At 36.7% G+C, this 144,179-nt stretch overlaps 10 protein-coding genes and 2 pseudogenes across 13 annotated transcripts; 11 read left to right on the plus strand and 1 right to left on the minus strand.

Moving 5' to 3' along the window:
- Positions 1-19,547: 19,547 nt before the first annotated feature.
- On the plus strand, positions 19,548-25,986 carry LOC143610354 (squamosa promoter-binding-like protein 14). The gene is made up of 11 exons (XM_077084858.1): positions 19,548-19,564; positions 20,456-21,128; positions 21,571-21,764; positions 21,862-22,604; positions 22,699-22,773; positions 23,041-23,148; positions 23,233-23,350; positions 23,866-24,001; positions 24,097-24,235; positions 24,337-24,867; positions 25,397-25,986. The coding sequence occupies exons 2-11, from the start codon at positions 20,488-20,490 to the stop codon at positions 25,826-25,828; spliced, it is 3,117 nt and encodes a 1,038-aa protein (XP_076940973.1). The 5' UTR covers positions 19,548-19,564; positions 20,456-20,487; the 3' UTR covers positions 25,829-25,986.
- An 8,032-nt stretch (positions 25,987-34,018) lies between these two features.
- On the plus strand, positions 34,019-36,868 carry LOC143610344 (strigolactones hydrolase CXE15-like). Its single transcript, XM_077084848.1, has 2 exons — positions 34,019-34,728; positions 36,562-36,868. Exons 1-2 carry the CDS (start codon positions 34,067-34,069, stop codon positions 36,866-36,868), a joined length of 969 nt encoding a protein of 322 aa, XP_076940963.1. The 5' UTR covers positions 34,019-34,066.
- Positions 36,869-41,426: 4,558 nt separating this feature from the next.
- On the plus strand, positions 41,427-51,732 carry LOC143610333 (tetratricopeptide repeat protein SKI3-like). The gene is made up of 21 exons (XM_077084837.1): positions 41,427-41,556; positions 42,725-42,820; positions 42,904-43,110; positions 43,541-43,663; positions 43,805-43,888; positions 43,985-44,035; positions 44,242-44,334; positions 44,451-44,591; positions 44,676-44,756; positions 45,555-45,802; positions 46,002-46,173; positions 46,311-46,436; positions 46,642-46,689; positions 47,101-47,166; positions 47,250-47,456; positions 48,380-48,805; positions 48,954-49,048; positions 49,124-49,372; positions 49,991-50,616; positions 51,283-51,486; positions 51,557-51,732. The coding sequence occupies exons 1-21, from the start codon at positions 41,554-41,556 to the stop codon at positions 51,730-51,732; spliced, it is 3,522 nt and encodes a 1,173-aa protein (XP_076940952.1). The 5' UTR covers positions 41,427-41,553.
- Positions 51,733-52,746: 1,014 nt separating this feature from the next.
- LOC143610341 (histone deacetylase 19-like) lies at positions 52,747-57,112 on the plus strand. Of its 2 annotated transcripts, none has more exons than XM_077084843.1 (8): positions 52,747-52,810; positions 53,869-54,396; positions 54,977-55,417; positions 55,511-55,741; positions 55,834-55,898; positions 56,034-56,097; positions 56,657-56,728; positions 56,835-57,112. In XM_077084843.1, exons 2-8 carry the CDS (start codon positions 53,869-53,871, stop codon positions 56,928-56,930), a joined length of 1,497 nt encoding a protein of 498 aa, XP_076940958.1. In that variant the 5' UTR covers positions 52,747-52,810; the 3' UTR covers positions 56,931-57,112. The 2 variants fall into 2 exon arrangements, with proteins under 2 accessions (XP_076940958.1, XP_076940959.1); XM_077084844.1 differs by having other exon boundaries at positions 55,834-55,895.
- Positions 57,113-60,877: 3,765 nt separating this feature from the next.
- On the plus strand, positions 60,878-67,041 carry LOC143610346 (DNA polymerase alpha-associated DNA helicase A-like). The gene is made up of 5 exons (XM_077084850.1): positions 60,878-61,646; positions 63,010-63,602; positions 64,883-65,914; positions 66,618-66,786; positions 66,866-67,041. The coding sequence occupies exons 1-5, from the start codon at positions 60,878-60,880 to the stop codon at positions 67,039-67,041; spliced, it is 2,739 nt and encodes a 912-aa protein (XP_076940965.1).
- Positions 67,042-70,750: 3,709 nt separating this feature from the next.
- Positions 70,751-80,584, plus strand: LOC143610335 (dual specificity protein kinase YAK1 homolog; annotated as a pseudogene). Its single transcript, XR_013149574.1, has 17 exons — positions 70,751-71,111; positions 74,967-75,166; positions 75,252-75,405; positions 75,509-75,618; positions 75,719-75,788; positions 75,879-75,961; positions 76,234-76,365; positions 76,503-76,625; positions 76,710-76,860; positions 76,935-77,049; positions 77,138-77,220; positions 77,303-77,377; positions 77,500-77,574; positions 77,700-78,429; positions 78,538-78,696; positions 78,954-79,219; positions 80,428-80,584. The product of XR_013149574.1 is annotated as a dual specificity protein kinase YAK1 homolog (transcript).
- A 4,352-nt stretch (positions 80,585-84,936) lies between these two features.
- On the plus strand, positions 84,937-92,719 carry LOC143610334 (ASI1-immunoprecipitated protein 2-like). Its single transcript, XM_077084838.1, has 12 exons — positions 84,937-84,995; positions 87,852-88,198; positions 88,289-88,473; positions 88,572-88,657; positions 88,727-89,079; positions 89,158-89,640; positions 89,933-90,557; positions 90,645-90,875; positions 91,058-91,182; positions 91,281-91,453; positions 91,730-92,032; positions 92,108-92,719. The coding sequence occupies exons 2-12, from the start codon at positions 87,946-87,948 to the stop codon at positions 92,693-92,695; spliced, it is 3,405 nt and encodes a 1,134-aa protein (XP_076940953.1). The 5' UTR covers positions 84,937-84,995; positions 87,852-87,945; the 3' UTR covers positions 92,696-92,719.
- Positions 92,720-95,479: 2,760 nt separating this feature from the next.
- LOC143610345 (uncharacterized) lies at positions 95,480-98,245 on the plus strand. Its single transcript, XM_077084849.1, has 5 exons — positions 95,480-95,603; positions 96,583-96,715; positions 96,998-97,091; positions 97,246-97,325; positions 98,073-98,245. Exons 1-5 carry the CDS (start codon positions 95,564-95,566, stop codon positions 98,206-98,208), a joined length of 483 nt encoding a protein of 160 aa, XP_076940964.1. The 5' UTR covers positions 95,480-95,563; the 3' UTR covers positions 98,209-98,245.
- Positions 98,246-126,027: 27,782 nt separating this feature from the next.
- Positions 126,028-127,962, minus strand: LOC143610340 (histone acetyltransferase MCC1-like). Its single transcript, XM_077084841.1, has 5 exons — positions 127,765-127,962; positions 127,500-127,644; positions 127,308-127,407; positions 126,545-126,773; positions 126,028-126,454 (listed from the first exon to the last, which is right to left on the minus strand). Exons 1-5 carry the CDS (start codon positions 127,884-127,886, stop codon positions 126,271-126,273), a joined length of 780 nt encoding a protein of 259 aa, XP_076940956.1. The 5' UTR covers positions 127,887-127,962; the 3' UTR covers positions 126,028-126,270.
- Positions 127,963-133,582: 5,620 nt separating this feature from the next.
- On the plus strand, positions 133,583-134,802 carry LOC143610336 (binding partner of ACD11 1-like; annotated as a pseudogene). The gene is made up of 4 exons (XR_013149575.1): positions 133,583-133,692; positions 133,823-133,898; positions 133,999-134,085; positions 134,187-134,802. The product of XR_013149575.1 is annotated as a binding partner of ACD11 1-like (transcript).
- A 2,848-nt stretch (positions 134,803-137,650) lies between these two features.
- Positions 137,651-138,913, plus strand: LOC143610351 (uncharacterized). The gene is made up of 2 exons (XM_077084855.1): positions 137,651-137,709; positions 138,204-138,913. Exons 1-2 carry the CDS (start codon positions 137,653-137,655, stop codon positions 138,795-138,797), a joined length of 651 nt encoding a protein of 216 aa, XP_076940970.1. The 5' UTR covers positions 137,651-137,652; the 3' UTR covers positions 138,798-138,913.
- Positions 138,914-141,706: 2,793 nt separating this feature from the next.
- On the plus strand, positions 141,707-142,403 carry LOC143610348 (uncharacterized). The gene is made up of 2 exons (XM_077084851.1): positions 141,707-141,715; positions 141,798-142,403. The coding sequence occupies exons 1-2, from the start codon at positions 141,707-141,709 to the stop codon at positions 142,401-142,403; spliced, it is 615 nt and encodes a 204-aa protein (XP_076940966.1).
- The last annotated feature ends 1,776 nt before the right edge of the window (positions 142,404-144,179 follow it).

The raw sequence follows: 144,179 nt of genomic DNA on the forward strand, positions 1-144,179 counted from the left end.
CTCCCACCCCAATTCAAATTCATACTACATCATATATATATAAACCCATAATTTAATTTTACTTCCATTCATTCATCTTGTTTTACATCAATCAGTTAATCAAATAAAAACTTCTAATAAGTATATGTTGTTTTGGTATGTTACGTTTTATTAGTTCAATGTTTACTGGAATTGTAACGTTATTAATATCCTGATTATTGTTTTATAGATTTGTAGAAAAGTTTGTGATGGTTCGACAATGGTGATTGGTATTGAGCCTGTTGGCGCGGTTATGGAGAATGTTGAGGTGGTACCATTGGAGACAGAAGCTATTGATGATTTTCTAATTATTAATACGAGTGCGGTTTCACAAACTGAAATAAGCATCGAATCGAAGGATGCTAACTAATTTGAATATGCTGAAGAGAATGTTGCTGATGATGTCTTGATTCAAGAAGATGTTGAAACACAATTCAGCAATAATGATGAACCAACACAAGTGCAACATAAGCTACCACTAATGAAAGGTATAAATAGTTATCTTATTAGCACTTTCATTATGGTGTGTACATGAAACTGAAAAACCAAACCGAAACAATAACTGAATGGCTTGGTTATATACTTTATGTTTTTGTAAAAACCAAAAACCGAACTTACGGTTCGGTTTGGTTTTGCATGTAATAGAAACTGGAAGAACCGAACTGAACCGGATTAATAGATTTTTTATTTTTACTTTTTTATTTTAAGTAATAAGAACTAAATAAATACATAACTTAAATACTTAGCATTAATTAGTTCTTAATTAACAACATGACTTAAGCTCAAATTTATTTTTAGACCTAAAAAATTTTCAAGCTCAAATAGCAAAACCAAAACAAACCAAACTAAACTCAAACCGTAAACCGAAAAAACCAAAATGAAACGGTTTTCAAATATTCAAAGACCAAATTGAACCATACAGGCCCCCAGGTTTATAACTTCAATACCAACGTAAACAAGTTTTTGTATATATATGACATAATGTTTGTTATTATCTTTTCATAATTTACTATTTATATTTTATAGTTTATCTATGTTTAATATAAATAAAACAGTGCCTTTTATAATGGAATTGATTTTGTTTTAAACTCGAAGTTAAATAAAAATAATGGTCTTGTTAATCGGAAACAATCAGAAATTTTAGATAACTAACAACTTGATACAAATGAAAATTGTTGTGTTTGCATTATGCATTTTTGCATAAACTTTATTTTTGTTTTGTGTATTTTATATAAGGCCCAATAAAGCCCAAAAGGTGAATCCAAACAATTCATAGCCGTTTGATTTCCATTTTGGATGGTTTGATTTTGGTTTTTGATGATCAAAAACCGTGACTGGTGGTTTGACTAATGGTTTGACTTAAAAACCGTCATAACCGGACCATAAACATCCATAAATTCAAAATTATTAATTTAATTTGATAAATTTGAAAACAAGTTAAAAATAATTTTGAACGGCAACTATAATAAATATATAAGCATTGAGTGAGAACTTATAAAAAAAAAAAATATTTAAGGTCCTAAAGTAAAGGATATTAGGATAATAAATAAATAAAACATACAAACACTTATATTTCTTACTATTTCTTTGACTTCTACCTAAATGTAACAACTTTTTGTATGTATGATTGTGAACTTGAATAAATTGGTAGAGAATGTTGATGATGTTTTAAACTTAGAGGATGATACGGCGGAATCAATAAACGGAGCTGAACCGTTAGAGACAGAAGCTACTAATGATGTAATCATTAATGTGACTGTAAATTTCAGAGTGTGTAGAAGACGATTTTGATGAGACTCAAACAAGCACTCAACTGGAGGATAGTGCTGATATTGATAAGAACACTGATAATAATACACGAACTGAAATTTGTTATGAAGAAAAACTACAATATGAAGACGAGGAGGCTCTCCGTATGGATCAACCTAAAGTAACCTTCCCTGCCACATTTGTGAGTGTTGACACCGATATTCAATTTGGCTCGTTCGATTGTCTCAATGTCACAAACAGTGTACTATTAAACCCCGAGACTGAACCTGAATGTTTTACCAACACTAACAATCTTGAACCAGTTATCACTGATTTACAAGCCATCAAACTCGGGTCCCACCCTAGATGAAATAAAATCCACGTTAGAAGTTACTGATTTTGAAATACGAAAGACGGTTGAATCTGTTGAAGCGGAACATTCATATGATCAAATTAAAGAGAATGTGCTAAAGGAAGTTGAGCCGATATCGAAAACCAAAGAAATAAATGAGTTAACAAAAGAAGAGATTGAGGCTACGCAAATTAAAGAGAATGTATTAGAGGAAGTTGAGCCGATACCGAAAACCGAAGAAATAAATGAGTTAACAAAAGAAGAGATTGGGGCTACGTTGAAAGAAAAGAATCGGTTGGATGAAGAGATGAAAGAAATTAAGGCCCAAAAGAGAAAGAGAAGAAATGCTCTTAAGGCTCAAAAACGGGTCGACAAGCAAGCCCAACAGGAAGCCCAAGAGGAGGCCCAACAACAAGAGATGGTAAGTTTTTTGTTCTCTCTAGCTTTTTTATATTCCATTTTTTGTATATTATAAATAACTAGCTCATCAATTAAATACAATTAAGATGAATTTTAATTCGTTAAATATTTAACTAATTTTCTACATCTGACTCGTTTGACTTGTCCTTGTGCAGAGGAGATTAAGGCGGTTGAGAAAGAAGGAAAAGAAGCGAGCATCTCTAGAAAAGAAGCGGGCCCTAGCAGCCGAAGATGCCACCATCAACAAAGTTGATAATGAGATTGTTGCCGAGTCAAAGAAACCAAATGAGTTTGAAAAGCAACTGAAACCGGCCATCAAGAACAAAAACCGTTGGAACCATAGAGGAAATATGATAATCACTTTCGTGGTTATAATTTTGTGGGTTGTTTCGTCTATGCCCTCCTCCCTATTGCGGGCCTGCATCGAAAAACATACATCTTTTAGAAGTGACACCATAACTAGAATGTTTCTATTTATTTGCATGCTTTCCAATCTAACTTTTTATTAGTATTAGCTCCTAAATTTTTGTTATGTGATTAATGATATTTTACTTTTGAGTACCAAAAACGACACACAGGAAACGTCTAATCCTGTTATTATTTTTTATTCATAACATAAAAGCATGGATTAGACCAAGATATAATTGAAAAGGAGAATTTTGAATTGATCGTTATGTGAGAAACTCAATATTGTGCGTCTCTTTTCAGTTTTTCTTGTGATATGAAAATCCGTTTATCCTGAGCGGTTCGTAGCCGAATCAGTTATCTGACTGATTACAATAGGATCTTTTATAACTTCACTGGATGTGGCCATATGGATCGGCCAAGACCCAACAACTGAGAAGTCCCAAAACAAGGTGTTATAAAGCCCATATCAATTTAACTAGTAGAAACTCGCATGATATTGCATGAAAAACTTTTCTACTTAGGTTATGCACTACTTAAAACGGGTGACCATTCGCATTATTGCATACCAAAAAAAAAAAGTTCTTGATGGACAATATGCAAAACCTTTTCTACTTAGGTTATGTACTACTTAAAACGGGTGATCAGTCGTATTGCTAAAAAGAAAACCTTATGTTGCAAACACACCTAAGCGTCTCCATTCCGGTGCCTCTAGTAGCCACCACTGACACCATCAATCCGTCCACGACAAAGTTACCGTTTTTGTGTTTACATTTAAAAAAAAGTAACCTTTTTAACACATAATTTACCTAGATCCTCCACTATTGACGGTTTTGTTTCGCCAATAGAATCCTTAACTTTAACTCCACCAACTTCATTTTCAGTTTTTTCTTTAATTTTCTATTCATCCGGACGCAATTCACGGACTTAAAACTAAAAACTTTTTTGTACAACCGGAAGGTGGTTTTGGTAGAAAATGTAATGGGTGATATTAAAGCATTGAGATGTTTGACGTCAATTTAATGGGAAGATTGGTGTGAGTTTAAAATGTAACTGAGTTGAAAGTATAATAGCATTAGGTGGAGTATATCCAAGGTGGGATGGGGTAGTATCCGGTAACAGACTTCGGAAGAATTTTCACAGGGGTCGAAAGAGGAATAGCAAAGCATGAACGCGTTCATGCTTTGCTACGGTTAACATAGTATAGTGGTAAGTATTCCCGCCTGTCACGCGGGTGACCCGGGTTCGTTTCCCGGCAACGGCGCCATTTTGATGACCGTCGTTTGAGTCATGCAAAAACCTAATTAGCTAGGGTAAGTCAGGTATCGTATCCACCAGGAGTATGTGATCAGTGTAATGTGCAACTAGTATATAGAATTATGAAGTAAATGTCAACAGTGCTGATCACACTAGCAATTGATTAGGTTTTAATAACAAGCAAATAATTAATCAAAGATTCAATCAATAAACAAAGCAAATCACACCCGGGAATTCAAGTAAGTAACTAACAGCAATCTCATGCAACCTAACAGGTTAATTATCTCGTGTCAACTATAGATTGACTAACCGGTTAAACCTTAGGCATCCACGCTCGCTAACACACGGCACTGGTTATCAAACGGTCCCTGCCAGTGTGACTCAACTAAGGGCAAACATATGCTTTATTGCAATTAACAGGTCAAACAATCCTATGAGCAATTATTATAGCAATCGACAAACTAATCATTCTGATCGAAATTAACCTAAACCGACTGATTGTACGAACATACTAAACATCAATACTCATAGATTAACATCAAAACAATTATAATTAATTGTTCTAGTACATGAGAAATAAACTGAAAGATTACAAACTATATATCCCGGGTATGACTCGGCATCTCTCGGTCTTCGATTCTGATGATTTGGATCATATATATGGCCTTGAGATGATTGGAAGTGATGGTAGGCTGCTATTCCTCTCCAAGAATGCTCTGGAAACTGAATAATCGCGTCTAGGGTCGTCAAAATGTTTTATAAAACAAAACCCTAACTTTCATGATTCTGGGGACCATCGCGTAGCGCGATGGTCTCCTCCCCTAGTCCATCGCGCTACGCGATGGACCACAAGTCAACGCAGTAATTTACAGGGCATCGCGTAGCGCGATGCCCCACCTTCAACACCCGCGGCTCAGCTGGTTCAATTAAATGCCTTAGTTCGCACACTGGACATCCCGGGTCTTCATTCCATGCTCGTACAGGTCCAAATTAAGCGCGTTAAGTACCTATGACCTGAAACACAATAACCACGTATGAAGTACCAAAGTTCCTAGCTTAAACGAATAAAACGATAAAGTTAGCATACAAATATATGTACAAATAAACCAAACATCAGTCGGCGTCAAATTTTTTGCTGTAGATCCGCCACTGATAGTATCTTGCATACAATGTCGATGGTTGTTTGAGACACGATAAAAAATATCATTAAAAGTTGCATATTTGAGACACAATAAATACAGAGTTAAAAAGAATGATAAATTGTCATTAAACGAAAATGTACTATCAATAAAAACATGTTTGATCTTATGATTTGGTTTAACCATACATGATATTTTAGAATTTTGTAATACACACATACGAAATAAAGGTTAAGCTACCACCAATGAAAGGTACAAATAGTTATATTTAGTTATTTGTTATCACTTTTATTTATTTTATTAGGGTGTGCATGATGAAACTGAAAAAACTGAACCGAAACAATAACCGATGGTTTGGTTATATGATTTTCTAAAAACCGAATTTACGGTTCTGGTTTGGCCTTTTGGTTTCGCGTATAATAAAATCAAAATTATCCGAACCAAAACTATAGATTTTTGTTTAAGTAATTTATGAGAATTTAATAAATATGTAACTTAAATGTTTTAGCATCAGATAGTCATTAATTAACAACATGATTTAGGCCTAAGTTCATTATTTTGGGTTAAATTTGTTTTTGGGCCCAAAATTTTTGAGCTCAAATGATAAAAACAAAAACCTGAGACTGAACCGAACTCAAAACCAAAACCGAATGATGCACACCTAGCATAAGCAACTTTTTGTACTTAAGATGATAATAAGCTTTAAGTAAATTAATTAAGATAGATATAATACAAATTATTATAAGTCCCTGTTAAGATTAGAGGTGTTTGTGGTCTAGGTTTTAAATTATGCGATCAACGCGTGATGCGAGCGTATCACGTATGCGATGCGCTATTTTTTATAAAAATACTAAAATTCATACATGTTTTAAAAGCCGTTAAAAATTGTTGCGTCTATAAAAGTAATTTTTCTTAAGTTAAATATTAATTGAGAAGACTAGATCGTTGATTTCAGGAAAAATATTAGAAACCACCTACTGATCGGCAGTTCACGGTTACAATTTAAAACCAAGTTCGTGGTTTGATTTAGAACCGTGAAACCGCAAGGTCGGTTTTTCTTTTTCTAATATTTATGTATGTTAGTTTAAATATTCCAAACAATAATGAATGGTTTAGTTTATGGTTTATACCCAAAACCGACCGTAATGTTTATGTATATTTTAACTTTATACATATTTTATATTATACATGTTTTACCATTTATATTTTATAGTTTGTCTAAGTTTAATAAAAATAAAACTGTACATAATATTTTGTAGTATACTGTTGTACTCGTTTGTTAAGTAAGAGCCAACAAATCCTATTCACATTTGCTACACATGTTATTTACATGACTAACACCTTTGACATGTTCAGTTGTTCACAAAAATGTTCATGTAACACCAATATATAAGGCCCAATAAAGCCCAAAAGGTGAAACCAAACTTTTTGTAGTGGCTCGGTTTTAGTTTTCGATAATCAAAAACCAATACTGACGGTTTGACTCGTAGTTTAACCTAAAAACCGTCAAAACTATACTGTGAGCATCCTTAAATTCAAAATTATTAATTTAATTTGATAAATTTGAAAACTATTAAAAAAAGGAATTTGAACTGCAACTATAAATATATAAAATTGAATGAGAACTTATCCAAAAAATAAATTATTTAAAATCCTAAAGTAAAGGATACTTATAAAAAGTACAAATACTTATTTGTAAACAAATTTTTTTATATACGACTATCAACTTAACTATTAACTTAAATAAATTTGTAGAGAATGTTGATTATGCTTTGAGCTTGGAAGATGATGAAGCAGAATTAGTCGGTGAAGTTGAATCATTGATGACCGAAGCTACTAATGTGACTGCAATTTCAACGTGTGTATAAGCCAATTTTGACTGCAATTTTGGTTTATATGCTTCTATTTATTTTAGGTTGAGAGATGCATAGATGAATGGGATACAGATGAAGTAAAATCCATGTTGGAAGTTACGGACTTAGAAACACAAAAAATGGTTGAATATGTTGAAGAAGAACATTCAGGCGATCAAATTAACGAGAATGCATTAGAGGAAGTTGAGTCGATAACGAAAACCAAAGAAATATATGAGTTAACGAAAAGCGAAGAAACAAATGAGTTAACAAAAGAAGAGATCGAGAGTCGAGACTATGTTGAAATAAAAAAATTAGTTACATGAAGAGATGAAAGAAAACAAGGCCCAAGAGAGCAAGAAAAGAAATGATTTAAAGACCCAAAAACGAGCTGCGAAGCGAACACAAAAAGAAGCGCAAGAGGAGGCCCAACAGCAAGAGAAGGTAAGTTTCAAATGTTTTTTTTTCTTTTAATAAATTTCCTTTAGTTTTTTTTAATTACATTATGAATCTACGTAAGACCCAATGAGCGGGTTTGATAATAGATTTTTTTTTTTTTTTTGAAAATTGACTTTCATTAAAAACAAACACAACCAACGATTATCACCAAGACGGAGAAAGACGCCGAAAGCCAAAAACCAAAAACAACAATCACGTTACATCAAATAAACACCATCTTTTCCAATCCACTACCCCTATCTTAGATCTATTTTTGTACCAAAGAAAACCCCCAAAGATTTTATATCCGCAACCATTTCCACCACCTTAGTGTTCTTGCCCGAAAAAATCTTTTCATTCCTAGCCCGCCAAATCCTCCAACAAGTAATGATGACAATGCCATGAATAATCAATCTCTTGTTCCCCGTCGCACCACTAACCTTATGCACTTCCACCAGATCATTGACATGGAAAACAAAAGATCTAGGGATGTTGCACCATGAACCAATCGCATTCCAAAGGGCCATAGAAATGAAACACCCGGTTAACAAGTGCTCGAGCGATTCCTCATTACTCTCACATAAAGCGCAACTATGATCATCACAATGCAAATGACGTCTAGCTAAAGCCTCCTTGGTTGGAAGAGAATCCAGAACGGCCCTCCACATAAAAATATTACATTTTTTCGGGACCCAATCGCTCCATTGAAAACCGAAACTCCCAGCATCCACAACGGACCGCACCATCCATCTTTTAATCGACGAAACCTCGAACTCTTTGCAGCTACCAACCGCCCAAGACCATGAATCTTCACGGTCATCCATCACCACCCCTTGAAGGAGATCTTCCGACTCTTGCTTCTCGATCACCTCCTGTTGGGAGCAAGGAGCTCTAAGCCAATCTCACACAATGCGACGAGATGATCCAGTGACCACCAACCGATCTGCTAACAAGACATTTTTATGTTTTTCTACCGCATATAAGGACGGATACTTGTCCATAATCGGCGCCGAACCCAACCACAAATCCATCCAAAACCGAACTTGGCGACCATTCCCAATTGTGGCCCTGATCACTCTATTAAAACCCACACCATCAACCTTAAATTTGTTCCAAAACATAACACAATTCTTCCAAACCCCGGGAACCCCATTATTAACCGGAGCAAGCCCCAACCGCGCGAGGACCCGTGAATAGACAACACTACTCTTCTCCACATCGCGTGATTATCGTTTAGAAATCTCCCAAGCCATTTAGTAATCAGCGCTTGATTATTAACCTCTAAACGAGCGATACCTAAACCCCCTTCTTTTATAGGTTTGGTGACTACCTCCCAAGCCACCCATGACATCTTCCTCACTTCATCCGAACCACCCCATAAGAACCTTCTCATCAAAGCTTCTAAATCATTGATAACCTTCTTGGGTGCCTTAAAAAGCGAAAAATAATAAGTGGGAAGACTATCCAGCACCGATTTAATAAGGGTTAACCGACCGGCAATAGATAACGAATTAACTTTCCATTTAGAAAGCCTCTTCTTGAACTTGGACACAACCGGTTCCCAATTAACCACCATATTCATGTTAGCGCCAACCATAATCCCTAGATAAGAAAACGGGATTCTACCCGGCTTACAACCCATGAAACCAGCTTGGATATCGATCTCACCATCTTCTACACCTGCTCCAAATAACACTGATTTATGGAGATTAATCTTTAGCCCCGAACACAAGTAAAATATGCGAAGAATACGTTTCAAGTTATCAAAATTAAAAGAAGACCACTCTCCCATAATCATAGCATCATCCGCATAAAAAAGATGGGATAAAGTAGGACCTTCATTAGGAAGAGTAATACCATGAAACGCACCTATATCACAGGCTTGTTTCAACATACCTGAAAAAGCCTCCATCAGAATAATAAAAAGAAAAGGCGATAGCGGGTCACCTTGACGAATGCCTTTATGACACCCAAATTCGAATGTAGGAGATCCATTAACAAGAACAGATGATCTGGTCGCCAACAAAATACCACTAATCCAATCACACCAGACCGAAGGAAAACCCATCTGAGAAAGAACCGACAACAAGAACTCCCAATTCACATTATCATAGGCTTTATCGAAGTCAATCTTGAACATAAAATTCTTCTCTCCCTCTTCTTAGCCCAAGCAATAACCTCATTAGCCACCAAAGGGCCATCAAGAATATATCTCCCGGATAAGAAAGCCGACTGATGCTCTGAGACAATCTTATTCATTACCGTTTTGAGTCGATTCACTAACACCTTCGACACAGTCTTTAAAATACAACCAATGAGACTTATCGGTCTAAATTCCCCCAAAGATGACGGATTATTAACCTTAGGAATTAAGGTGATAAAAGACGATCCAACCCCCGAGCAAAAACTTTTAACACTATGAAAATGATCAAGAATATCCGCAAAATCCTTCTCGAACAACTCCCAAAAAAACCGAATGAACCTAAAATTAAAACCATCCGGCCCAGGAGCTTTGTCACTACCACATTCAAAAACCGCCTTCTTGATCTCATGCACGGAAAAATCACTGATCAAAAAATCCGCCTCCACCGAAGACAAGACCGAAAACCCATATCCAATCAACCGAGGCCGATGTGTAATAGATTCTTTAAACTTACCAGCAAAGAAACGCAAAACTTCCTTTTTAATGAGAACCGGGTTTGTTTCCCACGCCCCATTCACTTCCAAACCCGGAAAATAATTTGAAGCTTTACGTTTATTAATAAAACCGTGAAAAAATCGAGAATTTTCGTCTCCATGAATCGCCCAATTACACCGAGCCTTTTGCTTCAAATCCCGGTAATAATGATTATCCAACTCGCCTAGCCGTCTTTTAATTTCGCTTAAAGACCATGTCTCTTCTTCCAACAAATCCCGAACCTCCATGGTTTGGTCCAAATCACGCAACTCTTGCTCCAATAAAACCCTTTCCTTCTTTTCTTTGGCTTTACAATCGATCGCCCATCTAGAAATAGCATCACGCAAAGCTTTAAATTTATACAACAATCTCGCGTCCGGAGAACCATGAAACGAGCCATCAACAAGCTTCTTCTTAACCAACGTCCCAAAATCCTCTCTACCAAGCCATGAATTGAAAAACCTAAACGGTTTGGGACCATAGTTCTTGGAAGAACCAATTTTCAAAACCAACGGACTATGATCCGGCTTATTCCTTTCGAGAGCAATATACTCCGCACACGGCCATTCCATAAAGAAGTCCCAATTAACGAAGATTCTGTCAATACGGCTTAATTTATTTCCTGCAACAAAAGTAAAACGCCTCCCTTTCAAGGAGTACTCATGAAGATTCGAATCATCAATGAAATCGTTAAACTCATTGGCCTCACCCACATTAAACAAAGAATTCCGCCTATCCTCGGCACACCGAACCGAGTTAAAATCTCCTGCCACAATCCACCTCCCATTACCCTCCCCGATCAAATCACGAATTTCCCTCCAAAGTGCTCGTTTAGTAACTAGATTTTGATGAGAATAAACATTGAGAATATGAAACAAGCTACTCTTTCCTTTCACAGTGCCCGAAACTAGAAGCCAATTATTATTCTTGACCACCCTTTCCATACGAAAGACTTGGGAATCCCAAATCGATAATAACCCACCCGACCTTCCAGACGAAGGAACCCAATCAAATGAATACTCACCATAACCCCAAAACCGTCCCACATCCACAGAATCCAAGGAAACAAATTGCGACTCTTGTAAAACAATAAAACTAACCTCATGATGGACTCGAAGACCTCGAATCCAATCGGCTTTGCTAGAACTCCCTAACCCACGAATGTTCAGAGAAAAAACATTCATTGAACACCTTCTTGATAGCCTTCGGAAACAAGAACCTCTTTAACATTAGAAACAAAATCTTGCAAATTCTTAACACCTAACGCCTTACTCAACTCAATGGTCTTCTCCAACTCCACCTCAATCGGACCTTGGTGTTGCACCGGATCAATACCTCTACCAATCATCGAGGGCTCCGCAGTCTCTCCCTCGATGTCTCGAACCACCTCCGTATTAGTAGACTGCCCTTTGTTAAGATCCGGTGTTAAGAACACTCCTTCAACACCTGTCTCGATACCCCTAGTAACATCCGAAGGCACATGCATAATACCGATAAACCTATCAAGATCAAACATATCTTTATCCTCCCTTGGTCTCTTCTTAGGACGCTCCCTAGAACCACTACCCCCACTCCGATTAGAAAATAAAGACTTCCGTCTGAACTTCTTATGTCCCTTGCCTTTCAACACAGAAACATTTGTGCTATCAACGTTACCATTCTCGACCGCCTCCTCATTAGAATGATCATAAGAGTTCGAAAACTCACCGACCATCACGTTAGAATTATCGTTCACACAACCATCCAACCCATTAACAACATGTTCCCTGACAGAAACTTCATTAGCTTGAGAACATTCGCCCTCTTCATGATGCACATTATGAAACTCATCCTGCACAATATTATCATCACACTTATCCTCCTCCGGTAAAACGGAACCATCATCCTCTTCATACTCTACTACACATTCCGGTATCCATTAACATCTTCATAATTTAAAAATTTTTTCCCTCCAATTAATGTCCACCCGATCCACAATCCGTTTGCACTCTTTACTCAACACACCGATGAGAGTATACGATAAGTTGTTCTCTTCACCTGATAAGGAGGCCGATTGAACCACCTTGCCAAATCTGCTTCCAATCAAATCGAATACCTCGTCTAACACCAACTGAGCCGGAACCCCATGAACTTGGAGCCAGGCGATCCGACCCTCCTCCACACTAGTTATATCAGACCAAGGTTCTAAAAACTCAAACCAGTCTGACCATTTGTCTTTGTCATTCAGGAAGGCATCCCTATCCCCACTAACGTAGAATACCAACACCACTGAAAGCCCTCCCAGATACTTAATATCTAATGATCTCCAACCATGCTTCCGAACCAACTTTTTCAAAGAAGTCAACGTGTGAAGGTTCACCACCCTCCCCGTAAGAGCACATCCCTTCCAATGAGAAAACCGTTCCACCGAATCATCCACCTTAATCTCATCTACTTTGTTCCGATTTAACAAAGAATCAACAAAGGAACGCCCATTACCAACTGATGCATAAAGAACCCCATTCCTATCGGATCCTTCGGAACTAGGGTTTGCTTGACCACTAGGTTTTGCATGGCTATTAACAGGAACAGAAGCCGTCTTCCTCCTATTACCATAATCGGGTCTATCTAGATTCTCACCATCCACAAACCGAGCAATCGTAATAAACAACTTATACGAACCGATCCATACATCTGATAACTCATCTCCCAACCGTTTGACATCTTTCACCTCGCAAAACGATACGAAAGCAAACCTCTTGCCCCATTTATCCAGCTTCCTAGCTATATAGGAACCTTCGTAACGACCGAAGCTACCCATAACATCTCTTAAGTCTTGCGAAGAACACTTTGGGGGGAGATTTGAGACAAAAAACTTCGATAAAACCTTGTTATTACCTTGAGCCTGATGATCATTCCGTTTCCCTTTCCGATTACGTGGTTGTTCCCATTCTTGTGAATCCATGCGGCCGTGGATCGCCCGAGATTTTCGGAGCTAGGGTTCCCTTTCCGCCGAGTTACACCGAGAAACTGCACCAGACTGGAGTTGTGGATGTGAGGCAGTGGGCGGCGGAGACGGCGGACCTGCGGCAGTCGAAGGGCGGTGGAGATATGGGGTGGTCGGAGAGAGGGCGGCGGAGGCAGGGGAGGGGGCGACGGAGGTGTAGGGTGGCTGGATAGGGGATAGCGGCAGCAGGGGGTGTGGCGGCGGAAGTGTGAGGTGGCCGGAAAGGGGGGCGGCGGAGGTGTGGGGTGACCGGAAAGGGGGCGGCAGAGGTGTGGAGTGACCGGAAAGGGGGCGCGGAGGTGTGGGGTGGTCGGAAAGGGGCGATGTTGGAGAAGAGAGGAGAGGGGCGGCGGCTAGGGAGGTGGAGGAGGATTGGTAGCGGCGGCTAGGGGAGGTGGCCGACGAGGCGGCTAGGGTTTGGTTCTCTCCTCTGCAGCGGCGGTAGGTTAATTCGGGTTTGATAATAGATCAAAAATTTAATAGTAATAGTAGTTTTGGATAGAAGACATGTAGCTTTTAGTTCCTGTGAAAAGTTAGACTTGGGTTTGACCAGCACATTAACATCTTGATAGGACTTATGTTTAAGTGTTTATTACGTGTCTTGACCTATTTAATATAATATTAATTCCATTAAGTTATTGAACCCGCAACACTTTTGTATAATTTTTATATATTATAAACAACTAACGTGTTAAATACACTAAAAGATGAATTTTAACCCATTACATCTTTAACTAATTCTCTGCATCTTATCTGTTTGGCTTGCCCTTGTGTAGAAGAGATTAAGGTGGTAGAGAAAGAGGGAAAAGAAGCGGACACCGTTGGAAAGGAAGCAGGCCCTTGCAATCGAAGATGTCGCCAACAACAACGTTAATGACGAGATTGTTAGCAAGTCAAACAAGTCAAATGAGTTTGAAAAGCAACCAGAACCAGCAATCATAAACAAAAACTGGTGGATGCATCGGGGAAATATGATAATCCCTTTTGTGGTTCTCGTTCTCTGGGTTTTTTCGTTTCTCAATTCCTCACTTCAGTAAAAACCTAATGCGGGCCCGTGCCGAAAACCTTACATCTTTTAGAAGTGACTAATAACTAGATGTTTATATTTATTTTTGTGATTTTTAGTCTAACTTTTTTATTATTGGAGTAGTTTATGGTTTCTTGTAAGTTTTTGTTATGTGATTAACGACATTCACTTTTGAGTACCAAAATATGGTTGGAAGAACATATGCAATTGCCACCTTGATGACAGTTGGAGTTGTATCTTTGCCTTTGTGGGTGGTACATGTTCACATTCTAAGATTCCTTTATACTATCCATATGGAGTTGAAAGAACAAGTAATTGACTTCCAAATGGTGAATAGGTTTTGGGGACCATAAAATGATACTATTCTCATTTCTCAATAAGAAGCTGGCATTAGGTGTCACACCTTTAAATTAAAATTTATTTTTATTTAATTTTCTTTATTTAGATATGTCAAAAATTGGATTCCAATATGTAGAAACATAGATATTACATCAATATAGCAGGTAGGCGGGCAACAAGCTGCGCCGCCACCCATTTCTGAATTGCAAACCCTAACCTGCTAAAGATATACCCTTGCCCCTTTGGAGTCGACACATTGCTATGCACAACCTGTTGGACCCTGGTTAGAAAACGGATAGCTTCCGGTGCCAAGGAGCCAAATGTATCAAAAGCCAGAGGGACAAAAACATGTTGGTTCTCTTCGCAGGCTTTAGCATGTTTCTCCACCTTCTTCGTTTCAGCCCTTTTCATTGCTTGCCCAGCTACAAACCAATTATCCCTCAAACCAGCTAAGGGAGATACCCCAGTGAGGTCAACACAAGCGTGTTTTCCACCGGCCCAACCAAAGACGAGCAAATCTGCCGGTCGTAGAGTGGATCTCCCTTCCGTGGGGTCTGTAAGGAAGTTTACGGGGGCTTCCTTTTTAGCTGATATCCCAGCTCGCCTTAAGATGTCCCAAAGAACGTCCCGCACCCAATCATGTCGGTATTTTATTTATTTTTTGTGTTTTCAAAGGAATATATATGTACCTTATTTTCTTTATTTAATTTTAATCCATGTGAGAAGTTAATAAACACTAGTTATGGGAGAGCTTCTAAACAATCAAATAATCGAATCATAATCGAACCAATTGAGAAACGGATGATTCATTTATTGATTTTTAATAACCAATTTTTTGATTCGTCCATGGTTTAGATGTGTATAAAAATCGATTAACCGAATCGAAACCAGCATTAAAAGTTTAAAACTAACATTTATATCTTTTGTTTTCTAAAATAATATATGATATACGGATGAGCATCTGGTACCGAGTACCTGCACCGGTACCCATACCCACTATACCGAACTAGTATTGTACCGATATATTTGATACGGTATTCAGTAACCACTTTTTTTTTTCAGAAATTTGGTATCGATATCTTTGATATTAGCACTGGAAAGGTGTATTGTCAATTTCTTTGAATAACATATATGTTTATTGCTTATTCTCCTTTACAAATTGAAAGAACTACTACTATTTTATTTAATCAAAGATTTAATTTTATCTATTAATTGCAATTAATTGATTCATCATTTATAATAATTTATAATATCCGGACTAACCAAACCATTTAAAATCAAAATAAAAAAATCCCTAAATATTAGTAATAGGCTTAGTCTTAACTTAATAGTGGAATTGACTTTATCTTGTTATCTCACTCTTAACTAATTATCTAAAAAATTTATAGTGACACTATTTTTAAAATAGTTATTATTAACATCACTGAATTTAATATTTTGTAATATACCATTTAACATGACAAGTTGAAAAATATTTTAATAATTTAGTTTTTTTTTTTAAACAAATCGTACTTAAATTATTTGACACTATTTGATTGTTTTTTTTGGTTGCAAATAAATAAGATCTTTGACTGAAATAAAATAAAATAAATAAATAAATTTAAAAGTAAATTATTAAACAGGAAAGAGAGACAAAGAAATAGTATTGTGGAGACATAAAGGTGACATTGCACATGTTTACAAATGCATTGTACATGTTCAACAATGTGCCTTTGCTTTCGGTTAGGTAACGAAAGACATATTTGCCCACAAACACACTCTTTCTTTAGTTTAATTTTACTAAATTATAATTATTGATTAAAAAAACAATTAAAATACATGTAATCATATTATGTCATTTGATTTTACTATTAACATACATGTAAAAAAATGTTTTTATATTCATGGGTATTAACTATTAACACTTAAAAGGATCGACATTTGTATTCTTTGCGATGGAGGAAATGTTTGTTCTCGTTACAACCTACCCGGGCCTTACAAATAGTTTGACACGAGTGAGATTTACTGGGTACGCTTGTTTATTTCGTTCCTATCGTTTTTCTTGATTTTAATTTGATAGTTTTAAAAGCTAAAAAGATAAGTAAATTTGAATGAAAACTTAAATATCGAGTGTGAACCATCAAAAAAAAAGGTTAAAATGTTAAAGTAAAGAATAATGCATAAAAGGTACAAATAATTATATTTCTTATAGTACTTTTATGCATAAATGGTACGAAATACTTACAATCAAGTCTTTATAATAATAATTTATATATATGATAATGAATTTAGATAAATTTCGTGTGTACTTTTACGAATACCCTTTTTCACATTATAATGACCCATCAATATAAAGTGGAGACGTGATTTTATTTTATTTATTTATTTATTATTATTATTATTATTATGCTTGTAATTTTCAAAAGTGATTTTATTATACGTCCAAAAGTGGAGACTTTTGGACGTATGAAAATATAAAAATTAAAGATGCTTGTAATTTTCTCTTAAGAGTAGATACAAACAATGGATAAAACTTTTCATAACATAATATTTGTTAATAATAACTTTCCTTTAAAATGTACAAAAATTAAATTTCCTAATATGAAGTCACAATTGCCCACAGCGAAGCTATATGTTGAAATAGTAACAAAAGAGAAGGTTATGTGTTTTTTTGGGATAAAGAATTAACGAATATTTGTTTTAAGAAATACGATGCGTGAGTTAACGTGATTAATAAATCGATGTACAAAACTTTAAATTGTATTAGCTGTCGCTAATATCTTAAAAAAAGTACTTAAAAGAATTTTTTAAATTATTTGAATGAAAGATGTTGTAATTCAACAGTGGGCACGTTAACAATGGTAACTAGCGTACCCACAAATGAAATAACAATGCATTAATATATATAAATAAACTAAACAATTAAAAAAAATATAAATAAATAATCATAAGAGAAGAGATGCATACTTGTATTTACAAAACTCCATTAAAATATATGCATCGGTATTTGTCATACTTGACTAATAATGACCAACTTTAACTAAGTCGTGTATATTAGAGTTTTTTTGAATGATTTATGTGTCGGGTTCATGTATTGTCTCTAAAACCATACCTTTGCGAACATGATAGTCACAAAGCCTTCCTTCAGGCCCAATTCTAAAGGTACGACTTCTAGAGTATACTGTATTGTCATACTTGACTAATAATGACCAACTTTAACTAAGTCGTGTATATTAGCGTTTTTTTGAATGATGTATGTGTCATGTTTGTATTTTACTTGGTTCGTCTAACTAGGTTTTATCGACAAAATTAAATTGACAACAACTTTCAATTTGAAACGATACTCCCTGACCACACCTATTTGACATAATTAAGTTTATAGATGCATGCGTTTAAACCTAAACCTACTCGGAACATCACCCCGACTTTTAAATGCAGATTACGAAAACATTGTACTCATAAGTAGCTCTGACTCCAAAGATTTTACATATCTATAGAAATCAAACTGCAAGTAATAATTGGCAAGTCATAGTCGTGATTCTAAAAAGTTCTTAAAATTATGTCTAAGCAATTACGGTGGGAGAAAATAAATGGGTGCTCAAGACACGGAGTCAAGTGTAATCAACAATCTTTGCAAGTCGCGAGTATGAGATTGTGAGCTTTAGTTTACTTTCAGAAAAAAGGGTAATGAACAACAAGTGAGAGGTCGTGTGCGAATTGGTTGTCAACATAAAAAGTTTTGACTGGTTGGTTAAAGTCGGGAATTTATGAAAGGATAGGTCCAAACATTCGATCTGCATGAAAGATAGCTGTTGCATGCTGAAAATATCGGGCGTCTATCTTAACTAAAGTAAAGCGAGCATTTCACGATGTTGTCAGATGTGTAGCCATGCATGAGGATATGCATGCTATAGTCGTATAAGAACGTGACATGCCACATGTTTTCACGATTAAATAAGTTAAATTGTGTCAAATTGTTTGGGCCAGTCACTCTTTATTCTCATCGGCGATTCCAATCACAGAAAATCACGTTAATAGAACCGCTTGAACTTCCTGTGTACCGCTATTCGTGAGTTATGGTAGTTTACCATTTCTACGTACATATACTCGTAAACGTTCCACGTAACACAACATTCAAAACCATATCCAAATACAATAACCCCCCTATTTCCCATTACATTAGCCACTAGTTTGTACATACAAAGTCCCATATCTTGTAATGAGCTTTAACTCAATTGACATCGGAGAGAAAATGAAGATTTGACAACGGATCTTCGAGTGATGGGTTTTTCCCGAAACATAAGTTGGTGGATTTAGGAGTTAGGCTACACAACACTGTTTAGGATCACAAACGGTACGAGATCGCATTTGGCCATTAGGTTACCTCCGTAATCGCACTTTACTCGTTGTTCCTTAAATAAAAAAAAACATTACCAAAATATTAAATTTTTTTTCCTCTCTTTTTTAAAACTTAAATAAAAAAAGTCTTTTACTTATCAAAAATCTTCAAAGATATTCTACTGACAACACACATTCAAAAATCTTTATCCATTTATCCAACAAGTGAATGAAGCTAAGGTTTAATAATTAATATTAATAGTTTACTTGGGTTATCATCTTCACTGTAAATCATCAATCCATTTAATTACTTACTGACTGACGTCTTTCATTTCCGTATGAACCCCAAAAAAGATAAACTAAAAAACAAACCCCATTCGATCACACCTTCCAATTCCAATTCCAATTGACTCCACCACCCATCTTTTTATCATCAGATCTACCCATTCTCTCACACCCAGATCTTCAATTCCTCTAAAACTCTTTAATCAAGCTTCTTCTAGATCTGCACACCAGGTGTTTGATAAAAGTCCTGGCTCAGTCTATTCAGTTTTCTCATCTGGGTTGTTATGAGCAAGTGAAGATTGGTAATTTGTTAGTTCCGTGTGATGTGTGTGGGGTTAATTTTGTGTTTTTGGGGTTGATTATGTGGGGTGTGGGTTCTGGTGGAAAACCCTAAAATATTGGGAAAATTGTTGGTTTTTTGGGGGTTTTTGGTTGGTTTTTGTGAAATTGAAAGGTGGTTTGTTGAATCAGATAAGGGTTTTGTTGGTTTTGATAAAGGGTTGATTTTTATGGGAATTTGGATACATAATTTAGAGTATTGTGGAAAACCCTAAAAATATTGGGAAAAGAGGGAAAAATTGTTGATTTTTTGGGGGGTTTTGGTTGTTTTTTTTGAAATTGAAAGGTGGGTTTAAAGGATTAATGGTGGTTTGTTGAATCAGATCAGGGTTTTGTGATTTTTATAAAAAAAGGTTTGATTTTTATGGGAGTTTGGGTACATAATTTAGAGGAAAATATTGTGAAATTAAAAGGTGGGAATTAAAGAATTAATGGTATTTTGTTGGATCAGGTTAGGGTTTTGTTGTATTTTGTATATTTGGTAAGTGATTCTGAAAAAAAGGTTTGATTTTTATACGAATTTGGATCATAATTTGGAGGAAAACCCTAAAAAATATTATGGAAAAGAGGGAAAAATTGTAAAATTTTGAGGGTTTGATTGATTTTTGTGAAATTGAAAGCCGGGTATTAAAGAATTAATGGTGTTTTGTTGAATCAGATCAGGGTTTTGTGATTTTGATAAAAAAGGTTTGATTTTTAGGGAATTTGGATACATAATTTAGAGGAAAATATTATGAAATTAAAAGTTTTTTTTTTAAAAAAGATTCATGGTATTTTGTTGGATCAGATTAGGGTTTTTTTTGCTTTATGTATATTTGGCAAGTGATTCTGAAAAAAAGGTATGATTTTTATAGGAATTTGGATATTACATAATTTGGAGGAAGAAATGGAAGAGGTTGGTACTCAGTTAGCTCCTCCTTTGTATATGTACAACACAATCGGCTCCGGTGCTAGAAGATTCCCGGACCCGCATCCAATGGCCAAGAAACGAAGCTTGCCGTTTCAGGACACGAACATTACGCAACAGCAGCATAATCAGTATTTTCAGAGGTTGATTCCGAGCTTAGATGAGTTTAGGAACAGCTGGAACCCTAAAGACTGGGAATGGGATAGTTCGAGGCTTGTTGCTAAACCGGTGGATATGATGGAGATTTCCAGAGAACAAGAAAAACACCAACAACACCAACACCAACACCAACATCAGTCGGTTGCTAACACTGTTAATCATGATGTTTCAAGGAAGGGTTTGGTTAGCCAACCAGAAGAAGATTCACGGCTCTTGTTGAAGCTCGGTGGTGGTGGTTTGGTTTCCCGTGAGGAGGCGGTGGTAACGAGGCCTAGTAAGAGGGTCAGATCTGGATCGCCAGGCGGTGGGAATTATCCCATATGTCAAGTGGATAACTGTAAGGAGGATCTGTCGGCTGCTAAAGATTATCATCGCCGACACAAGGTTTGTGAGGTACATAGTAAAGCTGGAAATGCGTTGGTTGGGAAACAAATGCAAAGATTTTGTCAACAGTGCAGCAGGTCCGTTAATTTAAAGCCTTAATTTACAATTAGATTTCTGATTATTAATTACCGTATATTTGGCATTTATTGAGTAGTGAATAGTGATTGTATTCTTATAATCTTTACGTGTGTTTTGTAGCTCTGATATTCGGCTTTTAATTATCTTATTTCACAATTCGTTACATACCCTTTATTTTAATCTAATTTGAATGACTTTTATTCCAATATCATAAAGATTTCCTCTTTTTTGGTCATATAATCTATTAACTCTTTGCACAACAAAAGTTTTCCAAGCACGCTAACATTTCGATTATCTAGTTATTAAAACTTCAAGCAACACGAACACATAATCACATTCAAAACACAACGTATGCGTTCCCTAATTTGTGACATGTTATTGAATTGATAGACGAACCAATTGATTTTTTTTAACTAATTTATTTTGCAACATATATTTTAGGTTTCACCCTCTTTCTGAGTTTGATGAGGGAAAACGAAGCTGTAGGCGCAGGCTTGCAGGCCACAACAGGCGAAGAAGAAAAACCCAACCCGAAGACGTTGCTTCACATTTGTTACTCCCTGGAAACGAAAATAAAAACAGCAACGGAGAAATGGATATTGTTAATTTACTAACTGTTTTAGCTCGTGCTCAAGGTATAATAATTATTACTACAATACCCCTCTATTCATTCTTCTATCTCATATCTTTCAAACCATCAAAACCTAATATTTATGCTTCTTTAAATATCAGGAAACACCGAAGACATAGCCAGTAGTTCTCCACCATTACCAAACAAAGACCAACTGATGCAAATTATTAACAAAATAAACGCTTTGCCAATCCCGCCAGTTCCCGGAAACTTAACCAATGCTGACAAAGATAATAATAAACCGTCTTCCGAGAGTCAAAAAGTCAACAGAAATACTGGTTCTTCAACCATGGACTTTCTTGGTGTTCTTTCTAGCACCGACTCATTATCCCAAAACAGAAACCATGGTCCCGAGGCTCTCAAGCCAGTGACTGAGGTTCTTTCGGGTGGAGAAAGAAGCAGTACAAGTTATCAGTCTCGTGAAGATTCAGATTGTCAAGTTCTTGACACACCCGTTAATTTACAGTTACAGTTATTCAGTTCTTCACCTGAAAACGATAGCCCGCCAAAATTGGCATCGAGCAGGAAGTATTTTTCATCTGACAGTAGCAATCCAACTGAAGAACACTCGCTTTCGTCTTCGCCACCTGTCGTGCAGAGTTTTTTCCCGGCAAAACCTTCAAGGGAAAGATTGAATCCGGAGAGTTTGTCGACTAGTGGTGAGGTGGTTGTAAATGTCAAAGCTGGTGGTCTTGGTGGCGGCACCGCCATGTCTCTTGAGCTTTTTGGTGGGCCGAATGGCGGCACTGATAATATTTCCATTCAGAGTTCACCTTACCGAGCTGGATATACGTCTTCGTCTGGATCAGATCAGTCACCTTCCAGTTTGAATTCTGATCCTCAGGTTGTTAGTTACTCACATGATACGATAAATTTTTTTTTCTTAATTTTCGTTTTCGTGTGTATATGTGATTTAATATATTTGGTATTTTTTTTAGGATCGCACTGGGCAGATATTGTTTAAACTGTTCGACAAGGATCCAAGTCACTTGCCTGGTTCGCTACGTACACAGGTGAATAATTTTTTGATTTATACACAAAAATCGATTTATAGACAAGAAATTTTTTGGATTAATTTTCCCTAGCATTTATGCGTATTTTTTTTTTGTTTTGTAAGGGTAGATTTGTCTGACTTAAATAGTTCGTCGTGTACAAATTTTTTAAAATCACCTATTAAACTTTTGTTTTCAACCCTACTCCCATTCAACAAAATTAAACAATTTTTGTTCATTCTAATAATATCTGATTTACTAACATGGTTTTGGTTTCTTGATTTTCAGGTATATAATTGGCTTTCTCAGAGTCCATCTGAGATAGAAGGATACATAAGGCCCGGTTGTGTGGTTCTTTCAATTTATTTATCCATGCCATCGTCTTCTTGGGATCAAGTTAGTAAAATATTAAATAAATAGTTTTTCCTTTCATATATCATATACCGAGTACGTACTCACAATATTATTATTTTGTTGCAGCTTGAAGGAGACTTTGTTCAGTATCTCAATGCTCTTCTGCGAGATTCTGGCACCGATTTTTGGGGAACCGGAAGGTTCTTAGCACATACGGAGAAGCAAATAGCATCATATAAAGATGGTTAGTTATTTTTTTTTGGTCTTGTCAGTAATTTATAATATAATAATTGGAAGTTCTATTGTTTTCTGGTATTTCTGGTTTTGCGAATTAAAAAAAGAATATTGATCTTGCTTTTAGAGTTGCCATGCTGGATGGTCATGCAAGTTGTGTGATAAGTGAAAAAGATATTTTTTAGTATGGACCAAAAAGGCCCGGGTTGGGTCCGTTTACCCACTTGCACCTTTTTGCCATTTTTTTTATTTCATATGTAATTAATGTATATAACATGATTTCAAAAAATATATTATATTATTGAAATACTACTATACTAGTGCGCCTTTTAAATATGGTTGTAACTTGTAAGAATCAGAATACGCTTGTTACAACTTTCGACTCATTTTCATTTTAGCTTGATATTTTTGAATTTTACACTCGACCCGTTAGAGATTATTACCCAAAAGTGGGTCAAAATGCTGACTTCTAGCTTTTGTTTATCTTTTTAAGTTAACGTTTATTTGTATGTTGTAATGCATCAGGGAAGGTGTATTTGTTTAAATCTTTGAAAGCATGGAGTTCACCGCAGTTAATATCCGTCTCCCCTTTGGCTGTTGTGGCTGGAAAGGAGACTTCTCTTATCCTTAGAGGCCGAAATCTAACGACACCTGGCACCAAGTATGTATTTTATCCCTTCATATATATGTATATTTTGATATTTATATTTTGTTTACAAAAAGGTGGAATATTAAATATTCTTGTTATTATTGCAGAATCTATTGCACACATGCAGATGAATGTACATTGGATGAATCAACAAAATCAACCAATCAAGAATCTGCATATGAGAAAATAAGCACGTGCAGCTTCAAAGTGTGTGCACCCGGTACACTTGGTCGATGTTTCATCGAGGTAAATTTTAATCTCAAATGTGCCAAATAAATGAAAGCTAAAATGGGAACGGGTCAAACGGTTATAAAGTTGACCTGACCTGTACTTTATTGCGTTAACAGGTAGAGAACGGTTTAAAAGGTACCAGTTTTCCCATAATTATAGCCGATGCTGCACTTTGCCAAGAATTGAGGCTTCTCGAGGCCGAGTTTCTGGACTGTCAAACAAAGTCAACAAAAGAGACTTTGCACTTCTTGAACGAGCTCGGATGGCTATTCCAGAAAAAAGGAGGAAATTCCCATTTTACCCTCACTCGTTTCAAGTTCTTGCTTGTGTTCTCGGTTGAAAGAGATTTTGTTGCTTTGGTGAAAACCCTTTTGGGAATTTTACTTCATAAAGGCGCGGGTGTTACAGATGATGAGTCTGAGATGTTATCTGGGATTAATCTTTTAAACAGGGCTGTTAAAAGACGGTGCAAGAATATGGTTGATATGCTCGTACGTTATTCGATGGTTGACTCGCAAACTACTTCTAGAAAGTATGTTTTCCCGCCAAACCTAGCGGGACCTGGCGGCATTACACCGTTGCATTTGGCGGCTTGCACTTCTGATTCAGATGATTTGGTTGATTCATTGACAAGTGACCCACAAGAGGTATATATTGAGACATTAATCTAAATAAGTATCTTGGTATTATTTAGTATTTGTTATAAAGATTGTCATTTTTCTAAAAATATTTATTTTTTTTAAAAGATTTTGTTTTTGTAAAAAGGTTATAGTATTTGGTACAAAAAGATTTTATTTTCTTAAAAAGATTACATTTTTTTCTTAAAAGTTTTTATTTTTATAAAAAGATTTAATTATTCTAAGAAAGGAAAAACAAAGATGTTTATTTTAGCGTCTGCATTTTGCCGGCTAAAATTAAAGTGACAATTTTGACCCATTTATGGACAAATGGGTAAGACAAAATAAATAGCTTAATAAATTATTTTGTATGAGGGTCGGATCATTATTTAAATAATATAATTTTGTAATCATATTTGATAAATAAAATTATTTTTCAAAATTTTGACTAAAAGTTTTTTGGGTCAACCCAACCCGACCCGTACTAAAATTACCCATTATTGACCTGCTACACAATATTCACTTCACAACTAATAGTTCATCATTGTGTTCCGCGCAGATCGGGCTGCTGAGCTGGAACTCATCCTTAGATGCAAACGGGCTGTCTCCATTCACATACTCATCAATGAGGAACAACAACTCATACAACGAGCTAGTGGCCCGTAAGCTTACAGACCGAATCGCCCATCAAATTTCAATACGGGTACCAAACGAGATAGAACTCCAAACAAGAACCCGAGACCACCAAGAACTCAGTTTCAGAATAAGAGACCCCACGGAACCCAAAACCTGTTCCAAATGCGCACACGTGGCTGCAAACTTCCCCAGGCGGGTCCCGGGTTCGCAAGGGCTACTTCACCGCCCGTACATACACTCAATGCTCGCCATAGCAGCTGTCTGCGTATGCGTGTGCTTGTTTCTTCGTGGGGCCCCGGATATCGGTCTGGTTGCGCCGTTTAAGTGGGAGAATTTGAACTTTGGTTCAATGTAGAGGAAGTTAAGTTTTATATAAATGCATCAAAAACAATAAGTAGGTTTATTTTTAGGTGATAATTTTTTACTTTTGGAAGGCGAATAAGTAAAAACGGGTTCATTAACCGGTTTAACATCGGTTTAGATGAGAGACGGTTTCTTCTCCTGCGCTTAGGATTTAGGGTGATCTGAACCGTAAAATGGGCGGCAGGTGGGCGGTGGCGGTTTTTTTGTCTGGTTGATGTTGCTGGCAGTGGCTGACTTGTTACTGGTAGCTGTTTTTTCTTACTTTGATTTGAATATGCAAGTTTATATATAATAGTAGATAGCATGTCTTTTTTTTTCTTTTTTTTTTTGTATATTGTTTTGGGCTATGGAAAGGATGGTGTTTGTAACTCTCTCTTGTTTAATGGACTCGTTTTTATCTTTGTTTTTGTTTGAAAGTTGTTGACCAAAAGACCAAAATGGTCAATGAAAGACTTCTGTTGTTGACTGTTGACTAGCCATGAAGGTCAACATGCTATGATTGTTTGGTCAATCTTTTTTAGATTCTAAATCTTTTGGAAATTGTAACTTGAATTTCACAGTTTTTAGTTTCTTCACAGTTTTACGAGCCAAACGCACCTCTATGAGGTGCACAAACCGGGTATTTTTAGGAACTCGAACTGGGTAGGAACCGATTCCGTGTATGGTCAATAAAAGTTAAAACCGGGTCGGATTGAAACCATATCCAGGTATTTGACCGGGGTTTTTTGGGGTTCGGATAGGGTTGGGTTTTGATAGGGTAAAGATGGAAACCGGTTCCGGCGGGTCCGGGTCGGGTCTGGTTCCGGGTGCTCGTCTTACCCGCAGGTTGGGTACGGGTAGGAACCGGTTCCGGGTGAAGTCCAAAACTGGGTATTTTGTGCACCTCAATTGTAAACATTGATTTCAATTTCTAGTCAGATAGATGTTCATATCGATGCTCTTAGAACTGTATCAGACCAGCTGACTGAACGAGCCAACTAGGTATTGGCCACAAAATGGGTCTTGTCTCCATTTGAACTGACCAATTATGAGCCAGGCTGGTGGAATAACGAACCGAACCGAACCAATGACTGGACTGGATTTTTAAATATATTATTATATTAGTAACATGTTAATTATAAATAACACTTTCAAAGTTTGGTGTCACTAAGTGTCGATTGGGTCACTTGGCGGCACCGTGTTGGCTGATGATTTTTGTAACACCTCGGATAAAGCGGAAACGCCTGAGTGTGACGTACAGATTGCTCAAACACACGTGACACTATTAGGTGACCATAATAACATTATTTCATTTAAATATTCATGTAACACAAGTTTTACAAATAATACAAGTAGTAACAAATAATTAAACAAAATAATAAGGTTTCTTTGAATATCCTATAAGCATGCTATGTGTCTTCTAACTTTCATCCTCGTATCTCTACACCTGGAACATATGTATAAAATAAAGGTCAGCTATAAATATAGCTGGTGAGTTTCCACAGTTTAAATACATATATAAAAGCCATACAGTTCATAGACATGTGATAAACGAACAAGTAAGCCCTTTCCAGTTGGTAACAACAAACGTACTTGGGTAATCGCGCAAGTAAGGTCCTTTCCAATTGGTAACAACCAACGTACTTGGATAAGGAGGCCCTTTTCCACTCGATGCAAATGGACCGGAGTGCAAAGGGGGGGCGAATGATCATACTTAATGAGGCTTCCCAATCGTGCAAGTAATATTTGTGCAAGTAATACAAGTAGCACACAAGTCTATATACGAATTATAGTTTTGTAATAGAAGAAACCATGCTTGAATTTTTATAAGGATACATATGCTACCCCAAAACATTAAAACATTAAAAAGGGGTGGTGAAAAACTCACATCGAAATCGAAGATAGCTTGAAATATAAACCGAAAGCATAATAACGAAACCGGAGCAACTGAACATCTCGAACTATAAAATAAATAATACCAATATTCAACGACTAACTAACGGGATTAATGAAGTTATCTATTGCTTAATTTTGTTGGAAAAGTATAATTTAGGGCATTAAAAACCACGTTATGTTTTAACGAGATTTTAACGGTTTATCATTATTTTAATCAAAATTAATATGATAGGATACGTAGCACGGATTAGAATTAACAAATTAAAGTTGACGAGTTAAGGTTAACGAATCATAATATCATCTAATTTTAATGATTTAACGAAACATATTACATTATCTTTAAGTTTTAACGGATTTTAAATGGTAATCACATCTCGAATAATATTTATGTTAACAATTTAAAGTTAAAAAAATTAAAAGCTAAGGAAGCATAAAGCTATTTTTTTAGTGGTTTTATGAATTATAAGCTAATGAATTAATGCTTAACGAACTAATGAATTAATATTACCGAAATAAAGTTTAACGGGTGAATTAATATTAATGAGTTTTAAAGTTATGACGATTTATTTTAATGACCAAAGTAATGAGCTTCAAAACATTTATTAAGTGAGATTTGAAAGATATAAGCTTATTTTAACGATACAAAGTTAAATTTTTATTAATATAATATTAATCGGGTTTTTAACGGGAGCGAAAGTCGGATTTTAGGTGAAGAGTGATAATTATAAATTATATCTATTTTTATTTAATTTAAAGATACTTTTACTGAATTTATTATTATTTTTAACCATTTAAGATACATTTATTTGAATATTATTTACATTATCATATATATATATATATATATATAGATTAAAGATAAAAAAAATGAAATAAAAACATTGCTTAGACCTGGATTTAGAGGTGTTCAAAAAAACCGGTTATAGAACCGGTTTGGTCGGTTTAACCGAAAACCGGTTAATAGAAAAACCGGTTATTAAAAAACCGGTTAGACCGGTTATTGAATCGCCGGTTAGTACTTCGATTACTCATTCGTGGACAAAAACCGGTTATTGAACCGGTTAGTAAAAAAACCGGTTAAATTTAAAAACCGGTTATTAAAAAACCGGTTAACCTAAAAACCGGTTAACCGGTTAACGGTCAAAAACCGGTTAACCTAAAAACCGGTTAACCGGTTTTTAGGTTAACCGGTTTTTGACCGTTATAAAACGGCCATATGACCGTTTGGGTCCTTTTTTGCCCGTTTTTTCTTGATTTCTAGCCGTTTTTTTTAACATTTTACCCCCACAAACAACTATATATAGTTTAGGTTGGGTAGGTTAGCTCACACTCGATTATACAACTCTACTAGCTCTAAACGTTTATTTCATACGCGATTATTTTGTTATCTCACACTCAATTATACCACATTACCACTCCATACGCTCTTATTTCGTAGTCGTTTATTTCATACTCGTACTCGTTTATTTCATACTCGATTATACGCTCTTATTATCATGGCCTCCCAAAGTGCTGCTTCATCCGTCAACATGGGTGCCTCGAACACAGACATAATGGTCGTTCGGATCATCCCCACGAAACGAAACCAAGATGTGTGGCAACATTTCGACCTATGCGAACTGTCTAACGGTCGCCAAAAAGCTCGATACAAGCACTGTTTGAAGTTCTATGCCAAAGATGCAAACTCCACTTTAAAAGCGCATATACAACAGCGCTTTTGCAAGGCCTTGAAGGACGAAGCGGGAAGTAGTTCGCAGCCGGAGATGACGAATCAAGGAGGGGTGTTTACGTACTACGTTGAAGCGGTACGTCAACAGTTTTCAAACTTTGTGATTCAACAAACACTTCCTTTCAACCACTTCGACAACCCTCAATTCACGGAGATGATGCAAAACTATGTTCAACCACGCTACCAACACGTAAGTCGTTCGACCCTTAGAAGAGATTGTCTTAAAGCATGGAAAAACGCTAAATCCGAACTAATTTCATACTTTTCAAACTTACAAACTGGTGTAAACTTAACAACGGATGTTTGGTCGGTACCTCATGGTTCGCCCGACTCATACATTTGTGTGACGGCTCATTGGGTTGACCCCGAGTCGTGGCAAATGATGAAACGAACCGTTGCGTTTCAATTGTTTGATTACCCGCACACGGGTAGAAATATTTTTCAAATCTTGGATAAAGTCATTCGACAATACAAAATTGAAGATAAAATCTTTTCAATTTCGTTTGATAACGCGTCCAACAATACGGCCGCGGTTGGCCATTTAAAATTAAAGTATAAACCTATTTGTGATGGAGCGTTTTTTCATAGCCGATGCATTGCACATATTATCAACTTGGCCGTGCAAGATGGGTTAAACGTGATCGAAACGCAAAGAAACAGTTTTAAAAGAATGTTACGAGATGTTTTTAGCAACAATAAAACATTTTCAACATACAAAAAATTTTGTGTAGAAGCTAATTGTCAATGGTTGGGGCCAAATTGGGATTGTCCAACAAGATGGAACTCCACTTGTAATATGTTTGAGAAAGCCATCCAACAAAAAGAATCATTAATTGCGTTTCATCAAATTTTGTCAAGTAGGGGTAAATGTGCACCATATGATCCTAGAAACTGGTTATTGATTGAGATCGTTACGGAGGTCCTTCAAATTTTTAAATCTTGCACAACTAGTTTATCTGGGGTTTACTATCCAACAAGCCCCATTGCTTTACCAAAAATTGTTGTCATGTGCACAAAGTTAAGTGAACTTAACTGTAGGGGTGCACCTTATTTTGATATGGGTGTAAAAATGAAAGAAAAATTTAGAAAATATTTTCAACAACTACCCGCTGTTTTGACATGTGCTGCTGCGTTAAACCCTTGCATCAATGTTGGTGGTGTTGAAGCTTTAATAGAAAAAATTTGTGATGAGCTTGAGTTAAACGACGATCAAAACCCCTATTATAGCCAAACTTTAAAGAATGCTTTCAACACCACCTTGTCAAACATGTATGATGTCTACCTTACAAAATACGGGTCGTCTTCCCAAATTCATGACTCGTTAAGAGCTGTTGCCCAATCCCAATCCCAAACCGACCATGAAATGGGGATGTACTACATGATTTGGGAAGACGCCGGTAAACGTCAAAGGGTAAACACCCCAAGCAGTGAACTTGGAAGGTATGGTGGTACCAACTTTGTGAAACACATGACTCCGGATGAATTTAGAAGTCTTGATTTGCTGGCTTGGTGGAGAGGTAAGGAGGATGAATTTCCGATCCTCGCCGCCATGGCCAAAGATTTACTAACGGTCCAAGCTTCCACGGTAGCTTCGGAGTCTGCTTTTTCTGTTTCTGGCAGGGTTATATCGATTAGGAGGACTCGACTCACTGCACCAGCTATAGAGATGTCGATTTGCTACAAGGATTACTTGGACTCTTTAGATAGGGCACAACATCAACGCTCACTCGAGGGGGAAATGGAGTATGAAGCGGACTTGTATGAAGACGAGGTCAATGAAGGACACACTCAACCAATGACCGATGAAGAAGCCGCGTACGACGATTACCTAAGAAATAGCTCGGGATCGGGTAGCGAAGAAAATTAGTTAAAGAAACAGCAAACATGGAGGCAAATCATGAGTAAGAAACAGCAAGTTGTTCATGTAATCGTGTCTAAGCATTCTTTTTCCTAATATGTGCTCTTATTTACTTGCTGATTTGGATTTTTCTAATTTAGTTAAAGAAACAGCAAACATGGAGGCAAATCATGAACAAACTGCGATTGGGAACAACAGGAGCATCTGCTAGTTCACGATTTAATGTTTGTATTTTTGAGTTAAATCATGAACAACAGTTCTTGGCAGAGATTTCTTCAGTGTTAATGATTTCATGTTTGTATTTTTGAGTTACGAATATGCGATAACGATTTAATGTTTGTAGTTTTAATGTAAAAACTATAAATGAAAGTTATGTGTTTTTAATCTTTGGTTTGTTGAAAACACATTCACCAACACACACTCATACTCATCTTCCAAGCAAAGAACCCTAACAACGAAAGCAAAGAATGGCTTCGATCAGTCCGTCTTGCCTTGTAGTTACCGTTTTGCCTTGTAGTTACCGGTTTGTTTATACTGTGAAAAAATAATGGTCTTCATTAAGTACAAAATATAAAAAACAAATATTCGTATTTGAAACCGCGAAATTTAAAAAAAAAAAAAAAAAAAAAACCGGTTAATAAAAAAAACCGGTTAATAAAAAAACCGGTTTATTAACCGGTTCTAACCGGTTTCTAAACCGGTCCTAACCGGTTAGACCGGTTAGGGTTTTGACAGAAAAAAACCGGTTATTTACCGGTCCGGTTATTAACCGAACCGGTTTTTTTCCGGGCCAAAAAAACCGGTTTGTGCACCTCTACCTGGATTCAAACACGGGTCTTGTGACTGAAAGTAACACAACTCAATCACTAGACCACGGACTTCTTTTGTAATGTTAACAAAAACAAATATATATAAACACAACCTAAACTTCATCTTCTCCATTTAACCCTAAGAATTTAGATTTGCTTAACCTAGTTCGAATTAGTTCAAGTTACGTTAAGGGTTTATTTAGTTGATGAAAAACGAATCATAAACATGTAAAAAAATTACCTGGTAAGGTTATGTATTGACGATGAACACGACTAGCCGGAAAAACCAACTTGACGGTTCAAATTCGAGATAACGAGAGTGTTTTATGTTGTTTTGATGATTGGGATACATTTACTTATGATTTTAGGTTCTATTTATACTGGAAATTTCAAGTAACGTGTTAATTGGCTGTTAATGGTGTTGGCCGGTATTCCGACTAACATTACGGGATTCGATCACTCCATAAATCCAGTTATAACGCATTATTAACGTTTATTTGGGTTGTTATCTTGGTATAATGCCTTTACCATGAATTAAATGAATTTATTTATGCGTTTAGGGGTGTAATTAGGCTGACCGGAGCCGCGCCATGTCCGCCGGAGATTTCGTCGGAATTACGGAGTCTGGGGACGGGAAGTGGGAACCATGCTGGGTTTCATTTACTAGTTATATAATTTAAATGAATTTGCAATCTAGCCCTTGGAGTTTCATAATGCTTTAAAACAAGAAATTAAATTATAATTACAATTTGAACCTTAGACTTTGAAAGATGATTAAAAGTTAGTAAAAGTTATAAGTTTGGATATATATTTATTATATTATACCCGGATAACGCAACTCGTTAAACCTTTAAACTTTAAATCCCGAAGTTTCATTGGTTGAGAAAAAAATGAATTGAAAACGAACAAACGGAATAATGACTTCAATCCTTGTGAATATTATATTAACTTTAACCACGAATACAATTGAAACGATGAACGGTTTGGTTTAACGAACACGAATAAATAAAGATACTAAAATGACGATTGAAAACGTGCAACGAAAATTAATTAATACTATATATATATATATATATATATATAAACAAAGCCGAAAATTCAAAATGGGTCGGGTTTTCGGGTTTGAAAAGTAACGAATGTTACAATTTTTATTTTTGGTTTTCTTTAATTTTTGTTTTTTTTTGCTTTAGGTTCGGTCTGTAATGAACGTAACGAAAAATGACTGAATGTCAATTTTGTTTTTTTTCTCTCTTTTATTATTTTGTTTTAGTTACAGTACCGTGACGGAATCCAATCGAATTCGCGTAGACTCGCCGCGTTTTGTTTTAGTTCCAGTACTGTAACGAAAAACGACCGAATGCTGATTTTTTATTTTAATTCCGGTACCGTAAAAACACGACGAAAATCGACGGAATTTGCGTAGATTCACCGCCTCAACATCTGGGATCGATAACGGTTGGGTTTTACTAATGATCGAGTTTTTATTGACCAACGTCACGCCATTGGTCCACCCCAATTTATAGATATTTTTTTTGTTTATTTTTTGTCTTAGTTCTTGTACAATAACACACGTAACAAAACTGACTGAATTCGCTTCAACTTATGGCATCAACGTATGGGTTTACTATCGTCCAAATTTTACCGACCTGCCTAGTATACAAAGTTTTTTTTTTTAAGTGTTATATTTGTTTTAATCAATTATATTAAAATACTAATATGTTTTTTATTTTAACTTGGAACAAAATTTTGTTCATGGCATAAAAAACCAAACATGGCCGGCTTGATAACCTTTTCATATTTTGGCACCAATTCAAGAATGAGTATATCATCATATTCATCATCACAAACGGACAAACACAAATATGCAAATTAATGTCATGTCATCTTTTGTTGTTAAAACAAGTCCATCAATGTTCTATAACTTTAAACCAAACTCACAATCTTTCTAGTCATCCAAACATGTCACAAGTTGCACCTTATGAAGTTGATGATTGTAGAGGTGTGCTCAAAGTCTATAGTGACGGGTCCATATGGCGGTCCACTAAACCGAGCTTTGAAGTCTCAGTGCTCGATGACGGCTCGGTGTTATGGAAAGACGTCGTGTTTGATAAGTCGAATAACCTTAGCCTGCGGTTGTACAAACCCGCTTTAGCCAAGGGTAAAAGGTTACCAATTTTTTACTACATTCATGGTGGTGGCTTTTGCATTGGTTCGAGAACATGGCCTAATTGTCAAAACTATTGTTTTAAGCTCGCGCTGGCTCTTCAAGCCGTGGTTGTGGCTCCGGACTATAGGTTGGCGCCTGAGAACCGGCTCACGTTGGCGGTGGAGGATGGGTTTAACTCGGTGAAGTGGCTCCAGGCTCAGGCTCTGGCGAATGAGGGTGATCCGTGGCTTGTTGACTCGGTTGACTTTAGTCGTGTGTTTGTGTCGGGTGACTCGGCTGGTGGGAACATTGCTCATAATGTGGCGGTTCGGTTGAGGGCTGGCTCGAAGAGCTTGGAGCCGGTTCGGGTTAGGGGTTATGTTTTGTTGGCACCATTCTTTGGTGGGACCCGGTTGACCGAGTCCGAGGAATATGGTTCTAAAGATGCTTTCTTGAATTGGGAACTTATTGATAGGTTTGTGCCATTTTACAACTTTTCTTAGCTCGTTTATTATTTACTAACTGTTTGATTTATATACATAAATCGTTATTTTTATATATATTTATAATTATAATTTTATGTGTTTGGATCAAATACATATATCTATTTAATATGAAGCGGAGAAATAAAGCACATGGAATAGTGTAATTATGCTACTAAAAAATTCTATTGAGTAATTTTATAACTCTACATTTTAAAGTAGCGAAATAATTATTACACTGCAACAAAATTGAAGTAATTAATTATAATTCTGCTTCTAAAACATTTTTTGTGACGTAATAGTCACCCTAGTGCTCCGTACTTTAAAGTTTATTTGTAATTATTATATTAATATAAAGGTAGACTTGTCCAGACATGCGAGTCTAGTCAGGCTCAAGCTCAATATCATTTATTATATATATTAGATTTAATGTTCATTTATGTCCCTGTGGTTTGCTATTTTCGTCACTTTAGTCCAAAGTTTGAAATTTTGTCAATTTAGTTCTTATAGTTTTAAACATTAACCAATTACTTCCTCTCGTCTAACGTCATCCAACTATGTCGTTAGTTTAAGGGGTATTTTTGTCTTTCTTCTGTTTATTTTTAGTTAATGGTCAGTTTCGTCCCTGTGGTTTGATACTTTTGTTACTTCAGTCCAAAGTTTGAAAATTTTTCAATTGTTTGATTTATGCAGGGGTTTTTTTTTGTCTATAGCCCTTAAGAGCATAATCCAAGCCCAAAACCATCGAGCATCGACCAAAACAGGTTTACGTTTACTCTGTCGATGACAATAATCATACCCCCCTCGTATTTAGTTTCTAGACATTTTCTAAACTCTCCCCCATGGTGGAATTCATTGGTAAAGTGGTCAAGGTAATTCCTTAAAACCGTACTATACCGATAAAACTAAAATCGTTTCTTTAGTTAATGGATAATATTTACGATTTAGAGATTAATGTATCGTAGCAAACATCTTGGTCGAAATCATCATCAGGAGGTCGAATATCCCGCATTTCCATGTTTGCTCAAGAAATCAATACACTAGATCACATGTGTGTTCTTCAAATCATGGTGTTGTTCTTGAATTCTTCATATCGACTACAATTCTAGGGTTGAATTCGACGAATTCAAGAACAATTTTGAAGAACACACATGCGATTTAGTGCATCGATTTCTTGAGCAAACATGGAAATGCGGGATATTCGACCTACTGATGTTGATTTCGACCAAGATGTTTGCTACAATATGTTAATCTCTAAATCCTAACTATTATGCATTAATCAGATAAACGATTTTAGTTTTTTCGATATAGTTCGGTTTTAGGGAATTACCCTGACCACTTTACCAATGAATTCCATCATGGGCTGAAGTAGCAAAAGTAGCAAAAAAAATAAAAAAAACTGAATAAATTAAACATAAAATTGACAAATTTCAAACTTTGGACTGAAGCAGCTAAAGTATCAAACCACAGGGACGAAACTGACCATTAACTAAAAATAAACAGGAGAAAGACAAAAATACCCCTAAAACTAACGGCATAGTTGGATACCATTAGACGGGGGGACGTAATTGGCTAATGTTTAAAACTATAAGGACTAAATTGACAAAATTTCAAACTTTGGACTGAAGTGGAGAAAATAGCAAACCACATGGACGAAAATGGCTATTAACTCTATATATCATATAAATAATCTACGGTTTGGGATCATTTCAAGCTTTTAACGACCCGATTTCAAGTAGTTTACGAACGTCTAGGCTCGTTTACGCCTCTATTAACTTCTGATCTATGTGCATGCATTGTTAACTAACAATTAAAGTGTTGGTTAGGTTTTGGAGGTTGTCGATCCCGGACGGGGACACCATGGACCACCCTCTAGTGAACCCGTTTGGACCGGCTAGCTTGGATCTCGAGCCGGTGGAGTTGGAGCCAATATTGGTGGTTTGTGGTGGTAGTGATCTACTAAAAGATAGAGCCAAGGAGTATGCAAATGCATTGAAGAATTGGGGGAAAGATGTGACATATGTTGAATTTGAAGGTCAACAACATGGGTTCTTTACTATTAATCCGGACTCTGAACCATCCATTAAGTTGATGCAAATAATCAAAGATTTCATCACTAAGTATTCTATTTAAGTTTGTGTTTTTGAGTGTTTTTAGTGTGTTGTATAAATCTATTTGGGGAAACTGAGAATTAAGTTAAATAAGTTGGTTAATGAATGTTACCACATGTTGCATGTGCTCGCATGTGTTTGCATTATCTTTTAAAAATATTATGTAGCGTCGTAAGTTCTAAAATTTAAAGCTTTTTTTTCACATGATTATGTTGTACACTTGTATGTATGTTTTCGTGTTTTGGAAGTGTTCACTCGTGTCACATGTTGTATGTGTTCTTCGCATGTGTTTGCATTATCTTTTAAAAATATTATGTAACGTTATAAGTTTTAAAATCAAAAGCTTTTTTTCACATGATTTGTGTTGTATGCATGTTTTCGTGTGTTGGATGTGTTCACTCATGTCACATGCTGTATGTGTTCGCATGTGCTTGATTATCTTGCAAAAATATTATGTAATGTCGTGAGTTATAAAATTTAAAGCTTTTTTTTCACTTGATTTTGTGTGTTGGATGTGTTTAGTTGTGTCACATGTTGTATGTGTCCGCACGAGTTTGCATTTTCTTGCATACATGTCATTATGATAGATATTTTTTTAATGATGTGATTTTTAATTTAAAGTATTTTAAAACTTTTTACATGTTTGCACGCAAGTTTTGGCGTGCTGTATATATTCACTTGTGTCACATGTTGTATATGTTCGCATGTGCTTACATTTTCTTATAGACATGTTACACATATGAAACAGTTTCACAAAATATGTCTACCAAAATATATGTTAAGCGGAAATTATGAAAATATATGTTGATGAATAGTACACTTTTGTGAGGCAACTGGAATCTCATGAATAATAGGTTTTAATGTGAAAGAACATAATTCATCATTTATTTATTTATTTTTGAACGTCTAACGAATCCTTTAAATGGGCTATTGGCTAAATTCATCACATCAGGATACACTCGCCTTTCGATTCGGGAAAAACCCTCACCTAAGGCCACACCCGTAAACACTCGTCTGAAAACACGACAGTGAAGTATATAAATTATATATGATTTTTTCATGTCAATTTATTGCACTCCACACCGTACCATTGATTACGGTATGATCAACAAATTAAGTTTTTACGAGTTCAATGAACCTTTCAAATCAAACTTTGACATATTATGCAATTAACTAGTAAATGCCAACAAAGTTAGGTTGAATTGGATTTATGTCACTCAATTATTCAAGCATCTTATATTTTTTTTTTCGTTTATTTTGCAAAAAATAAAATGCCACGACATGTGATTGTGTGAATTAACACACACAAATAAATACATGTACATGCATGAGTGTTATGCATACATGTATATTTTTAAAATATATAACCATTTTTTGATATATTTGTTACAATTTAAAAAGTTTTATGATATATATGTTTTTAGAAACTTTTAATATATATATATTCACATAAAAACATATGAAAGAAAAAGGTTTTATTATTATTATTATTATTATTATTATTTGTTTAATAAAAATGCAATCTCGTCTTCCCCGAGACACACAACCAGGATAAGTGGTAAAGGCCCGACTGAATACACACAAACGTCACACAAGCTTCAATGACAACACAAGAATTGCTAGTAATCTATGTACTAACAATTGAATTATCATCCATTATGTTTGTTATTTGGTTCATAAGCATTGTTAGGAGTTGAATTACACAAGCTAATATTCTCCTCTTTGTATGGTTAACTTTTTTGATTTTCCTAACTTAATAAATCAATTCATTAGTTTATTTTTTTGGTTGTTTTGTATATTAATAATGTCCTTTATATTATTCAACTACAGTTTCTAGAAAGTCTAGTTTTCAACCTTTTAAAGGGCTAGATTCACACCATAGAATTGGAATTGACTTGGTATTGTAACATAACACGTATAGAAAACTTGAAGTAAGTTAAGAAGTATCAATATAAACAGGAAATTAATTAGGAAATTAAGAGCAATGTAAATAATTAAACCTAAAATAAAAATAAGACATAAATAATAGAGGTGTACAAATAGGGTTTTTTTAATACCCGGTTCTGGTTATGGAACTGGAACTGGGCTCGGGTATGACCGGGTATTGAAAAAAATCACCTATCGGCCATACTCGGGTTGGGTCCGGGTCCGGGTATTGTCTCTAAAAACCATATCCTATGCACTGGGTTCGGGTTGGGTTTAGAACTAGCTATTCTAGAAGCGGGTGGTATCGGAAAATACCCTATTTTTGGGTATTTTTTGTGTATAGATTGGGTTTTTTAATGGGCTGCAGTTTTTTAGGGTATTTTTTCGGATATAGATCAGGTATTCGAAAAACCCGGTTTCAGGTATTGAGAAACCTAGTTCCGGGTATAGAACCGGTTATGGTTTTCGGGTATTACCGGATACAAATCATGTCCGGTAGAGATGCACATTATCCTAATATTTGTACCCATTATCCAAACAAGTGAGCCCAAAATAATTGGGCCTATGAAAGGCTTTGTGACACTCATGTTTGCAAACATTAATGCATTTTTTATCAGTGTATATCTCATGTAGAGGTGCACATTTCGGTTAACTGGTTAATTTTCTAACTAGTTAATAATTTTGCGGGAAATAACCGGTTAATAGGGTCGGGTATTAACCGGTTTTAATAAAATAATAATTAAAAATCGGTTAACCGGTTCGGGTATTAACTGATTTTTAATAAAATAATTAAAAAACAGTTAACCGGTTTTGAAATCAATAATATAAACCGGTTACTAACTGATTAGATTGTGCACCTAAGTGAATGGTAATTACATTATCCACAACCACGTCCACGTTGTTACAAACTTACAATGACTCAATCGGGGCTCATCTTCTTGTATTAACCGGACCAATCCAACAGAAACCCAACCCGACCAGGACCGGAAATTTGAAAAGTTTAGGCCGAGGCCAAGGGAGTTTATTTTTTCCGAGGTTAAGAGGGATGAACCTAGATTCTTAGTAAGATTTCAATAGCACAACTACAAGTAAACGGGAGTTCACTAACAAAAACATGATTCAAAATACTTGTTCCATGATTTGTGTAACGTGTAGTGTATATGGTAGGTAATGTCCTAGAAATCTTTCAAACGGTGTAACGCTTGTAAACTGAAGTCTCAAATCAGATTAAAAAAAAAAACAATAGGGTGTATCTAATATCTATGGTTACGCTGTGAAAATAGTACCCAATCCCAGCCAAAGATTTCATTTTATAGGTTGAGAGCCATCACATTGCTTCATGAAAGAGTGTGGTTAAAAAGGCCGATGGTGTTAATTATGATTGTTGGTTGCCGTGTCCGTGGGTACTACTTTATTATTATTGATGATTTGCTTTTGTTATTAGTGACTGACATTAGCTTAATCTTGATCACACGCTTGTTTTCCATTAAATGTTTGCTGATAATCGCTCATCCTCATAGTCATGAACGAGTTCATGTTGATTGACTAGTTCCGTTAGAAGGATCACTTCCTATTAATGTGTCTACCAACTAGGTAGACCAAAAGCAATTTCTAGCAACCCTCTCAAGTGGCTCGATGCCTTGGACCCCAGGGACGCTGCCTACTTAGTAACACTAGATATCGAAACAAGTATGTACTTAACACTTTCTAACGCGTATGGGTGTTCATGGTTCGGTTCGAAACCGTGAAATCGCCCAAATCGGCCATCGGTTCGGTTTCGCGGTTGGTTTTTTTCCTATACGTACTCTCGGTTGGTTTGAAAATTTCCAAACCGTAGTGAATGGTTTGGTTTACGGTTTGAACCGAAAACTAACAACATCAAACCAGACCGGACCGTATAATTTATTTATATGTATTTTTTAAATATTTCATAATATACATGTGTATATACATATACACTACTAAAATATTGACAGATATTAATAATAAACAAAACAAAAGTAGGCTAAGCCCAAATAAAAAATGCAATAAATTTTAATTGGCTTTTTATTTTCTTAATGAGATCTTTAAAAGGTTAAAATAAGTTGTTTGTTAAATTATATAAATTATTGTGATTTGTACAACATTTACATATCATGAATTATATTTGACATATCATATAAAGACTGAACAAGACCAAACCAAACCAAACCAAACCGTTATTAGCGGTTCGGTTTAAGAGTTCAACGATTCGGTTTTGGTTTACGAAAATCAAAAACCGTTACTAACGGTTTGGTTCATGGTTTGACTTAAAAACCGCGAAAACCGGACCACAAACACCCCTACTAACGCGTATCAAATTTATTCTGATTCGTTACCAGCGTATCGTAACACCCAACTCAGCTAGGGTGACTTGACTCACTTATATAAAAACCAATATCCAATTGCCATTCGATTAACGCTTAAGCATTACAACAATTCAAGAAACGCGAAACATTTTTCGTTTCGTTACATTTGTCTGAGTGAAAGACTTATTTATAACTAACCAGATAGAAATGTTTACGCTGTAACACAACAGTAACGTGTAATTTATGAATAAAAGCACACGTGTCGACACTTAACCTCAGTCTCAAAAACGGTCAAAGAGTCAGTCAAACATTCAAAACGTCTCTTCGCTCCGTAACCGTCACATCTCCGCCGCAGCTCACCGCCGTCGTCCGTCGCATCTCCGCCACAACGTCGCAGCATATTCGCATCGTTTCCGTCGCTGTCGTACACTCGATTGAAGTCCTAAAATTCTGAATGGTAACTCTCGAACTCTGAATTAATTAAATTAATTAGTTAATTAATTAATTTGTCAGCATTATTAAATCAATGTTTTCAATTATTATTAGTATTATTATTATTGTGTAAATAAGAGAGAATTAGGTTAAAAAGTCGTAGGTGATGAAAGTTTAAGAGAATTAGGTCATTTTGACTTTGAAACCCTAATAATATTATTTTAATTGCTGTATTCATGTTGCTCTAGTTGATGCCTGACTGTTTTAAATTTTTAATAACTTAACTGTCTGTTCTTAATTGTATTTGAGTATTGGAGCAATTGAATTCACATATGGTTAACTGCATTATGTTTGAATATCGGTGTTGGACCGATATTTGAGATATCGGCTACCACAATGAGATATCGGTAACATATATAATATTAATAGAATAATAGTAATATCAAAAGTCAAAATTCAAAAGTGTCAATAATCATAGTGCTGTATACCTCTTCATGTGCCTCTCAAGCTGTAAACCTAAAACATTCAGGTTCAAATTCTCGGCCCAATATTAACTATTTGTTTTGGGGCGCCTGCGTGATGCGGTGGGGAACACAACACACTAACACATACACTAGTAAAGTATCTCTTATAGATTTGAAGGTTTAATAAAAGTTTACAAAATAAAGTAGATTGAAATCGTATAAAATAAAAACGATTTTGAGAATTTTGTTAAACAGGAAATTGATTGTTTACATAATGAGATTTAAAGGAATTTTGTGGTTAATTGTAATAACTACAAATTGAAGTTGTAGTCGTTTTGATTTTAATGAGATGATCAATGATTTACTTAAAAAAAAAGTTGTAGTCTAATTGATTTATGGTATTTATAATCAATATTATACAGTTACTTTTTGTTTGTATATAATCACATAATTGGCATGCTTGTAAAAGATAATAAGGTAGTCAAATGCATAAAAGACAATTTGCCCTCTTAAACTCTTTAAAATTAAAGTAAAAACACAATCCCATTCTCCTCAAATGTATTATAGTTTAGATAACTTGATACAATTTGTTATTTATGTCATGTGGTACGTCTTCGAATGAATCGACCGATGAAAGGGGATGAATGTGTAGAATTTCCACAAGATTTGTCAAATTAAGATGTGTGGTTATAATATTCGATTTCATATTTTCTCAATTATTATGTTTAGGATGCTGAAAAGGACAGTCAAAATGACTCTGTTTTCATGAAGTTAAGTGAAGCTGTAACCATCAATCCAGATGACCCGTCGGCCCATTTTAATCTGGTAACATTTTCTTTAACCTCCCTAGATTATAACTTAGTTATGTGATCTTATTTGATAAATGCATGTTTTTTGAATGATTTCAGGGTTTGTTCTTATGGGATCGGATTGGAGAAGAATCCAAGCAAAAGGCAGCAGAACATTTTGTGATTGCAGCAAAGCTCAACCCGCAAGATGCAAATGCTTTTAGGTATTTGGGTCATTATTATAGCAAAGTTTCAGTTGATACTCAAAGGGCTCTCAAGTGTTATCAGAGAGCTGTTACTCTCTCTCCTCAAGACTCTGAATCAGGGGTTAGTCTCATTCTTTACTTTTTTACTTCTTTTGTGTATGTTAAACTTGATTTATTTATGTCTTCTTAATTTTATATTCTGATAGCAGCATCGTGTACTTGTGTAATTATGCTTTATTGTTGGGAAGTGTTTCAATCCAAGCTGATTGTTTCTGGACTTAATTGCTCATTATGATAACTAGGATTTGGCAATAATCTAGTGGCAGTTTTAATCATTTGTATAGGAACGTGTCAAACGAGGGCTTTTTTTCCTATAACAGGTCAAATGAAATAAGTAAAGATAACCGAAAACAAATTTTGTCTGCAAGGTTTAATGTTATACCTTACATGGATTTCCATTGCCTGTAAATGATGTCTTTTGTAGTTAATAGGAACCAATAAGCCCAGTATCCTATTTCTCAGTTGTTTTTCCCGTTGTGTCGGGTTTGCAGGAATCGTTGTGTGATTTGTTGGATAAAGATGGAAAAGAGAGTTTGGAGGTTGCTGTCTGTCATGAAGCTTCAGGGAAATCTCCAAGGGCATTTTGGGCATTTCGTAGGCTAGGTTTTCTACAGGTTCTTTCTTTTTTACTGCTTCTATTTTTCCTTTTATAGATTTAAACTTAGGCTTGGACTCTTAGATATACATAACGTTTACCCAAAGCAACAATATTGTAAATAATTGTATTATAGATAAAATATAAATTACTTTTGCAGGTTCATCAGAAGAAATGGTCGGAAGCAGTTCAAAGTCTTCAGCAGGCCATCAGAGGATATCCTACATCTGCTGATTTATGGGAGGTCGATACTCTCACTTTCAGAAGTTTTTATTATGTCTTCTTACTTTTGGTGTGTACTCATATTAGTTCCTCATTTTTCTCTTCTTTTACCTTTTAGGCTTTAGGTCTTGCTTATCAACGATTAAGCATGTTCACAGCTGCTATTAAGGTACTATTTGTGCACTATGAATTTGTATATTATCTTGGACATATCTTTTGAAAAGAGTTGATGGTTTATATTTGGAAAAACCTGGAAACAATGAATTCCTGTTTCATGTTTGTATGATTTCTATATTGATAAAGAGGAGATCATATTTGTCGCAATATGGTATCTAATCTTTGGAATTGAATTATACATTTATTGTTATTCAATAGTCATATGGCCGAGCTATCGAGTTGGAGGAGTCACGCGTGTTTTCATTGGTTGAGAGTGGATATGTCTTCATGATGATCGGTTCACATAGAAAGGTAATCTTTTGCCATATGTAATTGCAACCAAACATTTTTCGATCATTCTACAAATGTTTTTATCTAATGAGCATGTTTGGATTTGTGTTTTGACACTCATTTGCTGTTTATTTTAGGGAGTTGAGTTGTTTCAACAAGCTTTACAAATATCACCTGAAAATTTAGCTGCACACTATGGACTTGGATGCGCACTTCTTGAGTTATCAAAGGAATGCATAAGTTCAGGTGCATTTAGATGGGGAGCTTCAATATTAGAGGTATGTTGAATTCTAAAATGGTACTTAATATGAAATTTTATCCAACACCTAAAAAGCCTCTTTGAATTGTTTATAAATTTGTAGGAGGCATCAAAAGTTGTGAAGGCTGGTACATATTTGGGCAAAAATATTTCATGCATGTGGAAGCTGCATGGTGATATTCAGGTACACCTATATTAAGAACTGTTAGGATTGTGCTTATTTTTTTATTACCATTTGATTCTTGAACATGATAAAGTTAACTTGTTTTCTTTAGTAAATGCAATGGGAAGTGATACTGTGATTCATATACACTCATATATCGCTTCATACACTGATACAGAACACACATGCCATTTTACCACTATACCCTCACATAACGTTTTCTTATTTTTTTCCATCCATATATTCAAGAGTATAAATATACAAACAAAGATCTTTTGTTCTTTTTATATGTTTCTAGTAGAGGTGGCAATTTTGACTCATTTACTTATGACCGGGTAAATTCGGGTTATATCTTATTTATGTCGTATCATATGGGTAAAATTAGCTGAAAAGGAAATGCGTTGAACAGGTTGAAGTTGACCAATGTGTATTCTTAATGTACATAACATACTAAATCCCTTCAACATGCCTAATGACAAAGATGGCTATACAAATTTTATAAAGATAAAATACCTTTTGTCAATCTATAAAGCAGTTTCAATATAAGAGTAGCCTTGATGAAATAAGTTGAACACTTTGGACCTGGGTGACCTACACATACTTTATCCTTCATAAGAATTATGAGAACTGAAAAAAGGTGTTTCGAGTCCATACAGCTGCACGTGAACCGTCTTGATCCGCACAGACCTGTGTTGACCCATAACCAACCCATCCAACCTACCATAAATGATCATATTGATTCTAAATATTTACTCTTTTTCTAGTTTTAGTCTCATTATGAAAGTTAAATGTTAAATTTGGTTTGATCTTTTCTCTCAGATTTCATATGCGAAGTGTTACCCATGGATGGATGAAAACCCAGCCTTAGAAACAGATAAAAAAGCGTTGTCTGCTTCAATAATTATATGGAAAAACTCCTGCTTATCAGCTGCACTGAGCGCCAAACACTCCTATCAACAATCTCTGCGTTTGGCTCCATGGCAAGCTAATATCTACACAGATATTGCTATCACTATAGATGTCATAAACTCGTTTAAGGATGCTCAGAAACATGATCTAATCCAAAGGTAAATGCTTTTACTTTAAGATATGTACATCTAATGTAGTTTTCATTAGGAGAATGATTATAAGATGCCAATTCATGGAAGTTTTTTAAGATTTAGTGATAATCAAGGTGAAATGGAACATTAGTTAAACTGAATCTATCATGTTTGAAAGTAGACACATATTGGACCGCTTAAACTTACACTTTCTTTTTGTGTGCAGGGAGTTGCCTGAGAAAATGATTCTAGGTGGATTATTACTTGAGAGTTGCAATAATGAGTTCTGGGTTGCATTGGGATGCTTATCACATCATGTGGAGGTGAAACAGCATGCTTTTATCAGGTCGTTGCAGTTGGATGTGTCATTAGCTGTTGCATGGGCAAATCTTGGCATGGTATTTTTTGTGTTTAATCAAAATTTTTGAAAATGAGTTTTTCATTTTTGGAGTTGTCTTTTTTTAGAGACAGAAATAAGTAGCATAGTATATTTGGTATCGTTGACTAAGTTAGGGCTAAATGTTGACTTTTACAGCTTTACAGAAAACAAAATGAAAAGAATTTGGCCCAACAAGCGTTTGATCGGGCCAGGAGTATTGATCCTTCTCTTGCATTACCATGGGCTGGCATGTCTGCTGATATGTCCTTTAGGAAAGTTTATGTTTATTTTTTTTAAGATTTGTGTGAATATACGTATTATGCTTTTCACCTGTATTACTATAGAGTTACAGAGACAAAATATAATTGAATTTGTCACATTGGTATATGATAAATACATAAAGATGAAGATCGCCTGTAAAAAATTTTTCTGTAAGTGTAGCATTTTTTAATTTAATTAAGCTTTTTTTTTATTCAGGGCGCTTAAGCCAGATGAAGCTTATGATTGCTGTTTGCGGGCTGTGCAGATACTACCAGTACTCTTTCTCTCTCTATTTGTCTTCTATATTGCTTCTGACAGTAATGGGTCAAAATAGGTCATTTTAAGTATGGTTCAAAATGGGTTGGTCAAGTTAGGTGGATCCAAAAACACTTTTTGCCTATTTTTTTGCAAATTAATATTGTGCTAGCTTGGATAAAAGAAAATTATTATAAAAATACGAATATAACTCTTTGAACAAAAATAATTTATGAGGTTGAATGCATTAAAAATAGTCATTCAGCTACTTTCAACTCGTTCCGGTTTCTCTTATAGCAATTTTTTTTTGGGTTTAACTCGTTTGAGATGAAACAAAACCAAACCGACCCATTTATAGAAATGGATCGAAATTGCCACCTCTAGTACTCATGTGTATCAGAGTTGTACTTACAACACAATTTCTGTCCAGCTTCCAGAATTTCAAATGGGTCTTGCAAAACTTGCTCTGCTTTCTGGTCAACTTTCATCTTCAGAGGTACCAGTCAACTCTCATTATGATCAAATTCACAATCACACTAAAAGTTATTAAGTTAATACATATTTCATCAATTTTTACAGGTATTTGGGCCCATACGTCAGGCTTTGCATCATGCACCACAATATCCTGAAGCCCACAATCTTTTAGGGCTTGTTTGTGAGGCGAGAGGTGATTATCTCTCTGCCATTACCTCTTTTAGGCTAGCACGTTGTGCAGTCAACATTTCTTCTGGTGACACTGAAAAACTTCTTGATATTTCAATTAACTTGACGAGGGCATACTGTAAGGTAATTATTAATTTTGCCTTTTTTTTTTCTCTCCTTCAATTGTTAACTAGTTGTGGCATGATGGGTGGGTTTGATTGCGTGTCAAATTAGATTTGGGTTGAAATGGGTTGCCTTTTTAATACTAGTTGGGTTCTGTTGACCCACAAACACTATTTTCTAAAGCGTTAATCACCAAATATAGAAATATGTGGGGTTTCATTGGTTTTTTAAAAATAATGACAAAAATACCCTTAAACAGATTATTGTTATTATTTGAAAAACCATTGTATGATAAGTTAATCTATTCTTATTATTGTTATCTTATTACAGCTATCATTATGAACTTTATTAATATTATTAGTGGATGAATTGGGCTGGAAAAGATCAACTTATACGGGTCGTGTTTGCTGGTTGGCCGGCCCAACCAAACACGAACCTGAACATGACACGAACTTGAAATTCGTCACACACATGAACCCGAACACGGCGCATATATTCACCACACACACACGATCCGTTTAACACGAAAAGGGAATTTTATTAGTTTTTTTTGCATATTAATACTTTAAAATTCTAAATTTACATGTTATTTTTATTCTTTTTAAGGCAATTATGTTTAAAATATGCCAATGCATTATTAAACTTTTAACTTTTGGCATAAAAACACCCAAATAGTTTAAGTTACTTCATAAATACATTTTAGAAAAAATAATAATAATAAAAGGGTCAACCCGCGAACCTGTCGGGTTCGACACAAACACAAGACGCTTAACTAAACGTGTTTTCGGGTTTGATCCAAGACTGACCCGAACCTGTTAGACTAAACCCAAACCTGCGAATTTCATGTTAGGTTTGTGTCGTGCCATAAATTCACACCCTTACTCCCCTAGCAGATAAAACTCGATTTGTGAGGTTATAGAAAACTTTATTTGACATTGATTCAGGCCGGTATAGCTAATGAAGCAGTACAAGAATGTGAAGAATTAAAGAAGAAAGGTGTTCTTGATTGGGAAGGTTTGCATATATATGCTTTATCTTCATGGCAACTTGGCAAAAAGGATCAGGCTTTGTCTGTAGTGAGGATTTTAGCTGCACGCGTTAAGTCATTAGAACCAAACCTGGCTTCTGCATCCATAACTTTTATATGTAGATTCCTTTATTATATTTCTGGGCGAGAATCAGTTATTACAAGCATTCTCAAAATGCCCAAGAATTTGTTTGAAAGTTCCAAAGTTAGTTTTGTGGTATCTGCTATTCATATTCTGGATCAAAGCAATCAGCTTGAAGCAGTTGTTTCAAGTAGTCGATCTTCACTATTAAGCCAGGATCAAATTACTGGAATGCATTTTCTGATAACGCTTAGTAAATTGGTACGTATCATTATTTTAATACTCGTTAACATCTATGAATAAAACAATTTAGGAGGTTGATAAAGTGCAGCACAAATTGATCCATTGACCAAGGTTTAATATTTCAAACTTGAGGCAATCAATGAATGTTCAATTTATTTTCTTGCAGGTAAAAGATAGCTCAGAGGGTTGCTTGGGGATTCAGAATGGAATATACCACCTTAAAAAGACTCTCCATAAATACCCTAACAGTTATATGCTAAGGTAAATCATATTACTTAGTTCATTTGTTGAATAATATGTTCTGAAATAGTTTGTTATATAATTGTTGCCAAACAGGAATTTTCTCGGATATTTATTAGTATCTAGTAATGAACGGAAAGATACTCATTTGTCTACTAGATGCTTTACTGTGAGGTGCACCACAGCAGAGTGTCCGAAAGAAGAAGGTTTAAAGCGCGCACCTGAAATTCTTGGTGCAAGTGCGGTTGCTTGCTATACGACAGGGAGTTTAAATCATAAATACTCTTTTCCTACCTGTGAAGACCAATCACCGCATCAGCACAGGTCACTTAAACTGCTGCAAAGGTGTGATATAGTTTATTACATATTTGTTTATTATGAAATCTTACATGAAAATGGTAATACTCTAAAGTCTAAAGTTTAGAGATCAAAGGGACTACTTTTCGACTTCAGTATCGTTTTGGAATCTTTAAAAAGAAAAAGATCTAAGTTAAGCCATGATGCTAGTCCATTAAATCTCAAAAGCAAGAGAGTACCTACTTTTTGTGAACTGTTTAAGGTGGCAGTTTTGATCCAGTTGTGTATGGGTTGATTTGGGCTATGTTTTTATCTCAAAATGGGTCAAATTATAGCTTTTATAGGAAACTGGCCAAATGGGTCGGTTTGAAAGTCGAGAGAGTTAATAATGTGAAAATAAATGTCCGGGGACTTCTAAACAAATTCAGAAAATGTCCATATGTTTTTATTCAACAGTTTTCTTTCTTTGTATATATATGAAGTGCATTGCTAATTTATATTTTAGAATTTATAAATTAATGTTTGTGAGCCAACCGACCCAATGTGTTTCCACCCGTACCAAAATTAACCCATTAACTAACTCATTTATATAGCCTTTCATTTATTATTTCCTTCCAATTATACTTTTATAATATCGCCTTTAATTTGTCTGTTAATTTGTGACAGGTGGTATCATCAAGAACCATGGAACAGAAACGCAAGATACCTATTAATTCTCAACTATATGCAGAAGGCCCGTGAAGAAAGATACCCTCAACATATACGCACAGGACTCGAAAGATTAACGAGCCTGGCCATTTCAGACGAATCCCATCACTACCAAAGATTCCAGCTTCTAATTTGTGCTTCTGAAATAAATCTCCAAAGTGGTAACATTACTGGCTGCATAAATCATGCTAAAAGCGCCTCGAAGATTCCCGTCTCTGGGGGGTATCTTTTCTTTGCACACTTGCTGTTATGCCGGGCCTATGCTGTTGAAAGTAACCGGGCTGGTGTACTTGGAGAGTACACAAGATGTTTGAATCTGAAAACTGATTATCATATCGGTTTGATTGGGTTGAAATATATTGAAAGTTGGTATGGGCTAGTAGAAGCAAATGGGTGTTTAATTGAATTGAAGTTCGAGGAATGTTCAAAGGATATCAAATATTCTTGGAATGTTTGGATGGCAGTATTGAAATTAGTTCAGGGTTTGATTGCTGTTTGGAATCGAGATTTTGTCGGTGCAGAAGAGCTGCTTGCACAAGCGTGTTCGTTAAATGGTTCTGAAAGCTGTCTGTTTCTGTGTCATGGTATGTCTCATCACTGACAGTGGGTTGGGCATTGGGCTGTAACGAGCCAAGCCAACTAGAGCTCAAAGTTAAACAAGCTGGCTCGGCTCGTAAAAAACTCGAGTCGGCTCATTAAATTTTACTATTTTATACATTGATATATGGTAGACAAAAAAGATAATTTTTTCGCATACACATAATGCATATAATATATCATATGCATTATTTTTGTTTTTTTTTCAATACTTTTGTTATTATATTATTATTATTGTATCTATTAAAATTTTTAATTTAAAGGTGCCATTTCTGGTTGGCTTGGCTCATTTACGAACCTCAAACAAGCTTCTTTCGAGCGAGCTCAGAGCCGCCAGCTTTTTGAGCAACCCACTGGGTCAAAGCGGGCACATGTCAAAATGGGTATGGGTAAAAGCATGTGGTTCCTTTGTACGGCGGATTAGGTTGAATTAAATTTAAACGCTTTTTTTTCGTTTTTGTTTTATTAGTTTGTCAAATTCGATAACAGCAGTTATAGTATTTCAATAAACAATTACAACAGTTTGACCTGTTAATGATAATTATATTTCTCAGTCTCACCTGTTTGACCCGTTAAGGGTACATTATGACCTGAATTGACCCGTTCATAAGCTTGAAATTGCCATCTCATCATAATATCATGGTTGGATGCAGGTGCCGTATGTATGGAACTTGCTAGACAACAATGCAATTCAGACTACTTGCTTCTTGCAACCGGGAGTTTAAAGAAAGCTAACGACATGTGTGGGGCCCGCTTACCTATCTTGCAACTGTTGCTAGCACAAGCCGAAGCGAGTCTAGGATACAAAGATCAATGGGAACGGTACCTTCAGCTTGAATGGTCAACATGGCCTCCAGGTTTGACTTTTTTAAATCCGTTTTCTTTTGTTTCTTTTCGTTCTTATAAATGTTGATGACGTGTGTGCAGAGATGAGGCCGAGTGAGATCTTTCTTCAAATGCATTTGCTTTTAGGACCGTTGGATGGCGGTATGAATTCATCAAGAACAAAACAGTATCAGAAAAACCCGTTAAGATGGATTCTTCAAGCGATTCACCTGAATCCGTCTTGTTCGAGATATTGGAAAGCTTTACAGAATTTGTAATTATTGAGTTAGATTTTAAAGGAATACTGTATTTGTTATGTTATTTGTTAAGTGTAAAACCCAAACTTTGATATTTGAGTTTAGAAAAAAAGATAATTTGAACGGTTAAGCAGGTGCTTGGATTTGGTTATTACTTATTAGTACATGTAGGATCTCTTCATCAGTTTGGTTTTATGTTTTCGTAAAAACTAAAAATTTCAAAGCGGTTTTCTTTTATGATTTTGAGTTTTTATGTAGTTTATAAGGGTTTTTTAAATAGTATAACCCAAATATTTCAACTCAAATATATTACGAGTCCGTTTTTATTTTTAATGAAAAAAGTTCAAGCCTAAACGGTAAATCCAAACAAATTAAAGTAAGAAAACGAAAACCGAACGATTTTTAGAAGCAGGAAAATGAATTTCTGATTTTGGGGATGGGTTCTCGGATTGAATGAGATGTGAACGGCCACAGAGTAAATCTGATGATCATGCAGTCGTGGTGGGCCACCGAAGTTATTCGGGAAATGTATTTTGAACTTCATGTATCCTACCGACATCTACGACATTGATGATGAGGTTATTTTCGCCGGTTAAGACCCTAACTTATTATGCGTTCTTGAAGTTTGGGAGCTGAGATTTGACTGGATTTCAATTAAAATTTGATTTGAAATCTAGAAACCGACCAGAAACCGGTTTCCCGATAGTGGATCATCGACCTATTTACTTGACTAGGTTGATGGCAAACCGACCTGAACCCGGTTTCCCTATCAAACCGGTTCGGGTCGGTTTGCCATCAACCTAGTCATGTAAATAGGTTGATGATCCACTAACCTGTTTATAACCCGTTAAACCCGTATTTTATAACCCTTGGGCCTTACTCAACCCTGATTTAAGTCCAAAATCTTTGGGCCGGTGGGTCCAAATCGCCCCTAAAATAAACCCAACCGCTACAATAAATACTCAATTCCATCCATCATCAACCTTCAAACACATTACACAACACATAACAAGTAGTGTTATTGTTATAGTCACCGGATCCTTCTCGATTCTTCTTCTTCTAATAATAATAATATCTTCATTCGTCATTGCAGTTGCAGGTATTATTAAACCTATTCACTACAAAATTCACTAATTAACAGTTCTAGCTACAGGTATCTATTGTTTACCTTTTATACCTATTAACTATTTCTTATTAATTAATTAATTAATTAATCATGATGATGTGAATTATGCTTTTGTTATTATTAAACCTTAGGTAGGTAGGTTAGTTATAATCATGCTGTGCGATTATTAGTTTCTAAAGTGTTACGTGCTGCATTAAGAGATACGTGTTATGTTAGGTTAGATTAGGTTATTGATGATTTTAGTTTGAAATTATTAAGATCTACATGAACAAATGAGTTACTGATTGAAGGTTTCTAGGGTTCCGGTTCGTGGTTCAAACATTTAGGTTGTAAACGAGCCGAACCGAATCGAAGCATTGTTCGTGTTTGTTTGTTAAGCTTTTATCGGACAGCTAATTGGATGCAATTTGTTGTTTGGCTACGGTTTACGAGCGCAAATGAATGAATGGAAACAGTGTTTTATTTGATTTGACTAACTGAGAATGGTCAGTGACTCGGTCACAGTGGTGGTGGTTCGGTCCGACTACCATTTTTTTTAGCTTTTATATTTATATGATAATTTTACATAAAGTAATCACACAGTACTCATATGTTTTTTTTTTGTTTTATAGCTAATAATTTTGTTTAAATCTATACGATAAGGTTAGAAACGTCAATAAAAAGTATTAAACAAACACGTTATCAAACGTTAATGAACAGAATAGAACGAGCATGACCTTTGCTCGTGTTCATTCATTTAGTTAATCAAATCAAAATTCCTTGTTCGTGTTTGTTCATTTAGTTAATCGAATCAAAATTCCTTGTTCATGTTCGTTGATTTTTGAAACAAACGAACATAAACGAACTTCCTGTTGAACAGTTTGCTGAATGTTGGTCCGTTTACAGCCCTAGTTACTTTCATACAATCCTTGGCTTGATTATTTGGGGCTTGTTGTCTGACAGTGTATGCTAGAGTTTTTTGGTGTTTTTGTTACACAATAAAGGTTTTCATAAGCAAGATAACTTGATTATGCGCTGTTCTGTTTATTTAGATGGAAACTGGAGGCAATTCATTAGCATCTGGACCAGATGGATCAAAAAGAAAAGTGTACTACTTTTATGATACGGAAGTCGGAAATTACTATTATGGACAAGGTCACCCAATGAAGCCACACAGAATTCGCATGACACACGCGCTTTTAGCTCACTACGGTTTACTACAAAACATGCATGTAGTAAAGCCTGTTCCTGCTCGGGACAAAGATCTATGCAGGTTTCATGCTGATGATTATGTTTCCTTTTTAAGAGGCATTACTCCAGAAACACAGCAAGATCAGTTGAGACAGTTGAAACGGTTTAATGTTGGTGAAGATTGCCCTGTGTTTGATGGTCTGTACTCGTTTTGTCAGACGTATGCAGGCGGTTCGGTTGGTGGTGCAGTTAAGTTGAACCATGACTATTGTGATATTGCTATAAACTGGGCTGGTGGGCTGCATCATGCTAAGAAATGTGAAGCGTCTGGTTTCTGTTATGTTAATGATATCGTGTTGTCAATTCTTGAGCTTCTGAAAGTGCATCAGGTTAGTTAACCGTTAGCATTACAACTTTGATACACACACACACATATGTTCATTTGTTTGTCTGTTTTAGATAACAAATTGGTATATCAGAGTTTCAACTTTTAAGAAAATTTTGGGTTTTTATTAATCTTTTTTCATATAACACACAAATGGTTTGAAATACTGTGAGTAAATGCAGTTGCTTTGTTATGTGCACAATTGTTGTATTTAATATGATTATGAAAACTTTATTGTTAAAATAATAAGACATTTCTTTTTAATACAATTTTTACTAATGTCATCCAAATATTAAAATAATTATAGAGGCCACTAGTTTGATTTCTTTTGTTCTGATTCTGACAATAAACTTGCCAGAAAAATGTTTCTAAATTTAAAGCTTTTGTCACCGTAAAATAACGGAAATGCCCCTAGATCTACTCATTTTGTTATGACAATCATTTTGAGTAGATTTTGGGGGCATACTTGTATATTTATATCTCTAGACGTGACAAAATTAAAATTTAAAAGTATTATTACTTTTGGCCCGTTGTCATTGAAATTTGACCTGTTGCTGACTTGGAAATATGTTTATTTGGTGCAGCGTGTGCTATATGTAGACATTGACATTCATCATGGTGACGGAGTGGAGGAAGCGTTTTACACAACCGATCGTGTCATGACCGTGTCGTTTCACAAATTTGGAGATTATTTCCCTGGAACAGGGGATATAAGAGACATTGGATATTCAAAAGGAAAGTATTATTCCCTAAATGTCCCTCTTGATGATGGGATTGACGACGAAAGTTATCAGTCGTTATTTAAGCCAATAATTGGTAAAGTTATGGAAGTTTATAGGCCCGGTGCGGTTGTGTTGCAATGTGGTGCGGATTCTTTATCGGGAGACAGATTAGGCTGTTTTAATCTATCTATTAAAGGTCATGCTGAATGTGTGAGATATATGAGATCTTTTAACGTGCCCTTGTTGTTGCTCGGCGGTGGAGGCTATACGATTCGAAACGTTGCTCGATGCTGGTGCTACGAGGTGATTATTAATTTACTTTGGTTTTAAGTGATTGTGATTATTAGATAAGCAGTTGTAATAAACTAATAATGGATTGTTTGTTTATTTGTGCAGACTGGAGTTGCACTTGGAGTTGAGTTAGAAGATAAAATGCCTCAACATGAGTATTATGAGTATTTTGGACCTGATTATACGCTTCACGTGGCTCCTAGTAATATGGAAAATAAGAACTCGCGTCAGCTCTTGGATGAAATAAGATCAAAGCTTCTTGATAATCTTTCTAAGCTTCAACATGCTCCAAGTGTGCAATTCCAAGAACGCCCTCCCGATACTGAATTCCCTGAGGTTTGTATGGCAATTAGACGAAATGGGCACTGATAAAATATTATTTTTTTCTGTCATGAGAAGCTAACATTAGTGAACTTATTATTATTCAGGCGGATGAAGATCAAGAAGATGACGATCGACGATCAGATGATTCCGATGATGAAAACGAGGGGTAGTCTCTTCTTTCGAAATTCACCAAAAAAAAAATAGTTTTATATATTTTTTCATTTTCATTTTTATTATATTGTTTTTTTTCCTGATTTATACCTGTATTACCTTCATTTATTATTTGTGTTTTTTTGTTTTGCAGTAAGTCACTTGTTGGACGTGTGAAAAGGGAACTTCATGATACCGAGTCTAAGGACGTAGTAATGGTATGCACACTTTTTGTGAACCTTTTGAGTAGGCCTGCAAATGAACCGAATGAACATGAGCAAGGGTACGTTCATGTTCGTTCATTTAACTTTACATGAACACGAACACTTAATCAAAAAAATATTTGGTGTTTGTGTTCGTTTGTTTAAAAAATTAACATGCTTGTGTTTGTTTATTTAAAATCTAATCGAACTGTTCACGAACATAGTTGAACAAAGATAAACAAACATAATTGAACATACTTAAATGAACACAAACAAACATAAATGGACACACTTAAAATGAACACAAGGAAACACAAATGAACATTTATGAACAAACATAAACGACCATGAATAAACGAACGTTCACAAACATAAATGAACAAACGAAACGTGTGTTCATGTTCGCTCGTTTATTAAAAACGAACTTCCCACCGAACAGGTCACAAACAGTTCGCCAAACGTTCGGTTCGTTTACAGGCCTACTTTTGAGTGTATTCTACAAACCGTTTGTTTAAACGAACATCCAAACCTTGATATCATTTCATGCTGACGTGTCTTTCTTGTGTGTGTTCAGGATGATATAAAAGATAGTGAGCATGCTAGTGCTAGAGAGATGGATGCATCATTTGCTGAAATATCTTTAAAGGTAAAAACCTACTTTCATAAATAATAATAATAATAATAATATAATAATAATAAATAAGTAATTAAGGTTTTAAGTTTTTAAAACATGTATACATGTATTATGTCAGGGTTCAAATTCGGGTTCAGTACCGGCAGCAGACGTGAAGATAGAACAAGGAAACTCAACCAAGCCAGATCCGCCTGTCTCTGATATGAATCTATAATGTATCGCATCGTATCATAATCGTCACCTTGTTTATCATGCCAGGTATACCTTTTACTTCAGTTTCGTTAAAACTTATGTATGTATGGCTTTGTTTGTAAGTTATACAGTTTGGATACAATGATCAAATGACGAAAAATAGAGTGGTTAATGTATGGGAATGTAATGAGTTTATGTTTATTGGGCATACATTATCTTATATGTTGTGTTTTGGTTGATTTATATTTTATTTGGTCCCAAACTATAAAAACAAAATTTTTATAGCGCCCCTTTGATTACATCTTATTGCATCTTGATCGAACCAGTGAACTGCGGTTTTCGTCCCTGGGGTTTGTCAAATCTACAGTTTTAGTTTAATAGTTTCAAATTTGCGATTTTCGTCCATGTGGTTTGATATCACTTGCAATTAAACCCGAATTCACTAATCCGGTTAAGTTTGGTCGTTAAATCCTTCAACATGTCCTTCATGTGAGGGGTAGTTTTGTCCCTTTTTTTTCTAAAAATACAAACCAGCCCCTCATGTGAGGGGGCTTGTGAATCAGGAGTTGGGTTTATTTGGAGAGAAAAAGGACAAAATTGCCTCTCACGTGAAGGACACGCTGGGTTTAACGAGCAGACTTAACGAGATTAGTGAATTCGGGTTTAATTGCAAGTAAAATGAAACCACATGAACGAAAATCACAAATTTGAAATTATTGTACTAAAACCGCAGATTTGGACAAACTGCCGATTACTCTAATATTATTAGCGGTTTCATTACTCCCATTTAATGTACACTATTCCGCCATGCTCACGTGATATCGAGTGTTGCATGAATTATGATCAATTGAAATTGAAGCAAACTTTGATTTTGTGCAGGGTCAATTATGAGGAATTGCTACAATGATTGTTTTGTTTAATGTTATTACTGTCATATATTAGTTTATATTAGGCCCATTCGTTATACTCGTGCAGGGACCATAAAGGCCCACACATTCTCAATGACGTCTGCTAGCGAGTTAAATGAATACCTTCCTTGTCGAGTTAAGTACTAACCGATCACAACAGTAGCCATTGTTTTAGCATTGTTCATCACCAAATGTGTTTAGTATCCCGATGAAAGCACCTCGTCACATGCCTTGCGAGCCATACAGTTTTTATGGACCATGCTATGGTCCAGCGACCTAGATTATAAGAGTATATTTGATAATCGTCATGATAAAATAATTTCAAACTTCTTTCAAAGATTTGATGACCCATTTTGATACTTTGTCTAATTGACTCTTGTAATTAGTAGGCTCCATTGGAAAATATTCCAACTCTTGGGGGTCTAAAGGGGTGTTATATGACTTGTTTTCACATCACATTAAAACTGTTTATTGACATCAAATAATTAAAATGAACTTCATATAGACATATAATCAATGGTCTTGTATCTACTCTTATCTATGATTTCATGATTTTAAAAGATAACAAAATGTCAATAAACAAAAGAGAAAATAATCATATGATTATGAACACGTTTATTAAGGTGCTCGACGTGAGTCCACCAACTCCAGGTCTTGTTTTGTATCAAGTTGTTATTAAACGCTACATGTCACTACAAAGACCACTTAATCAGAGGGTGGTTTTGGTGTTGTGTAGCTCTTCGTCCTCCTTAACCCAGCCTCGAGTTGTAAACAACAAGATGAACCATTATAAAGGGTCTTGAAGTGAAGCCTAACGAACCATCAACTAACAATCAAGTCAACCCCTTATGGACCAATTACTAATATGTCAAATTAAAGCTAGCGTCTCCACCACATATCATAGAACTCCATACATATAAACTCCAATATCATAAAACTCCATACATATAAACTCCAAGGCCTGCTCAACATATTTGGAAGCCTAAAACTAACTAAAATGTTGAGACATTTTTTTCTTTTCTTTTCTTTCTTTTTATGCGTATGGCACTAAAAAGTATTCAAAAATTATGGAATATAGATGATATGTGGTGATAATAAACATGTCGCGCTCCTCCTTAGCTTATGGCCCCATCTGTAAGTCGCTAATTAAAAAAATAAAAAACACTTTCAAAAACCTATATATATAACCCATATTTTAGAGGGAGATCCTATAACTGAAGCTTTAAAGCCTTGGCCTGATTTAGTTGACCCAAGAGCCAACCCTGATAAATTCATAACCGAGAGTCAGCTCCATTAACCGTATGAAACCCAAAGTTTAAAGAATGCACATTCATCTTTCATTAACTAATACGAGATCATTATATCGGCTTCCAAAAATTTACATTTTCCTTGAGTGTGCCAGTGAAACACAAACGATTCAATCCTTTAAATATCATGTTTTTGTAAAATTTATAAATAAATGCTTTGTAATCATCTATAGAACCTCTAAAATATCAAATTGTAGAATCAAAAGCTTGATTCATCACACAATCAATTCAATTCACTCTACGTCACACTTTATTAAGTTGATAAAATATTCAAATTCTCTAAAATATCAAATTGTAGAATCAAAAGCTTGATTCATCACACAATCAATTCAATTCACTCTACGTCACACTTTATTAAGTTGATAAAATATTCAATTTCTAAACCTTCACCAGCCACTTAATATTATACCACATCTATTTAAAGAAAATAAAAAATCAATGAAAACAAAGTCTTAAATAGTTATATTCATTACAAGTGGATTTCCATAAACCAAAAAACATATAAAAAATATTTGGAGAAAAACAGGATTCATGGCTTTTTGAAAACAGCTGAAATAATAATTTACTGGCATTAAAAAAACCCAATAAGCCAATAAATTATTTACTTATTTTCAAACTCAATCCCAAACATACTGGTCACTAGGGCTGTAAACGAACTGAACGAACACGAACAAGGCCTTGTTCATGTTCGTTCGTTAAGAAAATAATGTGTTCACGACCGGTTCATGAACACTTACCGAACGAGATTTTATGTTCGTGTTCGTTCATTAAGGAAATTAATGTGTTCACGAACGGTTCATGAACACAAACGACACAAATAAAATCGGCAGGGCCTAGAGATTGAGATCGGTGTATTCATCAATGTGAATAATAAAAGCCTTTAAACGAATCGAATGAACATGAATAAGGGCATTTTCGTGTTCTTTATTAACTTTAAAAGAACACGGACACTTAATCGAACAAATATTTATGTTCGTGTTCGTTTATTTAAAAATGGATATTTTTGTTCGTTTATTTAAAAATGGATATTTGTGTTCGTTTATGTTCGTTTTTTAAACCTAGACGAACATAACTGAACAAAGATAAACGAACATATATGAACAAATGTAAATGAACACAAACGAACATAAGAAAACTTAAATGCAAATTAACAAATATAAAACCTTTAAGCAGATGACATATCCAGATAATATTTAACTATTTTCTATTAATACATAAACGAACATAAATAAACAGACATAAACAAACGTTCATGAACATAAATGAACGAACAGGGCATGTGTTCATATTCCTTCGTTTATTTAATATAAACGAACTTCCCGCCGAACAATTTACGAACAGTTCACCGAACGGTTCAATTCGTTTACAAGCCACCCGGTCGCACTTTAATTTGATAATAAAACTTATGAAATATTAAATTTCAAACCTGTACCAGCCACTAAATATTATTATTTCCATTAATAGCAAAAATATATAATAATAAAATAAAATGAAAACAACCTATTAAAGTCTTTAAGTGGACTTCCACGAACCAAAAAGCCATTGGAGAACAACCAAACACGTCGACTCCATTAACGTACGGACAAACCAAGCACACGAAAATCACCCACAACCAATCACATCTCAATTCCTGATTCCGCTAAACCCATTTTCAAATTCACAGAATCTTTACATTCACAACACCCACTATAATATTATTCCCATCAATTCCCCCATGCCGGACCTCTAATTAGCCGCCATTAGCCCCCAATTTCATGGCCACACGTGTAATCAGTCCCGGCCTCGGATGGGTCAGTCTCGGAATTGATCGCCGTCGGGTCGATTTCCCAAACCCGAATCCGATTCCGTCACAAACCCTAATTGGGTTCCATCAATTGGGGCTTAATTCGCCGTCAAGATTCAGTATCCGTAACACGTCGGATAACAGAACCAAACCCAAGCCCAAACCCGGTTCAAAACCCGGGTCAAAGCCCCAAGTGAAGACCTTTATTGGTTCAAGAAACAGGGGAACCCGAGTGACAGAAACCGAGTATTCGGGTTCAAAACCCCAATTGAAGCCCCAAGACAAGACCTTTATTGGTTCAAGAAACAGGGGAGCCCGTGTGGCAGAAACCGAGTACTCGGGTTGCAAGCCGATAGACGTAAGGAGTTTATCGCAGAACGGGGACCCGTTGGGCCGAAAGGATTTGGGGAAGTGTGTGGTGAGGTGGATAACACAAGGGATGAAAGCAATGGCGAATGAGTTTGTGGCGGCGGAGCTGCAGGGTGAGTTTGCGGAGTTTCGGCAGCGGATGGGGCCCGGGCTGACGTTTGTGATCCAGGCGCAGCCGTATTTGAGTGCGGTGCCCATGCCGTCCGGGCTGGAGTCAGTGTGCTTGAAGGCGTGCACGCATTATCCGACTTTGTTTGATCATTTTCAGAGGGAGTTGAGAGATGTGTTGAAGGAGAGTCAGGGGAAAGGGTTAGTGGAAGATTGGACGAAAACGGAGTCGTGGAAGTTGTTTAAGGAGCTTGCGAAATCCAGTGAGTTGGTTTTTGTTAATCCCAATTATTATCTTTTGGCTGCTGACGGTCCCATTTTTTAACGTATTTGTTCCCAACGGTCTGTGACTAACTGAATTCTAACGCTGTTAGTTGCAGGTTGCTGGAAAAACGTTTTTGGCCATTGGTTTTGTGTTTTAATGTTATGTGAAGTTTGTTTAGCTAATCTTGAATTGTGACATCCACACGCAAACACGCCTAGTCCGCGAAATTAGATTTTTACTAGTTGTTTAAGAGTATTGATTTTTACGAATCGTTACTTTTGCACATCATCCTTTTTACATTTATTGTCGCTTTTTACATTTATTTTGGGGATCAAATTGCTTTTTTTAACCAAGTCAAATTATTTATAAAAAATTATATAACTTGTTGTAAGAAACAAATACTTTGTTTTTTTGAGTGAACTGCGGTTTTCGTCCCTGTGTTTTGTTCAAAATTGTCATTTCAGTCCAAAAGTTTAAAATTTGTTACTTTTGTCCCTAAGGTTTCATTTTCATTGCAATTTCCGTTCTATTCATTAACATATGTTGGACTGAAATAGCAGATTTTAACAAACAACGGGGACGTAAATCGCAATGAAAGCAAAACCTTATGGACGAAAATTGCAACATAAATGAATCATTTGGGATGAAAATAGCAAATTTTAAACTTTTGGACTGAAATAGCAAATTTGAACAAACCACTGGGACGAAAACCGCAGTTCTCTCTTGTTTTTATAATAATTTGTGTAAATTGAAGTAGTGTATAAACGAAATAAAAATAGTGTAAATAAATAAATATAAAAAATTACATGTTTTTGTTATTTTTAACTAATTACTACAATTTTAAAATGATTTGAAGTTTAAAATAACCGTGATGTACAAGTCGTTAAAGCAAATGGTGTACAGGTCATTAAAGACGGTTAAAAATAAAAAAGTTCTTTTATTTGGTCCCCGCATTTCACAACGGGCTTTGCTCTTGCTGACACACAAAAGCCTCCAGCCGAGCCCTTCCCACAAGCGGTGCCAGTGAGGCAAATACTTAATCTTGAATTGTGACACCTTAAGATTAATCTTGATTTGTTGTTAAATGTTGGACCCAAATATTTAAGTTAGTTACACACAAATATTCTCTGAAAAGATGAAATGACAAAACTACCCTCATGTGCAAGGGACATGACTGGATTTAAAGAAAAATCGACGTAGACTGTGACAAAGGGCGAACATAAAGGATGCTTTATGTTATTTCCTTAATTTAAGGACAAAAAGTATAATTTGCTATATACATATATATATATATATATTTTATGTCTTTGTGATTATGTAACCTGTTACGTACTAAATCCACAACATGATTAAATTTTCAGCTCAGCACAGAGCCATTGCAAGAAAAGTCACACCTCTAAAAACTGTTCATGGTGTTTTGGGCATGGAGCTAGAGAAAGTGAAGGCGATTCAAGGCAGAATCGATGATTTTGCAGAACATATGGCAAACCTACTTCGTGTTGAACGGGACTCTGAACTTGAATTCACTCAACAAGAACTCGATGCAGCCCCAACTGCTGCCAGTTCTGATCCAAACAAACCAGTTGAGTTTCTTGTTAGCCACGGTCAAGCAGAACAAGCATTATGTGACACAATATGCAACTTGTTTGCTGTCAGTACGTATACGGGATTAGGTGGCATGCATTTGGTGTTGTTTAAGGTCGAGGGGAATCATAGGTTGCCACCAACAACGTTGTCGCCTGGTGACATGGTTTGTGTGAGGACGTGTGACAGTCGAGGTGCAGCGGGTGCAATATCGGGTATGCAAGGCTTTGTTAATAATTTGGGGGAGGATGGATGCAGTATTACTGTGGCTCTTGAATCGAGACACGGTGATCCCACTTTTTCGAAGCTATTTGGTAAAAGTGTTCGGATAGATCGGATTCATGGATTGGCTGATACAGTTACATATGAGGTAAAAAAAAATTTATTTATAGTGTGTTTTTTAGATGGATATTAATACTTGGATCAACAAGTTCTCACCTTTCTGGTTTTTGAGCACTTAAAGATTCTATGTACAAATTCTCTAATGTAAAAAAGTAAACTTTTTTTTTTGAAATTTCAATCTTTTTTTTATTTTTATTTTTAATGGACCTTCATTTTCCAATACATCCAATTGGGTTGATATGAGTTATTATTTACAAAAAAAGATGAAAAAGAAAAAAAAATGATTTGTTTGCTGGTCAACTCAACCTGGCTCAGCCCGTTTGACCCATATTTATTTTATTTCTGTCTTTATATAGCTAAATAATTTTATGGGATTGATTAAAGGATTATATTAAAATAAGAGTAAGTTACATTTTTCGTCCTTTAGACATATAGCAAATTGGATGTGGCTCAATGATAGAGCACTCGCTTTACTAGTGAGAGGTAGGGGGTTCAAACCTCACTATCACCAATTTATATGGGAGATATGAGGGATGGCCCTGGCTTGCCAGGGTTCGAGTCCTGATCTCACCCGGTTTTACCGGCTCCTCGCTGTCGTGCCGTTTGGTGGGCGTGGGGGTCGGGTTTTATCCGGGGAATCCCTCAATAGGTGGACCGCTAGGGGCTCCGTCCGTCCTGACTCGTGGCCGGCTCGGGCTACCTTTAGCCAATGGGGGCCGAGTATGGAGTACCCGGCGTTACTTAGTTGGTCGTTCCAAAAAAAAAAGACATAGCAAATTTCTGGTTTTGTTCTTAAACTAAGGAATAGCAGCACTAATCCTTATTTTCAAATTTGCTTCCAAGATTTTTAAATGAGTCGATTTGAGTTATATTTATACGAAGATTATTAAATTTTTTTAAAAATATATCTAAAAAGGGAACGGGTTGTATTTTGAATGGTATCTGTAATGCATAAAACCTTCTAAATCATTTTATAAATATTTAAAAGCATCAGTGCAATAATATTGTTTTTGTAATCACAGTCTTCACAGATTCATAGTTAATGCACTATCTGTTTTTTTTTATTTACATGAAAAAGGTAAAAAACTTGCTTGTTGGTCAACTCAACCTGGCTCGGCCCGTTTGGCCCGTATTCATTTCTGCACTTGTCTAGCTTAATAATTTTATGGGACTGATAAGTATCATTAAAACTAAAATTTTAAAATGTGGTAAACTTAAGTTGCTTAGAGTTTATGATCAAATTATATTCATATCATTTAAATGATACTAAACGTAGCTTAATATATGTTTTACTTTATTTTATTTCAGCGTAATTGTGAAGCCCTGATGATGCTTCAGAAAAAAGGTCTGCACAAAAACAACCCTTCAATTGCAGTTGTAGCAACACTGTTTGGTGACAAAGATGATATCAAATGGTTAGAAAACAACTCGTTCACCGACTGGAGTGAGTCACAACTTCCTGAAACCAAATCCACGCAAAAATTTGACCCGTCTCAAAAACGGGCCATTTCATTAGGCTTGAACAAAAAACGGCCCGTTTTGATCATTCAAGGCCCACCCGGGACCGGAAAAACTGGTCTTTTGAAGGAAATAATAACTCGAGCCGTTGAACAAGGTGAACGCGTGCTAGTAACCGCCCCCACAAACGCTGCTGTGGATAACATGGTTGAAAAGTTATCAGATGTCGGGATCAATATCGTAAGGTTCGGGAATCCTGCACGGATATCTCCGGTTGTCGTTTCGAAGTCGTTAGTCGAGATCGTGAATGAGAAACTCGCGAGTTTTAGGACTGAACTCGAGAGAAAGCGGTCGGATTTAAGGAAGGATTTGAGGCAGTGTTTGAAAGATGATTCATTGGCTGCTGGAATCCGACAACTTTTGAAGCAAACGGGAAAACAGTTAAAGAAAAAAGAAAAAGAAACGGTTAAGGAAATATTGACCAATGCGCAAGTTGTGTTGACCACTAATACGGGTGCAGCTGACCCGAGTATCAGGCGTTTGAATGCTTTTGATCTTGTGGTTATTGATGAAGCGGGCCAAGCTATCGAACCGTCTTGCTGGATTCCAATATTGTTGGGAAGAAGGTGTATTCTTGCGGGTGATCAGTGCCAGCTGGCGCCCGTGATTCTGTCTAGGAAAGCTTTGGAAGGTGGTCTTGGAGTGTCTTTATTGGAAAAAGCTATAAGTTTGCATGATGGGATTCTTGCAACTAAATTAACGACTCAATACCGAATGAACGATGCGATTTCTAGTTGGGCTTCAAAGGAGATGTATGGTGGGTTGTTGAAATCTTCGGAGTCGGTTTCTTCTCATCTTCTTGTTGATTCCCCTTTTGTGCAGGTATGTGAATGGTTAAAGATGGGAAAACGGTCTCGTTGGCTTACGGGTCAATATGGGTTTAGGTTAAATTGGTCCAAATGGTTTTAATAATGGGTCACAATGGGTTTAGGTCAAAATGGCACAATTGGGTCAAGTAACGGGTCATAATGGGTTTGGGTCAAAATGGTCTAAAATGGGTCAAGTAACGGGTCATAATGGGTTTGTGTCAAAGTGGTCCAAATGGGTCGAGTAACGAGTCATTATGGATTTGGTTCATGGGTCAAGTAACGGGCCATAATGGGCTTGGGTCAAAATGGTCCAAATGGGTCGAGTAACGAGCCATTATGGATTTGGTTCAAAATGGGTCAAGTAACGGGTCATAATGGGTTTGGGTCAAAATGGTCCAAACAGGTTGAGTAACGGGTCATAATGGGTTTGGGTCAAAATGGTCCAAACGGGTCGAGTTCTCATCTTTTTGTTGATCCCCCCTTTGTACAGGTATGGGAAGGGTTGGCTAACGGGTCAAAATGGTCTAAATGGGTTGAGTTACAATAACACTTTTCACCAAAAAAAGTTGCTTTTTTTATATAAATAAATATGTCTGATATGATTGCATAAGTTATGTTATTTTAATGATAATATGATAATTTCAAGAAAATAATTTGGTAAAGATTATTGTTTCTTGTAGTCATTATTAATGAATATTATTTCTGCATTACTGCAGCCCACATGGATAACACAATGCCCGTTGCTATTACTTGACACAAGGAAACCGTACGGTAGTTTATCACCTGGTTGTGAGGAGCAGCTAGACCTAGCTGGCACGGGCTCGTTTTACAACGAAGGAGAAGTGGATATTGTTGTTCAACATGTTATGTCATTGATATATGCAGGTATGTATTCTTGGTTTTATTCAAAAAAATGTTATATACTGTTCAATAATAATAATAATAATAATAATATTATATGCAGGTGTAAGTCCTGCAGCTATCGCGGTCCAATCTCCGTATGTCGCGCAAGTGCAGTTATTAAGGGATAGTCTAGATGAAATCCCATTGGCTAGAGGAGTTGAAATTGCAACTATTGATAGCTTTCAAGGCAGAGAAGCATATGCAGTCATCATATCTATGGTATTTTCTCAAAAATAATAATAATAATAATAATTAATAAACTTAAGTTTATTTACTATAGGGTTGTTTTCATTTAAGAACTCCATAAAATTTAAGAACTTTTAAGAACTCTAAACAGCCAACAATTGTTTTAAAAATTTTTTATGTGTCAACATTATTTGGGAGTGGTTTTATCATACTTTATATATAAGGGAAGGTCCATGTACTTTTAATTTAACATGAGAGCGTTGGAAATAAGACCAATTTATAAAAAAATGAGAGCATAAGAAACAATACTAACTAAAATACCAATATACATAAACAATGATTTATAATAACAAAGAAAAATACCTAAAAATTACAACAAAAAATCAAAATCATGAACAAAATAATACCAGCAAATACTTATAACAGCATAAGAAAAAATCTAATAATAACAACAAAATGTAAATCAGCAAATACTTATAACGTCTCATAATCAGAAATTAGCATATACAAATAAAAAATAACTGCAAACAACTATAAAAACAAACCTAATAATAACAACAAATTGGTTCTCACTGTTTTAATGTTAAGAATAAAATGTATTTGATCCTGAAACTCTATATAAATTTGTGATTACATATATGAATCACAAGTTTACATATGTGTAAATAAACATATTAGATATATATGCAAATATGCAATAACCAGTGTAAAAACTTATTTTCATAATTTTAATCGGGAAATATGAATATAAAAAGTGATAAAATTACACTTGAATAATATCAATATATAAATTTATAAAAAAATAGTTGGTTGTTAATAGTTCTTAAATAATTTAAGAGTTCTAAAATGAAACTCATCCATTTACTATATTATGTACTGTGTTCCAAATTATTCATGGTTACCACCTTTTTCGTTCCAAGGTTCGATCAAAAAGATCTATAACTTTTTCATAAAACAGACAGATTGAACGTGCAACCTGAGTGCATGCCTCGTCGACTAACACAGCTCGTTTAGTTAAATGTGTTTATATGTTCAACCATAAACATATCCGAGCCCGTTTATCGACTAAACCAAAACTTATGAATTTCATGTTAAATTTGTGCATATCGTGTGACCCCCAAATTCGTTCTTATTTAGTCCTTCGTTCATGATTGATTTTCTCGTACTGGTCTAGACTCTTTTGTTTTCTTTCTTGTCTATTCTTTCATTTATTTTTCGATATGATTATTGCTCTATGTTGCACAAACCTTGTGGATAGCTTCAAGAACATTAAAACTTATTAGCAAGATAACATTATGTATATTTAGTGGTTTACAAATTTAGTGGTTTACAAATCATAATATCTGTGTTAAAGATAATTTTAGATAATCTATTTAGAAGATATATTGTAAATCAATTATAATAGTTTTGTTAAAGATATATATTGTTAGAAGATATATTGTTAAAGATAACATTAAATCTATTTAGAAGATAATATCAAACACAAAATAAAATAAAAACCATTCAAAGTTTACTTTATTGAAAGTAATTATAACAACAATCACAATCATAACCATTAATAATAGTTACCTGTTTTATCTAAATAAGATTAGTACAATATGAAAATATGCTATGATATGTCATCTTATATCATGTAACGTTATAATATGTTATAATATGCTATGATATGTCATCTTATGTTATATTCATATATTGTGTTGTCATATTATGTTATATTATGTCGTATTATATCGTAATATATATTTACTATATTTGATTATTTGTATTATATTAATTGAAACAGATCAATGCAGGCTTAATTACACATGGAAATTTAGATGTATGTTTGAATTTATCATTAATTTTGCATGTATTATCAAATTCTAATAAGAATATTTATTAAAGGTTAAATATTTAACATCAAAGTAATCAAATTCTAATAAGTCAACCAAATGGTAGGCTGTGTAAAAATTTGGTGATGATTTATTGGCCTAGTAGCATCAGGTGTTTATTCTCATCAACTTGACGCGTGTTCGAGTCCCGTAAGGTGAAAGCCAGTTGATTTTTGGAGTAGATTTTAGGGTGGTATGTGTTCCTCGTTCAAGAAAAGTTTATGTAAGAATTTGAAATGACATTACCATGGATTTAGTGAATAAATTATAACAAATGTTGATAGTCGTGTCATGTTGGTAAGATGAAATTGACAACTCAAATAAAACTCACATACTTATTCGTCTAAAAAATTTCAACCTAAAGTATACACACTAAAAGTCATGTAACTCGAACATAATTCTAATTATAATAAAGTTGTAAACAAGGTAGCGCGTCAAACACACATATTACATGCTTTTAAATGTCTTGTAATTCTAGTTGACAGATCGACCACTTTAATTTTAATACATATAAATGTTCATTGTTACGCATAAAAAGAAACACACTAAGTTTTTAAATAAATCATTTGATAACATAACATAAAATCTAATAATTTTTTTAGTCATATCAATTTATCACCCCTACTTATAATAATTACTTTGTGACCAACTTCATGTAACTTTTTAAACAATTACAAACACCTATAGTACTTATAACATGTACAACTTCATATTTACCAAATTAACTAAATAATAATAATAAAAATAACAACAACAATAATAATACACCTTTTCTTAGAACTATTGAATTTTTTTAATAATAATAACAATACACTTTTTTTTAACGGCCAACGAATTCTTAAAATGGGCTACTGACTAAATTCACCGCATCGGGATACACTCGTCTTTCGATTTGGGAAAAACCCTCACCTAAGGCCAACGCCCGTGAACACTCGCTCGAAGGCACGACAGTGCGGTGAGTTAAAACCCGTTCAGTTCAAGGATCTAACTAGTGAAATCTACCTATCTAGTATCTCATAGTCACCCTGGTGTTTTTGAAACTAAATCAAACTTGAGTCACATGAAGTAATGAAACACCAAGTCTATTCCTTATCATTCTACCACTAACTTATTGACATATACAAATAAATACACAATGACACATCATGGCAATATAACAATACACTTAATAATCAATACAAATAAATATAATTTTTTTAACAAAAATAACACAATGACACATCATGGCAACCAAAGCATAATTATCTTTGGACAAGACTTACCAAAATGTGAACTAATAATTTGGGATTAAATTGGCCAAAACTAGATCCCAAAATAAGATAAACCCTAATTTTAACATAACACTCCAAGCATTCTTCTATCTAATGACCTTATCGTCAAACATATATATACACACACATACACACAGATGAATTAGACGTGACTCATTCATCCAACAATACAAAGAATCTTGATTCAACAATTGTTTCAATCTTTAAAACCCCTTTTCAATCTTGATCAAGAAACCCAATTCCCACGCATTTTATTTCAATCTTTTCTTGATTTTCATCATCACCCATCTCATAAAGCTGTTAAATTTGGGGTCTTTATTGAATACCCAGATCATATTATCCACCAATTGTGTCAGATTGTTGGTCTTTTTGTATTGTTGTTGGATAAAGTTTCAATCTTGAAGTGATTTGGTGGAAAATTTAGGGTCTTTATTGAATACCCAGATCATACTATCATCAATTGTGTCAGATCGTTGGATAAAGTTTCAATCTTGAAGTGATTTGGTGGAAAATTTAGGGTCTTTATTGAATACCCAGATCATACTATCCATCAATTGTGTCAGATTGTTGGTCTTTTTGTATTATTGTTGGGTAAAGTTTCAATCTTGGAGTGATTTGGTGGAAAATTTAGGGTCTTTATTGAATACCCAGATCATATTATCCATCAATTGTGTCAGATTGTTGGTCTTTTTGTATTATTGTTGGATAAAGTTTCAATCTTGGAGTGATTTGGTGGATCTTGAATTTGTGGGGTTTTAGTTATGATAATGGGATTGAAGTCTTTAGGGAAGATTAATGCATTAGTTAGTTGAATTTTGGGATGGAAGAGGTCAAGGTTATGGTGGCAGCTGATGAGAGGTTGACATCTGCTTCAGCTTTGGTTCCGTGGAGTCCGAAACAGCTTGTTTTTTGACCATATGCTTCGATTGTGAACGGGGAATCGAGGAAGCGGAATTTGGGTGTTTTTGTTAAAAGACCTGTGAGTGATTTTGACCTATCGAAATATGTTCTTTTTATGTAGTTTGATCATACATTCGTAATTTCATATAATGTGTTATGCTTGGTTGCTTGCTCAATTGAAGTTATTGGAATAAAGTTAATGTTTTTGGTAGTAATCAAGTATTCAAGTTTCAGTTTTTTTTCAACCCTAGTGAATTTTTTTGATACTTAGACTTGCAATATGTGTTACCTCGTTCTATATGATGACGTGGCGCCACGTAAGCTATTGTTGGGTTCGTAGGCCTTGTTGGCCCGGTTTATTATATGAAGTCAAAAGAGGAGACGGGTGTGGGCGGTCGGGCCCAAGCCCGGCCCGGTTTAGATTTCTTGCATAATAATTTACTAACCCTAGTTCAGTCTCTATATAAACAACATTATGTACTTGTAATATTGGTCACTCAATAAAGATATACCTAGTTGCCACCCGTGGACGTAGGTCAGTTTAGACCGAACCACGTTAAATCCTCGTGTTCGTTTATTGCTTTCGTGTGTGTGTTCGGTTTCGTGTGTGAGTTTAATCCTAACAAGTGGTATCAGAGCTTAGGTTCGGGATCACACGAAGAACACGTTGAACCGGTTCAGCCGCCTGTTACGCCATCGCACCAGATCTGTTTTAGGGTTCAGCTGCAATCTCGCAGTCGCCACCTTGGTTCTGTTGCTTCCGCTCGTCGTCGTCATCTGCAGGTTAGCGATTAGGGTTTCATTACCCAGCCGTCGCCGATTAAAGGGTTGTAATTGGGTTATGTTTGAAAGCTATTAACCACCGTATAACCACCACTGTACACGGTCACTTGCTGATAGGGTTAAAGCATTAGTAAGTGGCAGTGAGTTTGATTTTTTTTTCTTTTGTTCATCGGGTGTTGGTTGGGATTGAGCAAATTGAAAAGAAGTTGAATTATTATTTAATCTTGGAGTTCGTGAGTTTTCAAGAAAGAGTAAAGGAAGGAAGACTTATTTCTTTGTTGCTATCCACAGTAACATGAAGTAAAAAGAAAAAAAAAAAACTATTTTTAGCTTTTCTTTTGGTTGAGTATTTGAACAAGAGACTTCAGTTAAGCAAAGGTCGAGTCAAGAACGAGCGAATCAAGATCCTATTTTCGTTGAAGAACAGTTTCAAGTCAGAAGAAATTTAAAGAAACTTAGAACCAGTACCAACCGCGTTTGTCAGGTTTTATCGTTTCAGTTTAAAGTTTCAGTTTTCTGTTTTTTTAGTTCGTTATTCAGCTGCACGTTAAATAGGTTGATTGTTTAACAGAGTTCAGTAGAACGGTCGTTAAGTTCAGGCTCGTGTTGCTGTGTCTGTCTCTGTTTTTTATCCAGTTTTTCGTTTTAGTCATTGTTATGGCAGAAGACGGAAAGTTTTCGATACAGAAGTTTGACGGACAGAAGTTCGGTTGGTGGAAGATGCAGATTGAGGCACTACTTTGTCAGAAAGACTTGGATGTAGTGTTTGAGGATGAAAAACCAGAAAAGATGTCAGAAGCAGATTGGAAGAAGTTAGACAAGAAAGCTAGGGCTTGTATTACATTGTCGTTGTCGGAAGATGTGGCGTTTAACATCATGAAAGAAACCATAGCACGTGGTATGATGGAGGCGCTATCCAACATGTATGAGAAGCCTTCGGCAGCGAATAAAGTCTATCTTATCCGATAGCTAGTGACAACAAGAATGAAAGAGGGTGGGTCAGTTACAACTCATATCAATAATCTTAATTCGATCTTGTCCCGCTTAGTGTCAGTTGACATTAAGTTTGATGATGAAGTTCAAGGCCTCTTGTTATTATCCTCTTTGCCCGACAGTTGGTCGCAAACAGTGACTGCAGTTTGTAGTTCGTCTACAAATATTACTTTCGATGGGATTCGAGATCTGATTCTGGGAGAAGATTCAAGACGCAGAAGTTCAGGTGAATCATCAGGCAATATGCTAGTCACAGAAGGTAGAGGTAGGGGAAAACAGCGAGGCAGTGGGAGCAGGAAGAGGAGTCAGTCTAAGACTCGTAAGGATATTGAATGTTGGGGTTGTAAAGAGAAAGGACACTTCAGGAATCAGTGTCCGAATGGTAAGAAAGAGGTGAACGTTACAGAAGACGACACAGATGACGGGGTCAGTAGTGATGAGGCTTTGGTTTGTAGTGTTGAGAGTAGCGTTGATGCTTGGGTGATGGATTCTGGTGCATCGTTTCATGCCACTCACTGTAGTGAAACGATGAAGAATCTTAAAATTGGGGATTTTGGAAAGGTTCGACTAGCGAATGATGATATTTTAGAGGTTACGGGTATGGGAGACGTTGATTTGATAACTTCAGCCGGTACTTCTTGGACTTTGAAAGACGTGAGGGTTATTCCAAGTTTGAAGAAACGTTTGATTTCAGTTGGGCAGTTGGATGACCAGGGGCACGATGTTAAGTTCGGGAATGGGCAGTGGAAAGTAGTCAAAGGGAATCTCGTTGTTGCTCGTGGCAAGAAAATGGGTTCGTTGTATATGGTCGATATGTCATCAAAAGGAGTGGATCCAGTTTTGGTGAAAGACAAAATCCGGTTCACAGAATCTCGTGGGCAGAAGAAGGTTCGTTTTGCAAGTAACAAACCCAGAGCCAAAGTGAAGATTCAGGATGAACGAGCTAGGAAGGTTAAATCAGTTGGGGGACATCGTGATAGTGGGAGCACAGGTCGTGTTTCAGTTACAGTTCCAGGTCGACAGTGGATTAAGAAAACCAGTATTCCAGCTGTAGAAGTCTCTCCAATGAATTACTTGCTGAATATGGAGAGTGTTTGTTCTCAGGTTATCTCAGGATCCGGTAGTTCGTTACAGTGGGAGCCGGTAGGGACAGAGAACGGGTCAGGGGCAGTTTCAGCCATGACTGACGTGTTGGAGCTCCGGGGAGCTTCAACGGGCCTTCAGGTTAATTGATGAGAAGGCGGTGGCAACTAGAAGAAGTTTAATGTTCAGATTACAGAAGTACAATCAGGAGTGCAGACGAGAGTACTCAAGGCCTCCGAGTGGGAGATTGTTGGGTTCGTAGGCCTTGTTGGCCCGGTTTATTATATGAAGTCAAAAGAGGAGACGGGTGTGGGCGGTCGGGCCCAAGCCCGGCCCGGTTTAGATTTCTTGCATAATAATTTACTAACCCTAGTTCAGTCTCTATATAAACAACATTATGTACTTGTAATATTGGTCACTCAATAAAGATATACCTAGTTGCCACCCGTGGACGTAGGTCAGTTTAGACCGAACCACGTTAAATCCTCGTGTTCGTTTATTGCTTTCGTGTGTGTGTTCGGTTTCGTGTGTGAGTTTAATCCTAACAGCTGTCACACAGCTGGAAAGCTAGGTCGACATATGTAAGTGGTAATGTGGGTTGCAGGGTACTTAACCAAAATAACTTGTAACATTGTGAGTTTGAAACAAAACTGAAACTTGGTTAATAATTAGTGACATTTTCCCTGTTCTAAATTAAAAGCGTGTGCGTTTTTATTATATTTTGCAGTTGGTGTCAAGACTAACCAAGTTTCAGTTTTGGGTGTTTTTGTTAAAAGACCTGTGAGTGATTTTCACCGATCAAAATACGTTCTTTTGATACAATTTGATCATATGATATGTTATGCTTGATTACCTATTTAATTGAAGTTATTGAGAATGGATTTTAGAATAAAGTTAGTGTTTTTAGTAGTTATCAAGATTATCAATACACGTAAGTGGCAATGTAGGTTGCAGGGTAGGTAGTTAAATTAAAATAACTCATTGAAAGTATGAAACAAATTGAAACTTCGTTAATATTTAGTAACATCATCCTTGTTCTTAATTAAAAGCATGTGCATTTCATTATATTTTGCAGTTGGTATCAAGATTAACCAAGGGTTTAGTTGAGACATACCGGCTGTGCAATCCAGAGTTTAATTATTCAGATGAATTAAACCCTAAACGGTTTTTAACAAGCCCATCTGCCGGAGTACTCAATGATGGTTTTGATAATGAAAATTCAGACTTTATTTTGAGTGTTAACTGTCCCCTGATTAATTCCGAAACTCAAAGAAGGTTAATGTTTTCACTTTATTTTTCTAGTTTAATTGAATATTTGAATATGTTTAATCACATTTTTTTATTTTTCCATTATTTTCAGATATATTGTAAAAGATATGCTCGGGCAGGGGACATTCGGGCAGGTTGCTAAATGTTGGGTTGTGGAGCTTGGTCGTTTTGTTGCGGTTAAAGTTATTAAAAATCAACCTGCTTATTATCAACAGGCGTTGGTTGAAGTTTCAATTTTGACAACGGTAAATAAATATCTAGTGTTTAGCTAGGATTTTGAATTTAAAATGAATTAGTATTAACCTATTAATCATTTATTTATGTCGCCTAATTTTTTGTAATTTTCAGTTAAACAAAAAGTTTGACCCTGACGATAAACATCACATTGTTCGAATTTATGATTACTTTGTATATCAACGCCATTTATGCATAGCTTTTGAAATGCTTGAGTCGAATTTGTAAGTTTTCATTTGTTGTATATAAATCATTTTCTATCAGATTCATATTAGGGTTTTTAAATTTTTATGAGTTTTTGTTTTGTTTGTGATTTTACATCAGGTATGAGCTTCTAAGGCTAAATCGGTTTCGTGGATTATCATTGAGCATTGTGCAGCTATTCTCAAAGCAGGTTATTTGTTTTAAAATATTTTAAATTTAATATTGTTTGTGTGTGATAATTATTTGTGCCTTGTTTAATTATTTATATATTCTGTACTAGATTTTATATGGATTAGCTTTGATGAAGGATGCCGCTATTATCCATTGTGATCTTAAACCCGAAAACATCCTTTTATGCACAGGGTAAGCTCCTTTTGCAGGAACAGGTCGGGTTGAAACGGGTCAAAACAGCCCAGGTCAGGTTAACCTGCAAACACTTTTTACATAAAAAAAATAATACCTTTCTTAAGTAATTCATGCATCATTTGTGATTACAACCCCGTTTGACCTGTTCTTCTTTTAGCTAAGTTGTTTAGTTTGACATGTTTAAGATAACACAACCCGATCAACCCGTTGATAAGTAAACAAGTCGAAATTTCCACCATAACTTTTCTGTTATTGCTGTTTATTATTAGTTCTAAAACCAAAGATGAGCCACCAGGAGTCAAAATCATTGACTTTGGATCTGCATGCATGGAAGATCACACCGTTTATTCTTATATTCAAAGTCGATATTACAGATCACCTGAAGTTGTTCTCGGCTATCAGTATCCTTGAATTCTAAATCTTCTATTGTATTATTATTATTATTTATTATTTTTATTATTATTATTATTATTATATTATTATTTTTATTATTATTATTATTATTATTATTATTATGTTAGACCTTAATCACTGTTAGGTATACAACTGCGATTGACATGTGGTCATTTGGATACATAGTTGCTGAACTATTTCTCGAGCTGCCACTTTTTCCAGGGGCATCAGAATTTGATCTTCTAAAAAGAATGATAAAAATAATCGGGTACATATTATATTCCTCATAATTCTTGAATCTAAAAGATTTATGCTCTTAGCTAATGTTTTAAGTTTTTTTTTAATTATTTAGGCAACAACCGCCTGATTATGTGTTGAAGGAGGCCAAAAACACTAGCAAATACTTTAAGTGTGTCGGGAACGTAAACCATGAAGATGGTAGTCAAGCTTCTTCTTCTGGAAGAAGTATTTATCAAGCTTTAAGCGAAGAAGAATACGAAGCGGTAAGTGCTCGTTTTTCATTTTCGGTTATTTTTTCATGTAATTATTATTTTAATCTTCGTGTTTTGTTTTTTAGAGAGAGATGAAAAAACCGGCAATAGGAAAAGAGTACTTCAATCACATGAATCTCGAAGGAATTGTGAAAAAGTATCCTTACAGGAAAGATTTGAAAGAAGAAGTTATTATTAGAGGTTATTAGCTCTATATATTTTCATAAATTATTAAACTTTTTTTCTCCCGAAATTTTAAACATTATATATAATGACAAAAATGTTACAGAAAGTCAGTTGCTACTGTCGCTGATCGACTTCTTGAAGGGACTTGTGGAGTTTGATCCAGCTAAGCGGTGGTCACCTTTGCAGGTTCTTAATGATATTAATATTATGTTTTCATATAGAATTTATTTATTATCGCTACAGTTTTAATGCTGATATTATGCTGCAGGCTTCTAAGCACCCTTTTGTTACCGGTGAACCTTTTACTTGTCCTTATAAACCTGCTCCCGAGACTCCTCGTGTGGTAAGTAGTACTTACTAATTTATGAAAAAGTACCTTTTTGACCCTTCTAAATGTTAACCCCCCCCCACCCCTCATATATATATATATATATAATAAAAAAAACTTTCTCCCTCTTTTTGCAGCCCGTTTTGCATAATGTGAAGGTTGATCATCATCCAGCCGAAGGTCATTGGTTTGCTGCAGGTCTCTCGCCTAATGTGAGTAATATCTGGTTTTTAAGTTAAACCTCGTTTAGGGGTCGTTTGGATTGGCATATAACGCACACTCAAACTTCCCGTTTTAGTTAAACTGATTATCTGAAGGTCATTGTTATTCCATGCAGGTTTTTGGCGGGAATCGAGTTGCAATGTACAACTCTCATATTCAACTAATGCCTTATCCACACGGGGGCAATTTTGGAAGTTTAGGTAGTCATGGCAGTTACAATGACAACACTGGACTTGGAAGTAGTTATGGCAGTTATGGAGACAACAGTAACATGCTTGCATATTATTCACCGGTGGGCCCGTCTGCAATGAACCATTATGCGCAAAACAACCCGGTTCTCGGAACCAGTCCCGATGCTAGACGAAGAATCATGCAAATGCCTCACGGAAACGGGTTCGCGTTCAGTCCAGCTGGCAATTTCGCACCCATGTCACTCGGTACAAGCCCGTCACAGTTCACTCCGCCCTATAGCCAGGTGCCAGCTGGATCTCCCGGACATTATGGCCCGAGTTCACCTGCTAGAGGGGGGAATCCTCACGGGTCGCCCCTTGGAAAAGGTAATCAGATGAATAGAAGAAAAGGGTGGGGGTATTCTGGTAATTTACCAACTCAAGAAAGTGCGCCTTCGGCGCATTGGCAAGGGCAGTTTCCAGATGTTAGTTCACCGAATTTAAACGTTGGAAGCTGGAAACAACAGCAGAGGAATAGTGGAAATGTCGGGGCCCATGGTGGGGCCCCCGGGTCATATTCAGGTAAACCGTTATTGCATCCTAAAGGTGTTAGTCATGACAAGCCTGAGGCTAGTACTCGTTGCCTGATCCTGGGGACTGGGATCCTAATTATAGGTAATGATTGATGTCATTATTTTTTATTTTTTATGAAAATTATTAATATCTTTTTTCTGAAATTTACTATTTTTTTTTTCCTGAAACTTGTTATAATTTTTTTTTCAGTGATGAACTGCTTCTGCAAGATGATGGTTCCGAATTAAGCAACATGACAATGGAATTTAATAAGGCTATGCAAATTAGTCAACCGTTTGCTCCTGCAGAATCTTTTGCTGGAGTCGGACGATTCAATCAAATGCCAAACTCAAATATGTCATCACAAAGGTATATGCCATGTCATCATCTTTTAATCGGCAAAAATTTTTTTTTTTCTTCATACAAATTTAGGGGGTCAATTTTGTCAGTTGACGGTTGCGGGTTGGCAGGTTGAACGACCGCAACCCATATTTTTACTCATGTCAAAAACATCAACCTAACTCGCGCACACTTCAAATTGTGTAATCTGGGCACGACCCGTTCAATCAATTTTTTTACTTGGTTATTTGCTTTATTCGATTTAATTAGTGTTTTAATCCATGCAGGCCGAACGGGCCTATGCAAGCATACACACATGCAGAATCATCCCCTATGATGAACATGAGTTCGTCCCATTTAACGCCTCATTACTCTCAATTTCCACCTAGCCGGTTGGGTCAACAGCCCGTTCAACGGTTCAGTCACGGGCGGTCAATGGGTGCGGGCGGACGTGGTGGTGAATGGAATCATCATGTCAAGGTCCAGGCCCCACTTTCTAATTACAGTTCAGCGGGTCAACGTTCACCTGGAAGCAACAACAATGCACCATGGGGTATGTTAAAACTAGGGGTGGCAAATGGGTTGGGTCGAAACGGGTCATGGGTCGGAACGGGTTAGGGTCGAAATGGGCTAGGGTCAGAATGGGTCAACTAAAAAAAGGGTTGTTTTGGTTCGGGTCGGAACGGGTTAGGGTCAACAGGTTCGGGTCAGAACGGGTCCGGGTCGGAACGGGTCAAAACGGGTTCTGGATTTTTTTTTTACCAACGAGGACAACGGAGGAAACGCTTTAGTTATTTTACTTTTTTCGTTTTTGATTTATATTTTGAGTTATGATTTTTTTATTAATTTTTTTAGGGGTTTTTATTAACATTAAAACAACCTTTTCCTTTTCTCTTATATTGACTTGTCCTTGGTTCGGTATCGGGCAAACATAGATGCTTTTCAATACATGTTGAAATGGGTCGGGTTTGGTTTCTGGTTTGTAAAATAGTAGCGTCTCAAATATGACAAATATGATTACAAAAGTTGCATTAATATATTAACCGAATAAATTTATTTACGAGGTTTTATTTTTTTAGCTAAGTTCAATTATACCCGTTTGGCGAGTTATATTAAATATATAGTAAATTGCAGTTTTTGAACTTTAACTTTAGCAAGTACAAAAAACGTCCCTGAAGTTTGTATGTTGTCACACTTTTTCGTCCTTCCCACTAACCGGTGTTAAAAGTTCAATAACTTTTTACTAAATGACTATTTTGCCCTTACAAGTAAAGAACTGATTTGCTCCATTTGGGCTGTCTACTTTTTACCAAAATGACTATTTTGCCCTTACAAGTAAATAACTGATTTGTTCCATTTGGGCTGTCTACTTTACTAAAATGACTATTTTGCCCTTACAAGTGAAGGACCGATTTGCTCCATTTGGGCTGTCTACTTTACTAAAATGACTATTTTGCCCTTACAAGTACAGAACCGATTTGCTCCATTTGGGCTGTCTACTTTACTAAAATGACTATTTTGCCCTTACAAGTAAAGAACCGATTTGCTCCATTTGGGCTATGTGTATTTTTTTGTGGGAGGTCGGGTCGTGTCGGGTTGACTTGTTACATCTCTTTATTCCATGCTTTTCTAAACCGGATTATATTAACTAGTGATGATATACTTTTTTGACTCATTTCCTTAAAGTTAAACCTAAATCGAGCTAATTATAAGTAAATAAGTCAAAACTGTCTGATATGACGTTTTTATATGTTTTTGTAGGGCGTAGGGGCAACCATCCGATCGCGGCCAACATCGTGCCATCTTCTCATGGTGGAAATGAATATGGAAGGATTGCATGATGGTTGAAATTTAAAATTTAAAATTATATATATAGAAATATGGAGTGTAATGAAGGAAGGAATGTTGTGATGATAATTGGTAGTTGAAGGATTATTATTATGACTTATGGATGTGCATTGATAGTGATTCTTTTTTTAAACTTGTGAATATGATGGCTTCCTTCTATTTCTTCATTTTTATAAACTTTGGTTGATTTATGTATGCAAAATGTCAAAATCTTGGATCACACTTTTGTGTATGATATTATGTTTTCGTGTTTGGGTTAACCTGTTTTATTTGTGTTGACATGTTTTAACCCTTCGTTTTTTATTTGTGTAATACATGTAACAATTTAATTACTTCCGGCAAACTTGTTGGACGCATTTTAGATAAATAGGTTATATGGGTTGTGTTACATGATTCTAAATGCATGAATCAAGATGAGCTCGAGCTTGATTTTGAAAACTAGTCTCAATCAAGTCCTGTTACAAGTCGAGCTTGATTTTGAAAAACTAGTCTCAATCAAGAGGAGCTCAAGCTTCAAGTATTTTAGCATGCAAGTCTTGATCTTACGAAGCATGACTGGTTTTGGTGCCATAAGCTAGGGGTGTCTTTTTTAAGCGTACCCGAATACCAAACCCGACCCGAACAACTCGACCCAATTTTACTTGACCCGTTCAACCCAAACTTATTTGGATCGATTTTTGGGTCAATTTGCTTTGAGCTCAAACCCGAACAACCCGAAACCCGAAAAAATAGCACGAAGAACACCCCTACCACAAGCGCATTGGAACTACATGGGAGGGGCGTTTCGATAATAAATGAAATGTGTGGACAAATTCGTAAGTCCGTGGCTTCGGCAAATGTAGCTTCTACGAGTATTATATTGTCGATTAATGAAACCAAATGCTAGAACCCAAAAACTCAAAAAATTGGTACCGAATTGATACCGATGATACTGAATTTGTTTGGTACCGATATCAGTTCCCATACTCGTATGCTCATCCTTAGGTGCATGTACAAGTGTATAACCGGTGAACCAACCCAAAACAGTTGGTTCATGGTTCGTTGGCCCAAAGCGACCCATGTAACGTCTATCAATGTATTTACTAGCATTTAAAATGGTATTAAAATATTCAAAAACCTATTTGAAATAAAATAATTAATTACATAATTTGGAGTATATACTTACACGAATAATACTACTTGATGAGGGAAGTTGACATTGCTCTAAAACTAGTTCTAATTTGGGAACTACCAGTCTAGACTTGGGATTTACTCTGACCCAAGCGTTTCGAATTGAGACATGGTGATTGTTTCGAGTGGGACTTAACTTGATCATGAGCGTCTAGTATAATCTCCCTACATTAGTTACAACAATATCTACATATTGTACCCATAAGTTTCATTTAGTTACAAGTATAGTACCTACACACCTATTTACATACGGAACTTCACAACTTTCATTTAGGTATACAATTTACTCCGTGCGATTAAAACATACGATACCAATTTTAACTTGTGCAAATAAAACATACGATACTCCTCTACCTTCAATTAGTTACAAGATTAACCCCGTTACATTTTAATATGGTAACACCCAAGTTCCATTAATTGCACAATCAACCCTACAACTTTTAAATATGATAACCCTCAAGTTTCATTAAGTTATACAAACAACCCCATAAATTTTTAACATGATAAGAACCAATACCATAATGAATTTAATCGATACCAACCGAGTTTCTGTTGCGTACGGGTTTAAAGCAACTATTACAAGTTCAATATAAAATGATGCGTGAAAGACAAGTAGGTAAAATACATTTAATTTTAAATCTTGAAAAATATGTCCATCCAATAGTGCATATATAATATTAATATTCATCTATACGTCATCACCCCCAATTTAATAATCATTGAAAGGTGTATTTTTGAAGAAATCCACATGTTTAGACACGTGTTCCGCATGGGATGAATATTGAAATCATAATTTTATCCTCACTATTCCCAAAAGACTATTACGCTATTCACTATGGGCGTCTTGGAGAGGGAAGAAAGACGCCGAAGGAGAGGAACACCGTCGGGGGCGTTGTGGAGGCAGGTGCGGAGGGGGGGGGGGCATTAGACGACCGGCGCCTTCTCTCTCTCTTCCTCTCTCTCTCTCACTCTCATCCACATCATCATCATCGTACTCAGTATATCCCACCAATAGCCAAGCTATGGTAGGGTTTGAGGAGGGTAAGATGTAGACAGCCTTACCCCTACCCCATAGGGATAGAGAGGCTGCTTCCGATGAGACCCCCGGCTCGATAGTAGTTTTGCATCAAGCCTTGGACATAAGGCACATAGCACTCAATCATCGGGACACCGGCTGATTGGTGCATGTACCATTGTCTTTCGGCTATCAACGCCACCACATGATGCCTGATTAACCTTCTGCCACTTTTAACGTTATTTTCACGAGATTAGTAAAATAACGTTAAAATTAGTGCAATTTTACTTTTGCCCACCCGAGGGTTCACACGTATATACATTATATGCGCGCACCGCAAGCAGGGCGAACTCTCATCCACACATATACATATATATTTATATATATAATGGGACGCCTAAGGGGGCTTTAACCATAGCGGGACGTTATGGAGAAGGGTTTCGAGGCCCCCGGTGCCCACGTGGCACTGTGGAGTGGCTTCGATGCCCCTCACCATAGCATACAACCTTACAAGTTTATACAATACGGTCCATTGACCTGCTCGATTATCTCAATTACTCGAGTATAGAATCGTCAGGTTTTAGGCTGGTACGTCCCTTAATGAAAACTCGTACATCAGTCCGCCCTATCCAGTCCCGACCTGAAGAGTACCCTGAGGAAGAAACCCACCATAGATAACAACTATTTGGATCACTAAAGGCCAAGCCTTTAGTTTGGGTGTAGGAATGAAAGGTTACCCGGCCAGAAACTTCAATCAATCCTATGGCATTGTGAAATCTCTAATCGGAGGCATTAGCAGTTCAACTATAGGGACAACGCCAAGCGGAGGAGTCGGTTTCAACAACAACCCGTGAAGACGAAGGTCTGCAATAAGACTGACCCACCCGATCATCTTCATTCCACCTTCGAAAACTAACCCAACATAAATGTAAAAACTCCCTGGCCCAACATAAAACCCTATATATATATATATATATATATATATATATATATGGAAAAGTTAACATATTTATAATTACTCTACTTGATTCTCATAATTAGCACGTTAATTTCATTTGTATTTGATCCAAACCCTATACATACATACACACACACACACACACACACACACATATATATATATATATATATATATATATATATATATATATTATCACAAACAGAACTTGAACCCAGATACTATGATCATTACAAAAGATATACATAATTTTTTTTAATATTTATTGAATTGAAATAATTACCAAAATAAATTAAAAAAATTATCATTATCATTACAAGCATTTAAACTTTTAGCTTTTACCATATAATTTGATTCACATTAAACACCATCAATACAAAAAATACAATCTTATAACTTACATTTCTTTAAACAATGATCTGAATCAACGGTCTACTGATCCACCCAATATCTATTTAATCGTCGGGTTCTAGGCTCATAGGCCGACACATCCTCAAAAGGAAGCCTATACATCTGTCCCGATCCGAAGGTCACCCTACTTACAAAAAGATAGAAATTATTATTATTATTGTTATTATTTTATTTAGGTATATTGGTTTTTATTAATGCCATCTATCGTCTTTTGGTTGTTGTCGGCTCCAACTTGTAAAGTATTTGTTCCCAACGGTCTGCGACTAACAGAATCCTAACGCCGTTAGTTTCAGGTCGCTGGAAAAACTTTTTCAGCCAGAAACTCACATTTTTTCCCCGAAAACTCAACATTTTTGTCCAAACATCTTTGTAACTATGTATCAGATCTTTAGAAACATTTTTATAGTAAAAGCCCCAATTATTGAGGTCGCCAGAACCCCATAACTATCGTCAAAATCGGTTGGCGGTGCTCAAGTGGAAGTGGTGGTGGCTGGTTGGTAGTGAGTCAATTGGTGGTGGCGGGTGGCGGTGTTCAGGTGGTGTTTTCTAAAAAAAATGTGACTTTTCCGACAAAACATTTATCCGGCAACAAGTAACTAACGGCGTTAGGATTTCGCTAGTCACGGATCGTTTAAAACAAATATGTTAAAGGTGATACGATAGAAAGTATCTTGTATTTAAAACTTAACCATGGAATTCAATTCACACATTTAAACCCCATAAATACAAGAAGAAATTAAATCCTCTACTGTTTGGGAACCCGATTAATAGTAATAATATTATCGTTTTATCTTAAAACCTTTAAACCAAACCAAACCAAACCAAACCAAACACTCCCAAATGTATGTATATGTATGTATGTATGTATATTCATCACTGGTGATTGAATTCGTGCCCTAGATTCTTCACAAATCAATCAATCAATCTGTAAGAATCACAATCCTTCAACGTTAATTAACCGTTTTCCGCACCTTTATTTTGACTTTTTGAGCTCTAATTTCGCGTTAATTAACGCGATTCGTGTTCCGATTGATCGTCTGCTTGCGGATGGTGAAACCGAAGAACGATCGGTTGATTAATCGGTCGAGTTTGAGATGTACGTTTTGTTGTGGTTTTAGGTTAATTGCGTATGCCTAGGGTTATTAAGTTATTGTTATTGTTATTGATTTTTAATTTAGTATTTGATTTGTGCATTTTGTTTGTGGTAGTGTGGTGTAGTAGACTGACTGATGAAACATATGCATATATACCTAGGGTTATTAACTTATTATTGATTATTATTATTATTGTTGTTGTTGTTGTTGCTGTTGTTATTGTTGTTGTTGTTGTTATTTGATTTCTGCATTTTATTTGTGGTAGTGTGGTGTAGACTGACTGATGAAACAGATGCATATACCTAGGGTTACTAACTTCTTGTTGTTGCTGTTGTTGTTGTTGTTGTTGTTGCTGTTGTTGTTGTTGTTATTTGATTTCTGCATTTTATTTGTGGTAGTGTGGTGTAGACTGACTGATGAAACAGATGCATATACCTAGGGTTATTATTATTATTATTATTGTTGTTGTTGTTGTTGTTGTTTGATTTGTGCATTTTGTTTTTGATAGTGTGGTGTAGACTGAGTGTGGTGTAAACCGAAGAAGGATAGGTTAATTGACGGCGGTTCTAATCGGTCGGTTTCTCGATGTATGTTTTATTGTGTTTATAGGTTAATTTTGTGTTGATTGTGTATATATACCTAGGGTTATTGATTGTTGTTTATTTGTGCATTTTGTTTGTAATATTGTAAGGTAGACTGACATATGAAATAGTTTTAGGTATTTGGATTGTGCTGGAATATGCATTTGCTAGTTTGTTCTCTAATGATTATTCAGTGTGTCGGAACCATTTACAGTTCGTGCATTTTAGTTTTCTAGATGACTTGTATTAGAAGTTATATGGAGGAATGCTATATAGTTGTAGCATAACATGTGAAGATTTCAGTGTGTTAGAATCATGTTCGGGTCGCATATTTTAGTTTCGAGGTTGACTTGTGTTAGAAGTTATATGTAGGAATGCTATATAGCTAGCTAGCTAAATTTAGTCTTGGTAATTTATCAGTTGATTTTGTTTATGATAGTGTGTGATAGACTGACTGAGGGAAACTGATTTGAAATTATAAACAGATGATGAATCAATTCCAGGGTTTTGAATTGTGTTGGAGTATGCATTTGTTGGATTTGTTCTGAAATGAAGCTTTTAGTGTAATACATGAGGATTCCAGTGGATCGCAAGTTTGCAACCGTGGTCGGGTCGTGTTTAACTTTAGTATAATATATGTGACTGTCTGTCTAAATTTAGCTTGGTATTTTATTGGTTTTTAATTTGTTTATGATAGCATGTGGTAGACTGGCAGATGGAAACTGCTTTGAAATTATAAACAGATGATGAATCAATTCTAGGGTTTTGTGTTGTGTTGGAGTACGCATTTACTGGTTTTTGTTCTGAAATGAAGCTTTCAGTGTAATACGTGAGGATTCCAGTGGGTTGCAACCGTAGTCGGGTCGTGTTTAACTTTAGTATTAGTATAATATATGTGACTGACTGTCCATGTTTTGAATTATTGTTTGTGAGTACTGGTTTATTAGGGTTTATTTTGCATGAATTTTGTAGTTTTTTTGTATTAAAAGTTATGAGTATGAATGCTATATACCTAGCTACCTAAATTTAGTGATGAATTTTTTGGATAATGGAATAGTGTTAATTGGGGCGTGCTTTTGATCGGCTTAACTTTAGTTTTCTAGATGACTGACTGACTGTCCATATTTTGAATTATTACTTGTGAGTTGAGTACTGGTTTATTAGGGTTTATTTTACATGAATTCTTGTAGTTTGTCTTATGTTAGAACTTAGAAGTTATGTGCATGAATGCTATATAGTTAGCTAGCTAAATTTAGTGTTGGTATTTTTGGATAATGGAATACTATTCTGTGAGCGATATTACATATGTAGTTATTAGATATGCATTGGTTGTGTAGCGTGAGGTTTTTGAAAGTAGAAACATTGTGCATGGTCTGATATCCGTGGTGGGTCCAGGTTTTTTGTTTACGGGGGACAAAAAACAGGTTGGTTAAAACATGTTTGTTACACAGGGGCTCGCTCTAATAATTATATAAGTTGTCTATGAATCACAATATTCACACGTCATTACTAAAAATAGCATGTGTTTAAAGACTGTAAGGTCAACTGATGACAAGAAGCAGTCACCTATACATTTATGCAATACGCTTCAAAGACTCAAATTAAGGTTATCATTTTCAAATTTTAGCAATCTAAGGTGTGATTAAAAAATCAGATACTGGTAAAAATATAAAGTTGCTACCTTTGATAACACATGTTCAGACCTTGCAGGATAATCCAATTTATTCGTGACCTATTGCATAAATGGAAGGCTGACTGCTTGTTGTCATAAGCTGATCTTACATTCTTTTAGTTTATGCTATATTTAGTAAAGCGCTGTTTATTAGCTTAGACAACATGTTGTCAGACATGTCAGGATAATCCATGGGGTCTTCAGAAAGGGTCTCCAACTGATACATCATTCAAGCTAGAAGCTATGATTTACAGTGTTCTCATATGTAGTTAGTTAGTTGGTTGGTTAAAATGGCATGCATGCTACTTTACTTGAATTTTTTGTTAATAGCAATCATACATCCACTTTGTTTATGGTTCATATGCTGCTATTTTTAGTTGTTTGTGATAATAGTATAACTAAATCTTGTTTGTTGGTGTTCTTAATGTATGTTTAGGTGTTTTTCAAGTTGATGAAGGAGGTAAGAGGCTGCTATTTGTGACTTGTACGCTAATCTGTATCCATCCTGTCTGCATGTTAAGTAAGATCCAATGAAAAAAGCTAATGCAAGTTCTGATAAACCTAATGGTGTTAAAACTCTTGTTAAGAGTAAAACACGTGAATACAAACAGCAAGCAACTAGTGAAACAAGCAACTCTGAGAGTACAAGTTCAAGCTACAATGCTAAATCTGAAAAAGCTGAAAGTAAAGTTAAAAAGAAGGCTAGTCATATAAAGAAGGTCAATGATGGAGCAAACATGTCTGACGATGCTGATAATGCTAATCGATTAAGAAACATTGAAGGTACATTCTTTGTTACACCTTTAGTTAGTTTTCCCGATGATAACTCAACTATAAAATTTTTGATAGGATCATGTAATCATCTTCATGCAGAAAAATCTTCACTTAGATCTGATGGATGTGAGAATAATAATAAGGTTAATGTAGACAAACAAAAGGAAAAAGTGGGACCCAACGATGATGGCGATAATATGCATGAAGAACATTTGAAAGAAGAAGAAACATCACAAAGCCATCATACAGATGGCAGTGATGAATCAGATGTTGTGGAGCATGATGTAAGTACCTACGTTTTGTTTTCTTTTTTTTCTGTTTCAGTGCATGTTATGTTATTAAAAAAATGTACCTTTTTTGCTAAAGTATTTGTTGATGTCAGGTTAAAGTGTGTGATATATGTGGAGATGCAGGGCGTGAGGATTTACTTGCTGTATGCTCTAAGTGTCTTGATGGTGCTGAACACACGTAAGTCATTTCCGGTTTTTTTGGGATCATTTTACTAATAAAGATATTAAATTGTTAATCTTTTGCCAGCTATTGCATGAAAGTAATGATAGATAAAGTTCCAGAAGGTGATTGGTTATGTGAAGAATGCGAATTGGAGGAAACTAAAATAAAAAATCAACACAAGAACAGGAAAGATGTTGAAAAAGATCAATCTTCAGATTCAGCAGCTGTGAAGGTATCTGGAAAAAGACGTGCAGAAGAATTAGAGTCATCTTCATCTTTTAAAAAACAGGCTCTTGAGATCACAGGGCCAACCAAAGATGTTGATCGTGGAAAAGTCAAATCCAGCCATCAGTTTTCTTCTGATTCTCGTTTTGATAACGAGTCTGCAGAAGGGTCACGTTCTCTTGTTAAACGCCCACAGTTGCAATCTTTACGAGGTATGTAACATTGTAACTGATTTTATGGTCACGTCATATCGGTAGAAGTTGTGTTTGATTTCGTAGATGAATTTACAGGTGGTTTTTCTAAATCCAGTTCTTTCAGTTTCCCAAATGCAAAGTCTAAAACTAAACTTGTTGATGAAGTTGTTCTTCAAAGGCAGAAATCAACAAAAGAACGTGCTTCTCATGATTCAATAGCAGGCAAAGAAATGTCTAAATCTATGTCGTTTAGATCTACAAACTTGGGGCGTTTTGGTCCAAATGGTTCTAAAGTTAAAATGTTGTCCCCAAATTCAGCTCATGTTCAGGATCATAGCAATTTAATTAATAAGAAAGAAAGAACTTTTGAAAGGACTAATTCAGTAAAATTAAATACATCCAATTCTGCTTTGACTCCAAAAGGCGATAGGTTATCGTCATCTCGTGGTGAGACTAATTCAGGTTCTGTGGGTCCCAACTCTGAAGTAAAATTGTCAAAAGGCGATGGTAAAATCACTTCAGGATTAAAGCCAAAAGACCGTTCAGTAAGTTTAGGCGCAGAAGCTTCTGTTTCTCAAGGTATTTTCTTCACTCCATATTGGGTACAAGTTATGAAATAGAGATGCACAAATGGGCCCAACAGGCTCATCTAAGGTAGGGGCGGTCATGTAACTTGTCAGGCTCACATTTGAGTATTGGAACTCGTTAAAAAGTGGGGCCACCGGATTTTAAAGAAAATATAATGTATTAATGAAATTACATTATAGAAGTTTTGTCTTTGCATATTTATGCTTCATAAATCAATTTTTGTGTTCAGAGGAAATATTTATTTTGCAACAATTTCATGTATTTTTAAAATTTTCTGTATTAGGTCATGTTGACAAGCAGTTGCCATCATCTCCTACTAAGGTTGGGAATGCATCATCTAGTGGAAATATCAATTCTGTTGAACATAAGGCTACTGAGAACTCGTCAAAAGTGACATCTAAAGAACCAACTAATCTTGCTGATGGAATCAAGGAAAATACAATGGGCACTTCTGGTGTTTTTTATCAGAATAATAAACAAACAGGTCAAGTTTTACAAGGGTCTTCTGGTAATAACGCATCGGCTGTTAAAATCTCAAAAGACGTGAAAAATGGAGAAAATAAGTTAAAAGATGCAATCGAAGCAGCGTTGCTTAAAAAGCCTGGAATTTACAGAAAGAGCAAAGTTGCAGATCAACCAGACGAGTCATCTGTCCCGACCGTGAACAATGATGCAGCCATTGTTGACCGTGTGCCACATTCAAGAAGTGCTGTGAGTTTGACTTCTGCTGAGGTGCCGTCAACTGATTGGCATGGGCAAATTTCACGAACTTATAGTGTTGATCATTTGAAGCAGTCGAATGGTAACAGTCATAAGCCTTTGACAACTGGATTATCCAACCATGATGATGTGGCATTGTCATCTCTTTTAAAGAATTCAGCTATTCCTGATCATGAATGCATCTGGCAGTATGGTTTCTTACTTTCTTTTTCAATTCCATTCTTCTGTTTTTATTGTTTGGATTTGATTTCTTTAAACAGTTATTTTTCTTATAGGGGCGGTTTTGAGATTAACAGAAGTGGTAGAGCAGCTGAATTTTGGGATGGTTTACAGGCACACTTGTCAATGTGTGCATCACCAAGAGTTGTTGAAGCCGTGAACAGTTTTCCTCATAAAATTCTTTTGAATGGGGTATCACGTCTTAGTGCCTGGCCCACACAGTTTGAAAATAGTGGTGTAAAAGAGGAAAATATTGCAATATATTTCTTTGCTAAAGACCTTGAGAGGTAACCACAAATTCTATCCCTATGTTTAGTTATGCATGCATGGTCAATCTAGGTCATGTGCTTATCTCAACGGTTAAAATTTTAAAAAAACAGCTTAAATTGAAACAGGTCAACTAGTTCAAAAAATAGATCTACTTGTAATTTTGATTTCTGTTTAATGTTTTTCTTTATCTTTATGATAGCTATGAGAAAAGCTACCTAGTTTTGTTGGATGATATGATAAAGGGTGATTTAGCTCTTATTGGAAGTATCAACGGAGTTGAACTTTTAATATTCCCATCCAATCAGCTTCCAGAAAAATCCAACCGTAAGAACAAAAACCTTTTTTATAATAAATACTTGTACATGTGCGTATCTGGAATAAGCACATGCGTGACTTACATATTTTATATCCTCTATTTACAGGTTGGAATATGTTGTTCTACCTTTGGGGTGTGTTCAGAGGAAAGAAAAAGAAACCGTCGAATCGAATTTCTAATAATCCTGAAAAAGGTTGTGTTCCTCAACCCATTTCTTCAATCCCAACTGATAAAGTATCAATCGCTGAGAATGCAAGCTTGACCGAATCTATTGAAAAGGTATTTATCTTTTTTTTGTTATAAATGTAGATAACATTATTTTGTTCATACGATAAAGCCAGCATCACGTTATGCTTTGCCCTCTGACGGGTCAACTTGAGCCATATGGCCCAAACCGAACCAAAATGGCCCGTTTTGACTCATACCCGACTCATTTGTCCTGTCCATTTTTCCATCATGTGTTGTTGACACTGATCTTATGTCTGCATGTTTTTATCAGTGATGACTTTCTTTGTTCAGACATTCATTTTAATGTGGTTTCGTTTTTCCATTCAGGATAAGCATGTTGACTCGGAGTCAAAGGTCAACTCAAAATCGCAAGATTCTTCACATGAAAAAGCAGTTGATAGTGTTAGTGTAGTTCCAGCCAGCAAGAAAGAGATGATCTCAGAAACCCATGTGCAAAACGAGCCCAAAAAACATCCATTTATTGACCTTTCGGACGATGTTGACTTAAATGGTACAAGTCAAATTCCTAATAATCCTGGAGAAAGTTGCGCTCCTCAACCTGTTCCCTTAGTCTTAACTGATAAAATGCCATTGGCTGAGAATGCAAGTTTGATCGGATCAGTTGAAAAGGTATTATTCTTTTGTTAAAAATCTGGATAAACATTATTTAGTTCAAATGCAATAATGTTTTTTTTTTCAATACAGGATAAACATGTTGACCCGGAGGCGAAGGTCAACTCAAAGTTGCAAAATGCTTCACATGAAAAAGCAGTCGATAGTGTTAGTGTAGTTCCAGCTAGTAGCAAAGAGGTGATATCAGAAATCCATGTTCAAAACGAGCCCAAAAAATGTCCATTTATTGACCTTTCAGACGATGTCGACTTAAATGGCACAAGTCAAACAAACACATGGCATGATGTGAGTGGTCGGACGGTGAAAGAAGAGGGAAACTCTAACAAGAAGCTAAAAAGTGATTTATATGGGCAGAATAGTAACTTAGATATCGAGAAGGCTGACGCGGGAAACAAGAGTAACGGTGAAAGATACTTCTTTCCCGTGGAAAAAAAGACCCCGAAAAAACCCGTGTTTGAATTGGATTTAAACGAAGATATTACATGTTTAGTCGAAGAAGAGAACGATGACGATATGATAGTGGAGAAGAAAAATGACAATGATGACGTGGCATCTTCTTTATCACTCTCGCTTGCGTTTTCACCGCTAGATAAGGCTGCTGACGAGGATAAGAGGGCGAACGGTAAGTGGCAATCGGGTACTTCTAGATATGGTAGATAAGTAGCAAACGATGACGAACGATATAGTTACTACATATATGATACACAGGGGTTTGTGAATAATGGTTTCTTGGCAGCCCTTTTGGAAAGGACTTTATAGATGTTTTTGTGGTTTGTTTGTTACTCATGAAATGAGTGTTTTTGGTTAAATTTTTTTAACTTTTTTAAGTTAAAAAGGTAATTTTTTTAATTTGTTGGGGAGGGGTGTTTTGCCATGATAATGTCGGTTCGAATCCTTTTTTCGAGTTTCTTTAATTATCTAACGTGTTTGTTACATAACCAATTTTAAACAAAATCGTGTGCGCTATGCAATGTGTTTTTACGTAGTGTTTGGTAATGTTGGTAATGTTTTGAGCGTTAGAAAGAGTCTTAACTGCTTTTTAATAGAATCTTGAGTGGTGCATAATGTAAAATATTGAGTCAATGTGTTATCGTATTCTTACGTGTGTTTAGGAATATTATGCGTAGAATTGGTTACATGATCGTTTTATGCATTTTAATATAAAAGGTAAAACGTTATTTTTTTTACAAAATTAACAATTAATAATATTCAGTTTGGTTTAATTTATAATAAAAAGAATTCAATTACAATAGAGAGGCAGGTAAGCGGGCAACAAACTGCGTTACTAAATAAATTGTGTATTTATACAAAATGTTGTAGTAAAAATTATTAGAGATAACCATCACCGAGTCATTTGCGAGACACCTTGTGGCGTTCTCAACTCACCATGAAGGACTAGCCTATCTATCTTGCTTATGATCAAGGACCAGAGTCTTATCTTTCATGTATTCATTAGATATCAAGATAAGATTCTAAAAGTGAAAACATTTGTCATATACGCTCTTACTTAACCGTCGAATACACTTTTTGTAGATAGTTAAGACAAATTTTCATGTAGTCACCTAATTGTTATAAACCTAAAGAAAATGTAAAATATCAATAATAAAAAACTATTAACATAATCTTACATCTTACAATATTAATAAAAGAAAATTTTGAAGCTTAGGTGTCAGGCCTAAATTTCTAATCTCTCATCTCATTCATTCTAGCTATCCATGGGTCACGGGTCAAATCATTTTGTCAAGCGGGTTATAACATAGTGTGGATTTTATAACATAGTGTCATTTTCATACCTAAAGTTTAACCAACTACGCAACTTTAGCACATTTTTTTAAATTTCTTGCAAATTCACTCCCGACGTTTTCAAAACCATGTTATTTTAGTAATTTTCGTTAACCCGCTTGTTTTTCCTTTAAGCCTACATTAAATTAATTCATAAGGGCGCGTTCGTTTCACGGAATGGAAAGGAATTGGAATTGGAATTTGCATAGGATTTGGAATTGGAGGGAATAGGATTTGGAATCCGAACATTCCAATAGGATTTGGAATTGGAATTTGAAGGAATTGAAATCTAATTCCATTCTTGGTGTGTTCGTTTGACAAATGGATTGGAATAGTTTTTTTTTTAACGAGAATAACGACGGAAACATTTTAGTTTTTTTAGATTTTTTATTTTTTATTTATATTTTGTGTTATGATTTTTTAATGATTTTTTAGGGGTTTTCTATTAAGATCAAAAACCCCTCAAAAAAATATTCAAAAATAATAATAAAAAATTATAACTCAAAATATAAATCGAAACAAAAAAAGTAAAAAAACCAAAGTATTTTATTCGTTGTTGTCGTTAAAAAAAAAGACCTCGAGAAAAGATTCCAACGAATTCACTTGAAATCCTCCACATCTTGAAAGGATTTAGAATCCCATCATTTAAAGGAATTGAATTCCAATTCCAATTTCTTGACAACTGAACGCATCAAAAAGAAATTAAGATTCCAATTCCAACGAAACGAACACACTATGTCATGGGATTTTAATTCCAATTCCTTTGAATTCCCACGAATTCTGTTAAACGAACGCGCCATAAGTATTTTGAGAATCACAATTGAAATAACGGACTTTATTTACTTTTTATCGTTTGATAAATCCCTGTAATACACGGGTTCAAAAGCTAGTGATACTAATATAAACTATAGCGTTATCTGTTGCGATGTGACGCCCCTGAAATCTCACAACCATTTTAACGAGATTTCATCTGCTAAAGCACAACCCCTAAAAGCCCTCCCACACTTTAGGTGGGTGGGGTTTATTTCTATCCACCAATCACATATAAAAACACACACATTTATTTATTTTTACACAACGTGATAATTAAAGAGCAAATTAATTAAAACTTAATCTCTACGTGAGAATGATGTGACAAATCGTTATGTATTTTTTTAATTAACCCACCACACATAATATAAATATATAAAAATTGATAAACTAAGTAATAATATAATATAAAATTACAAAATACAAATTTAAGGCTGTTCGAAAAGCTCGTGACTCGTTTGATAAAAGCTCGAATAAAACCAGCTAAAAAAACTTGATTTGAAACAACCTAAGCTGAGTTAACTCATTTTTGTAACCGAGCTAAAGTCGTCCCAAGCTCGGCTCGGCTCGGATTGTTGGCTCGATCTTAAGCTCGTTTAACTTCAAAATCGAGCTAGTGTTCAACTAAGCTGTCTCGTTTAATTTCGAGCTCGAACTCACCCTGCCTCGACTCGGAACCAACCCAGCAGCATACATGGGTGGGACCCACATAATAAAATGTAGTCAAAATGGTAATTTCCGATGAAACCGAAGTGGTTATGTTCGACAACAAACGGTGGCGGAAAGACCAATGGAAGTTTATATTATTAAAAATTTTAAAATTCCAAATTTACCCTTCACCAGCAACCCTTTATGATATCCACTGCTTGGTTGTCTGCTTCTTGACCCCATTCATTTCTTGATCTTTTTTTTTCATAAATCTTTGATCTTTAATCCATGGCTGCATCCACCATCGTCTCACCTGCTTCAATCTCTGGTAAATTTATGTAAATTCTGATTAATTTGTTGAATTTTTATTAGGGTTTGTTGAATCTTGAATTCTTGTTGGATAAAGTTTTGATTTTTATTGGAAATTGTTGTTGATATCAAAGCTTGAAGGTATTTCTTGGTACCCTTTGGTTTGTTGCCCCTAATTGTTTATGGGTTTTTGAAATCTTGAATTCTTGTTGAATAAAATTTTGATTTTTATTGGTAAATGTTGATGTGTATGGTTAATTGTTTATGGGTGTTTGAAATCTTGAATTCTTGTTGAGTCAAGTTTTGATTTTTCTTGATAATTGTTGTTGATTTGGGTCCCTTTGGTTTCTTGCCCCTAAGACGGGTCACTATGGGGCGGTAAAGGGGGCTTGGTTGGGGCGCCTTCGGGCTTGAACACTGCCGGGGGGCGCTCAGCAAGGGGCGCTTGGGGGGGGGGTCACTTTCTCACACACACATACATATATATGTATATATGTGTGAGTGTGTGTGTGTGTATAATGGGACCGTAAAGGGGCTTTAAACCACAGTGGGGCGTTATGGAGAAGGGCTTCGAAGCCCTGTTTCCTACATGGCGATGGCGTTTGATCAGCTCTTAACCATTAAGATTATTCCCATTGGTTTTATGACGAATTTGCCCCTTGAAAGTTGTGATTTTTTGCATTTTGTTAGGTTTCAATCAGCTCTTGGTTCTTTCTTTCTAGGGTTTATCAAATTATTAGAGAAAGATACATTCTTTATGTGATTGGTTAAATAAAGATTTAGGGTCAAATGGTCAAATATTGGTATACGCTTTGGAGGAGACTGATATGTTAAAATAACGAAAATGATAAAGAGATTATGAATGGTTGGTGATTGAAATTATGTGTTGTTGATGCTGCTGAAATCTTAATATATCTTTTTCTTGTAAAACTTATGGTTTTATTTAGTTCGTGATTGAGCGTGTGCATGCGTTTGTGTGACGGTTTTATGTTCTACAGTTCGATCTGGTCGCAAGGGACATGAGAATTTGTCTGGTAATTCGTTCTTGTATGGTAAAACTACCTTGACTCATCAAAAGAAGTCACACCAACAAAGAACTCTGAAGAAGTTGGCGACATGTGCACAGTACAAGTAAGACATTCTTTGCTAATAACCTAATAAACACCATATGGTCATATAGATATGATTAATGGCCTAACTGGTTGATTGTATTTGATGTTATGCTAACAAAAGAAACTGTTGCGTGATATGATTTTCCATAAATAAATTATATGTTTGCATTTGGTTTAATAAGACGCTAACTTACGATTTCTTGACGCGAACACAAAGGAAAATAAGAATTCTCTTTATGTGTCATTTTATTTTTTCATATATTGTTTCTATATTTTTTTTCTTTATATCTTTTGTATACAGTGATCGCAGCCGTGGAAGTGGTGGTGACTTCGTTGCTGGTTTTCTTTTGGGTGGTGCGTTATGCGGCACCCTGGCATACATATTCGCTCCACAGGTGAAAAAACAACTCGTGCATTAATATTTATTTAATTTAAGTATTAATTTGTCACACAATATTTTATTTTTTTCATTCTTTGCTTGAATTAAGATTTATGTAAAATTTGAGCTAACTTTTTAAATATATATATATATTTTTTATCATTCACTAGATAAGAAGATCTATCTTGAATGAAGATGAATATGGATTTAGGAGGGCAAAACGGCCGATATACTATGATGAAGGTTTAGAGGTGCGTTTTTGTAATTTTGTGTTTGATCTTGCGCCATTATTAGGGGTGGCAAATTTGACCCATTGGGTTGAATGGGTTGTAATAAAATGTATATAATGGGTCAAACTAAAAAAAGGAAATGATTGAAACGGGTCAAAACGGGTTGACATTTCTTGAGGTCTTTTTTTTATGTAACGAGTAAAACGGATGATACTTTTAGTTTTTTTTACTTTTTTACTTTTTGATTTATATTTCAAGTTATGATTTTTTAATTATTTGTTTTAAATTTTTTAATGAGGGGTTTTTGAAATGGGTCAAAATGGGTTGAGATTTCAGAAACCCCTCATTAAAAAATTTAAAAAATCATAACTCGAAATATAAATCAAAAACTAAAAAAGTTTCCTCCGTTTTTCTTGTTACATTAAAATTTTTTTTTTTAAAAAAAAAAAGAAAACTCAAAAAATGTCAACCCGTTTCAATCCTTTTCTTTTTTTAGTTTGACCCATTATATACATTTTATTACAACTCATTCAACCCAACGGGTCACATTTGCCACCCCTATGCTCGAACGTTTACTTATGCACGAGTCGATTTGTGTTGTGTTTAATCTCAAATGGGCCAAATCAAAGAATTTTGCTTAAAGGGTAACATGCCAAATGATTTGAAAATTGCCCAAGATTTATTTTTTATGCATCACTTTCTAAATCATTTTATTCAAAGATTTATGTTATTATTAATTTATTGTAATAGTATTATTTTAAAATGCCGAAAACCAGGCAGACTTTGAATGCTAAAATAAGCCAACTTAACTCTGCGATTGACAACGTGTCCTCGCGTTTGAGAGGCGGGAATAACAAGCCGCGCGTACCTGTTGAGACCAACCCTGAAGAAGCCACTATGTGAACAAGTGATGCATAATATCAGTTTCAATCTGGTGGAAATGTGGTTAAAGATGATGTTTTGAAAACTATGGTTCAGTTTCATCCATTATAAACATCAGTTGTGTAGTGTACACTTTTGATATTCATATCTGATTTTCTAAGACTAATCTTTTATCTATGCTTATAAATTCCCTTGAATTGAATTATTATTAGGGTTGTTGGATTTTAATATTTTAATAATCCCAACTTATTAGCCAGGACTAGTCCCAACTAAGGAAATGTTTACAGGCAGTGCTGAAGGAAAATGCGTACAAAGTTGGGATTATCTGTAAACATTTCCTAAGGTGCTGTTTGTTTTTTCAGAGGTAAAATGTTTGCAGTCTGCGGACCACATCTGCAGTCATCTGTATAAGAAGAGGTGGTCCAAACCTGTACAGTTTGCAAGAATAAGACTGTTTGTTTTTTAACGTTTGTAGATTGCAAAAATAAAATGGTAGTGGTGTACAAACTGTGGTAGTGGGTAGTGGTGATGCTGGATGGTGATAGTGGTAGTGGTGGTGGCGGACAATGGCGGTGGTGGTAAGAAGGCGGTGGTTGGTTATGGTGGTGGTAGAAGGCGAAGTTTACAGACAGTGCGAAGTTTGAACACATTTTCTTCCAAGAATCTCATACTGACTGAAAACTGCTAGCGTTTTGATGGCATGGAAAATACGTATGTGGATGCTGAAGGAAATACGTACAAAGCTGGGACTGTCTGTAAACATTTCCTAAGGTGCTGTTTGTTTTTTCAAAGGTAAAATGTCTGCAGTCTACGGACCGCATCTGCAGACATCTGTATAAAAAGAGGTGGGCCAAACCTGTGCGGTCTGCAAGAAGAAGGCTGTTTGTTTTTTAACGTCTGTAGATTGCAAAAATAAAATGATAGTGGTGTACAAACTGTGGTAGTGTGTGGTGGTGATGCTGGATGGTGATAGTGGTAGTGGTGGTGGTGGTGGTGGTAGAAGGCGTTGGTTTTGGTGGTGGTAGAAGGCGGTGGTGAGTAGTGGAGATGGTGGAAGACAGTGTGGCGTACGATGGTGGACGGTGGTGGTGGGCCATGTCTGTACCAAGCAGAGTTTGCGCAGACTTTTATAAATAAACGCCTTTGAGAAAATAAACTGTCTGCAGATGGCAATGTCTGCGGATGATCTGTGCGACGCAGACTTTTTTCAAAAAAACAAACAGTACCTAAGTTTGAATTAATCCTAGTCAAATGATGAAAAACAAACCTTTTATTATGCTATATCTATGCCTCCTAAGCACATCTTAAAGTTTGGAAAACTTAACATAAATTACATAAAGTTAGGTTTCAACTTTTTCTAATTTTAAATATATAAAAGTAATATTCAAGATTTTTTCTTTTTGTTTGTGAATCGGTGTCATTCGGTTGTCACATGTGGACACATATTTAACATATGAAATCATGACGACGACGGTTGGTGCTTATTGTGCCCAGCAAATAGCGTAATTATGTTAACATCACTCAAGTATATATCAGTCCAAAAACGTGTTTGAAAATTGTAGAAGAAATCAAATGCGTTCTTTTTTTTGTTGTAATTCTGTCATTTTCTATTTTCTTAAGTTGGTTTATATAAAATCTTTTCAATATAAGATGTTTTATTTGCACTCATAAAAGCTGTATCATAATAACAAAAGAAAGTTCTATACATATGTATAGATCATATGAACTACCATTTTTTACAATATGATTTTAGTAGCTTAGAATCTTGTGTATTGTACGAGTTTAATATAAGAAATATTAAACAGTTAACAGTGTCAGCAAAGCTTACGACTTAACAAAAGCTGTCAATTGATTACGACTCATATAATCATACAATTAGTACGTTTATTTCAACTTACAAACTAGTCAAATTAGGGTATGGACAAGGGTTAACTGTAAAAATAACCAAGGGATGAAAACTATGAAAGACTTACCTAACAAATAGGTTGACGCATATAATAGATGAGAGAAATGTAACTTCTGTTTGTAAATAAAGCTTATTTGGTTAAAGGCGTGCTCACACCTTGCGCTTATTAAACTAGGATTACAAACCAAAGACTATAGTTTAGTGTATCGTAACAAGTACCTAACAATCGTAATGTACCTTAATTACCTTTTTAATTGTCAGTTATACGTTATCTCCTTAATTTCCAGAATTTGAAATGCATACACAAGATATGAGTGGTGTGTCTGTAGCAGACAAAAAAACGTCATCGCCATCGGGATGATCTTCCAAGAACTTTGTCAAATCATATGCCTGTATCAATACCGTATTATAATTCAGATAAACCAACAAAAAAAATAGAGAAAACCCAAAAAAGAGAGAAAAATTTTTGTTTCTAGGTTGACCAACATGTTAGCTTTGTCACGTCTAAGATCGTCTATGAGATTTTGAGTGTCCAGACTGAATATAAAAAATAGAGTTTGCATAAAAAAGGCCCTTTTTAACTATCTAGTATGCCATTTTTCACTTTGAGGAAAATAGATAGAAGGTCAGGGCTGCCAGAAAATATTTATTCAATTGATATTAATAACGATCAATAGGTCAAAATAGGATTATTAAAATCCAATAACCCTTTTTAATTGATTGCCGGTTCATAATTGAACCAATGCAAACAACTGAATAACGAAAACAATCATTTTTCAAAATCCCACGATTTTGCTTCTATTAGGCCATACGTAATGGTAAATGACTTCTATTAGGCCATAGGTCGTTCCTCTTTTTTATCAAAAAGCATGTGTAGTGATTAACATTTATTCAATCATTACCACTTCAAAACCGATCAAGCCGACCCATACCGATAAAGACATATTCTCCTTATGTATGCATATGTGAAGGAAAAATAATAATAAAATGTCATTGAAGAAACACTAAGTGAACCCACAGGCAAATTATAGATAATCTGGGGGTTAAGTAATGTTTCCCACGAATGAGGTCCAGCAGAGAAGGTTGTTCTTCAGGGGACCTGCAAAACAGACACCGTAAGCTCGTCACTGAGAAGGGGGGGTTCCTCCTTGTGACCACCCTCCGGCGTGAGAATCAGACTAGATTGCTCTGAATATAAGTGTATATTAAGAGATTGCTAGATAAGATTGAGATAACAGATGATGTCCTTACCATTCCAAGGTGTTGGAGTATTTATAGCCGAAGGTAGGTTTCCAAGCAGGTACAGCCGGCTGAATAGTATTCCTGTTCTACCAACAGTGGATTACGCACAGGCCATGCTGGTTGGTGGATAGGTTACGGCCAACAGTAATAAGGTCGGCTGTATACTGTTCCTTTTACTGCCGGCTACGCACTGTTCCACCAACTGTAGGCTGCGCACGTCCCATCGTAAGGGTTGGTGAGTAGGCAGCGGCTAATAGTGACAAACAGTACTAGAGGGTGCTCCTCCTCGTATTGTTGTCGGTGAGCTGTCACCCTGTGATTAGTTCATGGGCTGCTCTGGTCAAACTGTCTGTTCCGCCCATACCTTAGTAGGTATAGTACGAAAGACCTTCCAGAAGCATACAGACTGGCTCATTTAGGCGGGAGTGTTCCCGCCTTGCTCATTCCTTCATGTGACTACTGAACGAATGCCTTGTGCGTGTAGCCTTGCTGTTAGTGCGGGTAGCCTTCCCTGATGGCTTGTATCCGCAGCTGCGGGAACAGGCGGGGTACTTCACCATTGGGAGGCTTTCCCTGCGGGTACAGCTGGCGTACTGCGCGTAAGGTTCTTTGAGCATGGTGTGTCCTGCTGGAGCAGTTGGTCATTGCGCAAACGTCCCTGTTCAAGGTGAGTCTTGCGGGTCCAACTGGGCTCTGCTGGGACCTACCTCTTCAAGTCCCCCCAGTCCAATGTTCTTCTCATGAATGTTTAATAAAGTGAGGTGAACTTTTGGACTTAGCAAGGGGTTTTTGAAAAGGGTATAGTTTTTCGGTTTTCCGTGGTGATTCATCCCGCGGTTTTCCTGATGTCACGCAGAAATTCCCGACTTTTCTGCTTGATCTTTGGGTGTGAAGCGGGTAGATTTGTAACCTCCTCGCATGTCAGGAGCGTTGAGTCCCACTTGTGTTGATTCTCCATGGGGTCTTGGTGGTTTTCGACATAGTGATCATTTATGCTAAAACCACCAATTCCATCTTGGAGTTTCAAACAATATAGTTCTCGACGTTCCCGTCGTGCGGGAATGTTATTCACGTTTCCGCAAGCATGGCCCAGAAGATCCTTCTTGGTTTGAATTCCCTGCAGAGTGCTAAGTACGTGAAGGGTTTTGCCTTGACACTGTACCCGCACTCGTCTTACGGTTACTTTACTTCCAAGGTTTTCCTGGCGTCAATTCCCTGCGGGTGCTAAGTATGTGAAGGGTTTTGCCTTGACACTGTACCCGCATCCGTCTGACGGTTACTTGGTTGCCAAGTTATTCTTGGCTTCAATTCCCTGCGGGTGCTAGGTATGTGAAGGGTTTTGCCTTAACACTGTACCCGCACCCGTCTTACGGTTACTTGGTTGCCAAGGTAAGGGGTATTTTCCCGCTTACTTTTGAATCTTTTTGAATTTTGAATTCGAAGAGTTGGTGAAAGGATAAGAACAGTCCAAACCTCTGAAACGTCGTGCGACGGTTTCTTCTGACTGTGTCAGGACGTGCAGGAAGTTATGGTGACATGACAGTACATGGTCATTCCAGACGCTTTTTCAGGCGCGTGGGCGCGATTTTTCGGGCGCGTGGCCGCGAAATTAATGGTATGCGTCCTGTCAACAGCTGTTGCCAGCTTGCTTTTTGCCACGTGTCATAGTTTCATTGCACCTTCGTTTTCTCTCTCTTCCGCATTAATTTCATCGCATTAATTGCGATTAGTATATAAAGGGGGAGAGGGTTCTTTGTAATCCACACTTTCACTCTTCTCTTCATCTTCTTTGCGATTTCCGGCGAATACTCACCTTTTCAGGCAAGCATTCTCCCGAAATCGTTTTCTTCTTCTTTCCTTCACAAGATGTCGTCTCGTGATGTTGAATCCACAGCCGATGACAGGAGTACTGCTGGCGAGTGCCAGTGTGCTCTGCCTGGCGATCTGTACCGGTATGTCGTCAGGAAGTTCATGCTCGAGTCTCTCGAGCCTGAGTTTCCTGAACCCCATCATACTGTGTACGATGCCCCCAGAGGCAAGATCGGGGTTTATGCAGCATTCTTTGTTTATGGGAATCTTAGGTTCCCATTGACAAAGTTTGTTTACCGTGTCCTTGAGAGGCACGGTGTTCATTTGACCGAGTTGCACCCTATGGCGATCGCCAAGATTCGCCACTTCGAGTGGGTGTGCCGGATTTTGGGCGTTGAGCCCTATGTTGACCGCCTGATGACCTTCTATACTTGGAGGTGCATCCAGGGGTGGTATACCCTGACAACCCGAATCAAGGGTTTAAAGATCTGCGCGACCGAGCGCAGTCTTCGCTCGTGGAAGCGGGAGTTCTTCTTCATATCCGCTCGCGCCATCCCCATTGCCATGAAATTCAAGAACGGGTAAGCACTTCCCAGCCTTCACGCCTCCAACTACCAGGAGGCGGAATGGTTTGCGAAGATATCTGGGGTCCAATCTCCGGTTTACCGGTTTGCGGAGTCCGGGATGGTGATGCTGGGGATGAGCCGGGTGTGGAAGGAGGCTGATGCGCGCAAGATTCCGATCGTCCTCGAATACGGTTCGAACTCTGTTCCTTACGGTATGCCTTTTTCCCTTTTGTTGATTTTGAATTTCTTCTAACTTCTTTCTTGTTTATTTCAGAGGGGAACGACTTGCAGTCGCTCCTGAACCCGCGGGAGGCTGACGGTCCCGCACGGATGGGTACTCGCGCTCTAGATGAGAACGAGTTGCCCATCCTAGATCAAACGGCGGATCGGTTCGTGGAGGTCTATCCGCTAGGCCATGAGATCCTTAGCGCCCGTCGGCCAGGTAAGGCGCTCTTCGCCCCTCGACCCCTCAATGCTGAAACCTCTGCTGGAATTCCTCTAATCATATGTTCTGATGAGGAATCCGCAGATGGTCCTCCGTTGGTGCGGAAGAAGAAGGCTGCCGGCGGGAAGGGGAAGGAGAAGGCCTCCACTGCCGATCCAGCGCCTCGGTCTGATTCGGAGACCGAGAGCGAAGAGGTGGCGGGGAATCCCGGTGGTTATAAGACCACAGCTCCGGAGGTTGTGACTGTCACCTCCGGAGAGCCAAAGAAGACGACGGTGACCGGCGCAAAGAGGCCGGCTCCATCGGGTCCGTCCCCGCCTCTCCGTACCTTTAGGCTCAAGAAAACCCGTAAGTACAGCTTTCCTTTAGGTTTTATCTTCATAGCTTAATCTGTTAACACTTTTCTTCTTTACGCAAGCGTGGATGTTGGCGCATTCCAGGGTGAAGCGCCGAGTAGTACCTCTCCGCCAATGACGGTAGGCTTGGTCAGCCTTCCTGAGGCGTCGACCCAGGCGCCTGCGCCTGCTTCCGCTGGTTCAGTTGCTCACTCCTTTGAGCCGACTGTTCCAGCCGAGATGACGTCACCGCCGGCTGTGAGTGCGATTTTTACAGCATCCTTCACCGAGCCGGCGGTTACTATTGCTGCGGATTCCGCGGCAGCGACCGCGACGGCGACCACGGCGGCTGCTACCATGCCCCCGCCATCGGCAACGACGGCCGGTCCATCAGGTACGCATGGGGCTTCCCGCCAATCTTTGCTACCTTCCCATCTGCCTGACCTCTTGGATGGATTTCCTTTGGGTTCATGTGATGGGTTCGGCGGCTATCGGCCTGTTATTGACCCTACAGGTGCGTAGGGTTCTTCTGGCCCATTTTATATACATATTTTATCATCTTTTCCTAACTGCTTTGTGTTTTTTGCAGTGTCGGATTCCAATGAAGTGTATGTTCCACGATGGAACATTCGCCGAGGAACAACCCTTCGCACCCCTGTGGTGTGCGTGGAATGGGCTCGTCACGCTGCTCCTAGTGGTGCGTTGGGGGAAGCCATGGCTAGCTACCAGGAGGGTAGGCTAACCAATGAGCTTCGGGTTCTCCTGGCCCGGATGCAGCCGCGCGTCGAGCTGCTTTGTCGTGAAAACGACAAGTTAAAAGCAGCTCGCCTCAAGGAAGTAGCTCAGGCGCGGGCTGTCCGGGAGGAGAACCAAAAACTTGCCGCAGTGGCTGCGGAGAAGGAGAAGGCCTTCAAGGCCCTCGAGGTTGAAGTTCAGGCTCGACTCGAGGCCCGTTCCAAGGCTGCCCAAGCTGTTAATGAACAGCTTCGGCTGGCTAAGGAAACTGCGAGGAACGCAACCGAGAGGGCCACCAAGGCTGAAGCTGTTGCTGAGCCTCTGCGCGTGGAGAATGAAGAACTTAAAGCCAAACTAGAGGCTCTCCAGCAGGCTCATGATGCCTTGGCGATGGAAGACGCCAAAAAGCTCCAGGAGATCTTGGACCAGAGGGGGGTGCTTGACCATACTGAGCGGAAGCTAAAGGGCGTCGAAGAGGCTGCGGCTAAAGAAGTGTTGCTTGCCAACCTTAACAAGAGTGAAGCCGAACGCGCCCGTAACGAGGCTCAAGCTGCCCTCCAAGAAGCTCTGGTTGCCAAGGAATGGCTTCTTCGAGAAGCGTTGTCTCAGGTAAACTTTCATGTCTTTACGCTCTTCTTTGTAAATAGGGTGTTGACACTTGTATATTTTCTTATGTAGGTTGTGCATCGGGTCTTCTCAGAGACATCTTACGACGATGCTATGAGCGCAGCCCTCAACGCTTCTCACGAGGATGGGGAACAGGTCGGCTTCCTGCTTGGTCTAGGGTTCGTTGAGAAAGGCGTCCCGCCTTCCAACTTCCCTTTGTATAATGTGGATACTGAAGCTATTTACGACCAAGCAGTGAATCAGTATGCTGCCTTCCCGCATCCGGTGGTGGAGAAGGTGAATGAAGTTGCTGCTGCTGATGATGGGCTAGCTATCCTTAAGGCTTTCCTTGAACAGCCACGCTCTACTGACGGCGCTTGTAATATACGAGAATTTGAAAGCCTAAAACATTAAATATCGAATTAATATAACGCATCGGTAATTATTAAAAACTGATCGAATATCAATGATAACTAACCGAATGTGATATATTAATTAATGTTACTCAATCGATATAATATAACAATAAGTTTAGGGTGTTTAAAAAAAAAAAAAAAAAAAAACTATTCTAGACTAGAAGGGCTATTCTTGCCAATTAACTAAAGTAAGATTTGAAAAACCAGGCTTATCTTCTTCTTCCCGACCTTTCCGACGAGAGAACGTGGTAGACTCAAAAACAAACTGTTGTTGATTTCGCGAATTCAGGGGGGGTCGACTATCATAAATACAAGGAACGATTATTGTTTTCTTTTATCAAAACCTTAAACCTTAATCTCTCTCTGCCGAATACCCATCACCGCCGCCGCCCTAAAACTCGCCGGAAACAACCGTCAACGCCATTGGTTGTTAGAAGGAAGGCCGCGCTATTCGCTGGAGCCTAAACTAGTCACCGCCGCTCTGCAACTCGCCAGAGAAGCCGCGGGCACCGTAACCACCTCTACGCAAATTCTCGCTGACAACGCCGGTAGTCACACACCGCCGCTGCCTCAGTCCTCCGATCCGTTTTGCTAGCCGATTGAGGTTAAGACTTCAACCCTTCCTGATTTACGTGATTTCTTGTTCCGGCGACTAACATGCATAATAAATCTAATATATTTTTTTTATTAACAAAGAAAATGGTCACATATTTGTAGTTCTGCTCGTGCATACCGTGTCATGCATATTGATATAATATATAATATAGTCTTATAATTGTGGGTAGTTAATAATAATAATAATAATAATAATAATAATAGTAATAATAATAATAATAATCTGAATTGTTTTGTAAGTTGGTATATATTCGTGGCTAATTGTGACTGAATTTAGAATCTAAATTGGGAATATTTGAAGTTGTAGTTTTTTGATGAACTCCAAATTTTAAAGATTTTATGCACATCAATCAATTACTTTTAATTCAAAAGACCAACTGTTTATATATTAAGCATAATATTTATTTTGTTACATTATAGTATTAATTAAGAAAAACTTATATAAGATAGTTGTTGTGCGAAAATAATAATAATAGTGATGCCTGATAATATGCCATAACTAATTAAAGATTTTAAAAGTCCATGTCGCCGGAAAAACAGTTAATCAACTCATTGAACTATTGTAAGTAAATTGAAAGATAATTTTAATGTAGGTGCTAACACGAATTGAGTACTACCCGACTTTGTTTACATTTGATTTGTTAAGGTACGGTTTCTGTTTTTGTTACTCATAGTATTATATTTTGTTCCTTCGTAGTTCGGATTCCGTGTTTTTCTTCTTTTAGCTTTATATTGTTTTCACCGTTCTCGTAGTGGTACGGATTCTGTTTCTTGTTACTTCGTAGTACGGTTTCTGGTTTCTTTCTCTAATAGTATTAATTATATTCCGTTACTTCGTAGTGCGGCTTTTGTTGTCGTTTACTAATAGTATTGAATCTATTCCGTTACTTTGTAGCACGGATTTTCGTTACGCGTCGGTCATATTTTGAGTTCAGTTATTTTATATAATATATTTTAGTTATATGTTACTAGTTTCAGTACTCTGTTACCCGAGCATTTTCTGACTTGTCGTTGGGGCGTCAACGACATGGCACTTATCGTGACAGTGCGTAATCAAAGTTCACGGCGTCTCTAACTAGTACTTTTGAAGTATTAGGGCCACTTAGAGGCGTATAGATCGATCTTAGCTCCGACTCCTGACTCCTGACTCCTGACATGGCACTTATCGTGACAATGCGTAATCAAAGTTCACGGCGTCTCTGAAAGTACTCATGTAGTACCTTGGCCACTTAGAGGCGTATAGATCGATCTTAGCTCCGACTCCTGACTCCTGACTCCTGACTTCTGTTTGAGATGGAACAATGTGTGCACGCCACCCACACCGTCTCTTTGGTGCATGGACTAGCTAGCTGTGTACCCCTCTGTTTAGGCTCTGGGTGCTTCCGTATTACACGACCTATTTATTTTAACTTCATCGTCGTGTATTTTAGTAATTATATTTTGTTTCGCTATATTTCTGGTCCGTTTTGATATGTGTATACGCATTTGGTTAAATTTGAGTATATTCAGATTACGTCCCGATCGTGTATCGGATTATGTTTCGCATCTAATTATAGTTCGGTCTAAAACGTGGTTTTATATCCGCAATAGTTTCAGTTTTATTTCAGTATGTGTTTTGTCTTATGTATGTCTTTACCTGTACTACTGTTCTCTCCGTTACTGGGCAATTTTTGGCTTAGCCGTATTTTCTTGTTTGTGTCTGTCTTATTTGCTATCAGGTAATTCGGGGAATCGGGGAGATCAGTGATGAGAGTAAAATGAAGCTCAAGAATAAGGACTTGATTTAATTTTCTTTTATTTAAGCATTTAATAAATTTGACTTAGAATTTCTTCCAGTGTTTTTAACTCTTTTGGTTGCCATGGGATTCTTTTCATTTCATTTAAATGGTTTTTGTTTGGTCTATGATATCTGTAATAGTGACACGTCAGTCTGCTCCGGGTTGGGGTGTTACAGCGCTGGTCCAAGTGGAAGTGGCCCTGAAGCCTGATCCTGAAGATCCCTTCCCGCTGTTAGGATAGATTTAGTTTGTATAGATTTACTTTCTTGTAGGCGGGTAGTTACCCGGCCATTGTAACGAATATTTATGAAATGTAAATCTTTGTGCGGCTAAGACCGCTTCTTTCATTGGATTCTTTGCTTTATAAACGTTATGACTTTAGTTTAAATTAGCAATTTTCCAAGTGTTTAGAATAAGTTAACCTTTGAACGTGGTAGATAGGTGTGAAGTTTTGCTTCATCTTCCGTGATTGTGCGGGTAGGACCGTCACTTGCACGTAGTAGGATGGCTAAACTTTACCATCTGACCTGCGTGTAGGTTTTCCTCATCTTTTGAGGATAAGTTAACCTTTGAACGTGGTAGATAATAGGTGTGAAGTTTTGCTTCCTCTTTCGTGATTGTGCGGGTATGACCGTCACTTGCACTTAGTAGGATGGCTAAACTTTACCCATATCTGACCTGCGTGTAGGTTTTCCTCATCTTTTGAGGATAAGTTAACCTTTGAACGTGGTAGATAATAGGTGTGAAGTTTTGCTTCCTTTTTCGTGATTGTGCGGGTATGACCGTCACTTGCACTTAGTAGGATGGCTAAACTTTACCCATATCTGACCTGCGTGTAGGTTTTCCTTATCCTTTTTTTTTTTTTTTTTTTTTTTTTTTTTTAGGATAACCTTTGAACGTGGTAGATGATAGGTTGAAGTTTTGCTTCCTTGTTCGTGATTGTGCGGGTAAGACCGTCACTTGCACTTACAAGGATGGCTAAACTTTACTTACATCTGACCTGCGTGTAGGTTTCCCTTATTTTCAACGTTGTGTTTATGCGGGTTTTGCCGCCTTCCACACGTAACGACTTACTTCTTCCCGTTTATGCGGTGAATACCGGCACCAGTGTGGGAAGTTCATAAGTATAAAGGTAAACACATTATGAAAGGAGAATCATTTCCATTAGAAGTGGCTCTAGGCCTTTTCTTTACAAGTTTTGGAATTGATCTACATATAACATTTGCGTAATTGAGCTCCATTCCATGTTCTTGGGATGGGAGTGCCATCGAGCCTTTCGAGCCGGTATGCGCCCTTTCCCAGGACTTCTTTGATAATGTATGGCCCTTCCCAGACCGGGGCCAGCTTTCCCGGGCGCTCTTGGTTCGAAGCCTCGTTGTTACGCAGTATGTAGTCTCCTATATTGAAGTTGCAGAGTTTTACCCGGGTGTTGTAGTACTTTTGCATTTGTCGCTTGTAGTTCTCTTCACGCACTGCGGCTAAGTCTCTGCGTTCCTCGGTTAGCATAAGATCCAACCGTCTTTCCGCATCATTGTCTTCTGGCTGAATCAAGACCCTTGGTGAGGGTAGACCAATTTCGACCGGGACCATGGCTTCAGTGCCATAAGTGAGGCTGAACGGGGTTTCTCCCGTACTGGCCTTCTTCAGCGTTCTGTTTGCCCAAAGGACGTGCGGAAGCTCGTCCACCCAGCCGGATCTGTGTTCCAATAGTCTTTTCTTGATGCCTTCGACGATGCTCTTATTTGCTCTTTCCACCTCACCATTACCTTGCGAGTGTGCCACTGAGGTAAAGGTGTGAGTGATTTGAAGTTCTTTCAGCCACTGTTGTAGCTTCTTGTCAGCAAAGTTGGTGCCGTTATCGCTCACCAAATTCTGTGGAAGTCCAAAACGACAAATAATAAATTCCCAAATAAATTTTTTGATATGTTTCGCGGTTGTTTGGGCTAAAGGTTTTGCTTCTATCCACTTGGTGAAGTAGTCGATGGCTACCACTAGGAACTGAACATTTCCTGCTGCTGTAGGAAATGGGCCTGTCACATCGATGGCCCACTTCTGAAATGGCCATGAAGAAGTGACTGGAACAAGTTCATTCTTCGGGCGGTGCGTGTTGGGTGCGTAAAGCTGGCAAGAACTGCATTTTCTGATGTATGCCAGTGCATCCGTATGCATCCCCGGCCAAAAGTATCCCGCGTTGTTTAGCTTGGCTACAACAGCGCGGGGACCTGCGTGTACTCCACAGATGCCTTCGTGTACTTCCCTTAGGAGGTAGTCAGCATCTTGGTTGTCCACGCATCTTAAGAGTGGGCCAAGAAAGTTACGTCTGTAAAGGATGTCATTGACGAGTTGATAATTCAGTGCCTTACAGCGTAGTTTTCTTGCCTGTGTTTTGGACTCCGGTAGTGTACCTGCCGCAAGGTATTTTATTATTGGTGTCATCCACGTTTCCGTGCTGGTTTGGATGACACAAATTTCCTTATGCGGGACCGATGGTGTCTCGAGGAGTTCAATGCGGATATCCTTTCCTAAGTGGGTAAAGGCTAATGATGCAAGCTTGCTTAACGCATCCGCAAATTTGTTTTCACTTCGCTTGACGTGTATGACTTTGCAGTCATTGAAATCGCGCATAAGGGATTTTGCTTGTGCGAGGTACAGGGCCATTGTGTCGTTCACGGCCGTGTACGTCCCGTTGATTTGATTGGCTACTAACATGGAATCCACGTGGGCTTCCAAGTTTTTCACTCCCATCTTACGCGCAATTCTCAGCCCAGCCAGGAATGCCTCATACTCGGCTTCGTTATTCGTACTTGGAAAATCCAGTCGAATAGCGTAAGTGTATTCTTGGCCCGCTGGGTTGGTTAGCTTTAGCCCTGCGCCTGAACCCTCGTTATTGGCTGCCCCGTCAGTGTAGAGTCGCCAGACATCATTGATGTCTTGTGCTGGAGAGGGTTGAGCCTCTTCCTGGCACTCTTTTTCCCGTGATGCAGGCACTTCTGTAATAAAGTCGGCCAGAACCTGGCCTTTTATGGCTGGTCTTGGCTTATACTTTATCGCGTACTCTCCCAACTCAATTGCCCATTTGGCTAGGCGTCCCGATAACTCGGGTTTGCCTAGAACGTTTGCAAGTTTGAAGTTGGAGAGAATGGTGATTGGGTGACCCTGGAAATATCGTCTTAACCTGCGTGAAGCGTGTATAAGTGCTAAGACTAATTTTTCGAGGGTAGAGTACCGGGTTTCTACGTCTGTTAAGATACGGCTGACATAATAGATTGGCATCTGGATGCCTTTTCGCTCTACTAGCAGGACTGCCCCGGTTGCTCTATCAGTTGCGGAAATGTATAGGATTAACTCCTCTCCCGCTTCTGGTGCTGTGAGTGTTGGGAGTTCGATCAAGCGTGACCGAATCTCCTGAAAAGCTGCTTCCGCTTCTGGTGTCCAGCGGAAGTGCGTTTTCTTCAAACAGTTTCTCAACGTTGACACGAAGGGAAACGACTTATCCGCGTGGTTTGCCAAAAAGCGATTAAGTGCCACTAGTCGTCCATTCAGTGTCTGAGCCTGTTTGATGGTAGTAGGTGATTCCATTTTGATAATGGCTTCGACCTTTTCAGGGTTCGCTCTGAAGCCATCTTTAGTGACGATGACCCCCAAGAACTTCCCTTCTTCCATTCCAAAGGCACACTTGCTCGGGTTGAGCTTCATGTTTATCTTCCTGAGCGTGTTGAAAGTTTCTTCGATGTCTTTCAACATCGCTTCTGGGTCAGGGCTTTTGATGACCAAGTCATCCATGTAGACTTCCAAGTTCCTCCCAATTTGGGAATGAAACTCTTTGTCCATCAGGCGTTGGTATGTGGACCCGGCATTCTTAAGTCCGAATGGCATCATTTGATAACAAAATGTGCCATCGGGCGTCCGAAAAGCGGTTTTGTCCTGATCATCAACGGCCATGTGGATTTGATGGTACCCCTTATACGCGTCCAGGAAGCATTTAAGGCGGAATGGTGCCAACGAATCCACCTTAAGATCAATTTCAGGTAACGGATAACAATCTTTGGGGCATGCTTTGTTCAAATCTTTGAAATCTATGCACATGCGCCATTGTTTGTCATTCTTCGGTACCATAACGGGATTTGCAACCCAAGTTTGATATCTACTAACGCGTAAGATGCCTGCGTCAAGAAGTTCCTTGACTTGGGTTCTACACGCGTTAGTTTGTTCTGGCCCCATTACTCTGCGCTTTTGTACGATCGGTGTGACAGCCGGATCGCATTTGAGCTTATGCTCTGCCTTACTCCGGGGTACACCAGTCATGTCAGCTGGTGTCCACGCGAAGATGTCGGCGTTCCTTTGTAATAAGCGCTTAAGTAAGGTGCGTGTGGGATCAACAATTGTTGGGCCAATGGTTACGGCCTGGTCAGGGTACTTGCCATTGAAGGCCCATCTTTCTGTTTCGGTGATGGTTGGTTTAGCCATCTTTGGTTTGGGTTTAGATGAGACAGATGCGATGCATACCTGGGGAATGCCGGTGATCATCGCTACACCCTCAGCTGTTGGCCATCCCATCATGCCGTGGACTGAGGATACCACGGCGTTGAATCTTGCCATCCCGTCTCTCCCGAAGAGAATGTCGTACGTGTGGTGTGGCTTCCTCATCACGACAAAGTCCACATCTTCTGTGCGGGAGTGTTTTCCATCTGTAAGAGTGACGGGGAAAGATAGGATACCCAGGGAGGTGCTTGTGCTGCCATCAAACCCTTCCATCGAGGCGCAGATCGTTTCCAGGCGCTCCTTGTCTTCGTCATCTAGCTTGTCAAAGAACTGCCTGTACATCACCGTTGACGAGGCGCCGTTGTCAGCAAGAGTGCGAGAAGTGATGTAGTGCCCCAGCTGGCTTTTTATGACGATAGGGCCTTCTTTGCTGGGTCCTCCTGGCACTCGCGGGAAGCGCACCTCAGCTTCCTTCCACGCGCATGGTTCTGGCGTTCGCCTTTTTCTTCCTCTGATGTTGCCATGAACCATGTTGATGCTGATGTCAACGGGCTTTCGTCCGTTGCCCCGGTACCGGTTGTCGTTCCGTCCTCCCTTCTTGATTGATGCCACTAGGTGTGCCAATCTTCCATCCTTGACGAATGCTTCAACAATATCTTTCAAGGATGTACACTCTTCCGTACCATGCTTCAACAATATCTTTCAAGGATGTACACAAAAGGTTAGCCGACTTAACACAAAGGCTCGCATTTGATAAATAAACCATTCAGGGAACAACAAAAAAGGCGCGCGCGCCGGAAGACGGTCATTCTGTTCACACCGAACGCGCTGATATTAGTGATGAGGAAGAGGTGCACAGCATGAGGAAGACGCGAGATACTCATGCAGGAGGTTCACAGCTTCGCGAACACATGAACATAGCACATGGAGCCAAAGCTGATATGGATTTATACACGCCATACAACCCACAAGCGAAAGCGCAAGTGGACGTGACCACACCATATAGGCCAGCCATCTTGGTAAAACATTCAAAATTCACTGAGCGCATTGCGAAGGCTCCCATTCAACACAAAACCAAGATGCCAAGTGGTTTAAGCAAGTACGATGGTACAACAGATCCAGATGATTTCTTACAAGGTTTTTATAACACTGGAAACTTAGAAAGCTGGACGATGCCAACATGGTGTCACATGTTTGCTCGCTGCCTCACGGGTGCAGCGCGTGTCTGGTTCGAAAGCTTGCCGACAGGACAAATCGATGGGTTCGAAGAGCTATGGGAAAAGTTCCAGGCTCACTTTATACAGCAGCGCAGACACACGCGCGACCCCGATGACATCATGCACTGCGTACGCAGAAATGATGAAACCATTGAAGACTACATAACTCGTTTCAATCAGGAATCTCTTGCAATTGGAGGCATCACTGAATAACTCTTGCGCGTGGCCTTTATACAAGGTGCGCGCAGTGATCAACTCCGCAGAGCTCTCGTGAGCAGAGAAGGCATGCCAACCACTTGGGCTAAGCTTATGGAAGCATCGCGAGTCTTCGCGCGAAATGAAAAACAAATTGCCCAAGACAGAGCAAGAGATAAAGGGCATCGAACAGAAGCACCACGCAACAATGAAAGGAGGGGCAAACAAAACTCCGTATGGTCCAGGTTGCAACAAACCAATTATTCTCCCGCAGAAAAGCAAGCGCAACAAAGTTCACCCACCCCAAAAAGACATTCTTAATCGCGGAGAAGGTGACAAGAAGGAAGGTGGCAGAGAGCCTAACAGACCTCTACCAAGAATATGGACTCCCCTCACCAAAACGCCTTCGCAAGTATTAAGCACAGAGAATGTCCAGTTTAAAAGCCCCAGGCCATTACTCCATAAAGGACCACCGAACAGTGGCAAATATTGTGAATTTCACAAATCCACAGGGCACAACACCGATGCATGCCATCATTTGAAGGATGCAATTGAAAAGGATGTGAAATCAGGCAAGTTGGCTCACCTAGTAAAAAATCCAAGACCAGAGAATGAACAACCAGACGGAGCCTCAGCCAGTAAAAAATTCAAAAGAATCTGTGTAGCTGAAGGAAGAAAGCAAGGGCAAAGATCGAGGAAGAGAAGCGCGCAAATCCAAGGGGATTGGCGCGAGCAACAAGTAATCTTTCCAAGAATCAGAGGAGGCCCGTCTATCAGCAGTCCTCTAGTCATCACTGCATACATCGCTCATTATGAGGTGTCAAGAGTCCTGGTGGACACCGGTAGTGAGTCAGACATCATGTATGAGCAATGTTTCAGGAAGTTGGATCCAGAAGACCAAGCAAGGCTCGAAGTTGTGAGTGCACCAATCTCGGGTGTCTCAAACGAAATTATTCACCCCCTAGGTCAGATATAATTCGAACTAACTATGGGGGATGAGAAGCACAAGCGAGCTGAAATTGTTAACTTCCTGGTCTTGCCCACCACTTCATGCCATAGTATGATCTTGGGTAGAGGAACGATTGCCCAATTCAACGCCATACCGTCACCAGCGCATGGCGCGTTGGGGTTCCCAACACCAACAGGAGTAACATTTGTGTATCGAGATCATTTATGCGCAGTAACAAGTATACCTCGAGAAGGGAGAATGAAGCTTCCAGTGGCAAACAACGCGCCAGAGGAATGGATTCTCAACCCAAAATTCCGAGAACAGACAATCACAATTGGAGCTACGATATCAGATGACACAAGAGTGAGAATGAAAAGATTGCTCACAACGTATATGTCAGTCTTCGCGTGGCAACAATCTGATATGACTGGGGTTCCGCGAGACCTGGCGCAGCACACTCTCAACACATTCAAGTCTGTAGAGCCAATTGCTCAAAAGAAAAGTGTCATGGGAGACGAGAAGGCAAAGGCCATGAATGAGCAAGTAGAAGATCTACTGCGCGCGAATATCATTCGCCTAATACGATACCAAGCATGGGTAGCCAATCCTGTGATGGTAAAGAAGAGCAATGGGTCATGGAGAATGTGCATTGATTTCAAAGACCTCAACAAAGCGTGTCCAAAAGATTGTTACCCTCTCCCAAACATTGACGCGAAGGTGGACTCTGTGGCGCCATTTAAGCTCAAATGTTTCCTGGATGCCTATAAGGGCTATCACCAAATTCAAATGGCACCGCAGGATGAAGACAAGACTGCTTTCAGAACTGACAAGGGTGTTTTCTGTTACACAAAAATGCCCTTTGGTTTGAAGAATGCAGGAGCCACTTACCAAAGACTCATGGATGCAATTTTCAACGAGCAGATTGGAAAAAACTTAGAGGTCTACGTGGATGATTTGGTGATTAAAAGCAGGGAGGAAAAACAAATGTTCAAAGACATCGAAGAAACCCTTCGGCGCCTAAAGGAAGTAAACATGAAGCTCAACCCGAGCAAATGCACATTCGGCGTGGAAGAAGGGAAATTTCTCGGCGTAATGGTCACCAAGGATGGTTTCAAGGTGAACCCAGAGAAGGTGGAGGCTATCCTCAGCATGCCCTCACCATCCACCATGAAGGAAGTTCAAAAGTTGAATGGTAGATTGGTATCAATTAACAGGTTCCTAGCAAACCATGCAAGCAAATCTACCCCATTCATTAACACATTGAGAAATTGCTTAAAGAAAAGCCAATTCAAGTGGACGCCTGAGGCCGAGCAAGCTTTCAGTGAGATAAAAGAATGTCTGATAAATCTGTCCGCGCTCACAGCTCCACTACCTGGTGAAACTTTAACGTTATACCTGTCAGCAGGAGAACGCGCCATTGGCGCAATATTGTTGGTGGATCGCAAGGGAATCCAAACACCAATTTATTATGTAAGTCGGGTGCTGACAGATCCTGAGACGCGCTACACCATCATAGAAAAGTTAGTTTTATCACTAACGCTTCTTCACTTCTAACAAAGAACGGGCCCACATCAAGAATCTTTTGAAGGAAACTGAAACTGAAGTTAGGTATCTTAAAGAACTTCTTGGTGATGCAAAAGCCGAAAGTATGAATTTGAAAGAAGGTTTAATGGATAAAGAAAATGAAATTCAGAGTCTTGATCAAGAAACCTCGGAGCTTAAAGCACGGGAAATTGAATCTTTGAAAAAGATCGAGGAGTTGACTAAATTGCTCGAGGAGAAATCTGCTCAAGTGACAGTTGTTGATGTTAGTTGTATTTAGTTATAATTAGGGTTTAGCCCATATAGTTGGCTAAAGCCCATGGGCCTTTTATGGGTTGATAGCTAGGGTTTATTTGTGTATAAATAGATGTAGTTGTTTATGTATTTCTCACACCTTCAAGTAATAAACATTACTTTCACTACAACCATCTTCTTTACATGGTATCAGAGCTACGGCTCTCGATCCAAACCCTAGCCGCGATCTGACCCGAACCCGAGTCTGACCAGCCGTCACCAGCAGCCTTCAGATCTGAAACAAGCCCCTGCCTTGTTGTTCTGTCCTGTCACGAAATCTTTTTTTTTCGACCGTGAAAGTACTGTTCACCGACGAGCCTGTTCACGTTGGAATCACTGTTCATCGGAAAACTGTTCACGCCGGAATCACTGTTCACGCCGGAATCACTGTTCACACCGGAAATCACTGTTCACGCGGAAATCACTGTTCACGACGGAAATTACTGTTCACGTGGGAAATCACTGTTCACGCCGGAAGTCACTGTTCACTGCCGGAATTTCTGTTCACTGCCGGAAAGTTACTGTTCGCTGCCGGAATTACTGTTCGCTGCCGGGATTAACTGTTCACGACGATTAACTGTTTACGCCGGAATCTGTTCCCGCCCTCCACCCGCACTTGTTACTGTTCACAGTCAATTTTCAGTTTCGTGTATCACTATGGGCGAAAATACATACATGTATACATTTACTAAAGAGGAGCATGATCTTATTCAACGGTTTCTTACCTCCCAGTTGCCTCATCCTCAAACCAGCTCGGCACATTCAGGTAAACCTTCTAGCCTTGACTTATCATGGGTGATTGATTCTGGAGCCACACATCACATGACTGGGAATCGGGGTATTTTTTCTAGTCTTCAAAATGTTTCCCATGCACCGGTACGTCTTGCCGATGGATCTTCATGTCCCGTTCTCGGCATAGGATCCATCAGTAACTCGGAAAACCTAAAACTGTCTTCTATCCTATTTGTTCCTAAATTTCCTACCAGTCTTTGTTCAGTGAGTCAGATTACCAAACAAAACAACTGTTCTGTGACCTTTTACCCAACTCACTGCGTTTTTCATGAACTAGGAACAAACCGGGTAATTGGTACTGGTTTTGAATCAGGAGGTCTCTATCGTAAATCCCCGTTTTCGCATCTTGTAGCAAACTTATGTGATTCCGCTGTCAGGGAGGCTCACTGTCGGTTAGGTCATCCCTCTACAGCGGTTCTGAGGCAAATGCGACCAGATTTACCACTTTCGTCTTTTAATTTTCATTGTGAGTCGTGTCAACTTGGTAAACATACCAGGCGTCCCTATCCCCTTAGGGTGCCCAATCGAGTCAGTTCTTGTTTTGAACTGTTGCATTCTGATGTATGGGTTCCTTGCCCTATCAAATCTACATTGGGTTTTGAATATTTTATTACCTTTATTGATGACTATTCTCGCACTACTTGGGTTTATTTGTTGAAATCTCGTAGTGAGGTATTTTCCATATTTCGAGAATTTAATGCTTATGTTCAAAACCAATTTAACACCACCATTAAAACTTTTCGATCTGATAATGCTAAAGAATATTTTTCCACCGACTTTTCTTCATACTTAAAAACCAACGGCATTATTCATGAATCATCGTGTGCTTATACATCTCAACAAAATGGTGTGTCCGAACGCAAAAATCGTCACATATTGGATGTTGCTCGCACAATCATGATCCAATCACGTGTTCCTCATCGTTTTTGTGGAGATGCCGTTCTCACTGCCACATATCTGATTAACCGCATGCCCTCAACCGTTCTTCATTGTAAAACACCGTTTTCTGTACTATTTCCCAACGATGATCCATTTCCTCTCGCACCTAAAGTATTTGGTTGCGTCGCCTATGTTCATGACCATCGTCCGAAAACCATCAAACTTGATCCCCGAGCCATTCGTTGTGTCTTTCTTGGTTACTCACGGGTTCAAAAAGGGTATCGATGCTATAGCCCATCACTTCACCGATACTTTACCAGTGCCGATGTCACTTTTCACGAGTCTCCTTACTTTCTCGAGTGTTCCACTCCTGTTTCTGACCCGTTTCCCGACCTCGATATACCCACATCTCCCTTCATCCCCACCATTCCTGTGTCAATTCCTTCTACCGATCCAATCTCTACTGATTCTGACCCACCGACAGAATCTCCGCCACTGCTTTTCACATATGCTAGGCGGGGTAGGGGTCAAACATCAGCGACTCTTGATTCACACCCCGGCCACGACCCCGAAATATCCTCCGATACTCCGTCTACATCTGAGCAATCCACACCTCTCACTAATACATCCTTACCCGATCCAACAACCTCTGATACACCCGTTTATGATCCTCCTGGTGCCCCACTTCCCGATATACCTATTTCCTTTCGCAAGGAACCCCGGAAATGTACTCGTTACCCAATTCAGGACTATGTTGCCTACACCCACCTATCTCCTGAATCTCATGCGTACACCACTACCCTTGATTCTTACCCGATTCCCAAGAATGTGACGAGCGCTCTCGCTCACCCAGGATGGAGACAGGCTATGGAAGATGAAATTGGGGCTCTAAAGTCCAATCATACATGGGATCTTGAAACACTTCCTAAAGGGAAGCGTATTGTTGGTTGTCGTTGGGTGTTTACGGTTAAACTACACCCGGATGGCTCCTTACACCGCTTAAAGGCTCGGTTGGTTGCAAAAGGGTATTCTCAGGCATATGGCATTGATTACGATGAAACCTTCTCTCCGGTTGCTAAAATGTCATCTGTCCGTATTTGTATCGCTCTTGCTGCCATTAATCATTGGCCGCTCCATCAGCTTGATGTCAAGAACGCCTTTCTTAATGGTGTTCTTGAGGAGGAGGTATATATGGAGCAGCCCCCAGGGTTCGTTGTTGAGGAGGAGGCCTCGAAAGTTTGTAGACTACGTCGTTCTCTATATGGTCTTAAACAGTCTCCCAGGGCATGGTTTGGTCGATTCTCTAGTGTTATGGGACAGTTTGGGATGACTCGGAGTGCCTACGATCACTCTGTCTTCTTTAGACACCAGAAAGGAAAGAGGATTATCTAGTTGTTTATGTGGATGACATTATAATCACAGGTGATGACGAGGTCGGGATTATCGAACTCAAGCAGTTTCTTCAGTCTCAGTTTCAGGTCAGCGACTTAGGTCGATTGAGGTATTTCCTTGGCATAGAAGTATCCCGCTCTCCACAAGGAATACTTCTCTCCCAACGAAAGTATGTTCTTGATATGTTAACTGAATGTGGCTTACTGGGTTGTAAACCTGTTGATACCCCAATGCTTCCTACAAAGAAACTCCTCCCAAAGGAAGGAGATCCAATGAAAGATCCTGAGCGATACAGACGGTTGGTTGGTAAACTTAATTATTTAACCGTCACACGACCGGATATCTCCTTTACTGTCAGTGTTCTGAGCCAATTTATGGCTACACCATACACCGGTCACTGGGATGCTGCCATTCGTGTCTTAAGATATCTTAAGACCTCACCTGGCTTGGGTATATTATACTCCGATCAGGGTCATTGTCGTGTAGGTGCCTTCACGGAAGAAGGAGATGGTCGGATATCAGGGTTCTCAGATGCAGATTGGGCAGGTTGTCCGATTTCTCGACGATCTACCACCGGATATTGTGTGTTTGTTGGAGGAAATCTTGTATCATGGAAGAGTAAGAAGCAACACACGGTTTCCCGGTCGAGTGCCGAATCGGAGTATAGAGCCATGGCAGATGTAACATCAGAGATGACATGGGTTCGTCGTCTTCTCAGAGAGCTCGGGGTTGTTTCTAATGACTTGATGAGGTTATACTGTGATAGTCAGTCAGCCATTCACATAGCCAAGAATCAAGTATTTCATGAGAGGACAAAACATATTGAGGTCGACTGCCACCTTATCAGAGATCGAGTAGTAGGCACACAAACTGATCCTCCTTCCATTCAACCAGTTCATGTGAAGACAAATTTTCAGCTAGCAGACATTCTAACTAAACCGCTCCGGAAAGCTCAGATAGATTTTATTTGTAACAAGTTGGGTATGATTAACATCTATGCTCCAACTTGAGGAGGAGTGTTAGTTGTATTTAGTTATAATTAGGGTTTTAGCCCATATAGTTGGCTAAAGCCCATGGGCCTTTTATGGGTTGATAGCTAGGGTTTATTTGTGTATAAATAGATGTAGTTGTTTTTGTATTTCTCACACCTTCAAGTAATAAACATTACTTTCACTACAACCATCTTCTTTACAGTTGAAAATGATGACGCGACCGACAGCGAGAAAGATTATGACATGCTTCCGAAAGTGGTGGAATTCTCTGAACATAACGGAGATGCTAAAATCGAGCAGCTGCCAAAAGAAACACCATCGGTTGAAAATGAAAACCAAAACGAAAATGAAAATGAAAACGAGAATAAAATTAAAGAATTTGAGTTTAAAACGGATTCACTTGCGAAAGATGCGAACGGAGAACATAAGGATTCTGAGGAGGGTGAATTCAAGATGTGGGAAAGTTGCAAAATTGAAGAAAAATAATTGTCACCCGAACGAGACACAACAGGCCATGACGAATCGTTCGATGATGACGTGGATTCCAAAACCGAAACCGGTGAAGGGTATGATCAGGTAAACATAAACGGTGCTGAAAACGTCGAAAAATGCGCCACGTCACCGTCAAAGCAGGATTCGCAAGTGAAGAAGAAGAAACCGTTGCTGAAAAAGTTTGGAAGCTTGTTGAAGAAGAAAGGCGCGAGTAACACCAACCAGAAGTAATGAAAGAAAGAGGTAAATCAATGTTACATGTGCTTGTGTTGTTTTTTGTTTTCTTTGATACAATTTTTATTTATTTTTTTGGATTTAAAACAGTGCGTAATTACGTATCATCTTCGGAGATTTGTTTGTTATTATTGTCATTATCATTACTATATTGTATTATGTGTATGCTATTCCCTTTGTATGTGACTGATTTCACCTTGTATGGTATCTAAGAAGTTATTTGGAAAGAAATAACAGCTTCATGTGGTTTTGGTTGACTTTTGAAAAAGTCAAAATAGTCAAAACTGCTTTGTGCAAACAACTTTAATTCAAGTTGTGAGCAAAATTAGAGCTTATAATTTGATAGATAGAAACCATAGAATTATTTGAAGTATATGTGGTTTTGTGTTTTGACTTTTAGGTAATAGTCAAACTGTTTTATGTAAACCACTATTATCCGAGTTTTAGGCAAAACAAAAGCATATAACTTGATTAGTAGGTTCATTTGTAACTACTTTTCATATGGGGAAAGTTTTTAGTAAACTGTTATTGGGAAGGAAACTGCTAGCATCTGGTTTCACGTTGACTTGTGGTAAAAGTCAACGTTTTCGTGTAAACCATTATTATTCGATTTTCAAGAAAAATTGGAGAAACTACTTATCGTTAAGTTTGTTAAATTTTTAAGCATATGAGAAAAGTTTGTGTTAACTAATATAAAGCTTCATTTGGTTTCAGTTTGACTTTTCTGTAAAGTCAAAATCTTGTTTAATGTGTAAACCACTATGATTATGAGTGTTAAGCAAAATCATTTAACTTAATGAATAGCTTAATTTCAAGTATATGGGACTACTATTATATAATATATTTAGAAAGAAATTAGTAGCTTCATCTGGTTTTGTTTTGACTTTTCTATAAAAGTCAAACCTTTTCGCATATGCTCCGATAACTCGAGTTTTAAGCAAAAATAAAAATTGAAACCTTATGGGTAGATATAGATAAATTTAAGCATGTTAAAAAGATTTAATTTTTTTTTTCAAAAAAAAACAATTATTATATGCATATGTGATATATCAATTGCATCTTGTTGTCCCCATTATATTAAATTAAAAATGATCTGTTTACAGTTAGTTTCTGCAAATGCTTATGTCAGTGATCTTGAGGCCCATGTGTCTGCAAGTGGTGTATGATGCTTGAAAATCTTTAAATTTTACGAGGCAAATAGTACATGCACATGCACACTCACACTCACACTCACTTTAAGCAATTGGCAATTGCCCATCATGTTCAATAATAATATAGAGTAGACTGCCAGCAAGACAAGTCATATCTTATTTGGACCATGTGGTGCAGCACATGTCAGTTGGGTTTCCAAAAGGAAGGCATTTGGGTCTTGTTCTTTACTTTCATTTTATGCAAGTAATAATGAGAGAATGTCACAACTCATTCAAATAGGCCAAGGGGTTTTTTTTTTTTTTTAATTAAAAAACTAAAAATAAAAATTTAGAGTCGTAAAGAGATGGGTCGATCGTGATCTACTTGAGATTGATTAGATGAACGAGCTCAATTCTGAGTTTTATATACTGAGCTTGACTAGGCGTGTAAGTATCAATGAGCCTATTATTTTATGGTAACATAATTAATAGTTGTTTAATATGATAAACTAGTGTTTTTGGGTAGATCGGTAAAACCTGGGCGGTGGTAAAACCCAAACGTTGATACGGTAAGTCGATGTGAATTCGGTCGGTTTCAGTTACGCGCGTTATTGTATTGGAACTAAGACAAAAATAAAACAAAAAATTTATAAAAATTTGGGGTGGACAAATGGCGTGGCGTTAGTCGGTAAAACTAGATCATTTGTAAAACCCGGTCGTTATCGATCCCGGACGTTGAAGTGGTTGAGTCTATGCGAATTCAGTCTTTTTTTTCATGTTCGTTACGGTACTGGAACTAAAAAAACAAAAATCAACATTCTGTCGATTTTCGTTACGATACTGGAACTAAAACAATATGCGGTGAGTCTACGCGAATTCGGTCGGCATCCCGTCGCGTTCGGCACGATACTGCAACTAAAACAAAATAATAAGAAAAAACAAAAGGCATTCACATTCGATGGGTTTTCATTGCGTTCATTACGGATCGGAACTAAAATAAAATAAAAAAAGCTACCAATAGGGTGCCACAAAGTGGCCCAATAGGGGCTTTGTGGCACCAAACTTGTAAATTATTATATATAATAATAATATGTAAACATAATAGATATCATTATACATGTATGATTAAAAATTTAGGGGTGTAACGAGTCGGGTTGCTCATGATCTATTTGAGATTGACTAGCTAGACGAGCTCAATCTTGTATTTGATCCCAATTAATAAATTCCTATTATTTGCATAAAAATAATAAATTTTTTTTTCAAAAAATAAGTTCATTTGGAACTTCAAGTTGTGAGTTCTCTAGGCCTTGTTTGGTAGAGTGGAAGGTACTCATTAATAAATTTTTGTTTCATAAAAACTTACTGTTTACAAATAAGAATGACCAACTGCCAAGTCTGCCATAAGTTGCATTATGATGTAATAAACATTTTAAAACCATTCAATAATGTTACTAAAAAACAAATAACATATAGTATATCTTGAGTACTTTTAATAGCTTAATATGGTCGGATTAGGTTAAAAGTGCGATAATTTGATAACTTTATAAAGTGCGAGAATTTGATCGAAGCGTGTTGAAGAGAATTTTCCAAATCTAACAAAAGAACACGAAAAACATAATTGAAAGTATTGGTCACTTATATATATTTCAACAGTTAACATGCAACAAATGATTTTCGAGTCGTAGTGTTTTAAGGGAACAACGCCTTGGTTGGAGTCTTGAACGCTATTTAGACCCGATTTTTTGGTCGGATGCGGTCTTAAAGTACAAACTATTAACCCAAATATGTCTATTTACACATCTAATATATTATAAATCTTGTACCAAAATCAAAATTTATTAAGTACTTTTGTGCTATACACTTTCTTGTTTAGTTATTTTTTACTAACTTATGGTTATTGTCTAGAGGTGACAAAGCCCATGTCCTAAAAGCCTGACCCTGAAACATTTTTAAAGCCCAGTTATTTTCTTGAAAAAGTGGGATTGGGCCTGGTAGTCTTCACCTTGGGCCCTTGACCCATTTTTATTTCTTCCTAACCCTTTGTTTACTAAAAAAAATATTTTATATTTTCAAATTGCTATTAAAAATTTTGGAAACAAAAATAGTATATTATTAAGAGGCAAGACCTATTTGTGTCCCCGTGGTTTATGGGCAGGGGCACAATGTGCCCCTAAAAGTCAAAATGACACGATTGCTTCCCCATGGTTTCAAAGCATGTTCTTTTGAGTCCCTCCAACTAAAAAATGTCGTTGAATAGCTTGTATTAATCTTTGAAGCAAATTCAAGATAATGTTTTGGGTAATGGACATCCTAACAGGTAATTTTTAACCACGTAAAACCGTAATCGGGTACATGTACGAGCCTGATGGATAATGTTTAAACATACTAGCGAGTACAAAACGGATATGAAACCAGGTTTGGTGCTGAGATTTAAAAAAACCTGTCGCATATCCAACGTATAACTATTCCTAAGATTGGGGTCCTATCACCAGGATTTTTGATAAAATGCTAGGATCAACATGCAAGCTCAACCGGCCCTAGGGTCGAGCCTAAAGAAAGTTATACTTTTGCGCCTGAGCACGGCCCTAACTTCTGCATTAGTTTTAATAATTTTCCATTGTTTTGAAACGGGATGATAGATTCCCAAGCGTGTTTATCTACATCGAAACCAAATACATAAATATATTAATATATTATAGTTTTTAAAAAATATAAAACAAATTTTGTGTACCGTACAACCTTTAAAAACATTATCTATCAATACATTTATGTATTCTTTCATATTCCTCATCAAATCCATGAAACAAACATATGAAAGCACAGTGAAACAACAAAGCATTTCACTTTTGTCACTTTACACTTGCAGAAGCTTCAAACCACCAACAACAAAAAAGTTTTACAAAAGTCAAACCTCAATATTTAATATTCAGGCTGATAATAACCTATATATAATAACATGTCTCTTATTATTTTGCTTCAAACCAAACTACCGCGAAAAAGAAACAACAGTTAGGAGGGGCGGAAACGTAAATTCATCGCCTCAAAGTTTACTCTCGGGCCCCTCGATTGTAATGCTTCTTTTGCCTTGTGTCATTGGTAGAAGGCAGCCTTTGTCTCTATATTTGACCCGTTTCGGCCCGTTTTTCTCATTATTTTTACACACTCTTGAAAATACCAACTTTAACCCTCTCCTCATGTATGTCATGAGAAGTGTAACAAGCTCTCTGCAAGCATATAAGCACATTGACTAAATGACTAAAATACCCTTTAAACTAATTATGCGAATAAATTATGAAAGAAGAATTCGTACTTACAAGGGTGAACAAGGAGACCGGCCGCCATTAACGTAGTAAATGAACAAATATGCATCATAATGTTGACCGTCTATATAATAAAAGGCGTGCAGCCTCCTTATGCAAAGAAATGACATTTTCTGGTACAAATGAATAGCCGAACTATTGTATGAAATTACATGCAAATAAACCGCTCTGCAGTTTGGCATATCGGATGCATACTTGATCACCTCTCGAATCAGTGAAGTGGCTGAAATTCAACATAGAAATTTAAGATATACAATTTTCGTCTTTTAAGTTTATAGAAAATTTCAGGTTTCGTCCTTAAACTAAAGAAATAACAAGAAGCATCCTTTATGTTTACGTTTTGTATCGGTTTTGTCTTTTCGATTAATGCGCGTTAAATTTGTCACTTTACCTTTTTACTTGTAAAATAACATGAAGGCATTCTGCTCTTTTTTTCAAACCTTAATCAAAAATCTTCTGCTCTTTTTTTCACACATAGCAAATCAGGTATAATATAAGCAAGTATTAAAGCTACGTTTGAAGAAAACTTTTTTTTATTATTTTTTATTTTACAAGTAAATAGGTAAAAAGACAAAAATGCCCTCATGTGCAGGTCGCATGACCCATTAATCGAAAAAGACAAAATCTGATACAAAACATGTTATTTCCTTAGTTTAAGGACGAAACCTGAAATTTGCTTAAAGAATGAAAAGTATAATTTACTCTAAAAAAGGTTTAAATAAATTTGTCAATAATAAAATCGGAACCGATGTTTTACCTATGCCATAATTTCTATAAGATTCTACCACACCTAGTGTCAGAATATAAACTAGAGACTGATCCGATCTTGACTTGTCAAATCTTAGCATATCTTCTATCTGCAATGCATCAGATCAAATTAGTGTTCTTGTGTCAACTACAAATAAAAATGCTTTTTAATATCTGTCTAATAATAATAAAGAGAAATCACCTCACTTTCTTTTGCCATAATAATTCGTGCGGTAACAAATCCAATAAGTTCATCACTTTCACCGTTTGGACGGTTTCGGTCAACTGCGCCCCAAGAAACTATATCACGGCCATGAACAACGTTGTGGAAGAACTCAATTTCATACCTGAAACATAACAATAATTATTAGTATTTCTTATTTTGCATACAGCCACTTTATTAACAACAACAACAACAATAATAATAATAATAATAATAGTAATAATAATAATAATTATATTCTAACCTTATGGGAAAAAGATCACCATGAATCTTTACAAGAACTTCTAGATCCGAGGGTCGTATAGGCCGGTAAGAAATGGATGGATGGTGAGATGCTCTCAAGTTCATCATTGAATACAAAGGCATTGTGATTTATGATTAATACCCAATATTTTCTTCCATTTATTTTACTCAACTACTAGTGGTCACGCATCGTTCACTGAAACTTATAATAAAGATTCCGTGTTGTGTTAGTAATTGTTAAAATAAATAATCTCAAATTACTTGTTGAAAACTTTATTCACCCTAAAATAGACAAATAAGCATAGAGAGTCATTCAGCACGGAACCAATTTTTAGACGAGAACCGCATAAAAGCTACCCCGATGGATTCTAACATTTTAAGGCACGAAGCAATCATGGGTATATCGGCAATCAGAATAAAGATAGTAAAAATCAAATCTTTAGGGCAAAAACTGGATCAAAATTAAAACTTGAAGCAGCAAGATGATATGATGATGACAAAATCAAGATTATCAGTTACGAAAAAACCATTTAAATTCTTCAGTAATAACTAATTTTGACAAGGGGGGTCACAGTATACCAAACACAACAACAAGAACCCTAAAGATCAATTCTTTTCATAAAAGCTGTCCCGGTTGAATCTAACTGTTTACGGCACAAATCAACCATGGTTAAATCGGCAATCAAAATAAAGATAGTAAAAATCAAATCTTTAGGGCAAAAACTGGATCAAGATTAAAACTTGAAGCAACAAGATTACATGATAATGAAGAAAATAAGATTATCAGTTACAAAAAAAAAAAAACAGTTAAAATTATCAGTAATAACTACTAACTTTGACAATGGGCCAGATTATTAAGCAGCATGATATACCAAATACAACAGCTACAACCCTAAAGATTACAAATTTATCTGATTCAAAGTGTTTATGGCACAAATCAATCATGGGTATACCGGCAATTGAAATAAAGATAGTAAAAATCAAATCTTTAGGGCAAAAACTGGATAAAATTGAATCTTGAAGCTACAAGATTATATGATGATCAAGAAATCAAGATTATCACAAAAACATCATCTAAATTCTTCAATAATAACTAGTTTTGACAATGGGGCAGATTAATAAACAGCAATGATATACCAAATACAACAACTAGATTCAAAGTGTTTATGGCACAAATCAATCATGGGTATGCCGGCAATCAAAATAAAGATAGTAAAAATCAAATCTTTAGGACTAAAACCGGATAAAAAATGAATCTTGAAGTAACAAGAAATGATATAATGATCAAGAAATCAAGATCTTTTAGAGTACACATTTGTTTATCAGTTAATAAAACCATTCAAATTCTTAACTATTAAGCTGCCCCAATTAATTCAAACAGCAGGACATATCAAATACAACAACTAGAACCTTAAAGATTACAAATTTATCCGATTCAAAATGTTTATGGCACAAATCAGTCATGGGTATGCCGGAAATTGGAATGAAGATGGTAAAAATCAAATCTTTATGGCAAAAACTGGATCAAAAGTAAAACTTGAAGCAACAAGATTATATGATGATCAAGAAATCAAGATCATCAGCTACAACAACAACAACAATAATAATAATAAAATAAAAACCATTTAAATTCTTCAGCAATAACTAATTTGACAATGGGGCAGATTACTAAGCAGCATGGTATGCCAAATCCAACAACTAGAACCCTAAAGATTACAAATTTATCACAAATCAATCATGGGTATATGGGCAATCAGAATAAAGACAGTAAAAATGAAATCTTTAGGGCAAAAACTGGATAAAAATTGAATCTTGAAGTAACAAGATAATATGAAATAATGGTCAAGAAATCAAGAAAATGAAAGTGTGAGGTGTTTCTTACCACATGATTAAGTGGGTTGATTGATTGTATGTAAAGATGATGATGAAGATGGAATTGGAATTAAGGAAGGAATTAGGAATCAAGAACAGGAATGGAAACAGAGGGATGGGTTCGGTCGGGTCAACTCAAACTATTGGATCATTTCTTAGTTTTTACATTCTTGAGTGGCAAAAGAGTATCCAACTTTTTTTTATTGATCAGAGTTATTATCTTTTGCATTTTGTCGGTCTTAAGTAATGAAATAATCGCTTACGGTCTCATATTTTAATGTATTTGTTTCTAACGGTTTATAGCTAATAGAAGCCTAACACCGTTACTTGTAGGCCGTCGAAAAAACATTTTTGGTCAGAAAAGTCATATTTTTTACCGAAAAACTCAGCTTGAACACTGCCACCAGACCCACCACTACCAACCAATTCCGACGATGGTTCTAGGGTTTCATCGACCTTAATAATTGGGCCTTTTACTAAAAACAAGTTTCTGAAGGTCCGATCCAAGGTTAGAAAGATGTTTGGGATGGAAATGTTGAGTTTTCCGGGCAAATGTTTTTTCCCGGTGACCTGCAACTAACGGCGTTAGAATTCTGTTAGTTCTGAACCATTGGGTACAAAAATGATAAAAGGTAAGATCGTTATCAGGCAATTCGTTAGTTGGGACTAGCAACGACCAAAAGATGATAGTAGGCATCAATAAAAACCAATACACCTTTTTGGGTAAAGGCAGATGATCTCACGTGTAAACCTATCCTTTCGGGGCCATGTCCAAGATTGACTCTTGACTGTCGTAAGATAGTACCATCTTGATGCGTGGAAACATGATGAAATCCGTAAACCCTCGCCTCAAGTCGGGTACAAATCCGAGATTAAAGTCCTGATTCGTTCCTTCACCCAGGTATCCTTCAAACCGACCTAAATAGAAATCAAATATGCGTCTCCACTCAGAAAGGACAAGCCTCTTGGTAAGACCAAATTCTCATGACTACTTTTATTTATTTATTTCTAGTTGGAATATAATTTGTAAAGTGTTTTTTTTGGTTCTATGAGAATAAATAGGAACTAGTAGAAAGCTTTTTGACCTTTTTTTTTTAATTTAAAATCATTTTTTGAATATTATTCATGACTGTTTTTACGTCAATAGACGGAAATCTCCTCAGTTTAATCAATTAATTTAGTATTGTTAGTAAATAGTTTTAATCAATTATTTATTTTTTTAACTAATTAATATGACTAATTTAAATAGTTTAAAGAAACAATATAAAAAATCCTTCCATTAAATAAGTGACAAAGTCCATTAAAAAAAAGATAACGTCTAGTACGCAAAAATTACACTGCATTCTTGAGTTTTTTATTTAAGGGTTTAGAAAAGAAAAGATAAGAAATTTTTTTTTTCAGTCTTGAGTTTTTTCATTAAAAGAAAAGAAAGAGAATGGAAAGAAAAGTTAGGGCTTTTTTCCTTCAAAACTTTCGAGCCAAATATGGCCTGATTCGAAATGAAAGTTTATAATCATGTATAAAATTACTAATTTACCCTATTTTTTCCTTCATATCTTTTCTTTCATATCTAACTCAAGAATCTAATTAACACTTTCTTTTCTATTCTTTTATTTTAACTCGAAAATGTTTTTTAAATATATAATTTCTTTTTCTTTCTTCCCCTATCCAATCTTACCAATTTATTTTCTTTGTATTTTAAACCCAATAATACAGTGTTAGAGTCGGCTCCCAGAATAGACGGCCATTGACAATCCTTTGAGACCGTTTTCACAGGGGCACACTTCTTTTTCAAAATAATATGCATACAAGAGGACCCATTTAAACAATTAAGAGATTAAATCCACATGAGAATCATGCCCACATTAAACCCATAATTAAACATACTCGTACAATAAACCCAAAGATTTGATATTAGCATGTTTAAAAAACTAATTAATTAATTAATTAATTTTTGTATATACTAGTCTTTTTGGGTACTCATTTAAGCATCAAAAATTTCAAAGACGGACTTAGGCATGGAAAAATATAATGGACTGTTATAAAAAAATAACAATTATAGTTATGGTGTTTGAATGGTTAATCGAATGAAATAATCAAATGCACATGAAACCTCATTTTCTCATTTTTCTTATGTAACCGGTATACTTAGATTCTTTAATATAGCAATTTTCAAATTTCAGTTCTCTCACATAGTTTCTGTTCGTTTCACTATATGCTTTCTTAGTTGTACTCTATACTATAATTATTGTTACTAGTAGTTAACTAGTTATACTTGATTTAGTCATGTGCCATCAACCTGATTATTGTTCCCCGGCTCTTATCATACATACATCAAACACATCTAGATACATTAAAACTTTCAAGAAGCAAACTGAATACAATATTCTTTAATATTTACTTTTGCCTTTTTTTTCTGATATAATCACTATCATGCTTATTATAATATATAACTAAAAACAAAGTTGATCAAAATATTATCATATCAAATCATTTTATTTACATATTGTTGGATTAAATAAATTAGGTAATTAAAAGTATACAAAAAGTTAGTTTCCATAACAATAAAAGATATACTTCGAAACTTGTTTTCATTTTCACTTTATAAAACCTGACTAAAGTATCAAAATTTGTATATTACATTTCATGCGCAAGTTAATCTGCCTAATGTGTATGTGAAGTTTAATATTTTTACGTTTGCTTTTACTGTAGTTTAATAGTCCCGTCACAACGCGCGCTGTAAATACTAGTATGAAACAATAATGAAATGTTTTGTCTTTACTTGATCAACCCATTATAAAGTGGATTCCGGGTCAACCCGTATAGAACTACCAACAAATCAGCCCGGCCCATTAATAATAATATTAATATTAACCGGATCTCTATAAAACTTTGATTTGCGAGTCGTATCAATTTAACAGTGACGTGTCAACCTCATCATCTCCGTCACCGTCGTTATACCGCCACCATCACCGCCGTCGATTCGATGTCGGTTAGTGACGTCATATTCTCCTTACGAACTGACGTGTTAATTTTTGTTAATTGATTTTATCTCTATTCTATCAATCAACTGGTTTTGTATATATATTTGTTTAGTACTTTAATTAATTGTATTTGATTACTATATTTCAGTGATTATTATTATTAGTTATGTTTTAAGTAAATATGTGTAATCGAACGAATCAATTGTTTTTTGGTTTGGTGCCCTAATTAATGTGTTCAGGTTATCGTTCCTAGTGTGAAATATCGGTAACAATAATATCGGCAATATAGACCGATATTTCACCGATATATTCCCGATATCGGTGTTTTAAGTCTTAATTTTCAACTTTTAGTGATTCGAGTCTTCAGCAGTTCCTACTTGTTACGATTGTTAGTGTTGCAAAAGGTTAATTTGTTAATAATCGGAGAATATACTTAACTGTTAGGTGTTAAAGTGCTATATATATAAATTCTGCATGATATTAAAATTATCGAATATCTCACCGGGATAACCGGTATCTCAAGTATCGGTCCTCGATCGATACGCGATATTTTTCCGCGTTAACTGCTTAGAATTCATTAATGAACATAACCGAATGTAAACAAAAGCATTATTGAACGTTCATGAACATGGCCTCATGTCCGTGTTCGTTCATTTAGTTAACCGAATGAAAATCCTTGTTCGTGTTCATTCATTTATTAAACGAGCTTCCTGCTGAACATTTTGCGAACAGTTCATTTGCAGCCCTAGTTAAGTGTATAGGCCCACTTTTAACCGGTTTTCTGTCTTTAACCCCTCCTTGAAGGCTATTGATTAGCAGTTATCTATTAAAATTTGATCCAATTCTTATCGTGTATGCAATTATCTATCATATGTGTAAGTTGAGTTAAGTTATTGTTTCGTTTGTTTCCTAATGCTTCTTGGTCATAGCTAAACAAAGTGTTTATTTTAACTTGTTTTATCTTGACAGGTAAGAACTGTGAAAGTTAGCAATGTTTCCTTAGGTGCTACTGAGCAAGACATCAAGGAATTCTTTTCATTTTCTGGTGAAATTGAATATGTTGATATACAAAGGTTAGTTATAGTTAGTGCGCGTCTTAAAGCAATGTAATTACTTGTTTGTAGTTTTTACTCTGTACAAGGCGTACGTGTTAGTTTTAAGATTCCCTGTATATGTTTGATCAAACGGTCTCGGCTTTTTCAGCGAGAATGAGCGGGCCCAAAAAGCGTTTGTCACGTTTAAGGATCCTCAAGGTGCAGAAACCGCAGTTCTGCTCTCGGTATATAAACTTATTAAGTTATTATCACCTGTGTCATTGCCTTCAAAACGCGTATTCAAACACCCTCGTGTTCTAACAGTTTTCTGTTTGATGATTTCAGGGAGCAACCATAGTTGACCAGTCTGTTACCATCGCACTCACACCAGATTACACTCCACCTGTAGCTATGCCTTCAATGCAATCAACTGTATAATTTTTCATTTTCTCTTATAAAACTGTCACTTAAAGGCTTAAAGGTTATTAAGTATTAATTATTATCTGACATAATATTGGCAAAACATAATTTAGGCAACAAATCAACCCGGAGGTGTTGTTGAATCGACTGTACTAAAGGCGGAAGATGTTGTAAGCAGCATGCTAGCCAAAGGTTTTATTTTGGGAAAAGATGCAGTTAACAAAGCCAAAGCTTTCGACGAAAAGCTTCAATTTACCGCAAAAGCCGCCACGATTGACCAAAAAATCGGTCTGACCGAAAAGATCAACATCGGGACAACACTTGTGAATGAGAAAGTGAGAGATTTGGACCAGAAGTTTCAAGTGTCAGAGAAGACCAAAACAGCATTCGCGACAGCAGAGCAGACAGTTAGTGAAGCAGGGTCGGCTCTTATGAAGAATCGGTATGTGCTGACTGGGACCGCTTGGGTGGCGGGTGCTTTCAGTAGGGTTACCAAAGCTGCTGGTGAAGTGAGCCAGAAGACTATGGAGAAAGTGGCCGAGGGAGAACAGGCGGGGAAGACTGAGTCGACTCGGCAAGAACCGACTGGTTCGCCTAAAGCTGCCAATACTAGTACTACCACCACAAGCTCAGTTTAAGTTGTTTGTGTAGATTATGCAGACGTTATGGATTTGGCGCATGGATTTATTAGTTTAGTAATAGTTTGAAATACACTTTGGTTGCTTTATATATGCTAAAATTTTGTTAAAAGTTATGATGACTTGGTGTGGTTAATAGCGAATAGCGGACGACAGCGACAACCATTTAGCAGTCTTAAGCCATGAATCTTTTAGCGGTCTTAAGCCATGAATCTAGTTGATAGTCATCGCTCCATGCGGCATGCTCCTGTTTGGCTTAAAAGCAGATTGCTAATAACCCTCTTGATTCTATTAGCCAACACTTAACAAGTTACCTCACATACACACCCAATTAAGGGTACAAGACAACGGTCGGATAGATTGAGGGTCGAAGCGAGATGAAAGAAACATCGCAGCAGCCTCTTAACTATCGAGCCGGTGTAAAGAAAGATCCAGTACTTTCTAAAACCAAACTTGCATATAAGGTTCTTTTAACCTGCTATATTATTTCAACAGTAAGATGCATTAAAAAATCAAGAGACTAAAACAAGGTACGACTAAATTTGGTGCTGCAACTAATGTTATTCATCATTATCATCATCATCAACTTCATTCGAGTGGCATGGTTCAAAAGTATCAAGAAAATGTAGCATAAAATTAACAGATCTGCCAATCATTTTGGTTCCAAATGAGCTGCTAATCTCTTCATTAACAGACCCGATAAGCCCTTGCTTACAGAAGCTTCAACAGTAAAACTGCAGTTTACTCTATTCTATGAGTATGTTATACAAACAGTATTATAAAACTACTATATATTTAAATTTGAGAATTGAGGTTAACACTATACAAATTTTTTTACTTCATATATAACCCTTTTTTTTAAGATATGCATATAACACAAATTATTTTGAATAATCTATGAAACATATTTTCTTTAGAATTTTTATATTTGATTGTAGACATTGTGAAATGGGCACACTCAAGGCAGTATGAGATGAATCTAGACCAATAAATTTTACTTACTAGTGTCACATGAGGAATGAGACAAGTCATGGGTGATTTTTATTGATGTCTATGTCGCAAAAATACAATTAAAATTGTATGATTTTATAGAAATATTTGATCCTTGTGTTTGAGAAACGACGGATTTGGTCCTCAGTGTTCACTCACGGTCTCACAGGTACACGCAAATGGTTTGTTTTTACTAACAGACTAATAAAATACAAGTATCGGTGGTTGTTTACTATTAATCTCATGGTCACACGTACACCGTTTGATACAACGAAAGAAAGACTTTAGAGATAACCCTAATTCATTAACGGTAGCAAAATCTTTTAATAAATTGAAACCCTATCAATACTAGAGTCATGAACCATTTTACGCAAAACATAACCATTTTTACGTAAAAGTATTATTATTTTTGCTCCGACTAGACATAGGTGCAAAACTATTATCACTTTTGCGTCACTTGACGCAAATGTTGCTATGTGTGCTGCTAATATTGGTTTTCATTGTAATGTGTATTAGAGTCTAGTCGCTAATTTAAAATAAAAGTCAATGGCTATTTTGTTTAATACGTTTGGTTGTTTATTTTCGTTATTTTCCAAATAGATAATTATAAAAAAAAATTAATGTATTCATGTTAAGATTTTATGTTAAATACATTCATAGAAGATTTCAGCTAGCACTCTATAATTGCTAAAGAACTTGACAACTTAATACTGTTGTGTTAATTATTAAGGAATCCTTGTTCTTTAATTATGAGGACATTGCCTTTCAAATCTAATGATAATAATAAATTAATTAAGACAGGATATGGCACTTAATTGGTTATGTGAACACAAATACTTTAAAAAGTTGTTGGCCTAGATTAATGATCTTTTCACAATTAATTTGATGAACAAGGATGAAATACCTTGATCAAATTGATCTACCGATATGCATAAAATTTATGTAATAACAAACTTATATATATGTATAAAATTAATTTTCATTAATTGTAATCGTAAATATAGATATAAAAAGTGATAAAACTATAATAAAATAACATTAACATACAAAATTTTTTTATAAAAAATATTAGTTATTAAGAGCTCCTTCAAATTCTTAAATAATTTAAGAGTTCTGTAATAATACTCATCCTATCCACCCAACCACCCACCCCATTGTGAGTTTGTGACGGTTAGGTTGAAACGATTCAAACCCTACTTATCATTAACATGTAATTTTAATAGTTACAAAGTTTACAACTTGACATTCTAAACCCTATACTTACATAGACATTTAGAACATAACATAAACATAGTTTCTACTAATTACATAATGACCCCTGAACTTTGACCTTACATGGATTAATTAAATTAGAGTTCAACAAAAGTATCTTTTGTTTTACCAACATCATTGTTCTTCAAGATTGTTTTAACATTCAATGAATTTTATCGTTCATTTTCATCTTGTCCAGACTTCACGAGTCACGACACTTTATCCTAAACGCGTACATTCTTTGATTCTAGACTACATTCCATTATTAAAGTACATATAATTTGTACCTTAATGCATACCTTTGCAACTGGCCAACTACATTTCACTCACTTTTAAGGTATCATAATAACTATTTGTGATTAAAGCCAGCCATGGACCCCATTTATGGCTTAGGATGGCAAGTGACTTATGCTAGCCAGGGACCCTATTGCCCATTGTGGCTTAATGAAGTGAAGTGACTCAAGATAGCCAGGGACCCCTTTGGTCACTGTGGCTTAATATGGGCAGACATCCAAGCCAACCAAGACCCATTGTGGCTTAATAAAGGGTTGACACTCTAGCTAGCCAGGGACCCAATAGGGTTTAATGCATCCATTGGTCTATTTATATAGCCATTGTCCACATGGCTTTCAACACCCTATAAATTCTTCTTCTTCTTCATCCTTAAAACTCATTCAAGAAAATATACATCTTAACTAAAATGAGCAACTGGTCAGCTGCAAATGCCACTGAAGCGTACATCAAAACCATGAAAATGGTAAGTAATTTTTATACAATATTTTTTGAACCATTTAGAACAAGACAAATTGGAAATAAATAATCTCATTCTTTGTGTATTTGGCCGATAATAATCCAACCTTTAAAAATCACTACCAACGGTCCAACTATTTTTTTCTCAATGGTCCTCAGTTAAAACACACTCAATGCCGTTACGTTTTTCTCCGAGTTTCAAGCCGATGCTTTAGGGCTTTTGATCGGAAGAATGATACGAGTCAACTGGTGTAAAACTTATCACTAAAGGACAGTGCTTTAATTCGGGTGTTTGAATTTCAATTAACAAAAATCAATCCATTTGAATCACCGTTTCGACATAACTTTACATCAGTTGACTCATGTCCTTCTTCCGATCAAAAACCCTAAAACATCAGTTTGAAACGCGGAATTTCTATACAATATTTTTTGAACCATTTAGAACAATGGTTTGTATTTTGTACCACAATCTAATATTCATATATGAAATTGATTATCCAGGGTAAACGAGCAAACGAACCGGACGTAGCAGAGTTCATCTCGGCAATCGCAGCTGGAAACAACGCCCAACTAATGGTGGTTGCATGCGCTGCCACGGCGGGGTTGACCACATTAGGACTCATTGCAGCCTCTCATCAAACCGGTGGTAGGCTTGTTTGCATTGTCAAGGGTAATGAAGAGCTTCAAACCTCCTTGCAAGCCCTTAACCAAGACGCGAATCACGTTGAATTCGTTATCGGAGATGCTCAATCTCTCTTATCAAATGAATACAAATCCGCGGATTTTGTGGTGATTGATTGTAACATAGATCATCATGAAGGTATACTTGCAGCCATGCAAAATGAGAGGGAAAAGAATACGATTGTGTTGGGGTATAACGCATATTGGAAAGATTCATGGGTGTGGAGCAGATCAAACACTAGTTTGCTGCCAATTGGAGAAGGGTTGTTGTTGATGAGAGTTGCCGGAAAATGTGAGAACCGCGGTGGTGGAAGGAGGAGCCGTTGGGTGGTTAAAGTTGATAAATGCACAGGTGAAGAACATGTTTTTAGAATCAGATCACCTGGAGGTAGTGGTAGGGTTGTGAAAGCTTAAAGCTTTCATTGATATTGGTTTTAAAGTGTATATAATTGTATTCATGTCTCATCCATGATTATCTTCTTGGTGTTGATTAAATCACTAGAAAGATTAGTGATATTAGTGAATATTGATCATGGGATGTTATTAAATATTTGATCTTACAACTTTGTATGATTGGAATTTTAAGCAGCCAAACTCTTTTTATTTTGTGTGTAATATATATTTCAAAAAATAGATGTGTGAGTCTAATTTGATGTCTTATGTCTGGATTTTTATATGATTTTAAAATTGGGCTTTCGGGTAAAGGCCGGCATACGAGTAAACTAATAACATGTAATCATAATGAGGTATGCATGTAAACAGATAAGTAATGAGTAATATGTAGTTAACAGGCCTAAGAAACAGTTTTACAGTCGGGTATGAGACTCGATTAATCACCAATCCTTTAATATTGGATGTAATTATGGAGTAAATTCAGTGGGGCCAGTATGATGAAGAGTACGGGTTTCATACCTTAGACCCATCCAAATATATATATATATGTCACATTTGATATATTTAACTTAATAGGACCACTACACTACAATGCTACATAACATGAGACTGACTATACAATGCTACATATAACATGAGATTAATGATTATGCACATGAAACTCATATATATCCGGCCATCCCATTGTATCTGCATCTCCTTATAAGGAGGATACATGTGGTCAGTGGTCCAGCAACCATATACATATAGTAGTTGAGTTGAGTAAGAACCGATAGTTTGTACATACATACATGCATGTGTACATACATATATAATACACATTAGTTTTTCGACGAGTATGTTATACAAACAGCATCATAAAACTTGTATATATATGTGTTATAATTTGATAGTTGCGGAACCATATAAGCATTAGTCTTTACATACATGTATAATAAGCATTAGTCTTTACTCTTAAAATATTTAATCGATAATAACTTGAAACTAAAATTGATAATAGCATAGATATAAAAATATTTGAACTTACAATGCCATCAACTTATCGGTTTTACAGGAATACGATAAAAAATGGATGGCATAGGAGGTTCAAAATGAGACTCAAATACAAGATCTCGTAAATCATATAACAATTTAACAGATTAAAACATTAGAAAGATACCAAAAATCATGTGCAGAGGCTTGAAATTATATCTCAGTTATTGATTAAATCGGGGATTATGCCAACACGGTTAGGTACTTCCTCTTGTTATTGGTTTTCTGGACGATATTTTATCTTAACTTCTAAATAAAACACATGAATAGATTTTGTGCATCGATATTGTATTCTCGTTTTTTATAAATGTGTTGCATACATTCGACACATTCTACAATCAAGCAAACATACCTACTAAAACGATATAATTTAACCTATTATTGTAGTATTATCAAGAGATTTAACCATGAGAACCTATATATAATATAAGATATGTATTATAGAATTAGCACATACTCTCATACTTCATGTATTTTTCTTGAATTAACATAAACAGACAGCCCTTTTTTAAAGATATGCATATGACACAAAAATGAGATACATATTTTCTTTAGAAATTTTATATTTGATTGCAGGCATTGTGAAATGGGCACTCAAGGCAGCATGAGATGAATCTGGACCAATATTTTACTTTAACTTGAGTCACATGAGAGATAAGACAGGTTATGGGTGATTTTTTTTAATGTCTATGCCACAAAATTACAAAAAAATAAAAATAAAAATAAAAAAAAATTTATGAATGTTTAAAACATTTGATAATTGATTGACCTCATGAAGGACACATTAATGGAATAATGGTGACAACATAAAAAAAAATTATAAAACCTTTTAGTGAAATGAAACCTTATCAGGACACATGAACAATTTTTACGCAAAACATAACCATATTTACGTAAAAGTGCTTCGGTTAGACATAGGTTTGACGCAAATGTTGCTGCATATGCTGTTATGATTTGCTTTACTTGTAATATAACGTATAAGAGTCTTAGAGTCAAGTTGCTAATATAAAATAAACGTCAATGGCTATTTTGTTAAATACTTTGGTTATCTTCGTGACATTCCCGATAGATAATTATAAAGATTTTACCGAATTTATGTTATAAGTGTAGTAGAACTTATACAAGTAAAATCAAAATCAGATTCATTCAAGGAAGTTATCAGCTATCACTCTGCTAAGAACATGACAACTAAGGACTTTTGGATTAATTATTAAGGAATCCTTGTTCTTTAATTATGAGGACACTGTCCTTCAAATCTAATGATAGTTATAAAGTAATTTATCAAGATATGCCACTTAATTGGTTCTTTTGGTTTAGAAACATCTTTGTTCTTTAAGATATTTTTAGCATTCAATGCATTTGTTCATTCATTCCCATGTTGTCGGCACTTCACGACGCCTTATCCTAAACGCGCACATTAGATGACCCTAGACTAACCGTATTCCATTATTAAAGTACATATAATTTGTACCTTAATGTATGCATACCTTTGCAATTGGCCAAATGCATTTCACTTTTAAGGTATGATAATAACTACATGTGACAAAAGCCAGCCTCGGATCCCATTGGCGTTTAGTGATGGCCGGTGACGACTCAAGCCAGCCAGGGACCCTATTGGCTATTAGGGCTTAATGAAGTGAAGTGACTCAAGCTAGCCAGGGACCCTATTGGCCATTGTGGCTTAATAAAGGGTAGACACTCTAGCTAGCCAGTGACCCCAATAGGGCTTAATGCATCCATTGGTATATTTATATAGCCAATGTCCACATGGCCAAAACATACTTTCTACACACTATAAATTCTTCTTTTTCTTCCTTAAAAATCATTCAAAAAACAAATATCTAACTAAAACGAGCAACTGGTCAGCTGCAAATGCCACTGAAGCATACATCAAAACCATGAAAATGGTAAGTAATTTTTATACAATATTTTTAAAACTATTTAGATCAATGCAAAGTTGCAAACCACTAATATTTTTTTATTATGCAGGGTAAACGAGCAAGCGAACCAGACGTAGCAGAGTTCATCTCCACAATAGCTGCAGGAAACAACGCGCAACTGATGGTGGTTGCATGCACTGCCACGGCCGGGCTGACCACATTAGGACTCATTGCAGCATCTCATCAAACTGGTGGCAGGCTAGTTTGCATTGTTAAGGAGAATGAAGAGCTTCAATCCTCCATGCAAGCCCTTAACCAAGAAGCGAATCACGTCGAATTCGTCATTGGAGATGCTCAATCTCTCTTATCAAATGAATACAAATCCGCGGATTTTGTGGTGATTGATTGCAACATTGATGATCATGAAGGGAATCTTGAAGCCATGCAAAATGAGAGGGAAAAGAATACGGTTGTATTGGGGTATAACGCGTATTGGAAAGATTCGTGGGCTTGGAGCAGATCAAACACTAGTTTGCTGCCCATTGGAGAAGGGTTGTTGTTGATGAGAGTTGCCGCAAAGTGTGAGAACCGCGGTGGTGGCGGTGGTGGTGGAAGGCGGAGCCGGTGGGTGGTTAAGGTTGATAAATGCACTGGTGAAGAGCATGTTTTTAGGATCAGATCACCTGGTGGTACTGGTAGGGTTGTGAAAGCTTAAGCTTTTATTGATATTGGTTTTAAAGTGTATATAATTGTATTCATGTCTCATCCATGATAAATGTTCTACTTGGTGTTGAGCAAATCACTAGAAAGATTGGTGATTTTGCTGACTATTTATTATGGGATGTTTATAAGTCTTCAATCTTACAACTTGGTATCATATTATCATTGCAGTTTTAATCTAGCAAAAAAAAAAAAAAAATCTTTTTGTGTTCTTTGTAATAAAATTTCAAAATATAGATGTTTGAAAATTTCATGTTTTTGTTGGTCCTAATTGTTTGACCAAGTTTGAATGAAAGACCAGAGTCATTTGTGTAATTACGTTTAGTCAGAGGGTCCTTGTGTAATATGTTACAGTGTTAGGCCTAGGTATTTATGGTACTTATCATTAACCATCGTTAGTTAGTTTGTCAGTTTGTTAATTGGTTAAATATATCTAACCACCAAGTAGTTATATAACCGTAGGTAATTGGTTAAATATATATAACCACCAAATACTTATATAACCGTTGGGTAGTTAAATAACCATCCTTCAATCTTGTTATAAATAGGCCATAGGGTGCCAATGTAAACGGAAAAACATGTCTTGTTCGATCAATACAAATTAGTTTCAGTTACGTCTCTTCTTGTTATTCTTGTTATGTTCTTGACTGTGTGGTTGAATCAATGATCTCCTGGGCCCTGTAGTTTTAGGAAAGGTGTTTAGACTAGAGATGGCCAAAAAAACCGGTTGGGGAACCGGTTTACCGGTTTAAACCGGAAACCGGTTTTTACGAAAACCGGTTTTTTAAAAACCGGTTTGACCGGTTTAGAAACCGCCGGTTCGTCTTTCGGTTACAAGTTCTAGATCCAAAACCGGTTAACGAACCGGTTAATGGAAAAACCGGTTTTTTTTATTAACCTGTTATGGAAAAACCGGTTAACCGGTTTATAAAAAAACCGGTTTATAACGGCTATATGCCCGTTTTTTTTGTTTTTGGACCGTTTTTTTTTTTTTTTACCATTTTACCCTCACAAACATCTATATATAGTTTAGGTTGGGTATTGGTTAGATCACACTCGATTATACAACTCCAAACGCTCTAAACGTTTATTTCATACGCGATTATTTTGTTATCTCACGCTCAATTATACCACATTACCACTCCATACGCTCTTATTTCGTAGTCGTTTATTTCATACTCGAGTATACCACTCTTATTTCGTAGTCGATTATCATGGCCTCCCAAAGTGCTGCTTCATCCGTCAACATGGGTGCCTCGAACACGGGAGAAACGGTCGTTCGGGTCATCCCCACGAAACGAAACCATGATGTTTGGCAACATTTCGACCTATGCGAAATGTCTAACGGTAGCCAAAAAGCTCGATGCAAACATTGTTTGAAGTTTTATGGCAAAGATGCAAACTCCACTTTAAAAGCGCATGTACAAAGGCCCTTTTGCAAGGCCTTGAAGGACGAATCGGGAAGTAGTTCGCAGCCGGAGATGACGAATCAAGGAGCGGTGTTTACGTACGACGTTGAAGCGGTACGTCAACAGTTTTCAAACTTTGTGATTCAACAAACACTTCCTTTCAACCATTTCGACAACCCTCAATTCACGGAGATGATGCAAAACTATGTTCAACCACGCTACCAACATGTAAGTCGTTCGACCCTTAGAAGAGATTGTCTTAAAGCATGGAAAAACGCTAAATCCGAACTAATTTCATACTTTTCAAACTTACAAACTGGTGTAAACTTAACAACGGATGTGTGGTCGGTACCTCATGGTTC

Source organism: Bidens hawaiensis, unplaced genomic scaffold (genome assembly GCF_021521415.1).
Source record: "Bidens hawaiensis isolate Kalapana, Puna unplaced genomic scaffold, B.hawaiensis_p1.1 tig00025760_1, whole genome shotgun sequence".
Taxonomy (NCBI): Eukaryota; Viridiplantae; Streptophyta; class Magnoliopsida; order Asterales; family Asteraceae; genus Bidens; species Bidens hawaiensis.

What these genes read in the sequence shown, in the direction of transcription:
- LOC143610354 (XM_077084858.1), top strand. Translation starts at nt 20,488, where the DNA reads ATGGAAGAGGTTGGTACTCAGTTAGCTCCTCCTTTGTATATGTACAAC. An exon ending in AATAGCATCATATAAAGATG is followed by an intron (nt 23,351 to 23,865) that starts GTTAGTTATTTT and finishes GTAATGCATCAG; the next exon opens with GGAAGGTGTATTTGTTTAAA. An exon ending in TTGGTCGATGTTTCATCGAG is followed by an intron (nt 24,236 to 24,336) that starts GTAAATTTTAAT and finishes TTGCGTTAACAG; the next exon opens with GTAGAGAACGGTTTAAAAGG.
- LOC143610344 (XM_077084848.1), top strand. Translation starts at nt 34,067, where the DNA reads ATGTCACAAGTTGCACCTTATGAAGTTGATGATTGTAGAGGTGTGCTC. An exon ending in AATTGGGAACTTATTGATAG is followed by an intron (nt 34,729 to 36,561) that starts GTTTGTGCCATT and finishes AGTGTTGGTTAG; the next exon opens with GTTTTGGAGGTTGTCGATCC.
- LOC143610333 (XM_077084837.1), top strand. An exon ending in TGACGAGGGCATACTGTAAG is followed by an intron (nt 47,457 to 48,379) that starts GTAATTATTAAT and finishes ACATTGATTCAG; the next exon opens with GCCGGTATAGCTAATGAAGC. An exon ending in CCTAACAGTTATATGCTAAG is followed by an intron (nt 49,049 to 49,123) that starts GTAAATCATATT and finishes GTTGCCAAACAG; the next exon opens with GAATTTTCTCGGATATTTAT.
- LOC143610341 (XM_077084843.1), top strand. Translation starts at nt 53,869, where the DNA reads ATGGAAACTGGAGGCAATTCATTAGCATCTGGACCAGATGGATCAAAA. An exon ending in CTCGATGCTGGTGCTACGAG is followed by an intron (nt 55,418 to 55,510) that starts GTGATTATTAAT and finishes TTATTTGTGCAG; the next exon opens with ACTGGAGTTGCACTTGGAGT. An exon ending in GATGATGAAAACGAGGGGTA is followed by an intron (nt 55,899 to 56,033) that starts GTCTCTTCTTTC and finishes TTTGTTTTGCAG; the next exon opens with TAAGTCACTTGTTGGACGTG.
- LOC143610346 (XM_077084850.1), top strand. Translation starts at nt 60,878, where the DNA reads ATGGCCACACGTGTAATCAGTCCCGGCCTCGGATGGGTCAGTCTCGGA. An exon ending in CTGATACAGTTACATATGAG is followed by an intron (nt 63,603 to 64,882) that starts GTAAAAAAAAAT and finishes ATTTTATTTCAG; the next exon opens with CGTAATTGTGAAGCCCTGAT. An exon ending in TATGTCATTGATATATGCAG is followed by an intron (nt 66,787 to 66,865) that starts GTATGTATTCTT and finishes TATTATATGCAG; the next exon opens with GTGTAAGTCCTGCAGCTATC.
- LOC143610334 (XM_077084838.1), top strand. Translation starts at nt 87,946, where the DNA reads ATGAAAAAAGCTAATGCAAGTTCTGATAAACCTAATGGTGTTAAAACT. An exon ending in TTTGCTAAAGACCTTGAGAG is followed by an intron (nt 90,876 to 91,057) that starts GTAACCACAAAT and finishes TCTTTATGATAG; the next exon opens with CTATGAGAAAAGCTACCTAG. An exon ending in TGACCGAATCTATTGAAAAG is followed by an intron (nt 91,454 to 91,729) that starts GTATTTATCTTT and finishes TTTTCCATTCAG; the next exon opens with GATAAGCATGTTGACTCGGA.
- LOC143610345 (XM_077084849.1), top strand. Translation starts at nt 95,564, where the DNA reads ATGGCTGCATCCACCATCGTCTCACCTGCTTCAATCTCTG. An exon ending in GCGACATGTGCACAGTACAA is followed by an intron (nt 96,716 to 96,997) that starts GTAAGACATTCT and finishes TTTTGTATACAG; the next exon opens with TGATCGCAGCCGTGGAAGTG. An exon ending in CATACATATTCGCTCCACAG is followed by an intron (nt 97,092 to 97,245) that starts GTGAAAAAACAA and finishes ATCATTCACTAG; the next exon opens with ATAAGAAGATCTATCTTGAA.
- LOC143610340 (XM_077084841.1), bottom strand. Translation starts at nt 127,886, where the DNA reads ATGCCTTTGTATTCAATGATGAACTTGAGAGCATCTCACCATCCATCC. An exon ending in GGTGATCTTTTTCCCATAAG is followed by an intron (nt 127,645 to 127,764) that starts GTTAGAATATAA and finishes GTTATGTTTCAG; the next exon opens with GTATGAAATTGAGTTCTTCC. An exon ending in TTATGGCAAAAGAAAGTGAG is followed by an intron (nt 127,408 to 127,499) that starts GTGATTTCTCTT and finishes GATGCATTGCAG; the next exon opens with ATAGAAGATATGCTAAGATT.
- LOC143610351 (XM_077084855.1), top strand. Translation starts at nt 137,653, where the DNA reads ATGAGCAACTGGTCAGCTGCAAATGCCACTGAAGCGTACATCAAAACC. An exon ending in ACATCAAAACCATGAAAATG is followed by an intron (nt 137,710 to 138,203) that starts GTAAGTAATTTT and finishes TTGATTATCCAG; the next exon opens with GGTAAACGAGCAAACGAACC.